This window comes from Struthio camelus, chromosome 2 (assembly GCF_040807025.1).
Source record: "Struthio camelus isolate bStrCam1 chromosome 2, bStrCam1.hap1, whole genome shotgun sequence".
NCBI lineage: Eukaryota > Metazoa > Chordata > Aves > Struthioniformes > Struthionidae > Struthio > Struthio camelus.
In genome coordinates this window covers 112,016,309-112,160,487 of record NC_090943.1, presented here as the reverse complement: position 1 = coordinate 112,160,487, position 144,179 = coordinate 112,016,309, and the positions used below count along the sequence as shown (strand labels likewise).

The following is a 144,179-nucleotide window of genomic DNA, read 5'->3' as shown; positions in this document are numbered from 1 at the left end:
AGGCCTCCCGACGGTCCTTAGCTATGGCATCAGCCAAGTCGGCTTCCGCCCCCGGGGGCGGCTCCGGGGAAGGGGGGGCCGAAGCCGCATTCTCGTCAGGGGCCGAGCCCGCAGGGGCCGACTCGCCAGGAGGAGGAGAAGGAGGGGGGGGGAGGAGGAGGGGGGGCAAATAGACAATAGACGTATTCGGGGGTAGGGGAATATCTCGTGGCCAGTCCGTGCCATAAGTCTTATTTTTTTCATGTGCGGCAGAGGCCTGCTCTGCCGCCCGCTGCTCAGCCTGGTACTGCAGTAACTCATTATGGACGGCCCTCCAGGTTTTACCCAACTTCTTGGCCAACTTATCTCCATCAATCGCAGCCTCCCAGAGCTTATCACTTAGCTTACGCCACTCGGACAACTCATGGACTGTATGAGAATTTTGAAAGCAGCCCTGGGAGTGTCCGTAGGCCAGTAAACCAGGAAGCTCTTTTTGGAGGTCCAGCTCCTTAACTTGCCTCTTTTGCAGGAAGATGGTAAAAAGGTTATACGCTGCTTGCCTCTGCATACCTGATTCACGTCAGCGCTGTTGCAGCTCTCCAAGGTCTCGGCAGCGCGTATCAGCCGGGTACGCCGATGTGAACGCCCGGGGCTCGACACAGTTTTCTTCGCTGTGTTTTAGCCGTCCTCGCTGCAAAGGACCTGCCCACCTCGTTGCTCCGCCGTGGATCACGTCGGGGTCACCATTTGTCGGAAGCAACGGGAGACATGCTCATCCGATGATGATCACAAGCCTCAGTTTATTTGCACATTTTCATGACTTATATAATAGAGTTAATTAGCTCATACATATTGCAACAGCCAAGCTCCTTATAGGTTGCTAACATTAGTTACTTATCATGCCCGACAGCCAGATGTGGTCAGCCTGTTTGTAACGGCATTTTTGCTGATACAAAACCTAGCCTCAACCCCACATCCGCTCAACCAGGCACTTCCCCAAATCCACGCGACCCAGGCGCGTTTCACATTGCCTTTTGACACACAGTTACATCCAAGTAGTTCTTGCAGCCGTGTCTTCATGTCTCTCATCACGTAGCTGACTTCCCAAAATACCTTCCACATCATTTAACCTCAGAAAACTATCTGATCATTGATCAAGTGATAGATGGGAGGCAAACACATGACTGCAAAGAGAGAAGATATGTCCTAGAGTGTATCAGGACTGGCATATTTTCCAGCTGTCTTTATTGTGCCCAGAGGGTATCAATGTAAATTAGATAATCAATAGGCTGGCTGGACTTGATACATAATGACATCACAGTTGAATTTTGATTCCTTTTCATATTATATCCCTCAGAAGGTTTCAGATGTGTATGCGGTTTTCTAACTAAGAGTCTTCTGGCAACCAAGTCACCAATGTGCCCCTGTGGCCAAGAAGGCCAAAGGTATCCTGGGGTGCATGAGGCAGAGTGTTGCCAGCAGGTCGAGGGAGGTGATCCTGCCCCTCTCCTCAGCCCTGGGAAGGCCTCCCCTGGAGTACTGTGTCCAGTTCTGGGCTCCCCAGTACAAGAGAGACATGGAGCTCCTGGAGTGAGTCCAGTGAAGGGCTACTACGATGATGAAAGGACTGGAGCATCTCTCCTATGAGGAAAGGCTGAGGGAGCTGGGACTGTTCAGCCTGGAGAAGAGAAGCATGAGGGGGGATCTTACCAATGTGCATAAGCATCCAAAGGGAGGGTGTCAAGAGGATGGAGCCAGCCTCTTCTCCGTGGTGCCCAGCAACAGAACAAGAGGCAACGGGCACAAACTGCAACACAGGCAGTTCCCTCTGAACATGAGGAAAAACTTGCTTACTGTGAGGGTGACTGAGCGCTGGAACAGGTTGCCCAGAGAGGTTGTGGAGTCTCCTTCCCTGGAGATATATAAAAGCCATTTGGACACAATCCTGGGCAAGATGTTGTAGGCAACCCTGCTTGAGCAGGGGGGTTGGACTAGATGATGTCCAGAGGTCCCTCCCAACCTCAATCATTCTGTGATTCTGTGAGTTTTTGCACAGTCAGAGATTCACTATTTCAGTTGTCTTAACTTTGGACTGTACGGCTAATCCAATAGGGATTGTATTTAGAAAACTTTTTTTTTTTAATAGTGCAATCTATTGAGGGTGCATGCAGCTGTGCAACTGGGAAGACTTTTGATTTAGAAATAACACCAACGATAAAAAAAAATAAAAAAGAGTCTAAGATGGATATTACATGCAAATAAGAAATGTTAGAAATAAAGGCATGCAGATAAAAAGGGCATGGCATTTTACTTGGATGTATTGTTGTGAATCCAAGTTTAATTCACAGAAATTAGCTAGAAATGTATCAACTTGGTAGTTGTCTCAGACAAAGAACTCAATCTGCAAAAGGAAGGAGGAAAAAGCAATTATTTTTGGGAGCATAAACTATAAACTCACATTTGCTAATTTGGGCACTAGCTTCACTCTGAAGCTTAGCCAGCCTTTTATAATTTAAGAAGTAGCCCTGATAATCTGCTACATTGTGCATAGTCATTGTGCCATTTCTAATTAAAATTGACAAGCCTCCTGAAACTTGCCCTAGACACATTTGGTAAGTTTAGCATAGCTTGGGCTGGTTTAACTCTTTGAGATTATATTTTTAAATAGGCACTTTTAAGAAGAGAAGCAACAATGTATAGAAGGTTATAAAAAGCCTATACAAATATCCAGAAAATCATTACAGACCTTTTGTGATAAAATGTAAGCAATGCTTACAAAACCTATGAAAATCATGAAAAAATATAGTAAAAGCACTATTTTCTTTGCATGTATTTTCTCTGTATGCATTTCTCATGTTAAAGATATTTCATGCTTATTTGGACGAGGAGTCTTTGAGAAAAATATAGCATAATATGCAGTGTGATCAGAGCTGCTGTCTGGATGGTTGCTTGTCTGTTAAACTTCAAACTTCTACAGTGTGTGCTAGGGCTTTTACACATGACCTAATTAATTTTGATACGAGCAATGTTAGACCGCTTAATACAAAGATTGCTGCTCATCTTCTGATCTCTCCTCCTCTCCTCCAATGAGACAGTATCCTTGTAGCACTATAAAACAGTGGATGGAAGATAATGGGGAACAATTTGTGGATTATGAAGTCATGATTCCCAGATACTTCAGTCTTCATCTGCATGTTAAAGATATGGTATTATGACAGCCCTCTCTTCCATACTTGATTGCAATTAAAGCAATTTATGCAGTTCAAGAAATTTATAGAAAAAATATATTTCTCTACTTTTGTGAAAAATGACATTTAAACACACAAAGGGCATGATAGGTAATGCTTTTTTAACTCAAATATCACTACATTTGAGAATCCTAATTCAGATAGAGAAAGCCAACTAGGAAAATAGGCAAAACAGAGCTAAGTGCCATGACTACTTTGTACCCAGAGCTATAAAATATTCAATTCAGGTAATGTGCAGATTTATATTCTATAGTCTTCTTTATATATGGAGATATAAAATTATTTCTTAATTTCCATAATATAACACTTAAAAATAACATTTAAAGAGTATTCCAAAATTTGAATTTCTGAAGTTAAATAGCTGACTTGGAAATTCTGACCAAGGGCAAGTTGTTTCTATCTCTGGGTGTGTTTGGCCTATTTGTTAGCAGAAGAGACAGTAATTTTCTGCGAGTGGGACAATCAATGACCAAAGAAACATAAAGTTTGTTCCAGTGGGCAACTTCTGAGGCATTCATTTAATTTGATATTCAATCTGATTTTAATTCCTATTCAGTGTTGATAATGAGTAGCTAAAACAGGCAAAATTCTGTCAAAGTATACATAACCTGCAGTTAAATGCTATGTTTTGTGTGTAAATTCCTGTCCATGTGAAATTTATATTCATTTATTAAGCTAGAGATTATTTACGTGACTATTTTAAATGGATTGAATAATTGTTATGTTGAAAACAACGCAGCTTCCACTGACCAACTTTTTAATAAAGAAAATGATATAGTTGGAGAAAAATTGATAATATATACGTAAGTATATGGTGTTCATAGATGTGCGGGAGTATATGCATTTTATATACCTCAGGAGATGGATTTTGCCTGCAGCAAAGCTGTTCATTTTCTGAAGGTACAGAGTAAATTCCTAAACTCCTGAGACCATGAATGGGAGAAAGTAGAAAGACAGTGAGGAAAGAAAGAACATAAAAATGTAGACCAGATACTACCTACATCTAGGATGACTTTTGGAAATTGATGATGTTACCATCTTCATAGACAGAATACCAAAGTAGCTTTTGTAAAGCCATTTCATTTTGGAAGGAATATATGCTTTTCTTGATAGTGGATTTCTCTTACTGTATCCCTGTACAGAATATAGCGTACTGAAGCCCTGATCTTGGCTGAGACAACTCGATGGCATTGTAATATGCACACTGTAATATAATTCACATGTTCGGTAAACATCTGTTTTATAATAAGAACAGAATGGTGTTCTTTCCATGTACAGGTGTCTTGCAGAAAGAAATTAGGAGATTGGTTGAAATATTTATTTTTGCATTTTTATCATCTCCAACAGATTGTCAAAAGAGAATATCTATTCACTAGCAAATCTTTTGTTTCTGGAAAGAATTATACATCTCTATTTTGTACTTGGTGCTTTATAGGTAACAATGAGGTCCAGGAAGAGAGTGTTTCCTTTAGATCTTAATGACAAAGAAATTGGTTTAGGGAGAGGTAGATAAAAATTCTACATAAAAGTTCTGTGATTTAGAGAAAACAAAATCATTAAAAGAAAATATATTGTCCATCTTCTGCCACTATTTCCCATCCTATTATTCTGTTTCTGTTCCACATTAGCAAAGGCAGGAATTTTGAGAAAAAACAACTTCTATTTATTACTTTAATTTGGAACCAGTTTTTGTTAAGTTACTTGTGAAAAAAGGGAAAATATAAAAGTCCGTAAACAGTTATAGACTCTCAAATTTCCTAATGCAATAAAATGAGTCTCCTGTTTTTACCTGTTACTCCTCTAGATTGAGTAATGCACCTGACCTAGCCTATGCCTCCTTGTTTCCATCCTTGTTGATAAGACACACGAACAGCCTGTATTTTCTGGCTGCCCTCTCTTTCTCTCCCTTTCTTCCTCTCTACTCAAGTGCTTGGATTCATGTATAGCATATTTTGGCTTCATATATCTTCCTGCATGATGAAGCATCTGCCGGTGGTGCTGAAGCTACTGGCACTGTCTGTGTTTGCCCCAGAGCACATTACAGATGGTAGTGTCATTGCTGATAATGATAGCCTAATATACTAATGTTAGCAACAGGGGACAGCTGCTGCCTTTGTTCAGTTTTCAGTAGCGTATCCACCCTGCAGACTGGGGCGGAAGAAGGGGGGGACTTCTCTAAAAAACAAGCAAAGCTGACAATTTAGGTAACGGCCACTGGGTGGGGCAAAAGTGCACATCTTAAAAAAAAAAAATACTACTGACGATTTGTCACAAAACGGAGGAATCTGAAGTATGGCTCTTTAGGGCGGCCAGGAGATTCTCAAACAGCTGAATAAAACCAGACAGCTTCTGAATACAACACAGGAAAAAACCCCTCTACTTTATTAATTATATTATTTCCACAATAATCTATGTCAGAATATACCCCCCATGGGACTATTTCAAAGCATCTTGTCGCTGTGGATATGGATGTGAGTAAATCACACTCTATAATCTTCCATCAATCCCAGGGCTTTCTCCAGGAGGGATTTACACTTACACACAAAATAAGCACTTAAAACCCATCATAAAATGGCAAAGGACCTTTCTTCCAGTGATTCCAAGCATTTGAATTCCATGCTGTTTATCTTTTGCCTTTGTGCAGCGTATTCTAAAAAGCAAAGCCTGGCCAGACCATTAAATTAAGCAGGAATTTAATATTATCACTATTTTTACTTAGTGTAATATTTTAACAAATTACATTCGTCCTATTTCTCTGGGTAGTATCGTCAGAGCCTAAAAGAAAATTCACAAGGTTTTAATGATTGACATGATTTTAGTGCAAAATAGCATGTTTTTTCTTTCTCAAATCATTAGTAATACTAATGAAAGCATGGGCCTCAGATTATCCCTCATCCATGTTCAGCTAGTGTATCAGAAATGTAAGAGTAAGGCAGTAGTCAAGCAGAAAATCATCCTCTGTGTAACCTTAACTTCTTGTAGATCCCTTTACCCATACTCAGATCTGAGGTCTGCTTTCAGCAGTAATATGATTGCTCTGCATGAGGTCCTTGAAAAGGTTTCTTCCCATAGAACTATTTTTCTCTTGATATTTTTCTGTGGGAAGGAAAATTGTTGGCCTGAATTCAGTAAGTCCTTAAAAAAGAGGGCATTTGGAAGAAGACAGGAGGGATTTCAGGCATTTCTAACAATTTTCCCCAGACTTATTCCTGAAAAGCTATCAGAAAATAAACAAATAAATAAAAGAATTCCCCTCATGTTTAGGATACTGCCATCATTTTCTGAATTAACCAAAGGAATTGATCAGCATGCATTTGTCCAAGCAATAAATCAAAGACAGAGTATTGCTATTTGTCTTCTCTCCAGAAAGATGTAGAATATACAGGGCCTTAAAAATATGTATCTTTTTTTCTTCTTCATCTTCCCACTGCTTTATGCCTGCATCCATTCCATACTCTGTAAGATCAGTCATATTTATAACTGAAGTAACTATTATTACCTATGTCATAGGGTCAATGGGCAGAAGAGCCTATAATACAGCCTTATTGGTACTTAAAATCTATATTTCATGCAGAACAGGCTGGAAGCCTTAAAAGTCAGATAAAATTCAAATTCCATACTGGAGAAGAGCAAACACACCTTACCTCTAACATCACTTCCCTATTACCATCTAGACTGGTTTATCAAAACAGTTCATTAGACCAACCAGACTACAAAAATAATTTTTTTTTTTCTGGATGGAGAAAACAACCCTAATCTTTATTTTCAGAAAAATACTAAAGCAAGGTGACAGAAGCCTTATCATGTAACTCCATAGCTGGTGTCTTTTTTCATTACCCTCAAAACTAGCTGTCTTCCTACAAGTGTCCTGTTCAGATCTACTTCCTGTGCCTCAGGTATCAATCTGCCACTGTTGCTGTTTTTCCTAAAGAAAAATATTTCATCTAACTCCTTTTAGAGGAACTGACCACCTGGTCATGTTTCTACTTGTATTGATTGACCTACCAAATGAACTACTGATTTCAGTCCATTTCCTATTAGTCAGGCATCCCAATCAGCTAAAATCATTATAACAGATGTTGCTATCTGTTAGTAGGTTTGAAAGAGGAGACCTGAGGGATTTGAAGATGTAGACTACCTTGCAGAAGCGTCCACATGTGAAATGATCTAATATGCATCCCTTTTTTAATATTCCTAGTTTATGGATAAATGAACTTCATTCTCCAGTGTTACCAGCTCTACCTTGCACAGAACTTTAAAAACTAAAGAAAAACACAGATAGTCACATATAACTACGAACTTGTGTACAGTACTTTAACCGCACAGAGGGTTTGAAAATGTACCAGTGGTGAACCAAAAAAAAACCTCACCAGTGTCTTAGAGTAGCTTTTAATCATCCTGTTGTGCTGGTGATAAATATAGAAATAGAAAAACTTAATCTTAATAGTTTATCTAATTTTACTGAAAGTGGGGCAACTGAAACGTGGAGACACTACCCTAGGCTTGCCATGGAAGTATATAGTAAGGCTTAGTGTTGGAATCAGAACTTATAACTTTGTGTTGTAACAGCAAGACCATCCTTCCGCTCTGAAGAACTCATTCTTGCACTGCAAAGATAGTGAGGCTTCTTAGTGAATACCATTACTCATAATACTCACTAGTCATAAGACTGTACCTTGTGATAGTACAAGTGCCAGTTAAGATTTATCTACTTATATCAGGGCTGAATCTTTTTTGTAGAGCATTATAAACTCAGAAGTACATAATATACGTATGTAACAATGATCCTATTTAAATGAGAAGACTGAAATAGAAGTTTGGGATTCTCTTACAGGTACCTTTCTCTGTCCATCACTTCTGTGATAAAAAGCAGAGTCTTCCAAATTTATTCAGTTTTGGGACCTAGTGTTACCTTGAGCATACTGTAGCTAGGCTTTCCAAGCAGTTTTCTTCCAAGCATTGGAAGTCTGTGGATTGCTTAACTTCCAGAAATCAGACACGATCAGCAATATTCAGCGTAAAAGAGCTGAGACCTTTCCAGCCTACACAGTGAGCATAGTGCACATTTCCATTTGGACTTATACTTCCTAACTGCTCATCCTTGGCGTAGACTACTAAAAAGTGCTGCTTTATTATTCCATTTTCATCATTGTGTTGGGAATTAAATGTGACAACACGTTCAACATGGGTTCAATGTTCAATAAACTATTATCAATAGCAACTTGAGATATTCATTCAGGGCCTAAAGTAAATTTAATAAAAATTGCATAACAGTTAATTAACATAAAACAGCCAAATGCAAAATGAACAAAATAAAATAAAATATAGTTCATGTTTTAATCAGCAAAATTTGTTACTTAACAGCTCCTCCAGGCTTAATGTTCAGCTTAGTTTCTGGATCGCACACTTTCAAATTGCTCCACAGAGACATAAATCTGACTGTAGCTACTGTATACTCTTGTGAGAACAAGTACAAGTCTATATTTCTGAGTGGAAATATAAAATACAGTATACTGGTACATTGCATATGCATAAATCTTCACTTTAGTAGAAAAAAAATGCATTGTAATATTTTTTCCCTTAAAGAACAACATCAAATATCTTCAGCTTTCTTGTTTAGGGTAGTACCAGGGAAATTCAGGAAGAGTATTAGACTCAGTTAACCCATATAAAAACAGAATAAGATTATTGACTGCACTGGATTTTTTTCCATACGTACCCCAGCTGGTTTGAAATGAAAAGCCAGCCTAAACTTTCCTCAGTACTAGTTCCTGCACTGCAATGTTTGTTTTTCTTGAGACAAAATGAAAAGCCATTTCATAATCTGTTAATCCATCAAGTCAGGGCATATAAATATTTAAAATGATATCCAAAACTGGTGCTTAAACAATTATAACTAAATAAATTAGCTGGATGATGTCACATCTGTTAGCTTACTCTATCTATCTGACCTGTTGTGCCTTATAATGCAGTCCTCTCATGACGTTGAACAGAACGAGTGAAAATGCAGCTTGGGATGCATTTTCTCCCCTGTTCCTTACTCAAATTCAGAAAAACTTGACCATAACCTGCTCGAAGCAGCAAGATGGCTACTCCACAGCTTCCTTATAGAAACTTACGATAGTTAGGAATGCTATTGTTTGACAGGGTACAAAACTAAATGATAATGCATTAGTTGACTGCTTTTTGGCTGTAGAGTGAATGGGCTAAGTTCCCAGCAGATGTTCAGTGTCATCCTTGGAATCATGCCTTGGCTGCTGTGTCTTGATCTGGGAAGACAGAGAGAGAAATTTGTAGCATTTTGTGTAACTGTTGGTCCAGGACATATCAGGCAGTTGTTTTTTGCATATCCAAAGATAAATCTATGTTTTCTAGACAAATATAATTAATTTTTGTTACTTTCTGAGTGGATACCTTCTTGGTCACCTAGCTGTGCAATGTACACCTCATATAAGTACTTCAGCTTAGCTTTCTTTCCTCGTTTTCCCTATCTGTAAGATCATGATGATGATACTATTCTGTACCACAAAGATTGTGAAATTTAATAAAAATGTTAGGAAGTACTTTCTGAGCTCAAATGGAAAGTTTCACACAAGCACAAAGTGTCTTTATTTTCTGAAGGCTAGAAATGAATCTAAAGCTCAGAGAAAGCTTGTGAAAAGCAATTGTCAGAGGCAAAATAGTTCACATGGTCCTTGCTAAGCCAAGCAGGTAATTTCTTCGGTGGAGGTGCGGTGTGCTTCAAGTACAACTAATTGAATTCTAGAAACTTTTGTGTTAGAATAATTACTGAATTGAATTAGGCTAATATTCATAATGAATATTAAGCACAACTAAGTTTTAAGCACTGATTTCAAGTATCTCATTAAATGACTGGAGATTATTATTAAAGAGGGTCCCCTCTGACTAGTATGTAGCCCTCAATACCACATCTGATAAGCATGCAGAAAGCAACAGCTGGGGAAAAAAAGGCCAAGCTCATTCTTTTACTATTGCTATGATTTAAAGTGTCACCACATGAAGTTTTCTGGGGTTGATCATATATTGCAAGGAAAAGGTTTTGAAGGGACAAAAGTAGCAGCATGTTTGACAGAAGGGAGAAGGAAACCCCTCAGGTGTACACCTGATTTAAAACAATGTTACTAGCATATGACCTTTTCATGATTTACACTTAAAATTTGAAATGCCTTCTCTGGAACCAGCAACTCTACATGAAAATTTCACTATTAAACTGCCCCTCAAACTGATCTGATTTTAATCATGTGGAGGAAGGTGATCAGGTGTCTTTTGGTATGATTTCCTACAACTTCTTATTGGTAAAACTTTCTGAAAGAATGAGGCCTAGCAGATTTCCAAACCAATTTAGAAACATCACAAGCGAAAGGAACATCACGAACTCCAAAAATAATTACTGGAACACACGTGGGTTTTCCCTGTCTTGTATTCAAGGCTGTAACGTCACTGGCTCCCATGGGGTTTCTGCTGGTGATACAAAGAGAGACTGAAGCAAAGATCGTTTTAGCTAAGGTAACGCTTTTTGGGAAATTTTTGTTACCTGACCATTGATATTTCCCATAAACAAGGATGTTCCTGATCAAGGCATCGGAGAAAAAATGGTGCAAGCATTTAAAACTTTTTCAAGGCAGATCACATGCACTGAAACAGATCAAGGATATTAGTCTAGGACCTATACATTGTGCAGTCTCTCCATCAAGTTCAGATACAACATACCCTGCTGCACGAAGTGTCACTGTGAATTTGTCAGAGGAACGTCCCAAAATAAACAGAAAAATAGAGGTCAAAACAGAAGTGGAGGACAAATCAGTTATTGAGCAATCTCTGAAGAAAAGGTCAGGTTAAGTGCCGCTTATGCAACCCTTTTTAAAGAGAGGATTCAATGAATTTATAGAGCTGTGATTCTGACTCTCAGGCTCAAGCAAATGAGAGTAGTGCAAAGAATGCATTTTCTTTGTATCAGTCTTAGCTGTTATGCCACAGAAAATCGACCCCATGGACTAGTGGAAAGACAGTTTCATCAGTCATTGAATCTTTCAATTGCTGTGTTTCCTTACTTGAGATCCGTGCCCAGCAGCACATTTTATGTTTTGAGAGATTGTTCATCGGTTATAAGGGGAGTAAAGCAGAGAATCTTTCCAGACAAGAAAGAGAGGCTAAGGTGCCAAAATGTATCAAAATTTGAAACATTAATTATCTAAGTTTAGATCCGTTGCAATTAAAAATTGCAGTTTCAGATGACTTGCTTTATTTTCAGAGTTGTTTCCATATACAAACTGCATATAACTCAAATACTTTTGAGAAGCAAAAGTCTACAGACTAGAGAATTTACTTTGCTATGTATAATGTCTTCTGATTTAACCCTTTAACTTTCTACTAAATAGAACCTAGGTATTGATTCAGCATCTACAGTAATTCTAACCAGTATGGTTTTACTAATTTATCTTTTAGTAACCCAGCAGATCGGTATGATACACTTTTCTTCAAAGCTCAATGAATTGACCTGAAAAGTGAATTTACATTTTGGTTCTAAACATCTTGAGCTATTGGTCAATATTAAATGAACCAAGCAATTAACTGAATCTGCCATATTCTTGCACTCCTTATTTTAAGTCCATAATTCACGTTCAAGAACCTGATAGCAACATTCATAAATATACAATCCAGGTATATTGAATCTACTTTGAGAACTAAAGGTAGAATGATTTAGGTGTTTATTTTAATAAATGAAGTACCATCTGTATATTGACATCCCTGCAAACTTTATAATATTGGCATTCTTACTATCAACTTACTCATCCGAGTATTGATAACTTCACTAGGGACAGAATATGTGCTTACTCTTAGCAAATCAGCCAATGTTCCATATCATTAAAATTTGTTTCCGTAATGAGGATCACTGCATGCAATGCTGTAATGCTGTTTACATGGAGTAAGGCGGTAAGGCGTAGTGTCTTCCCAAGTTAACACTGATTATTATTTTATACATAAATAACAGTTCATGATAGATATTAATGGGTTTTATTCATGCATAGCATATCCTTAGATTCTCTTTTCTTTCTTCTTTTTTTTAATATTATAGTGTTTTTCTTCTTGTAAGTACACACTTCTACTGCTTATTTGTACATTATGTTAAAATATTCCTTTTATCTCTTAAGTGCATTGCTGGATAATTTTGCTCATGGCTTCTTCATTCTACATTACAGTAAAATAAATGAGTGCGTTGAATTGCTTTTTACATATTTCAGTATCTAATAGATTACCAAGATTTTCAAAAGTATAGAGGGCATTTGATATCCACTTCAATTCTTTCATATCTCTCAGAAAGCAGCAACCTCACCAGACATAATTTTTCTAGGCCATTTCTTCTTTTCATTTGAGAAGAAATGATGTTTTAAAAAGGAATTTTCTTCTGAAGGGGCTTGTAGCAAGCAGTAGTGGAATGCTCTTGTGTGCTGTTTGGGATCACTTCTGTGTTAAGACTCTTGTATTTATTGAGCATAAAACAGGCTATAGTAGCAAAATATTGTTTATGAAGTTCTGTAAAACTGAGTTTTCTATGAATAGGAAATAAGCACTGAAGGTAAGAAACTCTAGAACCATGTTACCTCTTCCACTGCCACATCCAACAAGATCACAGAGTCATAGAATAGTGGTAGTTGGGGTTGGAAGGCACCTCTGGAGACCATCTGGTCCAACCCTCCTGCTCAAGCAGGATCACCTAGAACACGTTGGCCAGGATTGTGTCCAGATGGCTTTTGAATATCTCCAGGGAAGGAGACTCCACAACCTCTCTGGTCAACCTGTTCTGGTGTTCAACTACCACCACAGTGAAAAAGTTTTTTCTGATTTTCTGATGGAAATTCCCGTGTTTCTAGTTGTGCGTGTTGCCTCTCGTCCTGTCACTGGGCACCACTGGGAAGAGTCTGGCTGTTTTCTTTACTGCCCTCATCAGGTATTTATAAACTTTGATAAGATTCCCCCCTGAGCTTTCTCTTCTCCAGGTTGAACTATCCCAGCTCTCTTTGCTTCTCCTTGTGTGTCAGATGCTCCAGTCCCTTAATCATCATCTTTGTGGCCCTTCACTGGACTTGCTCCATCATGTCCATGTCTCTCTTTTATTGGGGAGCCCAGAACAGGATGCACTAATCCAAATATGGTCTCATCAGTGCTGATCCGAAGGGAAGGATCACCTCTCTCAACCTGCTGGCAGTGCTCGGACTAATGCAGCCCGGGATATCATTGACCTTCTTTTTAATTTAAAAAAATTTAATTTAAAAAAATTTAGATTTAAAGATTTAAAAATCTTTTAAATCTCTCTCTATATAAAGGACTTCAAGATGCTTCTAAAAATTTTTGTGTAAGAAAACCAAACTGAGAATTAAATTGCAAGAAAAATGTACTGATTCGAAATGCCTTTATCTGAATAGGTGAGGTTTCGTGGCTCAAATATTGCACGGGGTTTTAGTAGTTGAAGTACATTTAAACTATGAATAATTCCTACTCCTATTTGGTAGGATTCTCCTGCTGCATTATGATGTACTTTTCACTCAATTTCTTCTTCTTTTTTTTTTTTTTTTGAAAGATAAGGACACATATTGCCTTATCAAATAATTCAGGGTGTAAAACTACACAAAATTCTTCTGCAGTAATTATGTAAGTATTCGTACTCACTATGTCTGATGATAAGGTCAGGTAACCTATATAGCCCTTCTACATATTCTACAAAGGGATAAACTTAGTCAAATTTACTGTGTCACCTCAAAGTAGCTGAAGCATTCATTTACAACACAATTCATACACCTTATATTGCAGTAATTTGTGTGTTACCTTTGGAAATGGCATTTATCTACTTAAATTGATGAGCTGAAACAACATTCAAACACCTTTGGATATCTTAAATGAGAGTGTAAAATGAGTTGGAGGCTTCTAAGTCAGGTAGATAGTTATAAAACTTTTGTAACTAACTCCTAATGGAAAAGTATCACAATTATACCAGAAGTACAGTCAAACTGAAAACACATAGTGTTTTATTCTGAACTGGAAATAGCAAAAGTAATACAAAAATGCATTTCAAGTATTTTAAGAAGTATAGACTATCAGGATGACTTGGTCGCAGGTTATCCCACAGCTTATTTTTCTTTATGTATATTTATTTTTAACCTGAACAGTATCAAAAGAAGTACCAGAAAAAAGTATGGAGGAAAGTCAAAACATACTGAATGTGAATGAACAGATTAATGGAAGCTTCTGAATAGGAACAGTTGTTATTGTTATTGTTTTTTTGATATTCAACCCAGGGATATATCTTCAGGCTTAAGTATCCTGAACAAGTTAGGTAATATCACTTTATGGAATGCTTTGTCTTGGAGAGACGTCTGTATCCTAAATCTTCATTTTATGGCTAGGACAAATCCTCTTGTCTTCAGTGAGAGTTTTAACTGAATAAGGATTGAAGAAAGTATTCATATAAAAATCTACATGCACAAACGTGCAAACAAATGCATGAACATACGTACATATGTATATGTATCTGTATATATATATATATATATATATACATAAATATGGAATAACTAAATCTTGAAATATGATAAATGAAAAAAATAGGAAAAATCAAGAATGAGTGTCAGATTTTCAAAATTCACTTGAAAGTACCATCCCAGCTGCCAAGTAAGAACAACGTTTAAATGCAACAACAGTAAAATCCTTTCTTTCAAGATGTCAGTGATATTATTGCATCAAAAAGGAAGCTGAAGACATTAATTTCTGTTTTATAAGAAAATTTCTGGCACTGATTTGTCTTAGCTGTTAAAGTTAAAGAGTAAAGGTTAATTCACAAAGGAAAAGTAGTGTTAATATATACTCTGTGGAATAATTTACGATAATTAATTAGTTCATGTTTATAAAGTGCTTTGTGGAAGCACATTTAGCAATAGAAGCACATTTAACATAGAAGGAGACATATTTTTACCACAATACCATGCAACTCCTCAAGCTATTTCCCACTTTCACAGTACATCATTTCAGATAGTTTAGTAATTGATGCAGCTTTTCTTCTTGGGCAAATCGTGAGTGAAAGAGCTCATCACTGGATCAGTTCTAGAAAGGTAGAGGTGACACTACGTTGGCAATACATATACTTGTAAATGTGTGTAAAATTCTCCTTCCAGGTTGCAACTAATTCTGTGGCTGCCTTATTCAATTATTACATAGCAATTGCAATACCAAATAAGAGCCAAAGCCCATTCTGAGCAGAATCCTCTCTCTCAGAAAGTGGCTGGTATCAGATGCTTTAAAGTCCTGGAGCCCTCTCCAGGGCAATATCATATAATCTGCCCCCCTTTTTGACATCTTTTCAGTCTCCAGCAGAGATTAATTTCATCCCTAAAACACAAAGTATTTTAATATATTTGCCAACTATGATAACTTGTAGAGTTTTAATATTCTTATAAAAATTTAATCCTTACTATCTTGTGAGAAAGAAAGCAAAATTCTCTAGAAGCTGGATAGAAAAAGAAGTTTTTGGCAATTGTGCCCAGAGGCATTGAAGTGAACCAGCAGTCTGCCATAACTCTCATAGTCATATGAGAGGCCCTCAAGGGATAATGGTGTGAGCAGACAAACTCGAACCCCTAGCTGTTCTTTCTCTAAAAATATTACCTCAATTATTTATCATTTCATTTTCAGTCAAATAGTTTTCATCTATGTTCTGATTTTATTTCCTTGATGCATTATTTTATAATCTGGGGATTATAATGTGGCATCAGCTTTGCCAGTCCTCCTACTCATAAATCATTTCTTTGTCTTGGGCCTAAAATTAAACCAAGATCAAAAAACTTCAAAATTTGATTTGTTTTTTGATTTTTTGTTTGTTTGTTTGGACTATTTCATTGGTCTCTCTGATAGACACTGTCCAAAGAGTTATAGAATACTGCACAGGTGGAAATGAGTGAAGCCCCTTCATCATGAAAGCATGACTTGAGTTTATCCTCAGTCATGGGTTATATTTCTAATTTGTTGGCATTTCAGTCCATGCTGTGCTTCATTCTGTTTCTTGTCAGGATCTACTCAATTTAAAAAAGAGGGAGGACAGTAGATTCCTTTGCAGCAGCTTTACTTTGTAGAGCAGTTAGTTACCCTAGCCTCCTAACTTCATTAGGAGAAGCAAAATTAGAGTAGGCATCCTCAAGGGTCCCAGAGAATAAGACTTCTGAACTGAGCTGAAATAATCAGTTTGCATTGGACTGGGCTCTGTAGCCAGCACAACATTAAGAATATCATTAGTCCCTTAAACATGGTCAAAGGTAAAATGGGTGCCAGAGGCTCTGGTTAACAAATACTCATGACTGAAGGGAGCACCATGAGTAGCTGGGGCTTATTTATTAGAAATGGATGAGATGAATGCAGTTTGCCCCCAAAGATGCCCACAGATTCATTGTGGGTTAAATCTCTGATTGTTGTCCAGTCTTCATGAAGGTCTTTGATTGCCAACCAATCCACTTTAAGCATCTGAATTTGTAACCACTAAGTTAGCCGGGTGATCTTTCTGCATGCCTACTACAGCCAAAGATAGCCATGTCTTCTGTAGAGAAGGAAGCTGCTTCAGAGCCGAATACTTCCCTTCGATCTCCATCAGTTTGTTTCAAGGAGGAAAATAAAGACTATGTGAATGTTATGATTTCTGTATCAATTCTGTCTGCCAGGTAAACAGTTACGGACTCAACTGGGACGTACTACACCCTTTGGACCAGCACATAACTGTATAACCAGTCCCAGCCTAATAGAAAAGAGGAAAAATTTGAAGCAGTCTTTTTGACTTGTTTTTTCTTTAATCATTAAGGGCATGGAAAACAATGAATACAATTTGGTGTAAATAAAGCTAGCTCTGGCACTGTTGAGGAAAGCACCTCAATTTGGGTTGTGAGCAGGAATATATTACTACTCTGTTTTCTATCTCTTAATTAGTTTTTTATCCATCTCCTGACTGTGTATCATCCCCTCTCATTGCTTAATATGCTCTAAAGAAGGAATTTTTCAATAGCCTCTTGAAAGTCTAAATGAGCTATATTGCCTGCTTCTATTATGTATTTTGTTAGCTATCCCAAGTAATACTAACTTTTTAATAATGCAGAACTCTCTAACAATAAGCTTTGCAGATTTTTTTTCCTTTTCATGCTGTACTCATTTTTTGGGCCCACGGCCTGTGACACCAATTAAGAGTTACACACATATTGGAGGTCAGACTTAGCTCCTTACAGTTCTTTCCTATTGCTATTAGCATTGAAATTGCCTAGAGTATAATTAATGTGGTACATATAGTACCTTTATTAAACCATAACACACTAACAGACATCTATGAATTACTGTTATAATTCAAATTTACTGTTCATATTTACTATTCATTTACTATGTAACAGTAATGTTTTTTAAGATTTTTTAACAGATTTGTAAAGATTTTTTTACTACTAAAGTGTAGTTTGTCTGCTTGAGGTTTAAGGGCTTCAGTTTTTTGATTGTTAACCTACATTCTTCTGAGGCCTATACATATATGTATATATATGTATATATGTATATGTGTGTGTGTGTGTGTATGCATATACACACACATAAATATATATGTAGACTTTTTAAGATACTGCCAAATAATTTGTGCACATCTGAGTATTAATATTTACACCCTCAAAGTGAAGCTATGGAAACTTGTGCTTTTTTTTTTTTTTTTAAAGACGATTCCCTAACCAGAAGGGGCAGGCACAAGCTTTTGCACACTCATTTTATGTGCAGGCAGAAACTGGGCAGAAGCCCAAATGTTTCCTTCATATCACAAATTCAGTCCATTTCTTTTCCCTGGTTCTTGGCTTATTAAAGTGAATGTTACCTCAAGCTGACAACTGGCAAATACCCATACCCTTTCTAAGGGTCTTCTCAGCAGTATTTGACACTGTCAATCATACACTGCTGCTTACATGCTGTACAGATCTGGCAAGTATAGGCAGAAGCACACCGAAGTGACCCTCATCTTTCTTGTCAGACTAATCCCAGAAGACTCCATTCCCACCTCCAGAACTCTCCATTAAAGAACTTGGTAAGGTTCAATTCCTTCCTCTTTCTCATTCAACAGCTATACTTCTGAAAATTGTGACTTTCAAGAGGCTGTGGGAAAAAGCCAACAGGAAGAACATGCAACCCACCAGAAGATCAATCAAAAGTATATCAGTGGATGGGCCCAGATATCTGTTATATTAAGGTTCCAGAAGAAGCGTGTATAAAGTTTCTGAAGGAAACTTAAAGTGTAAGTTTCTCTATTGCTTGCTCCTGTCCTCTTGTTCCTATTTTTCGTTCTGCTCAGTTATGCTGATATGGACTTGTGCTGCAAAGCTCATCAGTGAAATGATCTTGGTTAAGGATAACAAATTGGAAAGTTCTCTTTTTTGTTGTTTGTTTTAACCTGAATCATTTAATTGATCTATTTTACAACGTGGCCTCACGCACTTATGTTGTCACTGTAGCTGACAGCATGGCCGCACTGGGGAAGGAAAGAGAAGAGGAACCTCCTAAGCTGGCTTTGTTGCCACAAAACACAGAATCCCGAAACACACCGAAACACAGAATCCCACTGTTTGTGTAAATGAAAGCCATCCCCTAAAAAGTAAGCCTTGGACTCAATTTTTTTGTCACATATATAATCTTACAATAGGAACTGCATTTTAAGATGCAACTCTCCCAAACTCATTCTTAATATTTCCAATGCCTTCAAGAAAAGAACTTTTTCTGAAACAATCACGATAAAGAAGATTTAATGAAGCACGCAAATTTATTTACTTACTATTGCTAACGATAAAAAGAAGTAAGCTTTTCTGTTGAAGAAACAAACTTTCTGGTCCTTTTTTTAAACTGTTCTTTGAACATATAGCTTTTTTTCTATTTTTGTGTAAAAGCAGTGGCTACAGGATGAAACACTAATAAAGAAACATTGAAATGTATATCTCTGTTTTGAGAAGTTGAAAAACTGGGTTTTTTTGTTTGTTGTTTTTAGTGCATGAGAGAACTGTAGCATTTGAACACTCTCTTTTCCACATCTCAACATTTCTGAGTCAACAGGCAGATTTTTATGTCTTTTTCCTTAGCTTTAATTTCTATACCTGCTAATCGAGTAAACAGTAAGATTCCTTTCTTCTTCAGCTTACTAATCTATCTCACAGATAAGTATACTTCAAAGGCCACATGTTATACCCAGCCATTGCATCTGAACTGGCTGGAAATACTGTAGTTCCTAATTTCATCTAATCTTAAATTCACAATTTTACAAATTAAAATAAGCATCCATTTGTTGGCCAATCTGGAAAAATTACCTATTTATCTATGTAGATTTTATTTTCCTTCCAGAGCCATCAAGGAATGCTTCCTTCTGAAGTGGTAAGTACTCAGTGTTGTGGCTTAATGCATTACTGTATTGTTTTGTTTGGCCTCAGCCTCAGAGAGCTGTTGGTCTGATCCTTAGCATAGCAAAAAATGCTATGATTTGCTGTCTGGGACGGAACCAAGTAATTGCAGGAGCTTGGCTGCACCAGAGAAAGGGGGAGGGTTTTGCCTTCATCTTTTCCTGCTAATGCCTGCTGTATGCTCTTATCTCATTTGGTAGATTAGAAAGAATTTAAAAAGAGGTGAATACAAATCTTCATCACTTGTCTTTTTTTCCCCCCTCCCTAGATTACAGCCATATAGCTGTTTGCAGTCACTGAAATAGATTGATAAGACGGTGGAAAATGGAGATTATTCTTCCCCGCAAATTGAACCCAGGAATAATTTAGAGAACTTGTAGACAATGTTTCTAACAATATTATAGGAGGGAAATTGTTCTTGAATCCCACTTATATCAAGAATATTCTGCTAAGAGTTCAACAACAAGATGTTATGAAGCCTGAATCATTAGTGTTGCTATTTATTCCCCAATTAAATAATTAGGTGTATCTTAATAAATGTTTGAACACTATTTTCTCCCCTCTTTTCTCAATCCAACTGTCTTGTAGTGTATGTCACTACGGCCTACTTTTCAACAAGAGCATGTCTTAATATTGAGTGTATCAAATCTAATCCTACGGTTTATTGTGGGCAGCCCCAGTTGGTCCTGTTCTAAGGCTCCCTTTCTGGTGAATAGCAGTTGTACCGTGGCCCTGCTGGTGGCCTGAATCACCTCAATTTGTTCTAGCAATCAGAGGCAGCTGCTTCATGTGAAAGGAGTGTGGACCACTGAACAGAGCATTAGGACTGACCTCAGGCTGAATGTGAAAGGCTCAGCCTTTTCTACGAGTCCAGTCGAGCATGTGCAAACAGATTTGCTGAAGTACAAAATGGTCCAGTGATTCAAAGTAAGTTTTCTTATCTCTTTCTCTCTTTCTCCCTTTCAGAAAGGAAACGGGATAGAGGATAGCCTGAGTACAATCTTAGCAACATCTGTTGCCTTTCACTAGGGTCTTGGCCAAGGACAATGTCTATTCAAAGAGGTACTGACATTTCATTGAAAAAGAAAAAAGGCTTGAACAGAGAAGCGTTTGGACATGTTTCCCAACAAACACAGTTGGGTCTTTTATGGGTTTTTGTCAGAATACTTTTGGAGAAACACTTTTATTTTCCTCCTTTCTCCCCCTTTTCTGGTGAAAGTGTCAAAAAACAAATCTTCAGCAAATTACAGAGCTCAGTGGGCTTACAATACTGAAGAATAGTTAAATTTTTTTCCTGTTTGTTTTTATTCTCTGAACTAAAGAGTATTTGGAAGTTGAAATCTTAACCACGCTTAACAGAACTGTGAAGGAATTTATGCCTAAGATTGTTTCACATCTGCTACTTCTAATGTTCTTATCAATTTAACTTTTAAAACAACTAGCAGTAGCACTGGAACAACTGCCACATTTAAGCACTGTTGCTATAACTGATATTGTATGTATTTTGTAAAGTTATTTCTTATGTTTGTTTTCTTGTGTGCTTCCCATGTCCCATAAACACTAATTTCATCCAGCACTTAGGAAGAGGCACTTACCTGTTTCTCTCTGTTACTTTCTGATTTTCTCATTAATTTAACATTTAAAATGACTAGTAATAACACTGGAGCCACTGCAGTATCTTAGCACTACTGCTATGACTGATATTGTGCAACTGATATTGTATGTATTTTCTAAAGTTATTTGTTATGTTTTTTTCCCTGTGCTTCCCCTCACTCTCGTAAACATTAATTTCATCCAGCACTTAGGAAAGAGGCAGTTACCTGTTTCTCTCTTTGTTTTCCTCACATTGCTTTTCACAGGCAATTTTGCTCTGTCCAACCATGACATGCCTTCATAAAAATGACAGATGAAGCAGCCGAGTGACTGGTGGGTATATTATCCTCCTGCAGGCATCTGCTGCTCAAAAGGTACCTATTCTTTCTTTGGCCTTGGGATGGAGGATGTATATTGCATCTCAAAGCTATTCTTATTACCTTTCCACTATTCTGAAAAAAATCAAACTAAATTAAACAAAAGCTACTCAGAATAACTCTAGTAGAGTATTATTCAATTCCACAGATTAACAAGAAGAATTTATATAAATACAAAGTTTTAATACAGGAGATGACAGTGCTATAATCCTTTACAAGAAACTTTATATTGCCTTCAGGACCAAATTTTTGTTTATCAGGCCACAACCATTAGGTTCAAAATAACAAGTATATGTATGTATCAACCATACAAGTTGTATAACATGTGATGACTCTAAAGTGGCTGACTTATGTGTATATTGTATGTATGTGAGTAGTAAATTATTAATATTTATTTGTATAGATATGATGATAGCTCACACTAAGGGATTAGGGCACTTGGCACATGTCCTGTAATTTATACAAACATGATGGAAAATAGCTTTGGCTTGGAAAGTTCATAGCTGAAACACATATGACATAAAATTCAGTGACTCAGAAAAACCCGAAAGTAGCACCTCCACTGAAAAACCAAGGCGTGTAGTACTGATAGCACTAAGGTCAGCGCTTCTGGATGATCAGGCACGACATCCTAGTGATCAGTGCCTAATGTCTGCAAAGGCCAGACTGTGGAGGGAATTTACTGAAAAAGAAAAGGAGAATGAATGGCTCTTATTTCTGGTGCTAGGGCACTATACCATTAATGTCCTAAACGTGGGAGGAAGCAGGTTCCATAGATCTGCTATTTTCTTTCATCTGCCCTCAGCCTATTTTTTTTTCCCCCTTACACACATAAGCTTAATAAGAGGACAGAAGGAAATAGGAATTGATATTCCTCCAGTTTTACTCTTGCAATACAACCAGGTTCATTGCCTCAGGACCCACCTCTTCACAGCAATGGAAAGAGGTTTCCCCAATCTACTACGAGAGTATGACTTAGTGCTCTGCTCCATGCTCTGAGCTAGTTCTCTAACCTATAATGACTTAGAGCTTTCACAAAGCTTATTCTCCTCATATTATTTAAAAAATAGAAGTTTTTTTCCACTGGTTTCAGTGAATGCAGAATCTATTCCAAGAAAAGGTAGAACTAGATAGGATTAAGGAATTCATAATATTTTTAACATTTTAGCTGTAAAAGTAATGTCTGAGTTGTCATTCCTAAGGAGGAAAGAAATTGATGGATGCATTAGCTGGGTGGAAAATTGACGTATAGAATGATGTCTCCTTCAGCACTCACACCAAGTATTTGTGAGAGTGAGCAGTTCAAGATGATGAAGATAGTCACATTTTTTCTCTAGCTCACTTAGAGAATATTTCCATCTGCTTCCTATGTCGTTGCTTACATGTCATTTTAGAATTCACTCTCCATAAATATTCAGGTATGGGAGCTTAGCATTTAGGTTAACACTCAGACATGAAAAGTTTGATTGCCTGAATGTGAAAAAGAAGGGTCACCAACATGCTCTCTGCTTATACTGTTTGTAGTGCTTTGTGCTTACAGAGCGTTTTTTTGTAAATGTTAGGTATTTTGGTTGTTTGTTTGCTTGCTTGTTTTGAGAGAGATTTTGTCCAATTATAGTTATGATCTGGGGGAAAAACCCCAATAACATACAAGTAAATAACATTTTTTCAGTTGTCTAGCATGTTCACATAAGAAAAAGTATGAATATATTGAATATCAGTCATGATCCAAGAATACACATAATTTGGGCCAATTATTCAAAAATGCCTTCTGAAATTGCAGCTTTAATCTTTGCTTTTGTTCATGCAAATATTCAAACTTGTATTGACCAACTGTCTTTGAACATGAAAAACTGGTTTGGATTTAGAGGTCAGAGGAGGAGTTGTTCATGTTAATTTTGTAGAGAAGGTGCAGAATATAGACTTTGACCTGAAGTGATACATCTTCCTGTGTTTGGCCATTTACTGGTTTATTTGTATAAATATAAGCAGTTTTCACAAATCACTCTGCTCCGGAATTACAGAAGACAACTATGCAGCAGCAGGCCCTGAAGTGTGTAAAACTCCCTGAAGTTATTTGGACTTCCTCCGTATAACTTTTCATAGGATCAGACAAATGCTCTCAGTCTAGATTGCAGTTCCTCTGAAAAATTGACCTTAGTTGTGCCACAGTGTGAATGCCCTGTAGAACTGAGCTTAATATGCAGCGGAAGCTTATCTAACCTAGTTTTGCTCTGCATACATCAGAAAAGAGGAACGCTGATTATGAAAATGGTGGTTTCCTCTCCGCCAGCAGAATGATGCTAGCTCAAAGTATTTATCTAAGACCTAAGTATTTGTGAATTTATTTATTTACAATTTGAACTATTATATGCAGTAGCACTTTAGAGACACTCACAAATGTAGCTATGTGATGTTTATTAAAAGAGCTACTTTTTAACTTACAAAGTGCCATTACAGTGTAAGGGCCAGATCATGAGGTCCAAGGATACAGAAATAGTTAATGCTGTGCTTACACTTCTCAGAAGCTCTTCCTTCTGCTCCTGCCCTGAATGTGCCTTTTCTGGCATTTTTTATCTGAGCATTCTCATTGAAGGAAACAGCAAGAAAGGCTATGATGGAGAGTTCTTCCTACCTTGTTATTTTCTTATCATAATATCTTATTTCCTAGCTCTTTATGTATTCGAATAATTTTAAAATAATTTTCATGCTTTAACTCTTAACAGCTTTCTTTGACTGGTAGAGCGTCCCGCCCCTCTTGCTGTTGGTAATCCACACTCCTCGCAGAGCACTCAGTGCGCAGTACTTCCAGTCTTGTCCTGCCTTATTCTGCTGGCCAGCTTGGTTCATCCACTTGTAACATGATGAATAGCATCTGGAGCCTGGCCACACAGCCTACATTCTGGTCTTGAGGTTTTTGTAAGCCATCTATCCTTACTCGTACAAACAGTCCTTTCCTGTGTGGTCATAATCAAATTCTTCAAATCTCTTTTCAATTTTCTGACAGGCCACCTACCATTTGCCACTATCTTCTTGTTAGATTTTCAAAATTTTTTTTGTAACATTGTTTTCCAGTTGATTTCCACCTGTGCTATTCTTACTGCTGTGTGACTAATAAATTACCCTCAATGGTAGAGTCTTTTTCTTTTAAATTTGGGCTCTCGTTATGATTGAACCAGCCTATCTTCCATCCGGAGAATCTTATCATAACAGGTTCTTATTCTACAGCTTCCTCATTTGCGTTTTATCTGTTCTTCCTGACAACATAATATATAAACACTATCCTTATCTGCATTCACATTTATTACCGTAAGCAACATTAACTTCTTCTTACTTTTACAGTTAAATTCTCTTATATTTAAGTAGTTTTATTTCCAGAGAAGAAAATCATTCTAGTACATATATATGAGTTGACTAGATTTCACAGTATATGTGGGCCCAATATGCCATCAAAAGGCTGTAGAGGCTCAAGAGAAGTTGTAGAAGAACTAGAGAGGAACAGGTGGAGCCATGATGATAATGTTGAATTAATAAGGTACTACTCCTAAATGGAATGTGTGGTTGTGAATACATAAAGAAGAATTCATATACAGAATACAATTGGGAGAATATCAGTAAGTTTACTTAATTTCAACAGGCTTTCTGGTTTTCCCTTTGCTATTTGTAAAAATGGGAATAAACAAAGATTGAAGACATCAATGCTCGGTTCTAGAGTTGAATTAGAGTTGATGTAACCATATGTATGGGTAAGAAGTGCACATCAGAATTACAGACTCCTGGAATGATATCTGTAAACAATATCTCTGGACAGAAGTCCTTATCTAAGGGTCATTTATTGTATTATTAGTACTTGCACAGGGAAAATATGGAGCAATGATGGTTAGAAATGTTTTCCTTTAGAAGAGATCTTAAACTGAAAGCTCTCCTACTTGCTTCATGAAAGCCTAGCATTCACATTAATTTTCAGGAAAGGTAAGGAAAAGTTAGCATTTTATTTTTGAATACAATATATTCTAATATCAAAGGAACTCTGCAAGCTGTTGCTGGGTGCATAATGGAAGTTATTTCTGCCTACACAGTCACTGAGTTACCAGCATCCAGTTGCCGGTTACCTATCACTATGTTTTTCAGAATGCATACTTTGAGTATAAAGATAGAAATGTTAACACTGCAGACTGTAAGCAGCTCGAGGGGCTAAGGAGAACTATAAAACTTTTCAGTGCTCTACCTTGGATCAAAACCCCCTCTCCAAAGCAGTCATTATCTAAGAAATATTTGAGAACATGTGTGAAATATGTTTGTGGACTTAGATCTACCCAGAGATCTGCAACACAGAGCAGCATCACAACATGTGTTGTGAAAACGCATCCTTTGCATTTTTAGAAGTCAAAGGATTGTAAAAGTGCAATGGCCAACAAACCTTCTGATGCCTTCGACCAATCTTTACAGGGCCTCGCTAACACAGTCTAGCATGGTCCAATGTATACTGCTGTTCCCAGGGCACAGCAATTTGTTTGTTTGTTTTTACAAACTGTAGACTTCTATCTGGAAATGGTACACATACACTTCTTAGGAGGACTAAATGCACTACAAAACGTGTTAGAAAGAAAGACAACAGCAATGTAAGTATGGATTACAGCCAAAATCATCCAGCCAATCTATTGCAGTGGACTGACTCACTAGCAAAAACCCGCCAAGACAACAGTCAAGAACAAATTGTATTAAAAAATATACATTTGCCTGTTTTACTAAAAATGGTAGACTGCCAAAACTAACTGAGAGTAATTGGTTCTTTATATTTTATTCATCCTGTGCAATGAAATTAAATTGTTCTGCTTAGTCACACTTTTTGCTTGGAGTTACTGGGTTGAGTTTTGCTCCTATGAAAGGGCTTAATACATTTTGTTTTGATGTGGCAGTGTAAGCCTTTTAAAAAAAAAAATCAGATAAAACTATCTAGTTAATTTTCAACACAGTAAAAGTACCTTCAAATGTCTTCACAGACATGAGGTTTAATAAAAGGTTTTACTTGAGAGAATCTAGATTTTTGGAACATATTCCTTGAAGGTGCCCCATTAAGTTAGTAAGAACATTATGAAACACTCTGTGAAGGTCTATGAAAGCTTTTAAATTGGGTGATGCTTGACTATTGCAGTTCTCCATTAGTGATATCAGAATCAAAATTAAGGAGAAAGAATTCTTCTTCCATAAAGATTTCAAGTGATTGTAAAACTATTTAGTCCCTATTTTGATTTTGAAGAGCAAAGAAAGCTTGAAGATGTTAGGTAAAGTTTATGAAGCTTGTTACCACCTTCTTTTTTTATTTTGTCCCATTCGCAGACAATGAAATATTATTTTTTTAGCCTGTTCTATTTTCACCAGTGAGTTTATAGTTACTAAATGAAGTATGATAAGATGAAATTTCAAGTACTGATTGCATCTTGGAATGAATTTGAAAGAAGATAAAACAGAGGTGTTTTTAGTATTTAGTGAGCAAAAACATGATTTGTCCTTGGACCTTGTCCTTTAAGGATCAGCACAGAGAGTCTTATTTTGATTAATTTGTGAAAGACGAATTAGGGATTGGGGGAAGGAGGACAAAGGAAAGAAGAATCCTTAATTACAATCTCAAGCAACTGTATGCAATCATGTTTCAGGATTTACTTCCCTGAATACATCCTATTAAATTGTAACCATGTACTCAGATGCTACATAATGTGGAGAGTGAAGATTGTTTCCAGTTACCTCTTTAAACTACTTTTTCAGTTCACAAATGCCATGGATGCTGAATTGCCTCTCTCTGCCAGGAAGGGCAACATTAGAAAACACATCTGAAACTGAAGTTGAAAGACAAGACATACTTAACGGATACATATTACATTCATTAAAAAGCATGCACGTCTGCATTTTTGTTTTCAAAGGCTACAAACAAACCCAGAAATTAAAGTAATTGAAAAAAAATCCTTAATGATCTGAAGCACCGTTTTATTTTTTAAGGAAAAGTGACTTTATCCTCACATTTCTTTTTATTGTTGACCCCACACTTCATAGCATAATATCCATTAGGAATTAACATTAATTATAAATGTACATTATTAATTTGTCCATGGTAGGGTCAGAACGCTTTTGTAATAAAGCTATAAACCAAAAGACACTGGCCAAGGCTCATTTCTTACAGTTGCCCTTGATTTGATCCGTTGTTCTAAAAATGGTAGATGTTAAAAATATTTTTGTCCGTGGAAAATGTCAGTTCAGCAGCTCTGCCAACACTTGGAACCTCTGCCTTTTATACAGGAGGTTTCCTGACTTCTTGGTGATCACATTTCAGTCGTAGACCTGTTTTGTTCTGCAGTCCCAAAAGGCTAAAGCAGTGCTGAAACAAGGCAGAAAGTTTGTGCTGCTGCTTTCCCAGCTGAGCCCAGCCCAAGCAAAGCAGGTATTCATTTCACATCGCGGTTTCCCCAGGCAGCTTTGGATGTGAGGGGCTTTGCGTGGACGCTCCCAGGCACCAACGCCAGTGTAACACTATGCCTTCCTCCTCCTACCGGTGCACAGATCTCCAACGCTGAAACACCGCCTGTGACACGGTTCCCTCTTTCCACCCTTTATTCTGCGATAACACCTGATTTTATTTATTTATTTATTTATTTATTTATTTATTTATCCTTTAAACACGGGCTGGCTGGGAAGGGCAGCGGCGCTTGGCGGGCTGCGGACAGGCACGCATGCAATGTTTTTGCTCCCTTGAGCGCGGGCTGGTGACAGCTCCGAGCCATCGCGCCGAGAGCCGCGCCGTGCCCCGGCCGCCCTCCGCCGGCCCCCGCCGGCCCGGCCCCTCTTGCTGCCCTGGAGGCTCCCAACTCCCGCACCACCCGCCAGGGCACGGGAAAGGACGCGGGGGGGAAGGCGGATTTTGCAAGTGAAAGTAGGGCAGGCTGAGGAGATCGAAAGGGCAAAACTACGAAGCACGGGACCTGCAAGTTTTGATTAGTTTCGCGACTCTGCCTCCGTATCTCGGGAGCTCGACTGATCAGAGGGCTTCTGTGACAAGCTGGGGGTAGGGGGTAGGGAGCAGGGGAATAGTAATAATAAAAAATCTTAAACTCTCTCCTCCAGCTCCATGTTTTCAAATGCAAATACCTCATCGGGAGAAAGATTGGCTCCCGCCCCACCCCCTTAAGCCCTGCTCCTGATTTTTATCCAAAGGACTCCATCTGTATATCCTGTCAAGGAGGAGGAGGAGGCTAGGCGGGGGGGAGATGGGCCGGGGAGACCGGTTTGTTCTCTGAATTCCTCTCCAATAGCCACCGCTGAGTCTTCGGGAGGTACAAAAAGTCCCGGTGCCACCTCCGGGCGTCCTCGGATGGAGCTGGCAGCCGGCTCCGACCGCTGAGCGGTGATATCCCCTGCCCAGAGCAGCATTGCCACCTCCTCTGCCTCCCTTCCTCCTTCCCTCCCTCCTTCCATCCCTCCCTCCTTCCTCCTTCTCCTCCTCCTCCCGCAGCCACGATCCGCGCCCAGTCGGAGCTGAGCTTGGCACCGGCACCCACTTCTGCCTCCGTGCGTCCGGCGGCTGGTCGTGCCGCGCCGCGCCGCGCCGCGGAGGAGGAGGAGGAGGAGGAAGAGGAGAAGCGGGCGGCGGGAGCGCGGGTCGGGAGAGGCGGCGGCGGCCGCCTCGCTCCTGCCTCCGCGGGTGCGGGCGAGTGCGCGGGCAGGTGCGCAGTCCCCATGCCAGGCTGGCGCCCCGGCGCCCGCAGCCCCCGCCGGCAGCATCCCGCCAGCACTTCTTCGAGGAGGCACTGCCGGCCCTTGGGATTAAAATACTCACTTCACTGGGCGGCCGAGGGAGAGGGGCACCAGGTAAGTGCCAGCTGCACCTTTCCTTTCTTTCCTGGCATTTTTCTCCCCCCCCCCCCCCCACCCCGCCGGCCTTTTTTTTTTTTTTTTTTTTTTTTCCCGCCCCTCCAGGTAGGCAGAGGGAGATCGGAGCAGTTGTGGGGAAAGGATGCCTCCGGTTTGTCTCCCTCTTCCCCGCAAACTGTTCCCTCGTGAAGGATGGGATGCGGCTCTGCGGAGTCAGTAGGGCAGCTTGGCTTTAGGCGCAGTGAGAAGTTTAATTTCGCTTGAGCTCACAGCGATGAGGAAGGGACTGGAGGGGAACAGCCAGAGCAGCGTGTGCGTGTGGCTCTGGGAACAGCCCTCAGAAATACGAGCACCAGATGTGGCGCAGAAACCGTGGGAAGCAAAGAGCATTAATGACATACGTGTGTGTGTGCACCTTCTGAAAAAATAAGAGAATAGCTGACCCTTTGGATAAGTCTCACAGACGAGCGGCGAGATGGAGCGGGGGAAGGGAGGAGCAGAGACTCCTGCAAAATGCAGGCAGCGCTAAGTCTTGTCTTCCTTAGTCCTTTCCACCACACTAAAGTGGCTCTCTTGCTTGATCTCAAAGCACAGCACTGATGCTACAGAGCAAAAGATTACTGACAGCAGGAAATTTTGTAAGTTATTTTCCGGAGCTTTTCTCCTTTTATGTCAAGGATGTTCTGGAGTTTGAAAATGTGGAAATGATAGGAGCTTATTTCTTTAATTAGTATTCAGCTGGTAAGGTTAGCTCTGCAGTGCTTGACTGTTTGATACTGACCCTCCCTCCCTGCACCCCCCAGTCTATCCACATACCCATAACCAGGCATGTCCTGCTTTCCTATAATAGATTGTATGCACTGGTACTAAGCGTTTTATGATCTGGATCCTCAGATTTCCAGTTGGTAAGCAGGGGGGGAAAAAATCCTTTTTGAGATAAGGTTTAGCTCTTATACCTGTGCTTTCAAAAGGTGATGGAGTTCAGGTGAGCCACAACTCTGCAAGTGATGACTTCCTTGGCCAAAAGAGGGATTTAAGGAGTGAGGGGAGATGGAGGCTAGTGAGGAGCTGTGATTCTGGGAATTGAGACAGTGATACTTTAATCTTTCCCTATTGCATGAAAAAATCTTCTGTTCTGATAGCTAACTTCTTAAGTCAAAACAGAGACTTGAAAGGACAAAATATACTTTATAGTTTCTCTAACAAGACATACTACCTTGCCATTTTTCAGCTAGAACATAGGTGATCATAAAGCTTTACAGAAAATAAATCCTTTTGCAGGACAAATAAATAAAGAAGCCAAACTCTCATGAATGCTAGTTTCTAAGACTCTGCTTGGTAGTGATGTGTGACTTTGCTTTTTTATCTTTATTATATTTACTAATTGTTCCTCCGTTTCACATCATTTGAACTTCACGGGGAATTGTTACTCTTAAAAGCTAGATACCTATTCTGGTTCTGAAAAAGATAGGTCTACATAATCTCAGGTGAGGAGGGCACAACAGCCATCCAGATGGACAAGTTAGATTAATAGCATGAAAGTTGTGTAAGTAAGTAAATGAAATTTGCCTAGCATACGGCTTTTGAAAGTACAACAGGTCAACAGATAAAGATCAGTTAGGAAACATGACGCTGGTTTGCTCTTAGCAATATCACAATACTTTAAAACACTGCAAAAGTGAAGTTAGGCTGTATATAAGCAATATAAGTGCACCTCATTAGAACTAATTCAGTGTGACAGTGCTATTAATGTCTTTAAGGGGGAAAAAAGTCCAAAATTCTACGTAGGGACCAAACGTGACATCCTATTTAAAGTCATTGTTCTGACTTTTCTAGCTTTCATAGCCCACAGCTAGTAGGAAATCTAATATATACAGGCTTCTTTTTTAGGAGTATAAAGAAAGACTAAGTGAGATTAAAAAATAATTAATTACTATAAAATCCACAGAAAGGGGAGCAAAGCAAAGGAGCTAAAATCTGACAACTTTTAATATTAAATATGTGGAAAGTCTTGTATTTGAGGACTTAATATAGAGGAAAAAAACTTCCTGGAGTGTTAGGTAAATATTGACTTTAACAATCTGAACTACCACTGCATACTAGAAGTGTATGTTGGTGTATTAAAAAAAACCAAAAACCAAAAAGCAGAGTAATGCAGACTATTTTCTTACAAAAAGCTGTTAAGGATTGCAGTTTTAATCAGAGGGCATTTCACCCTTATAATGTGAGGTTTTATTGTAATTAAATGCTGCTGTGGGTCATTAGAATTGTGTTAACAATCAGTTGACAGCTTCACAACTCTTTAAGTCTACTTTTATTGATTTAATAGGAAAGTACTCTTACCCTTCAATATAAAAGGGTAATCGTAAAGCATCTGTATAACTGCGGATTATCCCTGCATTGTCTCATGAGCAGAACGGATACAGGAACTATGTAGATTTTTGCCTATTCTTTTCATATATAACTTTTTATGTGTACACATTGTGTCCATATTTTTCTGTTTCTCCAGCAGTCAGACACTCAGTTCAAGAAAATCATTATTAATGCAAAACCTTAATTTGCTCTGCTCTAAGTTAAAGTCCTATTTTGCTATAAACCCAGGTCAGCTTTTTCTCAAAGGCATTCAATACAGAGATTGAGTTCAATATACAATGAAAATATTGGATATTTTCAACTTCAAATGATTTGCAGATGAATATACTATTTGGGAATATACAGTTCATTAGTGCTGAATTGGCTAGTAAGTTTCTACTGTCTATTTTCTTGGCTATTACTTGAATGTCTGATACACTCAGTGGGTCTTCAATGAACGCCTTTTCTGAGCTACCCAGTTTGCTTTAGTTTATCATGCACAATTTTTTCATGTGTATTTTCATCCTACTACTGGGTTTTGTTTTCTTGTGGCAGTAAAAATCATTTAATTCTAGTGAGGGTTGGGGGGAGAGGAATATATTTCATGTATACTTCAGTTCTGCCTGTCAAAGCAGGCTTAACTTTAGGCAGTAATGCAGGAGTGCCTCCTCTGGGAATTCAATGGTTCTACAATGAAATGCCACAAAGTCACTTCTTCCCCAAGGTATTAAGTAAAATTCCTCAACTTAAATGAGGCTGCAGAAACTGAGCTTATGAAATTTAAATATTTGACTTTATTGATCACAGATACACAAATATTGCTTGCATTTCTTTTTAATAACTGATCAAATTAGCATAATCCTTTCCAGCAACTTAGATCTATAAAATGCACCATAGAAAAGTGAAAAGGCAGCAAAGAACTTCCATATGTAGGAAAAGATATCAAAGATTTCTTTTGTTAATTCTTCTTTTGGTGGGGGAAAAACAACTTAGCACTCCAGCCATATACAGTCTTAAGATCAACTGCAGAGCGTTGTAAGAGATTGAAGACTGTTTCCTGGCTTTTGTTTAGCATTTTTGTGAAGCTATATCATGTATCAAAGTATGCCTGGTGTTTTTTTGTTGTCTTGTCAGGTTCCTTCACCTGAGTTAGAGGGTGTTGACGCTAGTTTAGTGTAACAGTGCCATATGTTTGAAGTAGTGCTAGTTTCTGGTTTGGTAACCAGATGCAGACTGTGGGATGTGCACTCCATTTACAGATCTCCCGTGTGAATATTTAGGCCAGTTAGTGGCAGGAGATTGTGGTCTGTAGTTGTAATGTCATCTGGCACGAGGAGTTAATAGGTTTAATCATGCTGCTTTGGCTCAGAGAGTTTTATTTCATGGAAGGGTCCCCACCTCACTTGCTCTAAGGCACCTTCTTTTTTTTTTTTTTTCCTTCTTTCTTTCCTTTTTTATCTTTCTGAAAAAAAAAAAAGATAACCAGACTTTGCAATCTACACCATAATTAGACACTTTTGCTTTTCTAACACTGTCTGTAGGATCACAGAGTTCCTGTGCCTGTGAAAGAGGCTCATGTGGTATTTAGTACGTGTGACATTGCTATGAGCCTCTAGTTCCTGAAAGGGGAATCTTCTCTTCCACAGAGAGTGATACCCTTTCCAGTCAGTGTTGTAAAGCAATATCAAAGCATAAATATTTTGGTGAGGGCAGTTCAGCTGTCAGGAGGCTAACCTGCTGAGTCCTTGGTGTTTAAGGGATCATAGTTCAAGATCCAGGGGCAACAGTCCCTCTTAGAATTTCCTCAACACACGAGGTGTTACTTTATGGAAAGGCTCAAGTAAAGCAAGAAAATTAAGGGATAATAGTGCATTATTGTCCCAGCTAAAGCAACATTCACTGGCAGATGTTGTTTGGGCTGCACTTTCATAGATAGCGAAATCCTCGTTTAACCTATAAGTTTTGCCACAGTATCAAAAATTGAAACCCCTTAAAGAAAGAAGAATAATGGAAGGGGGCTGGGAGGTGAAGAAGAAGGCAATAAGAGTGGAAAACTCTACAGTTAAACCTCAATATGATGCCTGGAGCTGTTAGTGTGGAAATAAGGAAATGCAATCCAGTATGGTGGAGCCTAGTAATGGAAAAGTTTTTGGGTTTCCACTTCCTCTTCCTGAAGAATTTCGCACATTGGAAAGACATTGGGACAATATGGTGTGAAGGAGAAAAAGGTTGTGTTAGGTTGAAGAGATGGACAGGGAAATAACATGGTTCATAGATTAAGCTGGCACAGTGACAGTAGTAACAATGTGTGAGTGGAAGTCTGTAGGAATTTGCATTTTGGCTGCAAAGGTTAGGTGATATGAGGAAGACCTCAGGGCCCTCTGTGGCCCTTCTCTGGGGGAGGAGGGGGAAGAGAAGGCTTCAACAAGGACATCTAGGAGAGCGAAGTCAAGAAGTTTTATCCACAAATACTAGGGCTTATGGCTAGAGAAAAACAGCTAGGACTAGTTTTAATACTTTGTTTTAGAAATTATGAAGTGAAGTAAAATATTCAGAGAGATTTCAGTGGGTGTAAATTGCCCTTAATTGCTTGCATCAAAAGGAACTATTCCTTAAAGCGAAGGATCTTATTCATGACCTGAATATTTTCATCAAATCAGAATTGCCCCTTGGAGATAGTGTATAATAGTGTCTTTTTGGCACTATTATACAGATTGTTTTGGTGAAGTAGAGTAGTAACATTTTCCAGGTTAGCAGTGTTCACTAGCACACTTCTACTACTAAACTATGGCTTAAATATAGTTCAACTTCTGTAAAGCAGGTGGAAGAAAGTATAAGTTTTGCTGTATGTATCCAGTAAGGAGATTATTATTTTTCAGAAGTGTATTTTTAAAGCCTGCTATTTTATGGATCATTCAGCTATTTAAGAACACAAATACAAGAGTAGATATATTTTATAGATTTTTTTTTTTTGGATTCTTATTGCTGTGGAGACACATGGAGAAAGTGTTACCGCTCTTGTTAGAAGTACTGCCTCCACTGTCCAGTCACAGAATATGCTCTTTGAATTACACACCAGTTATATTAGTTAATATTCTTCACCTCTGTGAATGTTAGGGCTCTATGCAAAATAAATAGGAAATATAAACTTAAATATGGAAAGTAAAGCCTAGTGCATTGAATACATTAACAATCAAATTCATTTTAAAATGCTTTAATTTTAAAAACTAAGTTAGTTTTTATGTATGCAAGGCTTTGGGAGATATGACTGCATTTTGGCCCATTTTTGCAGAGGGGGGAAAGCTGGCATTTTAGAGATCCAGGAGCATGATATAAAGGTGTGCTTATGCCCTAATGTACTTAATGACATCAATTGCATGTGCAAATAGTTCTTGGTTCCTTGCATTCTGAGTCCTATTCATGCAGAAAGGGATACCAGTTGTAAAAGGCTATGTTTAAACACAAAGCGCAAAACAGTTGCAGGTCAGTTTTGCCTTCGTTTTACACTCAAGCCCGTAAAAGAAGATGACAGAGAAGGCACCTAGTTAAACGGGAGACCTGCGTTCCATCCATTGCTGCCCATGTTAGTCATGTCCATTGCGGCAAGTGAAACCCTGAACCTTGAATTTATGTCTTGATGAGGAATCCTCCCCCACCTTTTAGTTTAATTTTTTAGTTTTATGACTGCTGTGATATTACTTATGTTACTTAAGGACTTCACAGAACAGGTGATGTTGAAGTGCTAGTTATGCATGTACAGAAACACAGTATTTTTTTTTCTATACATCTACTTACAGCGTTTCATATAAATATGTATGTGTATATCATTAGGAAAGATAATGAAATGCAATTTAATAAATAATTATTCCAAGAGAGAGAAGACTGTTAAACACCAGACACTCTTACTTCTGCTTTTGGAAGTATCGCACTCAAAGGCAACGTGCTGAAAGGACTATAAATAAAACTGTTTAAAAATGGGCTCTAAGAGGAGTGGGGAAGATTTATCCTGATGAAGGGGAAAAAGGGAGGAAAGAGTGTTTCAGAGCCAAAAGTGTTGCCACACAGCTGAATAAAAATAACTGGAATTCTGGAGACTGTGTGGTAAAAGTATTTGAGAATGAGTAAACAACAACATTTTTTTTTTCCGGAGGGTATGAGTATTCTGCTTTTCATCAGATTGTGCTGTCTAGCATATGGACTGTTTTTCAGTTGGTATTTTGGGTGTGTTTTTCAGTTCCATGCTGTGGTGTGTGGCTGGGGACTATGGCACTCCATATGGTGGTTTTCATACTTTCCTGCAGGTGTAAAAGAAAGGATATAAGGGAACACTGATCAAGATAAAGGTTATAGCAATTCTAGGTTTGAAATGTCTGTTCAGAGCAAGAACAAGACATTTCAAAGTGCGTAGTGGAAAGACGCTAACATATTGTAAATGTTTTACTGACATTTCTTAAGAAAATCTATTTCGTATTTTTATCTCTGTTAAATAACAATCTGCTGCCTCTTTGGAATAAACTGACAGTTTATCAATACCAGATGTCTTTAACCTGAGGTAACCTAGATGTTAAGAGGAAACTAAAGGGTGTGTAAACAGCCTCTGCTACAAACAACACATCTCTTATTTGAAGTGAAGTAGGTAGGAAGTGAGCACGGCAGTCAGAAGCACAGCCATTGTCCTTAATGCTCCTGACAGCCCTCCTAGAAGTTATGCTTCATCTGGTCATGATTTACCCAAAGGCCCAGATTAAAAGTGAGCTACGTCTAGTTGGGATTAATCATTTTAAAATTTGCTTTGTTGGTGAGGATGACGCCTGCTTGTTAATCACCCCTCAAAATAAATCTTGATCTGGGTCGGAAAACTGTCTTTTGTAACTGTAACAATTTTGAAAGTTATGTCACATTCTGGAAATTGGGAACTTTAGGTAAGACGTTGACTATTCTCTTCATTTTGCCTGTAGCGAGATGTTAGAGCTTTACATGTGGAAGCTTTCAAACTGCTGCTGATTAGCAAACACGCTCTGCGAGTCTGTGGTTTATCCCACCAGTCTCTAAGCAAAGCCTTTCTGGTGCAGGGCAGTGCCACAGAAGGGATTACTATAAAAAGGTTTTAAATATAGTCTGTAATCAAAAGAGCTTTTTACTTGTTTCATGCTTTTGCCCTCTAGGTACCTTTGGTAGCACGATATATAGAAGGTCTATAGCTAAAAGAGGCTGACAGGCTGAAAAATGATATCAGAAATTACATTTCACTCAGTTTTAATAGCAGAAATATAGTAAAGTTAAGAATACAATAATCTATCTACTATTTTTATTTGTATATGATTTAATATCTAGCCAATTTACACTAATAAACGTATAAAAAGTGAAATCTTATTTCTATTGCTTCTTAAATTGCAATGGTTAACTCTAAATTAATGCTTTGTTGTCCATTTTAATTTCATCCTCATTTTCACCTTGTATTTGGCAATTTTAAAATACTTCTTGTCTGCCTCATTGCTCAGTCAGACAAGGAGGATGCCTATTACAGAGACAGCATTGCCTACTTAGGGTTAATGCAAGTAATTCCCCTGAAATGCCAGGCTCCATTTAGTTCTGACTCACAGAACTTGCGATTTTTAAAATATTATAAGCATCAAATATATATTTTTACTTGGTCAGAGAAGGTTCATAACTGTAAAAGACAGAAAACAGACTAATTTAAATGCAATTTGAGGCTTTTTGTTTTAAATGAATCTCTTTCTTAATGAATTCTTCCGGTTCCTAAATGACCAAGATTTTGAAATAGAAACAAACAAGATGTGCAGGAAGATAAAATTTGTATGCACTACTGCTGAAAAGTCATCGATGATCAAATCAAGATTTCATTGCAAACATAAAATCAAATTGTTTTCTGACCTTCCTGAACATATATGTATGTGTGTGTGTGTGTACATATAAATATACTAGTCTAATATACTTTGTACCGTGCTTGACATTCACTTTAGGAATGTAGAAAAAACGAGTGGGGAGACTCTGAGGGCTTTTTAGCTGGTCAGATTCAGATCAGAACAAATCAGAACATCTGGTGTACTGTGACTAAGAATCAATCAAATTGTTCTGATTCATCTTATGCTCCTTTTTCAATTTCTCAGTTATATGGAAGAGAGTTAAACTAACATATGTCCTCTGATTAGTATAACTTCCTGCCTATAGCTGACTTGTAACTATGTCTTGGTAACAGCAAGTAAAATGGACTATAGCAGAAAGAGGAGGAAAAATCAAAGCAAATAGATGTAAAATAGCTATAATTGTTTTGTTAATTATAAAAAGAATAAAATTCTGCGTTAGTCCTGGGAAACTGTGTTGTAAGAGAATAGTCACTAGAAAACTATGCAGCCTTATAACTATAAATGCAGATCTATCAGCAGTGGTAGTAAAATCCAAGGAATCCAGTCTAAGCTCTCAGAAAGTTATTGCATAAACTCAACTCTGTTGATATCTGTAATGATGATGAGAAAAGTCCTAAATAAAAATTTTTGAGGTATTATGTAAAAACTGTAAAGAATTTGCATTTTTTTTAAAGTCCTGACAACTGTTCTTGTCTTTTTCCCTGATAGGTACCTACTATACCATTTCTTTGGTGAAGGCTACTCAGCAGTGGTGACCTCTTCTGATCAACCACTCCACAAATTATTATCTCTGGACTCCCAGCTGACACCCTGCCGGAGGCTAGAGCTACTGAAACAACTGGAATTGTGCCCACTCTTGTCAAGGTTTTTTTTTTTTTCTTACACAGGGGAAAAAAAAGATGAAGTTGGGCAAAGTGGAGTTCTGCCATTTTTTGCAGATAATAGCTCTTTTCCTGTGTCTTTCTGGGATGAATCAAGCAGAGCTCTCGAAGTCCAGGTCAAAGCCCTACTTTCAATCAGGGAGGACGAGAACCAAACGCAGCTGGGTGTGGAACCAATTCTTTGTGCTGGAAGAATACATGGGTACAGACCCTCTCTATGTAGGAAAGGTAGGGGATTTAACCAAACTTTGGAAGGTGCGGATGCTTGCTTGTTGTTGTGTTTATCTGGTATAACCTGAAACTTGCAACGCTATCAGTGCGGTTGAAGTAAGCCAGGGCAGGACAAAACAAAATTTTGAAAAAGAAAATATATATATTTTGAAAAGGAAAAATGTTTAGCACTTCAAAGCAGCAACATACTACATTCCTCATGCCTCCTACAATTTTCTTTAAAAGCTTTGTATTCTAGCTATGCTTCTTTAAAGGAGTACAAGAATGAAAGTATTTTACCGCTATTGGCACAAATGAAATATTTTATTACTGGTATTAGATGCATTTTACTATAGAACAGTAGAGAAATATAATGATGAATAGTTTTTTATGAGACTAAAAAGGCCGGTCCCAGAACATGGACACTCTATGTTCTGCTGTTTGCTCTCTAAAGATCAGTATGGCTGAAATGTAGAGAGAAAGAATACAGGCATCTGGGGGTGTGACAAGTAAAAAAGAGGGCATGCCTGCACTGCTGCTCTGCTTTGATGTTGCCTGGCTGGCAGATCAGCACCTTGGGGGCCTCACTGCTCTCCACGCTCAGTGCAGCCCTGTGGCTTTACCTACCCTCAGCACCGGGCACCAGGCCAGTACGGAGCAAGCTCTGACATCAGGGCATCCCAAATGGCTCGTTTTCAGCGCCTGTAGCTGCACGTGGAGCATGCGGCGCACAGCTGTGAATGCGGGCCTTCACTCATTCACTGTGCTGTGTTAGTGAGTAATATGCTTCCTTCAGTAATTCTGAAGCAAAAAAAAAATCTCTCTTGTGTTTCTATGTAACATTTATGTGTAATCATCTTATTGACGGAAAACCCATTTTTTCTGTGTAATAGCAGAATCAACAAAATCAGTTTCTCATTAAAATATCACAAATGTATAAAAAAAGAAGGAGGGACAGCTTTTGGCAAAATGGCATGCTTACAGAAAAGTGGATGAAGAAATCTGAAATCCACTGCTTTGAATATTTAAAAATGCAACGAATTTTGGCTTACATGATCCATCCCACTGAGATGAAAACCTTCATGCTCATGTTTACACAATTAAGCTCCTAAAACTTGATTATGCCGACTGAATAATGTTAATCAAGTTAAATGGGGAACCGCTCTCAGGCCTAAAGCTACTGTTGTTTTTAGGTGCTTTTCTGAACTGGGGCTAGTACTTTGCATAACTGAGACCATAAAGAAGGAGCTACTAGGATCAGGAATATTATATCTTTATTACAGAAGTTCTGAAAATTTGTCTTCATCTTAAGGTTATTTTAAGGGTTAAGTAGTTCCCAATTTGACATTAGATAGCTGCTACTTCATCCTTTAAGTTTTGTCTTCTGGGCAAAATTATTCTCAGTTTGGAGCTGCTCTTGTGCCTCTAGTAAATGACGTATTTGACATTTTTACCTGAAGTTAAAAGGAAAGTGTGCCTTTCAATTCAGAATTTTTTTCACGGAAGAGAAATATCTCTAAATATGTGACTGAAGACTGGTTTTGATCTAGAGCAATTCTAATACTGCATTACGTTATCATTTTACGGCCAAAGATGCTCTTGTAGTGCACATGATATTTGCATGTATGTTGTTATTTTTAGTTTCACAGTCTGCTCTTTCCTGTCCTCTACAGGAGCCCTAGCACTTGTAAGCAGACATCTTCTGAAAAGCAAGACCTTTTTCTGAAACAGTACGTGCCCATCCTGCTTTTGTGTCAGCGGTATGAATTGTTGGCTCAAGAACTCACATTTGTACCAGCAATTCATTTTCTAGGAAAAGCAGACATAAATTTGCACTTGCAAAAGGAAGCCTATCTTCCTGGCAACAGATCGCTTGCTGAGCATCTTATAAGATAAGATGTGCCCAGTTCCTAACCTTCACACCAGAAAGGCTTTTTACTGTGTGGCTCCTGAGGTGCAATCATGACCGAAATTGCATTCCCACACAGGGGAGCAAAGAGGTGAAGAAGTGATTTTCTTTCTCTATGTTAACTTATTATATGTAGCACCATTCTGAAGTGAGCAGCAGTCACCTTCCTCTCCTTTTTTCCCCCTAAAAATATTGCTGTTCTTGTTTCAAATCCTTTGTAGGCAGGCAGGGACTGAGAAGATCGAGATCTGGATAGGAAGGTCGGTTTTTTTGTGTGTATGTTTTTTTTTTTTTTTCCTTTGGGAGGAAGCTATGGCAAGGAAAGAGCTGGCATAACTCACTTCTCTCATCAAGTGAAGTGGAAACAGCAACCAGACTCTGTTTCATACACTGCAGAGTGCTCTGCTCCTGGGGAGGTCACTCCTTCACTACCCTATATTCAGGATGCCTTGCAGGGTGCCAATCTGACTGTACACATCCAGGAAGGGAGAACCTTCCTCCAGATTTTTAAGGGCTGTGAGATACAAACACTTCAATACCATTCAGCCAAATGGAGCTGCACTATGGGATGTCTTTTCCCCACCATTATTCTATTTAAAAAGCCCTAGGCAATTCTGTTTGGAGAATGTTAGAGTTACATGGCAAACTATTCGGAAGTCATGAAATACTGATGTTAATTCCATGTTCTGCATTAACTCTGTCCTCCTGGGTGCATACATTTTAACCTTTAATTACATGATCATATAGGGTAAAATCCTTTAAATTATGTAATAGGATTCCCATTCACCTCAGTAAGCACAGACTTTCCTTTAATTTTTCCAAAAGTAATTTATCTTATTTTTTTTTAAACAAGACTTCAGATTCACGTCGAAGGTATTTTGTAGTGTTCCTTCTTGTATTCTTGATAATCATTTATTGTCAGATTTTTTAAGTTCTATCTTAATTTTAATTAATTTATTTTTACATGGCAGGGGCCTGTTTCTCCTATCACACTGGAGAAACCTCTGGAGGAGTTCCATTAGTTTTATACTAATAGGAGTCAGAGGTGACTGAGTGGTTTTTTTTTTTTTAAAGTAGGTCTTTTCTCTCCGTGGGGTACATTTTAATCATCTAGGATTCAATCCTGACTAATTCTGAGTGTCTCCTGGGGGGAGCTTGGCATATAACCAGATCATGGACAGAACCGTATACGTTTTCTTTCTATCCATCAGCACAGCATATGTTAGGTTCATTTAAAGGGCTGAAAGATTTAACCATTTAGCCCATTTACCTGTCCAAATAAGAACTGCTGTGTTCCAGATATGCCATGTAGGAGATGAGGCAGTTAACTATAATGCTAATTTACTTCGAAGGAGAGGTGGCTTCCGTTTTCTGGAAAACGTTTACCATTGCTCTATAATATGTTGTTTAAAGTACCTTACTGTGTATTTTCCATATAAATGACTTTAATGGAATCTGTTTGGCATAAAAATAACAGTATAGCACAGTTCTAAATGATTCAATACATTTTTAAAATTAGAAAAAAGTGCATGGCATTAGAATGAATATATGAAAACCTGTATTCAATCACATACTTAAAGTCTGTATGTGCAGAAAGAGGCACAGTTAAAGCTGTGTAGGCAACCATAACTTAAAATTTTTCTTTATATCTTTCTTATTTTTTTTACATAACTCCACAGCCGTGTCAGTCTCATGCAAGTATTGTAATGATACAAAAATCTCAGCTAGCCATCTTTTTCCTTTTCTTTAAAAACCCAAACAAACAAATAAAAGAAGCCTCTAAATAAACCTGAAGCAGTGTAACAAGACTGTGGACTCCATGTGAGCATCCTGATTGATGGCTGGCTTCACTGTTTGCTTTTAGATCCAGACCAATCCTTTCTTTCCAAGGGCTATAAATTTAGGGATAGCTGAAGATGGGACAGTTTCAAGCATTCTGCCTGATGAATTCAACTCTGTTCTTTAATGAAACCTCACTAAGATCTGAAGGACTCTGAAAATAAAAGAGAAAAAGAAATAAGCTTGATTGAGCAGAAAGACCAAAACTCGATATCTAGCTTCCAGAGGCTCAGTAGCACTGCCCAAAAGTAATACTTAAAACTTCTAAGGTGCCCTGCATGTAATTGTTATCTGTAATACCTGTGTGGGGAAGGAAGGCATAAATCCTAACCTATATTTTCTAGGTGGTAAAATCAAGAAAAAAAGACTAAATCAGTGGACTAAGACCAAGCAGTTTGTTAGAGCGCAGAGTCATTGCCTTCCAATTCCATTTTACTTGCCCCTTTGTTTTCCCTCTAATTTTTCAAAGATAATAAGGCTTCCTGGACTCAATTTTCAAACACGTGCCAAAGTGCATAAAAGGTAGTGTTTTCATTATTGTCTTCTAAATTCTACAGTGTGAGAGAAGCATAAACAATGCAGTGATCTTAAGCACTGCCTAGAAAAATAGTGGATTTAAGAGATTTTACAGACTTGTACCAAGGCAGTGTGGGAAAAAGGCTTTACAAGCAGCAACACGAGAAAATTTTTTAAAGAGGTCAGTGAATGTGTTAAAGCGGTGACAGAATTATTCACATGTGATATCTATATATTGTGTAACCTTAAATCAAGCCATACGGGCATGGTGAGAAATAGAGCTCTTTTTCTGGATCATAGGCTGCCACTTTCAGATGTAGCTGGTGACTTTTTGACTGACTTCGATAATAAGTGCCTTTGCTAAAATACTTTATAACAGTGAATACTGTGGAAGTGCTGGCTGCTGAGTCAAACTCTGACCAGTCCACCAGAGTATCAGTCACTGAAAAACTGAGGGAACGTCATCTGTGAATGAAAGAGCTGAGGGTCCCAGAATAAAAATAAGTCCAAAAAGCTTTTAATCTCTTTAGCAGCTGCAGCACAACAGTTTTACTGGCACTTTGGGAAATGGAGAGGAGTTGTGGGAAAATTGTGAAGCCTAAATGTAAGTAAAAGAGGCTAGGTTGTCTTATTTATAGATAACCGAGCAGGAGGCCGTAGTAGGTGTCCTCTCTGTGTGACTCTCTGGAGAGCTCTGTTTCCTCTGACTGCAAGAAAACCTGTGGAGACTTGCTTTCTTTGCCCAAAGCCAGCGTCTAGTTTCTCTCCTTCCTAACACCCTGCCTAAGATAAATGTATTTGTTCATGTTTGCTGGGTCTGAAACTGTAACTAAACACCCTACTGAGAGTAGTTATAGCTCTGCACAGAAATATTTTGTTTTTTTGCCCCAATTTTTTTTTAAAGTCCTAATCTTTCTTTGTGGATGCTATATAAAAAAAACAAACACAGCAAAATAACTTGGAGAGAAACTTCCTTTATTTTAATCTTTTTTTTTCTTTTCTATTTATTTTATATTTACTCTTAGCACAATTTGTGAAGCACTGTTGTTTTATATACTCCCCAAATGCTGTCTCTGAGACTGAAAAAGCAGATCTCCTGTGTTTATGATATTTATCCATCTCAAGAACTCTGTATTGTTCTGTGCTATGAAAATTGATAACAGTTGACCTTTTAAGGGAAATGGGACTTACCATTCCTGTCAATGTTATTCTATCATGAGTGCTGTAAATGAAACAAATGAATGAACAAAAGAGTCAGGTCTTCTTACCTGCTTTGTGGATTTAAGCAGCCTTGGTAAAGGGTCACCTCAACTGTTTGCACAAAAAGTGATGTGAATTTACCATCTCAGCTGGTTCTACACAGTCACTAGTACCACAGACTCTTCTTCATTGGAGAGTCACTGTGCGTTTTGCATTGTTCTCTATTTTAATTTATTTGGATTACCCTGAATAACTGACAACTGGTTGAGAATCTGAGTGCTTCCTACTTAGCATGTAGGTCTAAGGTGTCTCTGGGGAGAACTCAGATTTAAGGCACATAGGAAAAATAATCTGAAGGGATAACCCAAAATCTACTGCTTTTTCTTGGTTGATTTCATTAGCCCGTGCAGCTATGGTCTAATTTCTTCTTCTTTATAGGATGTCATCTTCCTACTCATAGCTAAATGAATACAGAAATGGGTTTTATGCAGGGGATTTAAAGTGATGACAATTTCACATGCTCAAGCACTAAAAGACAATTTATATGTAATTTCATTATTAGAAGTGATAATAGAGTTGAGAGACTTATAGTTGGATACTGAACCAGGACATGTAGCTTTTTGATCTTTTAGTATAATGTAGAACATTGATCCTTAGCATGTGGCATTACAGAAGAGGAAGGTTAGTGAAGGTGATGACAACACCCGTAAATTAAGTAGCCCTCATCGCAGCTTTTTATTCAATGGCACAGCTATGCTATTTATATAATCTTGTAACACCAGTTCTATATTTCAGTAGACTAATAGGCTCTACTTGCAGTGCTCTGCTCTGAATTTCTTTTGGACATTATTTAAAACTATATTTTATGGGTCTCTCTGACAAAATAGAAAAGCAAAAGTAAAAGCTAATTTTGCAACAACATGTAGATGCAAGTCTCTTGCATGCTTGACTGGTTATCAGAAAATGCCTTCTTTTCATGAGAGCATGAGGAGATTTACAATTTTTATGTTAGTCAAGCCCATGCTGCTTCAGTTGACTTTTTTTTTTTTTTTAATTCAAGAATTCCTTCTCCTTTTCCTCTGCTGAGCTTGTTTTTAGTCCTCTGCTGCTTGCTATTGGTTGTCGCTCATTAGCCTTATATTATAATTCTATCCCCTAGTCCTACAGCTGCAGATTAATGATGTTGGAAATACAGAATAGTAAAGCTGGGGCTTCCGAAAGTTGTCAGTATTTGCATTATTCCAGTGCCAAGGAAGTCCACTCATAAATCAAATGTCCACTGTACTGGGAATAGTGCTAGGAAGCACAACCCCTGCCCTAAGATTACAAAACAAGAAGTAATAGAGGATTTGGGAGAAATAACAGGAGAATCCAAATATGGAGACACTAAATAACATGCCAAACATAGTTTGAGATACTATTGTTCTTTGCTATGAAGACAGAATATTATTTGTTATATAAATGAGAATCCTACAGTGTTTTAAAGATGAATATATAACAGGGAGGCCTTTCCTGCCTTTATCTCCCATCCTTCTAGGAATAACAAGTTGATTGAAATGCATAAGTATAGATCTATTTGACATCTATATTAGTACGAGGTCATTTGTCTAAAAAGGCTTCATCCAGACTGTTGAAGAGAAAGGGAATCTTTCTTTTGCTTTCAAAAGATCTAACCACATATGCTTTAAAATTTTCCATCTTGTACAGTGTGATATCACTTTAACTTTTCCGTGTTGTTATTTTCTTATACCTGTACTGTTTGACATAATTGTCTATCTACAGTCCTATCAGGCAATCATTCTATGTATTTAGTATTTTTCATGTGTCACAATCTAAAAGTGCTGCCAGGTCTACTGCTGCCTTATCGCAAGCCTATTGCTGATTTCTTCTTTACTCCAGTCTCCTTTGCATCATTGGTTTTTAAATATCACAGTGGACTTCTCAAAGTTCCTTGTCCCACTTAAGTAATCATCTAATAAAATAGGACCCGTGTAAGTATGTCTATTTTTCAATGTTAGCTATTACCAGTTAAGTGCAGCATTTGGACAACATATTTCGAGATCCTGAAAAATCACGGAATGTTTCTGTCTGCTCCAATAAGTTGTCTTTACATAAACATACTGGTGATTTGTGCTGGCAAATCTCTACAGAGATCTACACATCTTTTTCCCTCAGTGCTGTATATTTCCCTAGAAGAAGTGGCTGACCTGTGTATTTATTGTGGAAATGCTGAGAGAAGAAAGACTTTTAGACACTAGGTTGCCTACTTCTGTTAGAATAGTCATCACATATTGTATGCTTCCAGTGTCTTCTCTTACTTTTGCAGTGGGTGAGGCACTTATTATCATATAAATCAGGAACATTTAACTCTTAGAAAAAGTAAAGTAGCCTATGCTGTTAGGAGAACTCCAGTTCTGTCCTGACTGTCCAAATAGTGGTCATGGGTATGAATACCAGACGCCAGCACTGGCAGAAGTCTTAGGTCCTTGATGCTTATGCTCACATAGCTTGAAGGCTAAAAGAAGGAGGCTCAGCAAGTTAAAAATAGTTTCTGCTTTTGTATGAAATTAAAAATATATTTTCAACATCTAACTGTAGGTCACTTTACTTTAGAAAATATATGGGAACCATCTCAGTTTTCCAAGTGCCCAGAAGTGCATGGTTTTATCAAGACATGTTAATCTCAGCCCAAAGTCTCACCTACACTTTATTCCAGGACCGTTGCAGTACAATTTTATTTGCTCATCCAAGGGAGAGACTATATTTCTCTCCTTTTTAATACTTTTAATGTGTATTTGAACAGATTTTACATTTGGAGCTTTCTTATAGTTTTTGACTGATTTGTATTTAAGTGGAACCTAATTTTTTTTTTTTTTGTCTTATTCAGTTGTTCAGGAGGAAATGGGGAGGGATGCGACACCCTTACAATTTCTTGATATGAAAGAATCATTTTTTAAGCTCAGAGAAATCAGTGACCTATCTCCCGTAAGATACTTCAAGTGAAATGGGCAGTCTTTGGTACATATTATGGCTGGTAGCTAGTAGTCATTATATTACATGTGTTTACCAACAACTCCAATCTTCTTTCAGCTTCACATACTTAAAAGATCAGATACAATTTTATTAGAGTAGCATTGTACAGTATTGCTAATATTTTGCATTCATTTCATTTGAAGGAAACAGAAAGCATATAGATAATGCAAATTAGCAGCTGTATTTTTGCTGAACTTTTGACTTTGAGGAAAAAAATATACTTAGTAAACATGCTGTTACTATGCTATATTTTGAGAAAGCTGGGAGGATGTAATAGCAGTAAATACATATTCTATTTTGACCAGAGACTTTGATGAAAGTAAGTAATGAAATCGATGAATATTAATTAAGAAATTTTGTTAAATAATGTTTTTTCCAAATGCTCAAAAATAGAAACTAACCACTACTCTTGCATCACAATTATACTATTAAATTTTTGGTTTATATATTTGCATAATATTAACTGCTTTTTGTTAGTCATATTGCATTCAGTACATTCCACTTTATAGTTCAAATGATATAAAATATTTATCTTGTTTATTAATTATTTCACTTGGGTAAAAAGAAAAAAAATACAGCACTTGCTACTGTGTGTTTCTGTCATTCATTGCTGAAAGAAAATCAGTTTAGATAAATAAAAGATAACAGTGATGCTTCTATATTAGCATTTTTGCTTGGATCAGCAGTGTGCTTTTGAAGTGAATCTCTTAGTTGCTTCCACTTACCACACATTGTGAAGTGGGATCTGAGTGGGCAAGCCGGATTCCGGTTAGCTAAGACTAAATCAGAATGTGCAATCTAGAATTATACCTGCTCTGCTCCCAACTGCTAAACAGGACCCAACTATTGCTGCTCCAAAGTAAACCCCCAGAACACACAGCATGGACATCGGATCTTCAGCACTAGCTATTTCTATATATCCCTCCTCCCATTCATTCTGTATATCCCTATTGCATCAAACTACTTGTTAATGTAGATCTAGCCAAAGAAGAAGCTCTACTAACAACAGAAGAACTTGTCATGAAAAGCTGTTGATCACCAAAATCAGTAAACATGCTCATAAAACCGTGCCATATATTTAGGATTAATTCTTACAGACAAATTACTATCATGAATAGTTCCTTCCATATTCAAGTACTGCACAGTATTCCCTAGTGCCTCAGGTTTGTGCCACTGCAAAAGGAATATTGTTCTATATATGGGTGTAAACACCTAGCGCTGTAGTAGCACTGTATAAATTATAAACAATACATAGAAGAATAAATATTATTTTATATTTCAGATAAACAGAAATGCCGTGACAAACATAGTTCATTTGCATATAATACTTTATATGCATTTTCCCATATACCTGAAAACACCAAAAACGCCCCACTGGCTCAGACACTGTTTCTGTTTTTCAAAAATCTGCCCTGAGGAGCAAGTAGTTCTAAGTATTTGAGAAGAAGGCAAAAGTTTCTCAGTATATGTAATGTATGTAGTTCATGCAGTAAGTGAAAATTTAATCCAGAATCTTGAAAAGATCAGGTTTATTGACCCTAGTAGAGTATCTGAGAATTTTAATTTTGGATATAACTATTTTGCCATTTTTTAAATTAGATTTTTAACTGATATTTTATTCTGTTGCCTATTAAATGAGGAATTCTGAGGACTGACTGACAGCTGGTGGCAACATAATCCACATTTTAACAGTGAAAAAAAACAGTACCTTCCTTTTCTGTAGTAGTTCCACATGTTCCATATGTTTTTAGAAAACTGAAGGCCTGCTTTGTGGTGCTTCACATGGGTGAATGGGATACATGCTGGGAACTTCTAAGAGCAGGCCAGCATAAAGCTCTACTTAGATTTTAGGGTTTTTTTTTTGTCCTTTTCTGAATTTAAAGGAATAAACCTAACTCAGCATTTTCTAAGTGGTGTAAGGAGATTTTGCTGCATGAATTGCTTGAAATGTTATCATAGTCATATTATCTCATTTACTATCCCTATTTCTATAATTCATGAGAATTTGTATTGAGGATTATAGAGCTATGCAATTTTGTTGCTCTTGAGTCAGTGAAAGAAGAATTAACCCTACAAAGTTATTTTCCATTTGATATGCTTCCAAAAACATCGAAAATTTTGTATTTGGATACATATGTAAGGATGATAAGCTGCTGAAATATTTCATGCTGAAGTACCAAATTGTAATCTGCTGACTACACAATCAATTCATCTTTTTTTTTTTTTTTCTTACAAGGTAGACAAGTACTGTGTTAGGAAAAGTTTAGCTTGTTATTCTGTAACAATGAAAAGTTTTCAACCACAGTTGGGGAAAGCAGATGGTCATTTCTTAAGTTTCCATAATCACGGTATAAATGGGATGCCATAAATTAGTAGAATGCTTAACTTGTCCTCCTTATACAATTTGTACACACTATATGGGAAGAGTAGACATATGGGAAAGTGCTTGACATATTTTTATGTTTCCTTTTTAACTTGCAGGGCTATAATGCTGCATAGTGTTTATATGAAAAACTGTTAAACAACTCCTCTTTCTCCTCCATGTTTATAATCGTCATGTATATATGGACAGTTATCCTCCCCTTCCATCTCCTCCTCTTTACCACTTAGCCGTTGCTTGGAAAAGCAATATATATTTCCCTCTTTTAATTTTTCCTCATTAGTCAGTTCTCCAGCCCTGTGTTGATCTTTATTGCTCTCTATACCCTGCCATCAATTTTTCAATATCTTCCTGATAATAAAAAGCCTAGGATAAACAGACCATATTACGGCTTCAGCTAAACAGGAAACAAGCAGAGAGAAACTGTTTCCTATCTCATTGTATGATTTACGTTGCACAATTCATATGTGTTTATTTCTTTACAAGCTCATGCCCAGTACTGTTCTGAGGATCTTCCAGACTTGCTGCTTTTTTGTTTTATTCTCTCTGCAGAATTAAGTGAACTCCCAAGTTGATGCGAATCCCTCTTGAAGTATTTGGAGAGCAGTGCTGTTTCAGTTTGTCTATTTGACTGTTTAACTGAACGGAAACACGTCAAAGGAGGCTTTATAGAGGAAATTAACAGGAATTGGATTGATAGCAGTGATGAAGTATAAATGTACGTGTGTGTGTATGTTTAGGAAACAATGGAGGTACCATTCATTGAGGAATAATTTCTGCTTGGAGTGAAATACGTATTCAGTTCAGATATATCTTAAGATTAAAAGAAACGGTAAGGACTCTAGCCTTAAATAGTTTGGTACAGGCAGAAAGGAGATAGAAACAGTTCAAGAGGAGACAAAGTGTCTCTGAGAGTGAGCAAGAGAAACACATGAAATATGGTGCATCAATACACTGTTTTTCTCAGTCCAGAGCTTTAGGTAACCAAGCCTAAAGAACCTGACAGAGCAATCAAGGAATATATTTATTTAGATTTATGCATAATAAGCATATGTATAAGTCTTTCTTCACTTTTCTCTTTGCTAAGTGTACTACATACCTGTACAATGGGCATACATCGTTTTAATTCAGCTCGATCCATGATACAGGGTTTCTGGAATGAGGGCCTCATAGGTACCAACGCTAGCTGAAAGAGTTATGTTAACACGGATGGGAAAGAAGGGGAGCTAGCCAGAGATTCCGTTACACCCATTTTTGACAAATATGTGGAAAGCTAGCTCTGCTAAGTAGGAGATGCAGTTAAAAGGGACAAAAAGATAAGCAAAGTTCATTTATGATAGAAAGAGGGAGATGTTGTGTATGACATGGTAATCTGTGATACACGACAGCAGTAAAAATAAATATAATCAAGAGAAAAACCAGTGGAAAAGTGATTTTATATTACTTTTCTGGGAATAGAGCAGCAAAGGATAGAAAAGGAAAGATGTAAATATTTCTTATAAAACATTAATTGAGATGGCCATGAAATTCTGAATTTGACCCAGAGAAGCCTAAGACATGACCAATGTGGCAACAAAAAGAATAAAACAAAAAGAAAAGCATTCCATAGGTATAAGTTACAAGAATTGCTGGGTCAAACAAGTTAGGGTGAGGATAAATGAGAAGGAGAAACAGGCATATGTGAGGGAGTCCAAGCAAGACTGAGCTCTCAGCAGATGGAAAGAAATATGAGAGTACGTGCAGCCAGCAGGGCAGCAACTGGGCCATGTCCAGACTATTTCCAAATTAAGAACTGAACATCAAAAGGATTAATGCTCTGGTAGGAAGGCACTAAGGAAGGCAGCCTGCCCTTTATGAAGTAAATTTGTGACTGGAGTTAAGAGGATGAAAAAATGGTAGTCCTAGGTTTTCTAGGGCTTTCAGAACCTCAGTAGACACCTTATTTCTTAGACTGATATCTTATCATTCATCATTTCATATTGCTGTATTTTCTTCAGTCTATCTGCAGGCTATATGAGAGTGTTTTCCTGAAGACTGATTTTGATACATTGTCAAGATTAGATTATGCTCCATACTATGTAAGCTACAATATCACTTGCAACACTTTCCCTTTATCTAATATTTTAATAGCTAGAGATAGATAGGAGATGATGGTCCATTCTGCTGGCTTGACAGCAAAATCCCCTCACTAGAAGTTTTTTTTTGACAATTTTACTTCTCCAAGAACAAAATGAAATTGATGACTGCTTTTCAGGTGGGATAGTGCAGATTGATGGTTCGGGTGCTTTGTCTTGCTTCCAGAACGTCCTACAAGCAGGCAATGAGGCTCTGTGGAAGACAATTTGATAGGATGTCCAACCTGATGACAGATTATTCCAAGACCTTTAGCACTATAAGGGTCTGTATTTCCAGGCTAAACCAAAAATCTGAGGTATTTAGCTCTGTGTCTAAAATAAATTTGTCTTCTGTGTATTAGATACAGAGGCTCACCTTTGATTTCTGACAGTTTTTTTCTGTGGTTAGTACAATCCTTAAGCTGCAAAGAACACTTGGGCATGGTTTTGAACTGTAGCATGTTGTGGATCAGATTCAATTCTCTGGAAAATTAACTCTTAGGGTAATTAGCAAGACACACGGGAAATGTACTGCGGCCACACCATCAAGTTTAGAAGAGTGAAGTTTATTACAATGAACAAAATGATCAATAATCTTACAAGTTTTCTTGGAGTCCAGCATTCTGGCATCTATCAATAACCTTTCCTGGTATCAGAACTTGAACAGACCTGATGTGAACTCATGTAGAATTGCCACTGTGAACAGTAAAGAGATGACTTTTTTTTCCCCCTGTGATTAGTTTGATCTGTTGGAAAAATAGATATAAGTGATGATGAACCTTATGTTCAACACTTTCTTACTCTGTTCTCAAAATCAAATTTTACTTGGCTTCCTTGATAGCAACAGAGGTGATGGAATAACGTAAGATAATTTTTTTGAAAAGCTCTAAAGCATTAAGATACTATTTAATAATGTCTGGTGGAGGATATCATTCAATTTGAAGTGATATTTTGGAAGAGAAGCTAACAGAGTTGTTCTGTTCTTCATACTTCTGAAGCTGAGTGCACCATTAATGAACAGGTTTAAACTCTTCCTGATGTTGTACTGTAATGTTAACTTTTTATCTTAGCTAAAGGTTTAAATACCTCCAGGTTGGAGAGTGGCGCTGTCAGAAAGAGAGGCAGATTATCGCATGGGAAATGCAGCTTAGGGTCATGAGTGTTCACATTGGCACTTAGAAACCCTGGATGTCTTGACTAAACACATTATAACAGTTTAACATGTATTTGATTGTTTATAGAGTAGCAGAAAAATTGTTCTTAAAAGCGACTGTATAAAATTGTTCCTAGTTACTCAGTAGATGAATTCCATGTGCGAGTCACACCTGCCTGTTCTGATAATAATTTGTTTTTCCTACTTATTATTTCTATTAGTCCTGCTGAGCAGACATAGCTGAGAGAAAGCACACTGCATTCTATTATTCCTTGAGTGTCATCCACAGAATTGTTTGTTGTGTTCCGCTGAGTTACACCTGTGCAACCTAGTTGCAAGCTATGGGACCATACATTTTTACAATGAGAACAGAATCTGAAGATAACAGAGATTTTATTTAGGAAACTAGAAGCATAATGCATCTTGTGGAAAGCTATTACTAGTGACAATGCATGAGAATGAAAGATCTTGTCTTTACAAGACTCAGCCAAGGTTGCAATGCAAGCAGCTTACTTTTTCACTTGTCCGCTGAGTCTACTTGAAATGTAAATCATGGGAAAACATTGCTGGTTTTGTACTACCACTTTTCAGTACACAAGACATTAATATAAAGACCGTTTACGATCGTAATGACATTTTTATGATCAGATTGGTCTGCTTGGTTAATGAAGTTTGTTCTTTGAGAGTTAACATTTAATTCAGTAGATTTGCTATTGAACAACCCCTCTCCTGCTGGTACCACTATTTCTGTGTATGGATGGATTCCACATGGCTCTGTTACTGAACTAGCACACTTTCTTTGACAAGAATTGAAGAATTTAATAGTGCATTCTTGTTTCTTTATCCTCTTATCTAGCCGGTGTTTTTTTCTTCCCATCTTCCACCTATGTTATAAGTAGCCAGAGAGTAGACTGAAGGATATTCAATATCCTGTGCTGTCATTAGCACTGATCATCATCTTTCTGATATCTCTTGGGTAAAATATGGTTTAGAGTTTTTCAAATATTCCTCACTGAAAACAAACAAACAAACAAACAAAATCTTTTTGTCTTCTCATAAATCTTATTGAGCAAATATGAGTAGAAATTAATGGGAAAAAACAAAACAGGTAGAAGCAATAAGAAGAATGTATGTAGGAAAAAAGTGAGCCAATCAGGCAACAAGCCAGCCAAAAGCTCCCAGAAGAACAGAGGATCTGTGGGACTATTAGAAGGACAGAGGGTTCGTTAGTTAGGAATGTTAGAAATAGAGAAATATTACAGAAAACCAATGACCTTTGAAGAAGTATATAAATTGGAGACAGGAGTAGAATATAAATTCCAGCTGTGAACTACAACTGAAGACATAAAGCAGAATATTCTATTTACATCAGAATGCTCATTTTTAATTATATTTGAAGTCTATCCATCCTTGATCTTCATTAATTTGACTGATCTCCTTATGACTGTTGTTTGTGGAAGCTCTTATTTATTTGTTTTATTTTCACAAGCTAGATCTCATTTATTCAGAAGTACTTTAATTTCTGAATAAATCACCTTTATATTGGAGAAGTACTTCCATAATTTGAACTTTTTTGAAGGGAAAAAGGCACAGAGAAAATAACACAAGTGAGAGATTTATTTTTCATGTGCAGAAACATTATTATTTGAAAAAATATTTATTGATTTTTAAAATAACTTTTTTCGCTCTGAAAGTTGTAAAACTCTGAAAGTATCTATGAATGTATGAGGTCCAGAACTTTAAGACTAGGGAAATAATTATATGTTCTTCCTTAAAAACATGGGAGCAGATTCTCAATGAATGTAAATGCTCTGTCCTTGCAGTCCACAGACCTGTGCTGATTTACATAAACTGAAGAGCCCTGTAGAATTTCTCTAAGAGGCAATACTTATCACAGTTTGTTAAATTAAATGGTTGATTTAAAGGACCCCACAGAAGGTGTAAGACAAGAGTGAAAATGCTTTGAGTATGAAATTCTGAAAATTGCAGTTGGTGACAGAAGGCCAATCAATGAGTCAGTAATCCTATAAAAATACAGAAAGATCAGATTGCTTGTAGAATTAGAATTACTTTAATATGGATGCATGGAAAGGGATAGCAAAGGAGCTGGAAACATTCCATCTGCTTTGTATACAAAGTGATTAGATTGTGATCACTTAGTCCACGAGGATAGAAATGATACACAATTCTGCCAGGACGAGACATGCAAATTGGATCAATTAAGCTTTGAGAGTGCTCAGACAATCTGGTAGAGAAGTTTACATGCTGTGTCAAGTGAAACTTAGCAAAGATCAGTCTCGAATGCTGGGGGCAAGTATTACAGTAATTTAAACTTTAATCTCCAAGAATGATATGTTGCTTTCAGATTTGATTATAAAAAGTAAATGATCAGATACTGTAATAAAAGATTCCTTTAGGAGATGTTTGATGGCATACACAAGAAATATGACAGAAAATTAGTCTCAGTAATCTTAGCTCAAATATTTGAGGTAGATGAGAGTAAATTCAAATGAGTGATATTTGCAGTTAATGGAATAAGTAATGTTCGTAAGCCATTTACCTTCAAGTGGACCGCAGAACTTAAGAAATAGGGAGTGTTCTTACAAGGAATGCATTGTCTGCTCTGTTTTTATTGAATGGTAGTTCACTCAGAAGGGAAGCAATATGAAAACGGTCAACAGATAAAAGTGTTCTAATTTTATCAGCGAGGACCTTCTATGAATTCAAATTATGCACACTGTGCAAAGTCTTTTGTAACGGCAAAAAACTTATTGTATCAGAAAATCAGAGAGAGCTCTTTATGTAAATTCAAACTTCTCAATACATGTGAAGTACTGGAACCTTCAGAAATGAGTTTCTGAAGGAAAAGTTTGAACATTCTCGGTAGAATCCAGATGGCTTTCAGAATTAGTAGCAGGTCTGAACAATCTGAATTTTAATGTAGATTCAGCAAGCACACAGGACCAATGTAAAAGAACACCTGCCATTCAGTAATTTCTCATCATCTGGTCATCAATGGGCCATAGATTGATTACGTCACCAACATTTAATGGCAATAACTAAGAATCACAAGACAAATGGTGGAAACATGAAAAGGAGACAAAAAAACATTTTTTTCCCCCTGATATTAGCGTTGTAGATGCCAAAACTCATATCTATGGATTTTGTTAGAAAAATGATGAGTGAATTTCTATTTTAATCCATGAATATCTTCGCTCATTATTTTAAATGTCAAAATAGGTTTTAAGGAAAGAAGGTGCAATGACTGCATATGAATGTGATGACATTGTCTTTATTAAACACTCCTCATACTCACCAAAATAAGAAAAGGCACAAGGAGAGCACTGCCCTTCACATACAGCTTTTAAAATCCTTCTAAGCTGGCAGGATTTATATGCAATTAACTTAGTATTGTACAGGCAGTTTGGCTAACTGCAAGGCAGTTTCATTTGATTTCAAAATACTAATGTGTTATCATCCCCCCACCCCAAATGTTTTCTGGAAAACAGCACAAAATACAGGCATTAAAGGCATTTCTTTCCATGCTTTTAATCCTGTGGAATAAAAAATGCCTCTCAAAATATGAATTACTATCTGGAGAGTAATCTGGTTATATCTGGAGGTCCTGGTAGACCTGCAAATTTTAATGATAAGAAAAGAAAAAAGGTGAAACCAAACCCTTTAAAGCATTTATTCACAAGGGATAACTTTGAATGATTTAAACAATTTAAGACAAACTTAGAAACATCCGTATTTACTGTGCACAGGTATTTACTGCTTGCTCTGAATACTGAACAGCTACAGTGTGAATTCATGTAACGGATTCACTTAAGCTTTTAACGCTGCTTCTTGCAATTAGTCTGTGTGATGCACATTGCTGTTCATTAATGCACCCTTCCTTTGCACAGGTATTAAGACTGTAGCTCAGAAAAGTACTTAGGCATGTGCCTAAGGTATCAACTTCGGTGTGTGTTAAGCAAGTCCCAACAGCTGTAAATGCGTGAGGATGCTTTCTAACTTACAGAAGCATAAAATACAGATTTAGTTTAATGTATCACAGGGTTAAATATCTTTACTCTTAGGAGTAAATTTTGAATAATGGGTTGTTAATTAATCAATTAGTATATTTGGATTCATGGATGGGTGTATTGCAAATAAACACTTCTGGAGGAAAATTAATGAGGTAAGTTACCATAAGTGAAATGTATACAAAAAACTAAGGAAAATTCTTCTAAAAACTACTGAGAAGAGACTAACTTATCTGTCACTCAGTGTTTCACCTTACAGAAACCTGTGCTGAAGTGCAGTCTTAGCAATTGGTGATAGTAATTAATGGAAAGCACTAGAGAAATATTAGGGTGTTTAATCAAGCCGGACTGAAAAAAAGATATTAAATGAAAGGTAAGCACTTAGGCAACAGTAACTTGTGTTTTGAGACAATAAATTGACCAAGGGATTCTTCTGCTCTTTTTAAGTGAACTTTGCATTTTAAGACATAAGACCAGTGTCTACAGGAAGATATTTAAATATGCGTTTTATTAAAGCAATGGGCATGCATTGATTTCTCATGTTACAGTCATATTAGCAATGAAGTATTAATACTTTAGTACAGATTTGCATTGCTACCCTTTTCATATGAAATCAATTACTCATATTAAAACCTTACAGTAAAATTTTATATTCAAAATTCTCTTTCTTGCTCTGTTTTCTTGACCCACTCTCAGTTCTGATCTGTTATTACCCCACGCACATCTCCCCAGGGACTAATTATGTGTGAAACTAGCCTTATGTCAATTCTTAATTTTGCACTTTAAATCCCTGAGTAGTCCCATGGATCTCAGTGGGAATGCTCATGGGATTAGATTTGTGGAAATACTTTGAGTTATTTCTGGATAGCGTGAAACATTTTATAATATATAACCAATATGATCATATAAACAAGTATTCAACAGTTGTCAGGCTGACAGTAAGTTTTTTTCAGGATAGATAACACTAATTACTTCCTTCATCCAGACATATAAAACGTATAAAACTCAAAGGAAGAGAATATGAACTTAATATAAACTTAATTTAAATTACAAACACTTATGTCCTGACATGGATGTTATCATTGCTGTAAATAAAAAAGGGAGGTGTAGAACAACATATTAATTCTATTTTGTTTAATAGTGTCATCAATTTTATTTAACAGATCTTTAACTTTTTTCAGGGAATTAAAGGCTGAGGTGGCTGTGGACTCAGTTAATTACACCTTTTCTGTGTTGTAAATCTCTCATTATTAAAATGATCATATCATGCTGTCTGCTGTAGTCCAGTACTTGATAAGCTTCTATAGATATAATTAGTCACTATAATTACTTCAACTGCTTTATGGTTACACATTTTACAGTTTTCTTCCAGCCTATTATGACTTTGGTACTTCCCACTAACATACACGGCAAGATTACTAGACTTTGGATTACTATGACTTTGGATTTTTAGTAGCATTAAACTTTTAAGAGGAAATGAAATTTCAGAAATGGATACAATATAAAACCAAATTAAAAATAAAATCGGGAAAAAATCCTCTAGACCCTCCAGAAATCTATTTCTTGGTATTAATGTTCTTTGGAAGCAGTTCCCTATGAGAAAATCATTATCAACCAACCAGTGCTGCAAGCTATTTTGGACAGTTGAAGCAGAAAGAGGATAATCACTCTAACTGTAGATCAGTAGTTTCACAAAAAAAGAGGCAATATGGGAAATGATACAGTTTCTACTCTACAGCCAGATAAATTCAGTATAAGTATGTATCTAATCACAGAAAAGACTATAATACCAAAATAAATTTCTGTTTGCAAAGTATGGTATTATTGATACAGATGCTCAGACAAGGTGTGTGTGTGATTATTTGCTTACTCTGTGCTATTACAGATGATTCTTTAGATTACAGATTTAGATATGAAAAAATAGATTCTTTAATATGCTGTAGTAGTTGAAATCCCAGAGGTGAATTATCAGGACTAAGCAGAAAAAAAGTGATATGGGAGAAACAACTTTCCAATCAGTACATTTACATTCTTCTTCTCACTTTTACTTCCAAAAGTAGGAAAAGAGTAAATGCATTCATTTTTCATTATTGTCAGTATATATATTCTGCTATTATCTTCCTTGTCTCCTCTCCCCTCTCTTTTTCTCTCTTCTACCACAAGGTAAAGTGCGTTCTCTGGTCATAATAAATAAGTAAATAACACAACATTTAAAATATTAAATAATGAATAAAAGGGAAAGCATGTCTTTTTTATTTTAAAGTTCAAAGCCACGGAAACGTAAAATTTCTGTATCAATGTAAAAATATGTGTGTATATATATATATTTATGTACTCGTCTAAGAAAGTGTATACACAAGATAAACAGTCCTTTCCTGTATATGTATTAATATTGTGTGAGTGGAGATATTTTCATATGTAGTAGGGGAAATAAGATGGGAAGAACAGTGAAGCTTCCTAAAAGCTCTGTTTTTGCAAGCTGCTATGTGTGTGCAAACCTTTTTAAGCCCATGGACATCTGCTAGTCCGGACATATTCCCCTGTGGAATAGGCTAGGGTCTTTGCTATTTATTTGTCACGCTATATTTTTTGTGTTTGTTCACTTTCGTGAGAATGCAGGGAAAGAGCATCCTTACAGAATTTTATTATACAGCTGAAATGGAGAGCAGTGATTTCAAGAGATTTTTGTGTTACTACTTCAGTGATTCTTGGCAACAAAATTAATCAAATCACTGGACCGTTAAATACTTTGGTTTAGTATATAATAGCAAGAAGTATGATGTGTTATGAATAGACGTGGAACATGTGGTAATACTAGTGGCATGGTTGGAAGAGAACTTAGTCTTTCTCCCAGATTAGAAGTAAATGCAGAGACCCAAATGTGAGAATAATTATTCAGTAGCTTGTAAGTAAAATTTCATTCTCATGCTTTTGCCATATGATTTAATTGTTTTAGACATATTCATAAACAAAGTTTGAGTCATTGATTTGTTTAATTACAAGTTAAATCTATTTGGGTGAAAACAGAAGCAGTTTTTATATGGTAAATCAGAGAGTAAATCCACCACTGTATGGCTTAAGCATAGCAGCGATGCAGTTTGATTACTGAAATACTCAGAATGAGTACTCCAGGAATCACGCTCTACTGGATTCAGAGTGGTTTGCAAAAAATTTTGAATATTGGAAGGGTCTGTAAGTATTCCCGTAGGCATATTGTTTACATAGAGGGAAAGGCCTAATTCAGACAAATCCATTGTTCATTGTGATCTGTTTTCCTCATTCTAAATTTGAAGTGGGTTAATTTCTGAAAAGCTTGAAGTGTGTGTGAGGGAAGAGCAGGTCTTTTTTTCCCCCATTCCTATTCTGAAGATGTTATGTTGCCTGCAGGCTCTTGGTGGTGCTGCAATACAGTATTGTTGGGTTCCCCCCCCCCAAAATTAAATATTATGTAATTAGTATGTGATGATACACAGTATACAGATGGTTTTTACCTCCCAAAGCTGCCAAACTGTCTTTTAAGTGTGTGAATGACAAATAGTCATTTTGGAGAGTGACATGCCATGATGATGGCCCATTAAAACTCCTCAAGAATACTCAGCTGGCTACATATGCCCACTCAGCTCCATCTATAGTAGCAGCTGCTGCTGTGTTCTTCCTGAAGCTGCACTAAGCTTAATGGGCTGGCTGCACAGTTCCTTGTCACCACAGGGCATTTAGTGCTCCTATTAAAACTGGGGAGGGGAAGGCATAGTTTTATGGCTGTAGCATCTGCTAATATAGGGAAAGAAGATGACACAATAAGGAAATGTGTGTATGTGCATGCACGTGTGTGTGTGTATAAACACGCACGATCACTGTATCGCTATCTCTCTCTATATAAAGAGCTGAACTATATGTGTGTATATATATATATATATACACATACAGAGAGAAAAGACACTCTATAGATACAATTGAACAGTATTAAGAGAAGAAATGCCATAAAATGTAATGGGGTTGCTCTTATCACATCCAGTTTTCAGTATTTCCTATTAATTATTCAACTCACTAGCCTTTAGATGACAGCACCACTTATTCCTAGGGGAACCGTTCATTTGAACTTTGTATTTCACTTAGAAGCCTTGAGGGCTTACTTAGATTCTTACTGGAATTTTATGAAGTGTATGTTTCAGAATTTTGGTACTTCTATATTGAAGTGTATTTGAATAATAATCATCAAGGAATTAAAGGTGTTTCAGTGCTTTCTTTCTGTCTTATCCCCTCTCCGCACTCCCCCTTTTTAGAGGTTGGTGAAATTAAATATTCACTTCACTTCATGTAGCTGAGGTGACGAGGTTATTATCCCCCCTGTTACCCTCTGTAGGTCAGTCACTGAAGAATAGAATGGCTACACTTTTTTTTTTTTAATCAAGCTCTGCTACCCCTATTTTTGAATCTTTTAGAGGGGAAACAACACTGGGAAAGAAGGGTGCAATAAAGTCTGACTGCTCATTCCAAATTTGACCATGGGAGACAATAATTCTGAGGAAATTAATAAAGTTCTTACTATTTTAATTTCTGAGACACAGAAACATGCATTCTGTAGTAGAGAAAAGGGTTCAGAAATTACAGTAATGGAGCAGATTAAGATATTTTGGCAAGAGTGATGCCTGTTTATTCAGAACCAGCTAACTCTATGCTACTCTCCATGCCTATCAGTTAGGTCTCTTTTCTCTGTTCCTTTGTTTCCAACACCTAAAATCAATGACAATTTAAATTCCACTTTCTTACTTTTCTTCTAGAGTAGGCTTTTTTTTGAACTTGGAATAGTAGTGATATACATCTCCATTAAAATAACACCTGACCAAATTCAGGTTATAAGCCCTCTGTTGCATTAAACAGTGCACGAAAAGAAAATGCTGATAATGTTATACTACTTTACTCTCAATTACTGTTCTAGCCTAACACTGAAAAAAATCAGCTCTACTTTATCATTTTCTTTCATTTGTACTTTCTTCAGTTTTACTTACTGTTTCCTCCCATTTGAACTTGTAGTTCCTCCTCTTCTGTTTCGGTTCCCTGTCTCCTCTGCCGCCTCACCTTCCCTCAAGCTCTTTCATCAGTCTGTTCCCCATTACAGTTCTCTCCTTGTCCCCCAGAATTGTCCAAGAGCTTATCCATTTTGGTTTGTTCCTTCTTTTTTTCAGTCTCACTGCTTTCTCTCTTTCCTCTGTTTCCTTTATATTTATTTTCTCTTATCCTATGCCTCTTTAATCATGCACCTTCAGGTATACTATAGATAGACGTTCGCTCTCCCTGACTGCATATACACTGTTAAACATAAAGGTCTCTGAGGCCCAAATTCACCAAATGAGATATGATTTGACTGCTGGAGGGCTATTAAGGACAAGCACAAATGCTCTCACGTGAACAGCTGCTTGATACGTGTCTGGCCCAGCAACCTCCCTCTACCCACTTGCCTTTGTGGTGATACTAGGCAGATATATTGGCTTACAGTCATTTGTAGAAGGATGTTAGTATTACTTATTGCAAGATAAAAAGGGAGCTGGAGATGCTCTTTGAGTTCAGGCAGCCTATAAAATGATGTTGGAAGTGAAGAGATCACATGAATGCCTTGGGCCTCAGACCCTTCAACAGCTCTTAGGTCTTCAGTCAGCTCCAGTGCGTTGTAGATATAATTATGGTGGTGAAAAAATTCTAGGCTGATTGGGTTTTGAGCAGGCCTGTCACCAGCTGCCTGTATTAGATGAATATACTGTGGTTATAATATGGTCTATGGCACAAGGCCTTGCTGAGCTCCCACATGGCTACTTCTGCTCTTGCCTGACAAGGAGAAAGCCTGAAGGCAATAAAACAATGCATAAAAATGGCAGTGTGTCAAAGTGGCAAATTGTGCCATTGTGGCACGGTTGCCTACGTTAGTTTCCTACTATACTGATAACATTGCTGAGACAAGGAAGCTTTGGCTGCATTACAAGCATACACCCCAAACTTCCTTCTTCTCAATCTCCTTTTAATTAGAAATATTAGGGTTTGGGATCTAGCCATTTATTTCTACTCTATCTCTTGTCCTCTCTAACATCTGTTATACTGAACAGAGACCAGTATATTGCGTTTTGAGCCCAGGATTGTACTACAAATTAATAAAGCTGAAAACTTTATTAAACAAATTAATAAAGCTGAAAACAAATAAAAGCCCTCCAGGAGCTCCTTTATCGCTTTCTCAATGTTTCTTGGACAAATGATTTCTATAAGAAAATCATTATCGTCTGAGTAATGCTTTCACAAGTGCCTGAGTGTGATATGAATTACATGAACTACAAGCCTTTGCTAACATCAGTACACTGTTGAGGAATCTGTTTCTAATCCACATGATTTTTGTAATGAGACTGAAAAGGAAATTCAAAAAGCTGTCTTAAGTACCTCTGTATGCTGTTGGTATCGATAGATGGTTAGCGTTTCCAAAACTAACAGTTCTAAAGTTCCTGCTGAGAATAATAATAACAAACATCAAAAACTAATATGTGTGTGTGAGGCTCTTACAAATTGCAGAAGGGTGATATGTTTGCAAAGATTTTACTTAAATGTTAACTGCATTATCTATACTGTATTTTAAATAGTTATAATTTGTACTGAAATTGTTTCAAATCAGCAACAGTCGACTCTCTTGAACATTAACAAATATAGTCTTATATATTTAAAAAAATACAGATACAGACATCTAGCACATTATGAATCATAATTATTCAAAACACTTACTGCCAGTGATAATCTGAGGGAAAATAGGGTTTCAAAATGCTATAGCTGCAATCAAATTAAATAGTAAACCAAAGAACAGAAGTTTTAAGAACTCGGACATTGTGATGAGTAAGATTTAAAAAAAAAAGCGAAATGAAGTCTTTGTTTCAAATTCTCTACTCTCTCTTCTGACAATTACATGTTTAATCTGTATACATCTGACAAGTTCCGTTTCCAAATCTTCCCAGTTACCAGTGGGAGGATATCACTGTGTGAGGACATGAGTGTCTTCTTCCCACAGTCAATTTGCAGTTGTTTTGTGAGAGTAATCTGTGGTTATAAAATAGGAAAGGAGACTGCTTCTGGCTTGGTATTCTTTCTTCCTTTGTCCTTTTTTCCTTCTCCATTCCTCCTAGCTTTTAATGCAAAGACAGGAATAAAGTTAGGATTGTGTCAGTTCCTCATCACCAAGAACTACAGCTGCCTGAGCAGTCACAAGTAGGCATTTTTCGTTCTACTCTTCCATTTCTAATCCTTTCACAGTAAGAAAGGAAAGAGTGTAGGCAAGGTAACACCTCCTTAAGAAGAGTGCAGTTGTTCTGGAAACAAGTGCACATTTTCTTGTAGTTCAAGGGATCTATGGAGCTAACTTGTATTGAAGCATCTCGTGTTTGCTCTATCTCTTCTCATCGTTACCTCTGAGATCCTCCTGGTGCTGAAAACCCTGCAGCTCCTCCTTTTCTCTTTGCATTTTCTTCACTCTGCCCTGAAGAATGAAGACCCTGAATCTATATACTCTGCCAAAAAACATTAGCCACAGTGCCACAGTGAGCAACAGCTGCAAAGATAGCTCTTTGGGGAAGAAGGGTAAGAGAGGCATATGAATAGTGTACCTTCTTTAAAGGCACCCAAACGCAAAATGAGAGCAAACAGCAAGCCTCACATTCAGAAGTCAAAGAGATCACTGCTGGCCAGACAAATTGCTTCTAATGCAATGCAGTATCTCTGCTTACTGATAAAAATAAATTTCCTTCTCTATTGAAAATACTGCATTAGCATACCCTAATGGCAGGTGATGCAAAATGATGTCATCATTGGCTGTACAGATCTGTAGCTACAAATGGACTAAACCCAGAAACTACCGAGTATCAGAGAGCTTGAGGGAAATGGATTAGTTAGGTTTCAATGCTCCCTAGGATAATCATGATCCTAAGGGACGAAATAAACATATATTAGATGAGACCCTGTACTGAGCTTTAATAGCTGCAGAGCCAAGAATGCAACTGATGACAAAATTTAATTCATTATGGGGTTCAGAGCACTGATGTCTTTGCTACCAAGTGTCTAAAGAGCTCTCACACATATCCAAGTAAGCATTTGCTGTAGCTGTAAGGAGATTCAGTGCTCGATTGTGAGAAGATTTGAGTGCCCTCTTTCCAGCTTGATTTCAGAGACAGCGTACGACTGTAGGACACTCAGAAATGTCTCTTCCAACCAAAAAAAAAAAAAAATTAATAAGTACAGAATCCCTCTGCTCCCACAAGGCTCATACAATTTCCTTTTATTAGATCTGTTCCCTCTCTGTTAACCTTCCTAAGACTTCAGAAGTTATCTTCTTGTTAAAAATGCATCTCTCTGCAAAAGCTTGCTGTTTCTTTTCTCTATTCTCATGTATTCTTGTACACAGTGTACTGCAGGGAACACTCAGCACCAAAACATTTAAAATCTTTAGGTTAAATGGACGTGGCATGTAGCTAAGAAGCGATAGGATCAGCATATAACAATTGGATCAAGAGCTACATTTTGGGAGTAAGGTCACCTGAAAGCCAAGGCAAATGAGAGCAACCATCATGAATGGACGTTTGCTTGGAGGTGTCAGTGGATAGAATGAGTTGGAGGAAGTATATACCCAGTACTTTATCAGTAGCATTTCTCTTTCAGAAAAAATGGGGAAGAACATAGTTCATTCCCTCGCACAGTGGCCTAAATTACCATCTTCTCATGCAAGAGCTTGTGAGGGGCAGAAGGGTAGGAGAGTATTCATTTAAAATATTTATTATCAACCATTCCTGAAAGAAAATGTACCTATTCCTAACTACTCCCAAACAAGCAAACAGCAAACCACGATGCAGAGAGATTTCTAAAGATAGCATTACAAGGTAAGTGTTAATGGTGGTTTCTTAGAACGTGAAGTTAAAAGCTAAAAGTATGGCTTATCTGAAGTCACACTGGTGGTAGCAGAGTGGCAATGCGGTCCAGAACTCCTAGGTGCAAAAATCTTGTTAGTAGTTGCAAAGCATTGATACATCTACACTAATGATTTTGAAGATCACTGCGTGAAAGCATTATTGAAGAGAAGTAGAGCAAAGCTGATCCATAAATTGCCCAAATATAAATCTGGATTCCTTCAGCATAGTTTATTTTTGCATTGTTCTCTTGTATTGTACTTTCAGTCACCTCATGCTGACACTAAAATACACTTAAAATGTTCTAAAAAATTCTTTGGAGTGTTTTACAGAGAATTGACAATACCATAGTACCAGAGAGAAGCTAAATCTGTAGCAGCGTAGACTTCCCTGGGGTTAAGTAAGTAGAGAATGGTGCTTTACTAACTTGAGCATAGGGCCAATATTGTTTTTAAAGGCTTAGTAGAACAAAATGTTGTGTACTTTTCCTAGCTGTACCAATAGCTTAGTTCACCCAGAGCCTTAACCTTGGAGTAACAAAGGCCATTGCTAATCACTTTATTAATCCATGGAGTAGCAATTTTCCACAAAAGCATCATTCTAAAAAGTGCCTTATGTTCAGCATTTCACTCCATGGCACCAACCACTGTAATGAAATCCATGAGGAGATTTACAGACCTCAGAGTGGGACTCATTAAAAAACAACGTGTTAATCAGAGAGCCAGTAAGTGAGCAAATGGGAAATGCTGAAGCTACAGAATTCCTTCTTTCTCTGGATTGTGAAAGCCTTAGTCAGTGCTTCTTTGAGGATTTACACCTCAGACGCTCTCCCCTGAGAGTCTCAGACTTTTCTTTGGAAACACTGTTACAGAATTACTCAGGACAGAGCTGGATGCAATGTGAAGGCAAGGTGAAATGGAGGTTGTGCAGCTCTGCAGCTGCAACCCTACGGTGAGACCCAGGACCTAGGTGCTGCACTGTGGTGCGCTAATGAAGGAGGCTTCAGCCACCACAAGAGCTAGCCTGTTCTCAGTAGGTCTGGACGTGGACTCAGGTCCCTTCCCTGTCTGATGAGATCCAAATGTTCATCTCTAATCTTCTAGGGAGTTGCTCGACTTGATAAACTGCTGGTTATGATGGTGCCATCTGCTCTTTTCATCATCCTACCGATCCTTATGTATGCCACAAAAGGTAGAATATTTTTGACAGGGAGTACAGAAGTGTCTCAGTCACTACAGAAAGACTAATACTCTGTCGGTAATGGCATACGGAGAAACTGAGTTACTTCAAGAAGATAAAGGCATTGAATCTTTACATCCCACAGCTTCATTTCTTAGATGGTATGATACTCAGCATTTTAAGGCCTGGACTGCCTAGGATTCTAGATATATAGGGGAATCCACTCAATTCCTCCCTAGTGCATAGGAGACAGTCACCCTGAAGTAGATTTTAGTTTAAAAAAAAAAAAAAAGTAAAACAAATTGAAACCAAGCTAAACAGATTTTCACTTGCCCAGGTCACTGGTCCTTTGTAAGAAAGATGGGTCCCTCTTCCATTCATATTGTAAAAAACAGCAAGAGGAGCAGCTGTCAGATTTGTGAGATGAACACTGGTGTACCTTACTGAGTGAACCCCCCAGCCATTATGGCTGAGGAATACCCATTGCTGTGGATCTTGAAAGAGCCTGGGTGTGAGGTACATTTCACCTTGAGCTGCTTGTTAGTGTCAGCGCTGGATGTCCCTGAATCTGCCCAGAAGCGGGACTTCAGATGCTTGGGGAACTCCACCAAAGAAATCTCCTTTAGATACCTCAGGCATTAGGTAGCAGTAAAAGGAGGATTTTGATAAGCTATATTTTGAAATAATGTACCTAATCTGCTTTAGACACCCTATACCTGTTTTTGGATCCAGCCCAAAGCTCAGATTCCATTTTTGTTTTAAGAGAGAGTGCACTGTAATTGCATAAGTATGAGATACCCAGCCAGTGTAAGTGAAATAATGTATAAGAAATAGGCAGCTTTTTACCCATCTGAAAAATTCAAAACTGATCACCAATTCTTCTCTACTAAAATAGGAAAAGCTTTTGCAGCTGTGCTAAGTTATGCCTGAGATAGCAATTTTCTGCAAGTGTATTCTGGAAGTGATTACTATCTGAGTGATACTCCCAGCTGAGAGAAAAAATGTTAGTAGAGGAAATTATAACGATGATGACAGTAGAGTCACCTCCAAGCTCAACATGATATGGAGTTAGGGCAGGTCCAAAGGAGATAAGAGCCGTAAAGAATCCGGACGTCTTTAACGCTGTCCTCAACTACTTACAAGTAATAATCATCCTTTAACAAGCCAGCAAGTACTTGGAGTTTTACTGATGTTCTTTTCTCTTGTACCATATTAAATTTTGATGTGTGTGGTTGTTTAACATGACTATCCAGATCAATTACATTGCTGATACGTATTTGAAATATATATGAGAACTGCTTGAGCCTACATTCTGTAAGGCGAAAGTGAGACTTGGTAGGTAGAAAGGAGCTGCAAAAAAGCTGTGGAATCTTGCTCTGTAAGTTAAGTTGTATACTCAGAGGAACGTTCTCTTATGTAAAGCAAAGCTACCCTGCAGTTCTAATGGGAGACGCATTTTGACCCACTGGGGTATCTTTCTTCTCTGCCTGCTACAAGTAGTCCCAGAGAAGCTACACCTGGCATTTCATGCTGTGCGGTTCTGTGTGACTATTTCCTAAGTGTTTATTAATTTAAATTTCTTTCCTGTATTGTAAAACGGCACAATCTTTCACACTTCCTAGCTATCTGTAGGTAGGCAAATGTTCTAATACTGGAAAACACAGTATGGAAGTGAAGTTACCTGTTCACTAGATAGTAGTGAGTAAGACTTCAAAACTGGCCAAACTATTTTAAGCTATATTATATGTATTAAACTACACAGTAAACACTAAGGAAATCAGTATATAGTTTGTCCATTGACTAGTTGAGAAACATTGACGTTTAGTTCATTGTGGCATTTGTTTGAAATTCAGTAGGACAGTAAGTGGAAAACAACAAATTAGTTTAATTTGTAATAAATAATAAGTAATGTTTATAGTCCTGTGTGTATCTGTGTGTGTGTGTGAAACTCCAGTCTGAGAAGACTATAATATAAAATGCATTTGCAAATGATATTATTTACAGAAAAGAATGAAATTTTCTTGCTCAAAAGAGCAAGCTGACAGATTCTAACAGTCTTTCACATGCCGTGCACGATAAACATTCAGCTTGTCTTTCCAAGAACAATAAAATTTCATGTACTACTGCTTGACATAAGAATTATTTTTACATATCTCCATGCCACTGCCTCTCTTGTAAGTTAATCTCATCTCTCATCAATTTTTCACCAGCTTCACTCTGATGTTGATAAAGGAGATGGTTCCATCAAATACATCTTGTCAGGCGAAGGGGCAAGTTCCATTTTCATTATTGATGAGAACACGGGGGATATTCATGCTACAAAGAGACTGGATCGAGAAGAGCAGGCCTACTACACACTCCGAGCACAAGCGCTAGATAGGCTGACTAATAAACCTGTGGAACCAGAATCTGAGTTCGTCATTAAGATTCAGGACATCAATGACAATGAGCCAAAATTTCTGGATGGTCCTTACACTGCTGGAGTTCCTGAGATGTCTCCTGTGGGTAAGTGCAAAATATACTTTTGGTGGTGTGGGAAATTTGCTCCTATTGCCTTTTTAAAAAATTCATTATTTTTTACTGTATCACACTAAGCTACTTAATTATCTATGAGCCACCTGCAACAGTTAGATATTTCAAGACTTAACTGGAAATAACATGCTTGATTAAGTATTTAGCCTTCCAAAAATGTTGTGAAACTCAAATAGCTATGCAGGGATTGCGATAAGCATTTTATGGTGTTTTTCTCATTCCAGTGGCCAGAGGCTTTGTTTTAGAATTCTCATTAACAATAATAAGTTTCACACCCATGCTATAGTACTCAGAGGTGATAATATATCATTTTGTTCAGATAAGGTCCTTTCTGAACAAAATCTTCAAATTTCTTCTAGTGTATAAAAATGTTGGCAAGTGTTGCATATACTGGTATCAGTTTACGTGTGTCTTCTCTAATACTCAAATCCAGCTGTCTGGGAACTATGTATATTTAGTAGACATTGTGGTCCAATTTGAGAAAGTTTTAAAATTTCAGTGGAATCAGAATAAATGACTTGCAAACATTTCAGCTCCTCTGTTGGAAAAGCAGTGGTGCTCTTATTCCTGAAACTCGCTCTTTACCTTAAAAGGACAAAATGCTCACTGGCTATTGGGTGCCAGTGTTCCATCGAAAGCTGGGTGGTTTAGTTTAGATGAGAGTTTGGCCCAGATGAATTTTGGTGAATTATAGTTCAACCTGAAGATATAAATACAAACAAGAAGTTAAAAAAAAAAAAACAGATCAAGTTCAGCTACTTTAGTGGAAATCTGTGTATTGAAATACTTATGTCAAGTTAAAAAACTCACATGGTGATTGAAATTAGGGGTTTCTTTGACTGATTTTAAACTATATCAAAAAAATGCTACTCTTACAGTAAGACTGCCTAATATACAATTTTCTGTATTTTTTTCAATACCACTCCCTGGTTTTTTTTGGACACCAAACGATACTTCCAAATGACAGAGAGAAAAAAGAAGAATCTCACCTGCCTAAATGCAGTGCAGCAATCACTAGTCAACATTGCTTTTACACTTGAAACTCAGTTTAGGAGCCAAAGAGAGATAAGCACAGCATTGCTAATGAGTTATTTATTTATTTATTTTTACTTAATGTTGAGCACAGATATTATCCCTCATTTGACACTTAACACCTTTTCATTGTCACTCAAACACTGTATTAGTGGTGCAAAAGGCAGTAGTAGCCTTTGAAAAACAGACAGACATTACTGCTGTTGAGTATCAGGCATGAGATGAAGTTGTGATACATTTCTGAGATCTCTTTCTTACTGAACTTTGGAAAAAGAGAGGTAGATAATCTAAGACTTAAGAAACTAAATACTCAGCCCTTCAAATATAAGTTCTGTAAAAGGTTTTTAGACTACGTGGTATCTTTCCAGTTTGGGGGATTTTTTTAATGTTTTACTTTAGGACTGGATTATTTTAGTGAACTGTAGAATGTAGTAATGGTTAAGTTTTTAAAGTGTCTTCCACCTTTATCGTGCCCCCTGAATCACAATAGTTCCACCTTTCCCTCTTGCTTGAGTGACTCCTACCTTATCCCGTACTGACAAATTGATGTTTGGACAAATACTGCAAATATACAAGATTTATCCACACAAGAGTTACCCATGTACCAACTCCGCACCCTTACTTCATTTATTCCAAAAATAGATGTGGGAATAGTGGGAAGCACTTCTTGGGAAGTGTACAATGTACATTGGAGACCGTAGGGACTGTTCTTCACAGTAATCTATTTTTACATATTTCATTGATCCTTCATGACATGAATGATTGAAAGAAATTTTTTCCCATACTGATTTCAGCACCAAATATACATTCAGCTTAGGTGGGATGTTGTGCAAAATTATTCTTAGCTGAGATGTGAGCATTCTCCACGATCTGTACTGACTACAGGCAATTTCCCCACCCTGAGTTTCCTTAAAATGTACATTTTAAATATCTTGGTTTCTATCACACAACTACTGAATGCTGCATTATTATTGAATTAAGGATCACCAGTAAGGGCTTGTGTGGCATTTGTTTTACATAATCATAATGGTTCACAGTTTACTCATATAACACAATTTTTAATTAAACATCAAGAGGATTCATGAAATATTAAGGAGAAACAAAGTATCTCTCTCTTATTTTGTCTAAAATTATATCCACGGCAAGGATTCCTTAACTGGATATTAAACAAAATGAAAGTGATTGCAGGATTATAAACTGAGACTAACTTTCAAAATAGGAGAATTATACCTTTAACCTAAAGGATGATTATGCAAATATAATGATTCTGCATTGTATTTGGCAAATATTTTAGGACATTAGTGAGAGGCTAATTGAAGCCAATCTTTTCTATTATTTCAAATAACTTCTGATCATGTTCAAGTTATATCTGGGTCAAGTCCAATTATATTGATTATCCTGGATGGAGGAAATATCTTGGTGGCTTGTAAATCTATTTTTAAAAAATATCTTCAAAGATATAGTTTGTCTGTGAAAGTCATAGTTTTAGGGGTTTTTAAAGTATTTTTAAAATTATTCCTCTTACACAGAACGGAGCCAGACCATACCACTACATGTAGAGATTAAAATAGCTACTATGGATACCTTGATAGTAATGATGTACTTCTGGTAACAGCTGATATCACTTAGAAATGTGACATGGTGGAATTATTTTGTTTGTAAACATGATTAATTTATATTTTCAATAACTGACTGGCTTTAAAGTTTTCTTTTTCAATTTGTTAGTGAGGTTAAAATTCATGTTATTAGGGTTTGTGCAATTTCAAAAATAAACATTTCTGAAGTTCATTCAGTTTTAGAAACAAGTTTTCCCTTTGGTGGTTTCACCAACATTTAAAAAACAAACCCACACAAATATTTAATATGCAAACCCCTTTAAAATACTTTGACCAAATACCACCTGAGGTAATAAGCTTTTTTAAAAGCTTATGTATGTTTAAAAGCATCTAAAACTATAAACTCAGAGATATTAAAATTATCGCTTTGAAGGCTCTCCAATTCAGAAAAAATGTTAGCAACAAGGTCAGCTTTATCTGACCCTACCATAGAAAAGGTGGATCTCTGCAACATTTCCTAATGTCCACTAATTCTTGACTTTGGTAACTCAAAGTCCAAATAATGTTTTAAAAACAAGGTTCTCTCTGCAAAAACCCTCCTTCATTCTTTATGCCTTTAATATCAGACATTACATGGATCAAGTCCTCAGATTACTATGATTCTGTAACATCTACCAATACGTATTAAAATAGATAACTATTCTTAAAAATGATAGTTTAAACTTCCTGGGAAAAAGAGAATTTTGTGCCGACCCCACAAAATTCAATCTGTTATTAGCTAGTATCAATGAATACAGATAGCGAATGTGTGGAGCATCCTTTGCTTAAGCAGCACACCTTTCTCCTTAGTTCTTGCTTCAATTGGTGAAAAAGTCTATGAAGTTGCTTCATGTAGGGGTTAGTGTCCTGTTTACACCTGTAGACTGGGGCTCTGAACAGCACTGCTGTGAACAAGAATTACTGGGGACACCCAGTTTGTTAGATGGAATGAAGGTACGGTGCTGTTTGTAGACTGTCCAGTGTCACCTGGTACTAATTTTTGAAACATGTAAAATAGCTGTTATCTGTGTTATTAGGTAGGTGGATATATTCAGGAATAACAGACTTAATTTTGGTTCAGGAACATAAATTCTCCTTTCATTAAATGATGTCGTAGTTGGAACTACTATGCAACTATCCATTTTTCCTCCAGCTATACAATTATTGACTCCACATAGGTATCAATAGAGTGTTCTTGGTTGCATTTCTCAAGGAAAATAAATATGTTAATATAAGAAAAATACGTTGTAAGAAAAATTAGGTCGGCTCTTTGTCACAATTAACATTCTCTGAAGGAATTCCTATTCTTCATGAGAAACCTACTTCGTTGGGGAAAATCTCTCTAGAAATCTTAGAATACTACTCTCTCTTATACATTATGTTTCCTTGCAGCTGGTTTTCTACACATAATCTTTTTTCATGATTAACATACCTTATGTTAGCTTGCATATTCTCCCTATATCGAAATCTCCTTGTCAGCATAGAATTTCCGTAACTCAAAGTTTTTGTGGGCAACTGATAAAGAAATAATTATAATAGCAGCTCTTTTAATAGATCTTTCCCTCTCACGAGGTTTGAGACAAGATGATTGGGATGAAGCGACTGGGAAAGTATCATCCAAATTTTTGATTTGTTGATTAGACTCAAGTGGGATCAGTGCAGGAAGATCTGGCATTAGAATTTCTACCTTAAAACTTTTCTAAGGCAAATATGTGTTTAATGGGTCAAATATTCACTTTAGGAGAGAGAGGACTAGATTTAGACACTAGATTTATTCCTCTCATGAAATGTAGTAGCTTTGTTTGCTATATAGTGGATTTTTACAGCAAATAAGCACTTCTAAGCTTGCAGGATTTCTGAAGTTTCTGTGTTAAGGTTACAGAGCTTGTAATTTCTTTGATCTTGTATTGGTCTGGAGTCCTTGAAAGCAGCAAGAGCAAGAAGCAAAGACTTAACTGGCTGTGAAGTTTATAAGCGCTTTTGCCAATATTTGCAGACATTGTAAGCTCCATCGACAGGGCTTAGAGACTTTGTAAATGTGGTAAGTCTGACTTTCACAAAGAACGTAGGATGTCAAATAGCCATTATGATATCCTTGTACTCAGAACCTGGAAACTAAGTTTAATGTAGGTCTCTGTATAAATTACATTATAGACCAATCTGTAAAATCAGTTTGACGTACTGAATCAAGGCTCTTAGTTACTGGTGAACAGAGGAAATTGATGTATTTTACGTTCCATAACTGATAAAGGGCCTGATGGATTAACTACCAATTTTCTTTTAAAACTTTCCATCTACTTAATAGTTATGTGTGAAATTTCAGGTTGAGGATAACCTTCTTTCTAGCCAAAAATATTAGACAGCTCACAAGAGAGAAAAATTGCATTTAAAATAGAATTGTAATCATAATACTTTGTCATGGATACTTCAGGAAGAGAGGTTAGGAATGTGGTTTGGCTAGGCCATCTTATGAACGAAGACTTCTGGTCAGAATTAATTGAGGCAGATCTCATCCTTTGTAATCTGTACCATTTGATGGAGGGTGCTTAATCCTGCCTCTGTCCAAAATTTCAACGTGGTTCCAACACCCATTTACAATCCTTTACTTACCTGAGAATTGAGATACTGGGGAAAATGGAGGGGGCACTTACTGTATCAGGCATGGAAAATTCTACCACTACCATTTCCTAGAAAAGTCCAAATAATGCTGACAGGAGTACAACTTATGTTAAATTCACCCTGGACATTTGTTATTGCAATTTGTTCTTAATGAGTGATTTCCAGATTTATTCCTCTCATCTTCACATGTCAAAAATGTATTCAGTTGGATAATGAAGACTATCTTTAAAGAAAGCTTTTAGAACTTTTCTCTAATCCTGTGTTCAAATCCAGTTTATCAAAGAATCTGATCCTTTGTTGAAGATTCACTGGGCATTTGCTAAATTGTTACAATATCAATTTGCAACCTACTCTCCAAATGGATCCCTCGCTTGCTGAGTGAAAGGTCTCAATATTCCAGGCAATCTGGAGGGAGAAAAAGTAATCCTTTTGGGCTATCAAAAGGTGGTGATGATGGCCAAGGCCCTGGCTCCCAAATATTGTCTGATTCTGCTCTCAGCATGCATCATGGAAGCTGATGTGGAGAACGCAGCAAATGGGAACGGTTGGGGAGAACATAATGAATACGAGCTGGATTCAGAAGGAGACCCTCAGTTCCTCTCACATAATATATTCGACTCTTGCACTCTTCTTACTAGGCAGTTAGACACTTTGCTTTCATATTCATGTCAACACAGAGACATTTTTTCTCAACAAATGTTTATGTAGCATATTAGCAGATTAGAATTGTAGATTATTGAAGGAAATGGGTACTTTCTAAAGAAATTTAGAGACAGCTCCCATCAGTTTTTCTCTAAGCTGAAATGGAAACGGTTCAGGCAAGTTCAAAATAATTTTAGAGGCTAAATTTCATTTATACATATATAAGTATAAATATAAGCATATATAACACCTATGCGTATGTATGTATATTTGATTTTATAATCAATCATTATTTACACTTTTAATATGTGATCTTCTCTTTGAAGAGAAATTGCTACGATATTTCATGCTTTTTAAGCTGTATTTCAGGCAGGATCTTTATTAAAAAATGCTCTTCATTTAAAGTTTGTTCTAGCATACCCTCCATGAAGTAAAGTCAGAGATACGGAGATAAGAGGTTTTGAGTGAGAAGGGTTTTATTAATATGAATCAAAGGCTGAGAGAGTATTCAGGAAGACAGATCACTGTAATAGCTGATACTACTGGTTTACCAACGGGACCTCATATTCTGAGTGCCATCAGCATGAAAATGGCATAGAGTTGTAAGAAGTCACATTGTGTTGCTTTAGATGAATACTGGCACAGCACATTGAATGACTGTAGTTCACGTCTGTGGATCTGACGTCTACATTATTTTCTTAAACATTTTGCAGGCACCTCTGTGGTTCAAGTGACAGCCACTGATGCGGATGATCCTACCTATGGCAACAGTGCCCGAGTGGTTTACAGCATTCTTCAAGGACAACCGTACTTTTCTGTGGAGCCAAAGACAGGTAACTTTCCGTAAAATCTCGCTACAGCAATGCTGAGAAAATGTACATCAGAATTTACTAGGAGCTTACACACTTATTAATGTGATCTCTCGGTTAATTGAATACATTTGGATTTTGTTGATCTTTTACTCTTTCCTTCCTAAGAATAGATTATGAAAATCATATATTTGAACCATACGATAAGTTGACATTGTTGGAATTTGTGTTTTTCTTTCCTTGTGATTCTAGCAGTTTCTTTCCTTGTGATTCTAGCAGTTTCTGGTCTGCCGCATGCTGCAGTCTTTCCGATCAATGAAAATTTCAAGATGCTGTGAAAACGTTTTTTGCAGATACTTGCTTGGGAAATGTCTAAATGTCACACACACAGAGTTCCTGGAGTATAGCTTTTATGGCACGACCACCTCTCCATTCTATTTTTAAACTGAAGTTTTGCTGTGGGAAATGTACCTTTTCCTCATCAGTTTGAACAAAAAAGGATTATGCTTCCATGTGACGTACCCCTTTTCAGCCATTTTAAAAACAAATTAGTTATGGGGCATTTTTTATTATGTTTCATGAAATTTTGTGAATAATTTCAGCCACAACACGATGCAACCCTTAATCCTCTGTTGTTTTGATAAACGAGATTCATTTTACTGTGTCGTTTCATAGAGCGGGAAAAGAAGTTCTTGACCTGCTTAGTTCGGTTTGGTATTTGAGCCTACTGTTATGTCAACATAGGGAAGAGTTATAACCTCTCTTTCAGAGATGGACAAACTGGGGTAAAGCGGAAACAAACAATTACCCCAGAATATAAGAAGAAGCCTATGATGGGAATCAGACCTCAAACCCACTGCTGCACCTTAATCAAAAGGTCACACTCTGTTTAACAACACCTAAATTTGCAGAAATAAGTAATATAAATATTTGCATATTGCAACAGGTCCATCCTCAGCAGGGATGTATACCACTTTATTTTTTTTTTCTCAATTGATAAGATTTATAGCATTTTTCTCTCTGTTTCTGTATCTCCCTCTCCATATATATGTATGTTCAACATATATTGTCCCAATGACTGCAGACAGCCCCTGAGCGATAATATGGTAGTTCCTGCTAAATTAAAATCCTTAAGGACTGAGGCTGAAATGTTTGCATACATTTTCATTTTGATATGATGCTCAAATTTCCTGTGTGCATAATAATTAGCTTCCAAATGATTGGTTGGCATTGCCTGGCAATTTAACTGTGACAGAAAAATAAGCAGGCCATAAAAAGCAATGTAGAAACAACTAAGTTGTGAAATTCTATATTAATTGTATTTTTTAACCTGTCAAGTAAAAAGGGTGAAATAGTGCCAGACAGACAGTCTGTTTGTGAAGTAAATGTTTCAGCCCAGAGATGATTAATAGTAAGTCCTGCATTCCTAAGAGAAGAAAGAAATAAAACTGTAACTAAACATTCAACAAATATCAGATGAAGAGATATGCCCCATTGTGCCTCTCCTTTATTTAGATTGTTTATGTTTCCTTTGTTGCTGACACTAAATGCTGGTGGAGTAAACGGCTGCCTCTCTGGAAATCAGAGTTAGCGGCTGTGCTGTGTACCAAGCATGAAATATTCATAAAGCCATCATGTTTTGAGAAGGAATATTTATTTTCTGATATACATCAATGGAACTGAATGGATGAAACATAGAGCTTCTTCTGGTTTTCTTTTCAAACCAAATAATTACAAACTGGTAAACTGGTGTGCAGGTCATCAAATAGATATAAAAAAATATTATTTCAGATACGACAGCATTTCATTTAATACATTAAGATCTCTAATTACATTGAACACTTTAGAAGTAGATATTGTTTAAGCAAATATTAGGTAAAATAAGATAATTTCATATATATGTAAAGTACAGCATGATGTTAATATTAGTAAGAAATAATGACTATTTAAAACATTGTGAGGTGAATCTTGAACATGGAATCTTACAAATGAATGCATAATATTCTATTCTCCCTAGCTCTAAAAAAGAGGACATTTTCCAGAAAAGGGATGATTACCAGTGGCGTCATGAAGAAGGGAAAAGATGCTCAGATAATACAGTCATGAATGCTGTTACCCAAAGATAGATAGATGTAATACTAAAAAAAAATAATTAAAAAAATGAATACTTAAAATAAGCTTGTAGTGTCAGCTCGGTTCCTAGTCAAAAATTGCAATTATATTTTTCCTTTTTAGGCGCAGTAACTCATTGATCTATTACCTTTGAAGGTAAAGTCATCTTTCACAGTAATGTGTTTACTTGTGCAACCATTCATTTTCCTTGCCTTACTACAGGTATTATCAAGACTGCCCTTCCCAATATGGATAGAGAAGCCAAGGATCAATACCTACTTGTTATCCAAGCAAAGGACATGGTTGGGCAAAATGGTGGATTATCAGGGACTACATCTGTAACTGTCACCCTGACTGATGTTAATGACAACCCACCCCGCTTTCCACGTCGTAAGTTATTTGTAAAAAGTGAACTGTAGTGCTGTTCAGAAACAATTGTTCTTATTTTCTGCACACACCGTGTATTTCTAAATAGAGGCTAAAAGTACTCAGCTTCCTTGTTAAGTACTTTGAGAACCATGGAAAGCAAGGTATTATATTATGTTTTTATTGTTACATTGGAAGAATCTTTTTTATTACCTAAAAAGTTTCAGATCAATTGAAAAGAAGTGATGCACAACAAATACATTTATTAGTGTTATTTGTTCTTCTCTGTGAATAAAAAGACAAAAAAGTATATAACTTTAGTTCTTGCATCTTGGACTTCAAGATGCACAATTTCTTTACTTCCCTGTGTATGCATCATGCTCTTTTGGCAATTTAGCAGAATTTTTCCTGTGCACACCACGTTTCCTAAGAAATTAATTACAGAAGAATTGGAAAGTCATCTACCCTCGATCTACTTTCTTTAACCAAGGTGGCTTTTGCCTTAACCAGGGAAAGGAGAGCACGATTGTGCTCTTGGGTTTGAGGAAACTAGTTTATAAATAGCACTCTGTCTGATGTACTTTTTTTTTTTTACCTTTTTTTTTAAACTCTTATGATCTTAAAAAGTCCTTGCTAAGCATAATTAGAATAATGTGAAGAGTATATTAACATCCTCTCCAACCTCACCTCGAATGGCATAAAAAAAATCTATAAAAAAGAGATTTCCTGCTACCAATTGCTTAAAATAATAATAGATGATGTAAAGGTATTTTTGAAGGTGAGGATGTTATTGGCTATAAGCTGCACTCAGATATCTTTCTGAGAGCATATACATCATTTTTTACTTGAATGAAAAAGTGGGAATTTTCAAGCATGCAGATGGCACACTTATTATTAAAGAAATGAATATATCTCAATTTGTGGTCATATTCAGATTAGAAACTACCTAATCAAGATACAAAGTTACAAAATAATAAGACATCGATTTGATTTTGCATATTTTCTTTTTTTTCCTCTCTCTTTTGCGGAAAACGAAAAAGGAAAATATTTTCTACCTTGGAAAGTTGTAAAATGCATTTACCTCTTTATTTACGTGTCAATTTGGAAATATATTTTTGCATTCTTGTCTTATACTTCTAATAGAAGAGATGATGCCTATAGTACTGAAAGTAGATGCATCATAAGGAATATCCAGCAGAAGAAGGGCAATTGTTCTATTTTAAACTGAAAAATGTTTTATGGTAGCCTGAGCAAATATATCAAGTTAGTAAAGGAAGGTAGATGTTTCCTTAGCCCACAGCTCCAGAAGACTCTGTATTCAATAAGTATTTTAAATTTCACAGGATCATATCAGTATAATGTTCCAGAGTCTTTGCCTGTGGCTTCTGTGGTGGCCAGAATAAAAGCTGCAGATGCAGATGTGGGACCCAATGCTGAAATGGAATATAAGATTGTGGATGGTGATGGTTTGGGAGTATTCAAAATTTCCGTAGACAAAGACACCCAAGAAGGCATCATTACAATTCAGAAGGTAAGTCTGATTTTCTGACTGATTCTGTTTGAGCCTAAGCAAGATGAGGGCAGGTAATATGAGGAAGAGCTTTCACATTCAAGAGCCTCGACTGCTGTAAAAGTTTCCATCACTATATTTCACCTTGATTTCAGTGTGTCTGTGTGCGTGTGCCGTTCAGAAATTTGTAATGCCATATACTGAAATTTCTTATTAATTTTTTGGCAATAGTTTTATATATGTATGTATATATGTATGTATGTATATTTGTAAAGTACCAGCGTGTATAAACTTGGATGGGAATGTCAATATTTATTTGTCATTTTTCATTCGCCATGTGTCATTCTGTTAAAGAGAAAATGTGAAAATATATCTTGCAGAAAAAAAAAAAGAAAGTTCCAAATCCAAAATGTAACCTAAATATACTTTACAAAAATCTAGTTGTTTTTTTGATCTTGTTCTATTCAGGAGGCACACATCATTGCTATTACAATTATGTATTAATAAGAATAGCTATTTCACAAGCTAATCTGTTATCAGCAAATGCTATTATAAAAAAAAGAAATACTTAAATAAATATTTTTACTCTTAACTTTCTATATGTCCACAATGAGAATTATCAACTTTTTAAAATTGAAAAATCATGTTTATATAAAAATATTAAAACTCAGCATTCTTACTTTGATGCAACACTTTGCAAAGAGTATCCTTTTCCAAATAAACTATGTACTGAAACATTTTGGCAGAAAATTTCAGTTTGGAGGAGAACAGGAGAAAAAAATAAAACTTAGAGGAACCTTCTGCAATAAAAATTTCATACTCTTAATTTGTGAATGTTTAGCACTGGCGACACTGAAACTATGGCTCTAAAACTGATAAGCAATTTAACGCACTCTGAATTGTGGGACTGACTTGTTACTTTAGAATATCTGTAAGAGTTTCGCTGAACGAGGACGTATGTTTGTAGTTAATTTGATTCCATAGGTGACTTTTTCTTTTTTCTTGCCTACATACTCTTTAATCTTTGTAAATCTCACCTATCCATTTTTGCTTATCTTTTTTCCTCTGATTCATGAATTCCTTTCCAAAGCAATATAAAGCTTCAAGAACACTTCTGCTTTGAAAGAAGTTAGTACTGCATAGTGTTGCAAAGTAGCAGCCTAATTCTCTGATATCCTGAATAACTACTACTGAGAGCTGGTAAACACTCACTGATGTCAGAGCAAATGGAGGAAGTTCATCAACCCTAAAAGATCATGCTTTAATTCTTGTAGTATAAATCATCTTTTTACAGGCAAAAGGCAAAAGCATCCATCTTAGGCTCTGGGCATACTGTGCTAATTTCTACTTAGCACATTTAAAATATAAGTGATGAAAAGTTAGCCAGCTCTTTGTCCAACAGTCACATTCAATGTGGCTCCTTCAGCTTGCTCATTTAATGTTTCTGAGCACAGATCTGAAAGAATTATGCATATTCTAGAAGGAAAATATTTGTCAGTGTCACAGTTAGCAGTACTGAATCAGTTGAGGAGCTCTGATGATCTAAGTTGGGAACTGCTGAATACTTTAATTTTAATATGCTCTCATAAGCATTGTGTTTGTGCCTAGAATCTCCTGATTTCAGCATAGTGCTATACTCACTTTAGTTATGGAGCTGAGCTGAACTTTACAGTGCTGAACATTTATCCTAAGAAGTGCTCTATGAAATGGCTAATGGACCACACTAAAGAGATTACCAAATTCTGACCCACTGTAATCCTTCAGTTTGCTAATCATTTTTAAACTTAATGAATACTGAAATGTTTTAACAAAAGAATTCAGACTGTTTTCTGCAGCGTTTCAAAATCTCCCTCATCAGCCTACTATTATTGACTTCATTCCCCCTTCCTCCTTCAAGAGTATCTCACCCTGTTGAGGGGCACCTCCCAAACCGCTGGATGACATTTGCTCTTCCTTTGAATTCCAGGGAACTCGCTGCCTTTTTCATACTGGAAAGCTCCTCCCACTAACCCCACAGGCAAAAATAGTAGAGGACATTTATTGGGAGGGAAGAAAGAAAGTGAAGAGCTGCACTAGCTACCAGGGCATTGCTGCTTTCTAGTTGTTCTTCTCTAGAGGGTACATAGAAGTCCTTTAGTGAAAGTGTACGCAGGCTGAATGGGCTTCAAACACTGAGCCTAACCTGCCAAATCACTGTGGAGTGAGCCAGAGGTTGTTACTGCATAATAATGTGTGCTTATTAATAAGGAATGAAGGAAGAAATTAAGCCCGTAGCTTGGAATCTGCCTAATCTCAGCATTTCACAATCCAGCACATGAAGCACTGTACACCTCTGAGTGCAATTAGCTGTCTTCTTTTCATGCCCCTGAAATCAGATGAGACATTGAGAAACAACTCAGCCTCCAAATGCGTGCCCATCATTTTAAACTCGCGTGTATTTGTATACTCAGATGATATGTCTGCACACACATCAAGCAGTAAAATGTCATGGTGAAGAGTTTTGAAAAGGCACACTTGGGTTCTAAATGCAAATGCATGCTTCAGTTTTGCATACTTTTGCTGCAATCACACATATAAATCAGTATCTCTAAACAGCTGATGGCTCTGTTCCACTCACTTTTCTGCTGGGCATTATGTAGAAAGTTTGGCACCTGGTTATCAGATTTCCACACACAAACTGCAGATTTTTATTCTATATTTAGAAGGACGCGCATTCTGAGACAATCTGAAAAGTTAAATGAAAAGTCCCTAAACAAAAACTAAGGCTTTACTTTAACACAAACCATATTCAGATGCTTATAAAGAAACATCAAGTACAAGAACAAATAAATTTATTAAAAAAAATCAACATTTTGGAGAGAAGTGAGGTTTAAGAATGTAGTGAGTAAAGCAGGATTTGTGTACACTCCAAGTGGATGGAATAGGAAAGAAAATGCCCAAGGATCAGGAGAAGATTGCAAATAATGCATTGAAATATAATGTACTCAAACAGAAACTGAACACGTTTGAAAAAGTGAGGTACCAAGGATATTGATATTGGAATGAGGAAAATGCTGTATGGTTAGATATTTCCCAAGTTTACTTATATGTAACGGACTTGTTTAATATATGTATTGACTTGGAATCTGCTAAGGCTGATGAATAAGATTTGAGTGTGTTTCTTTCCTTTTTTCTTCATGTGCGTTTAAACACATTTCTTCTCTGTACCACAGGGACACGGAGACTTCAAAACATCAAAAGTCAGCAGAAAAAAAAAAGTATCATGCTTTTACTCTAACAGTGATAAATATATTATTCATCAAAAAATAAAGCATATTCTGCCTTCATTTACACCTTTTCTGCATTGCTAAGTCCAGAATTCTTTTTAGCTTGCTCAGCTTATTCTGGATTTTTTTCCTATAAACAGTTGGAGAACAGTGCTATTTTCCAAGTAGCAGTATACACGCTGTATCAGTGTGCATCATTTGATGCTGGATGATTTTTTGTCATAAAGCTGCAAATATTGTGATATTTTTATATTACATGTGGTATTTGTGATACCTTATTCCCCTCCTTCCTGGCCAGTATGTTTTATCAAGTGGATGACAGAAGATCTTGATACTTAAATGAGACGTGAAGTTCATGTCATCCAGAAAGTTGCTCAAGTTTATTCAAGAAAAAAATAAAATTGTTTGAAGGAATTCTTTGAGACAAGGACAAACTTTTCTTCATGGTTTTATGGATTAAACAATAACAAAAGGTTAAATCTAGGCATATTTTTTTTTGTAAAGAGCAATGAGGTTAGAATTTCTTCTTATGACAGGATCTAGTAGTAACATCTCTTTTACATAGTTATTGGCACTAAAAAATAAAGTCTACCTTTTTCTGCAATATATTAACTGAATTCATATGCAAGCAACTTATCCTGTGTGTATCTAGGAATGCATAGAACAGTGCATTAATTACTTGTTCTTAAGATGCCATACTGCGTTTCCAATCTACAGTAGGAGATTAAAAATTGCGGAAAGAAAAAGTTTACTTTCCAGAAGCTAGTATAAAAAAATAATGGATGGGACCCATAGGCGAGATGGTTTAGAGAAGTAATCTCAGACTCCAGACAGAGTAGGAAAGTGAAGGGAATGCTAGTAGCAGTTTATCCCTTTAATTTGCCACGTTCATACAAGCTGTCCTCCAGCAGTTTCAAGTTACTTTGCAATCTTTTCCATTTCTTTTCTTTCCTCCATTAAATAATAAACAAACAAAGAAACAAGCGAGCTAGCTCTGGCTTGTCAAATGGAAAAGAAGAAAGCCCTTCCTTTGCTTTTATTCTGAATAGAGCCATCTAAAGATATCACCTACAAATTCCATGCTCGAGTTCTGATATTGCAAATAATACGGGAGTTTCAGTCTAAACTCAAATCATTTCTTCCTGTTCACCCTCCCATATACACACACTAGGTTTAGTGACTACCTAAATAGACCTCAGCTAGGTACTTAAATTACTTGCTTTTAAGTAAAATATAGGAAAATATCCATCTTCAGGTGATCTTTTTAGAAAAAAATGTCTTATACAGCTTTTGAAATTAAACTGGCCATTTATATTTCTTAGGCATATTTGAAAAGTTTATCCTGGTTCACATTGCTACTCAGTTCTCCTTTTGTAGAATAGGAGCAATTCCTTCCTGTGGTTTAATTTATAATTTACATTCTGCAATCAGTACTCTGTTAGTAAGAATTCAGATCATTTGCACGTAAGCAGTAGCTGCGTTATACATTGGTGAGGGTGTTTGGAAGAGAAGCAGAATATTTCTGCAGATATAGTTGTTAAAATGTATTAGATTTATCTTTGCAGTAGTAGACTGAGAATTGAAGAAAACTTTATGGAACTGAATGATGACTCAATCACTTACTAGAAAAATTTTGAAAGTATTTGTGCAAACCTATGTGTCTACAACTTCAAAATGAATTCCTGTCACAGAATCCTGATTACAATACATATGACTGGAATTTTGGCTTCCATTTCTGTGCAAATGCATGCACAGACCACATTGTTTATACCTTCCAAAGTACTGTTTCTAAAAATAGTGCACAGAGAAAATCATTATATAAGTATAGATTCCACTTTATTTACAAAGTTGCAGGCTATATTTAGGCTTCAGTAATAATAAGAATAGCTTAGTAGCAAAGCATTTTAAAACAAAACCTGATAGATGATATATATTCACCTATATCTTTATCATATACTTATTTTTTAAAATAGTAATAGTAATTACAATACTAGTAATAATAATAATGATAATAATAATAAAAAACCTGTAAGGTATATTTCAACTGTATGTATCATAGCTAATTTTTTTGAAAGGCTCTGAGATCTAATTTAAACCTTCTGAAGCCTAAAGAGAGATCTTAGTGAATTTTAGTGCAAGAAAAGCCTGAAGACTTTAAAGAAGGATGTCGCATCTTATTCTGGCAAGTGACAAGCATCAGGGAGCAAATTTCCCATTGCTCATTTCGTCTTCATTTCTTCCCCCATATACAGCCCTACTACCAATATTATCAACCAATTTGGGCGTTAAGCAGAAAAAAAAAGTGAAAATAAGTGATGCAAAATACTTTCTCATAGAAATTGGCTTCTAAGAGATTATTCTAAAACCTGAGCTAGTTCTAAGAGTAATATTGGCAATTATAAAAATGGAGGTTTTATGCATAAGCCTTTGAACAAAAAGCTATCTTTCTATTAGAGTTAACATTTCACTATTTTCCAGCTAGAAAATTTACTTTCAGTTCTATGCCAGAGTTTACAATGTAAGAACTTGATCCTTCCATGGTTCCTTTGAGATATAATGTGCATTTGTTTGATGTACTGTAGTTTTCAATACAAAACCTCAACTGAGCTTAAAAATGGGATTTTCACCTCTGTAAAGTATATTATTACAAAGTTGCCATACAGTAAAAATGAATATTACAAAAATGGGCTTCCTGTGAAAGATAACTTCCTATCCAGCTGCTGTGATATAGATGACTTGTTTTGTAATTTCCTTCAGACAGGAGAAAAATCCTTACCTTGTAAAGAAAGAAAAAAAATAAAAGGAAGCAAGAGGAGGGGGGAAAAGAAGGGAGAGAGAGTGAAAGATGAATGGAGGCTGCACAGGATCTAATCAGATAACACTAACGCATGGATATTAATGGAGCTGTCATGCTCTAGTCACTGTACTGAAGAACTGAAGTATGCCTTGTCCTTTTAACCTTCAACACTGATGTAGTCATTTGTAAGCTGTTGACTTGGTATTCCATTACTGGAACCTGTGCTTTTGTTATAGCAGGAAATAATGAAGGCATGATCCGAAGGCCAGTTAAATGATTCTATAACAGACATCAGTGATAACTAGATTAAAAGAGAAAAAAGAAAAAAAAAGTCGATCTTTTCAGTGCACTTTTTAAGACTTTCATTCATGTCTGTAATGTGCGATATCTTCATTATATTTTGCCTCAAAACCTGGTATCTGTGTATTCATCATAGAAGGTGAGAATCTATGTTTTATAGGAAGAAGGTGAGGCTGATGATCGTACATTGTCACACCCTGTGGGAAGCAGTCTCTGCCCTGAAGAACTAAAAAATAAATAGTATTATTGTCTCTATATAAACCTATATCATTCAGTGTTAAGCAGAAGATGAAAATCCCTTTATTCACCCATACTTTTCCTCTTTGAAATAGCAGCTGCTCCCCGCCCCCACCTCCAAATATGTACTTATGCTAGATTCTTTTCCATTAGCAAGGTCCCTTATAGCTTTTGGAAACTATCAGCAGCCTTGGGTGCCACAGAATAGCTGGGAAGATACCTAGGGCAGGATTCAGTTTACGGAAAGGAGATATTTGTATCTTCTATTTATTGATACTCCCTTTCTAATGAGTGTGGAAAAATAGGCATTCATAGGTAGACCAGGTAACTCATTTCCTAGAAGAATTTCTCTCCCTTCTTCTAGTACGGAGCATATAGTGATTTTCTCAGCTGTCCATGTCTGGGTTAGAGAAGATGAAACCTGCCCTCAGTAGCTAAGACTATTAAAAAAAAGATATGTACACAATGATTAGTTTTCCATCCTTCTCTGTGAGGAAATATCTTTTCAATTAATGTGGATTATTTGTCTTCTATTGTTTTGCCCCCTATTCTCTACTACTGTAATACTCTTGTACTCCAATGAAATAAAGGATCTCTTTCTATCTTATGAGAATGAAATGCAATGATTTAAAAACACATCAGTCCTTGTGATAACCATTCATAAGGAATACAAAAGATTTTCATGACTTTTAATAATTAAAGACACATAAGTTCTACTTTTTAGTCAATACAGAAACATGGTTCATTCAAATAGTATTTTCCCATTATTGTGCTTTACCTATTCAAAGTAAATTTTATATAATTTGCCTGATTGCACATATTGTGCTGTATGCACATTTGCTATTGAACTCGAATTTTTCATGATTTTTTTTTCCTTAGGATGAATTTGGTGTTGGCTTTAGTTTTTCATAAGAAGCTATCTCGTCTGCATCCTCATGACATACTTCCATGTGTTTGATTAAGTATTGCTGTAACCTGGATCCTATTTCAACATATTCCACTGATTAATGAAATAAATTTACCTTCCCTTCTCTGCTCTATGTAATTCTAAAATCAGAAGGACAATGTGAAAATAAAAATAACAGACTAAAAAACATAGATATGTGGTACTATCCTGTTGAGTCTTGGAGTCATGAGATATCTGATATACATAGAAACAATTAAGGAGAAACTCATTATTTAGATCTAGTGGTTTTGCCTCATAACATGGTATTGGGTATGCCTTAAGTCTGTGTTAACAGAAATTAACACAGGAATTTTGTCATTAACTTTAACCAAGTCACATTTTCACAAGTACAATTTCAAGACCCAGAAGTGCAGGCAAAGGGAATATGGACACACAGTTCAGAATTAGCTTTCAGTCTGCCACTTTATATACCAAGTACAAGAATACAACCATAGTCAGACCATAGCAGTTCAGAAGATTCCTAAACTTGTAGACATGAATATACTTGTTGGCAGAGTGGAATGTAAATCCAGGAATGCAGTTTTTGCAAAGTTTAAATCCTATGTGAAAGCGTTGAGACACTCCTTATCTCCCTGATTCTTAAATGACTAAGTCTCAGTGGAAATTTAAGTTTGAGTAATATTAACTATTTAATGCTAATAACTGAAAATAATTGAATTTTTTTTTAAGCATCGCAAGTTTGGAAATTTCTTGTGGCAGGCCATATCTTCAGCTTTTTCAATGGTATAATTCAGTTATACATGGTTGCTCTAAATATCTATAGCAGATTAAAAATGGAAACCTGCAGTAAAATATATTAATTTCAAATGAATATTAAAATAAATAGAATAAGGAGTACTGTATAAACCAAGTTATTCATTTCTATGGTTAAGCTATTTGAAAACACCAATTTCTAATCAAAACTAGGTTAGCATAGAATGTCTTGTCTGCAGCAAGAGCGGTACTGAATTCAGGGATTTAGCTACATATATTTGTCCACTCTGACTGAAAATATATAGTATGCTAAAGACAATTATTTTTGTTTTTATTCTCAAAAAATCTCATACTGCATTTTATTTGTGACATTCTTCAGGCTACAATTTCTTTAGTTCATGTGGTCCTTTTATTGAAAAATGAAAAGAAGAGTCTTAACATATTTGCCCTTCTGGTTGTCTCCTCTTTAACTTTGCTGTTCATCTAGCCATATCGGTTGCTTAATTGTTATCAGCATGTAATATCATTTCCGAGACACTTTTCATCATCCTCATACAATCGTTTTATTGTATTATGACTGTGAGATGTGTTTCATAGCCCATCCTTTGTACTTGAGGTATAAAGCTAAGATTAAGATTCAAAGCAAACATTTTTGTTAATAAATATTGACCAGTATCCAGTTATATATTAGGTACCCAGAAAACCTTCTTTATGGCATAACTCTGTTAGGAGAGCTATGGATACTTCAGCTCTGATTCAATGCAACAAATAAGCACATGCCTAACATCAAGATCACATATATTCCTATTGAGAAAAGCCTTTTGCTGCTGCATGGAGTTTATAAAAGTTTAATGCCTTTCTGAGTGTGACGTGCTCCAATTTCTTTTTCATTTTTAAATCCAAGCTGTTTACAGATATATTGTACCGTCAGCATAAGCACTGACTTTAAAATGCTCATTTGGCATTTATTCTAGTGTAGCTTGGCGGAGAACTTCGAACCTTGTATTTGTAGGTCAACAAATCTGTGTTTCATTTCTGCTGCTCCTATTAGTCAGTACAGGAATGCTTTTCAGATGTTGCTAGATTATTTTGCAAACCTATTATATATCCTCCAGATTTGTTCAGAATTAGAACTGCTGAAACCCTTTTAAAATCTGTTTTATATGCATTTATATATTTTTATATTTCAAAAGTAGTTGAGTATCTAGACAGCAGTTCTAGTGGTGCTTGGGTTTTTTGTTGCTGCTCTTGATGATTAAACTCTGTATTACAAAGGCTTAGTTAGCTAGGCACTTGGTGTAGTCTGACGCCTGAGACTATGGATATTGCAGAGTAAACTGTGATAATATTAATACAACGCTTGTTTTTAACAATTGCTTGTGAGGTAAGATGCTATTTTACCTCCAAAACTTTTTCTTCATGGGCACTTTTCCAGATCATGGGCATTCCATGAGTTGCAAGATAACAAACATTCTGGGAGTAGTTTTTGAATATAGTATTAAATCCAGAGGAAACTATACATTCATCAAAGATAATTAAAGCGAACATGGGGAAAATTAATGTATATTTTGTTTCAAATATATATGTTCTTTACATACATACACATACACATGCGTGCATGTACACGTGTGCACACACACAGACACAGACACAGACACAGACACACACACACACACACACACACACACACACACACGTAGATATATAAAATCTCCAGGCTGCATCTAAGTACAAAATGTTGCCATAAAAGCAATGTCATTTGACTGATTGTGATATTTTTTAACTAAACTGATACAGTACTTGGAGTAATAATTGATCATTTAATTCCAAAATTATCTAAAACCTGTAGTTTTCGGAATGAAATGTTTCCACTATAGTTCCACTATATTTATTCCATAAATATATGTTATATATAAATATATATTTTCTATAAATGTAATATATAACATATACTGTGTGATATTTCATGTATATGATCTATGATATGTTATATAAAAATATGATGTGCATAATATATATTATATATAAATATAATATCTGTAAAAGCATAAACTGGGTAATATAGGACATTGCATATGGCATTATCTTGGATACCAATATAAATAATACAAAAAGAAGGATTCATTTAGGGTAATGAAAGAATGAGAATTTGGTCCCCACAGAAGTCATAGGGAATTTTGTCATTAATTCAAGGAATTCTTGTTTTGTTCACAGGGCAGAATTTTCAGAACTATCTTTCTCATTAAAGTTATTGCGGAATATTGATATTAATTATAGTGGAATTAGGCGAATATGGGGTGTTTTTTAACCTTATTTTCTCACCTTATTCACACCTTATTTTATACAGCAAACATTCAAGAAAGTCAAGCATTGAAAATATTTTTGAAATCACTATCTTTTTCTACTTATTTGCCAAAAAATAAAGCTAAAAAATGAGCCATGCTCTGCCAATCAAAAGTACTGCTCGCATATGATGGGCAAAGTTCATTTTATACTTACTGACAGTTTTAAGTGAAGCAGTTTTGCCGTAACATCTCTAGGTAATTAAACTTCTAAATAACTTTTTACCTTTATAGGAGCTGGATTTTGAAGCTAAAACAAGCTACACCCTGAGAATAGAAGCAGCCAATATGCATGTTGACCCTCGCTTCCTAAGTCTGGGACCCTTCAGCGATATGACAACAGTGAAGATAATTGTGGAAGATGTTGATGAGCCGCCCGTGTTTACTTCTCGTTTGTATTCCATGGTGGTGTCTGAAGCAGCAAAGGTTGGCACTATCATTGGAACCGTAGCAGCCCATGACCCAGATGCTTCAAATAGTCCTGTCAGGTAATTGTAAGGCTTCTTAATTGCTTATTTGTTTAGCCTTTTTTGTCATATTGTTCACTTTGTTGCAGATTATTGGTTTGCACTGAAAGGGATTTGGAAGGTTTTTCCCTTGCAAAGGGAGAGAGAGATGTTCTAAAGGTTTCTATATTTTGACTCTTAGACTCTTGAAGCTATAAATATACTTACATATATTTAAATCTCTGGGAAAGGGAAAGGAAAGAAAAAGGAAAGAGGAAAAATGGAGGGGAAGGGGAAGGAGAAGGGGAAGGGGAGAGGGAGAGGGAGAGGGAGAGGGAGAGGGAGAGGGAGAGGGAGAGGGAGAGGGAGAGGGAGAGGGAGAGGGAGAGGGAGAGGGAGAAGGAGGGTTTCTTCCTTATCTTCAGTGTGCGAAGAGTATGCAATTCTTCCCCAGTTTAACGACTAGCATCCGAACATTAGGGAACACAAAATACGAATGATATCTTTGTCTATCTCTCGGGGAAAAGAGCTCAAAGATAAAGATTCATCATGCAAGTTAAAACATGAATGAGTCGCTTGTTACTCTTATTCTTAGGCAGAATAGTAATATTAAGTGTCAAAGTAACATGCAAAGGATCTGGAGAGTAATACTTATGACTCTGGGGAATTCTGAGACCTTAACCATCTGCAGAAAGAGGACAGTATATAGCAGTAAAAGTTAATATTAAGTTTAATTTGTTATTATAATTCATTCCGGACATAGAAAGGCCTGCACAGATACAGAACCAGTTTAGACATCACCTTTTTCTAGTGCTGTTGCATTTTTACTCTCGTGTCTTGTGATGATGGTATAGATGATCTCGTGCTCTGCAATTTCTAAAGCAGCAATCTTAAGTTGTAAAAATAAAGCATATGTTTCAATCCTAGAGGTGATGCAAATTTTCTCTCCCTCTCTTTCATTATATATTTGCAACAAATTCAAAATAGCTGCCTCCCATTATGTATAAACAAGTCCTAGATGGATGGGTTGGCAGGGATTTACTTGTGAAATTTATCTTTGCTGAGCTCTTTCTTTACTGTGGCAGTGTTTTCTGGCACTGATGTTAGCATCTGGTACATGATCTCAGGTTTAGCAGAACCATGTAGAGTCAAATTAAATCCAGTCCTATGTATACTCACTATGCTTTTAACTCTTGTATAAAGGTAAGGATGAGTTTACTGGCCCCGTTCTGGTTAATTTTTACGATTCCAGCATCAAAACCAGTTATATCAGCAGCTTAACTGACATATTGAAGTTTCTCCTGCTGCAGAGCTGTTTGGAATCTCAGGGTGAGGAAAAAGGGAAATAGTGGGGGTTCATCTATATGCTTGCAAACCATACACAGTCAGGGTAATGACAGAAAATATAATTTAAAGCTATCCTTCTTCTGTAATGTACATCAGAGACCAAATTCACCTAAAATTAGAATGTATAAAGCAGATTAATACATAATACTTTTCTTGGTCTATTTAAGAAGTTTAAATTATCATTTTATCAATAGGTATTCCAATTTCCAAACACTGGATTATATTGGTATTGATTAAACACTTGATTTGTTACAGTTCACAGAATGTTGCAATTACAAGATCAGACACTCTTAAAATCTTGACAAATAATGAAAAGTGTAAACAACAGTTTGAAAATAGAAGGTTATCTTGCACGGACCTGAGAATTATTGATATTTGAACTAGCTTATATAAAGGATTTAAAACTCCTGCAGCTCAAAGACTTTCAAGTATTAATGGCTGCAAGGAATTAAAGGATTAAAAGTCTTTAAACTATTTTTTTTTCTTTGATTTGAATATGGATGCGACACTTGTAAATGAGTGTTAAGGGAAATTGCTTGCTTGCTATGCATGAAAAAAAAATTTCTTCTTGTTTTATCTATTGTCTAATTTAGGTAATTTATTTGTGTGTGCCCATCTTCCCTCTCTTTCTTCTTTCCCTCCCTTCCTCTTTCTGATTTTTTTTTTTAAGAAAGGCCTTTAACTCTCCGGATTGCATCGTGATAGTGTTAATAACTGGGAAATCTAAAGACTGGCAGGAGATTGAATCCCAGCTACTGGGCCTGCCAAGATAGACTGTATCGCATAGGTGACAGGAGTAGTCTCTAGGGGAAGCTTGCCAGATGCGAAACAGCTGAAGAGCACTGCTGATCACATAAAAACAGCACTGGAATGAAGAAAAGGAAAAATGAACTACTACAGAAATAAAAAGAAAAAAAAAGAAAAAAAAGAAAAAAGAAAGAATGAGTCTAAAATCAATGAAAACTAAAAAGTTTATTATTATGGTTCTTTACTCAGTTCTCTTTCTCACCGTGACATAATACAGTAAAACAATTTCAAATGCATATTGAGTCTCTGCTCTAGAGATTTTGCAGCCAAGAGAGTAGATGAAAACACTATAATACAGTAGAGTAGAACCTGGTATATTACAGCACAGAACTAGTGCCATAAGTTCATTACAGCTGGGAAGTCCAATCTTTGAACTATCTTCTGTAATTCTTTCCTTCCTCATTGTTAAAAGCTTTTGATTAATGTTATATCAATAATCTAATATACTATCACTGTGACAGTAATTGCAATAATCACACTTGGTCTGATTCTGACATTTTAATTCATCTTGAGTGTAGGGATGTGCTCTGAAGTACTTACTTGGTCTAAATGAGAGTGCAAGAATCTGACCCAATATTAAATCGAATGTCAAGAATACTTCAGTTGTAGATCTAACACTGCCTAATCAACTGTCCCTTTCTCTCAAAAGGGATATAAACAGAACACCCACAGGCAGTTTGACCTTTTCTCATATGCTATTTTCTATTTGCTAATGAGCTGATTTCCCTTTACTAAAACAAGTTTGGAGGTAAAAGATATGTTAAGCCAAAGAGTCAAGGGCACGAGCCTGTGTTTGTCTAATGATAGTCGGGAGCTGATGATGATGACATGCAATCCCTGACCTACTCTACAACCTCTGGGTGATTCAGGGGCTCTTCTGCTGATGACAGAAAGCTCTGTGCTGCAGACTGCCAGTCCTGTGGGAGCAGAGCCAGGCTGGTACAGCCATGTGGCAAACTTCCAGCTCACTTTCACATTAGCTTGGGTTCAGGAGTAAACTATTGCATGGGGCTACCTCACAGCAGAAAGGAAGAAAGAAAATAGAGGGAAATACCTATAGCCTCACTGAAGAGGGCATTATGAACTGTGGGAACAGAGCCAGCCACTGCCAGCACACTGCATTGTGCAGTCTGACTTTTCTGGCCTGTATGTATGGCTTTGTTTCTCTCAACACCCTGGAGAAGCTGGACAAAACAAAGCTAAAATGATGAAACAATGGAAATTCTTTGTCTCTAATGAGAAATCAATAAAACATTTTTACAAGCGGTAATTGAACATAAATCAAAAGTTTTCTTTCATCCTTCACCTAGGTACTCAATAGATCGGAACACAGACCTGGAGAGGTATTTCAATATTGATGCCAACAGTGGAGTCATTACAACCGCCAAGTCTCTGGACAGGGAAACTAATGCTGTTCATAACATCACAGTTTTGGCAATGGAGAGTCGTAAGTAGCATTTTACAAATTTTTTAGCTGCTTACGTATAGAGCTTCAAGTTTATTCATGATCAGCTTCATCGAGTGAAAATATGACAGTCCAGATAAAAATAACTTGTCTTGCTCAATAGAAGGTTTCAAAGGAAACCCATGTGATTAAAAAAAAAAGAAAGAAAGAAAAAGGATTAAATATTTGATCTTTCCTTTGCCTCACATCTTATGTAGTCTTTTGACTTCTGAAAAGCAAGTACAAAGGGAGATGAAAAATGTTAAGTCAGAAGTCTGAGACCAAATATCAGGAAAGAAAAAATGATATAGAGGAGGAGAGGAGTGAACTCCCCCTAGAAATAACACGACACTCACCCAGAGTTAGTCTACCACAGCACTCTTCAAAAGAGTAAAGGAAAGAAGATGTGAATATTTATGTGGTTTCACTGCCCTGACTCTCAGGTAAGACCGTAGAGGATATTTTGTACTTGCTCTCTCTCTTCTGGTGTGAGTGACTATGGAAGATGAAAAACAATGAAGAAGCTAACTCAAGTGCATGTAACAGGAATACTGTTAAGACAAATTTAAACCTAAACTTGTTCAGCTGTGAACAATTTGTTTTTCATGTTGTGAAAAAAAAAAAAAAAAGATTTTTGTGCCCGTATAGGTTTGATTTGAACAATTTATTTCTTCAAATTTCGCCCTTGCTACTGTTCTGTTGGGCTATGATAATAAAGCAGTTATAAATTCCCTGACCTACTATTTTAAGAAATCCATAGTCGTTGCTTTCAATAAGGTTAATTTCATGTTTAACCTGAATGATAACTTTTACGATTTTGTAGCTGTATGAATTTATCTTGTATTCTCAGGACTAGATTTTTGGTCCACCAGGCCTGTACGGGAGCCAATGATTTTCCTGACTATTAATAAAACTGAGAGGGCAGCCAAGGGACATACTTCAAACAAGTGAGAATCTTGGAGCATAAGTACCTTACCTTAGGATGCTTTCATTTACATTTATGGCCAGCCTGGTTTTCAGTAAGCTTAGGTCAGCAGAGGAGAAAGATGGTGTCAACATTGTTCTTCCTATGCCCTTCTACTTTTCCACATGTGGAATAAGCAAATGGGCATTGTAGCCTGCATTTGGATTAATTGCTTTAAAAATTTATAGCATTTAATGAGGTTTGGTAGCAATACCTTAGAAAAAGATACATACATATTTGAAGTTTTGTATAATTTTTCAGTCTGCCCTACTCTCTCTCTCTAGTATCGTCAGCTGTGGTAAAAAATAATGCAATCTTTCTAATTTCCTGCTCCAAAACAGAAATACTATCTAGCAAAGTAGTTAAAGTATACACTTAGGTCTTTTATGCTTAGTTCAACGCATATCTACCGTTTCAGATTGAAAGATAACATTGAATACTGCACAGTTGCCTATTTTAGCTAGACACATACTTTAATTTGAGAATATGATTCATATTTAAGGTGTTTGTTACATTTATTAATGACTTAAAATACTTAAGTCTGTGTATGCTTTTAATATTTTGGGATTTCCTGGGGAATACAGCTTGTTCGTCTTTTTCGTTGTATGCAGCTGAGCGAATTCTGCCTTTGACTTCCTGGTCAGCTTGGTCAACCGGAATCAAACTGAATTGCAATAAAAAATATGTGTTACAGCCATAATGATCATGTTATTCCCAAAACAAATAGTACTGTTCTGGTTAAATATACACCAGTGGTAATGGTCTTACTTCACCTTGCTCTTATCCTTCTGGAGAATGCTGCTCAATGATGTGATTAGTGAGTTAGATCATCCTTGAAAGTAAAATCTCAGTCCCATTGAAGCTGTTGGAAAACATAAGCTTTGTTTTCAGAAGATCGGTCCAACAGCTTCCTTTGTCTTTCTAGGAGAGATCGTAATTGATTTGACACCAAATTGATCTGACACCAAAGAGGGATGCAAATGAAAGACATACTGACCCAAAGAATAACCTGTAAAGAGCTTGCTTGTTTTGTTGGCTTATTTTTGTAGAGAATCCAGCACAGATTGGGAGAGGCTACGTAGCCATTACAATCCTTGACATCAATGACAATGCCCCTGAGTTTGCCACGGAGTATGAGACAACTGTCTGTGAAAATGCTCAACCTGGTCAGGTATGGATTGATTTTGTTTAATGTTTCTTTTTATTGGATAGGCCATCATTACTTTTGAAAATTTGTCAACCTTAAGATAAAATATAATCCATTTATGGAAGCAAAAATGACACTTTGATGTGCAGCTCAGATATTCATCACACCCTAAAAGATCCACCATACCTCTGATGAGAAAGCTGCAGATATTAAAACTGGAGATGCAACATAGCATTAAAAGCTCTGGGCTTCCTTGCTGACATAACTGACATATTTTGCTAAACTCACCTAATTTTGAATAATGTTAAAAGTGCTTACTCCTCCTGATTTTACGGGGACATGGGATAGCTCAACACCTAGGTGATTCTGAGACCTAAAAGCCTACTATTCCTAAAATGAGTACACAGTTGTTTCTGTTAGGAAGTTTAGGCCATAAAGCCTCACGTTCACTAGGGAATTTTATTCCTACCAGTCTCTTCTGCATTTTTTATTCCCAGCAAGACTTCCAGGAAGTCCTAGACTCGGCTAACTCCATCTAGTGTTGTTTGTCCTTGGTGTCTCTCATATTTGGACTACCCTTTTTACTTCTTACTTCTTAAGACCAGAGGACATATACATCATCTAATTCTCTCTTCTCTCTCCCAGAGAACTAGCGGATGTTTCACCCACCTAAATCCCACATATTCCCTGGGAGGCTCTGCACTTTTGTGCCTTCTCCCAGAATATTGTCTTTTCTGTGGCAGATGCTGTTTATTACACATTTCAAGATTACAGTAGAATTTAAATCCTCAAGAGAAAACACTATAGCTATTACCTCGTGTTCATGAGAAACTCAGAAATAGAATGAATGCTCTTATATGAACAACAACAAAAAAAAAGCATTTGAAGCTGCATAAAGCACCCTTTTATAAATGCTTGCTCTCTCTGTAATCTAGCCAGAACTTTTAGTTCTGAGTATCTAGTCCTTTATGAATTGTAAACAACGGTGACACCTTTTTTTTGGAGACAGATTATGATAGAATTTTAGAAAATAAAGCTAGAAAAGTGAAAAAAATCAGGATATTAATATATTAATATATTAATTATTAATTAATATATTAATATACTTAGTACTTGGCTCTGTGATTTCATTTTTATTTTTTAAGGTAAATTAATTAAAAGTCTGAAAAGTGTAATCTTTTCATCACCAACGTTCACAATGTAATGTTGATTGTAGCCATTGATAACTATGAGAGAGCCGTGTTATAGCCATCCAGAAGATGCGCTCCTTCCACTGCTAAGTAGTTTATATTTGACTGCTATGCCGTTTGTATTCTACTGCTACATAATTTATATTCTAAGCGCTGGTGAATGACAAGACTCAAACCTCTCACAGACCCTACAGAGCATTGTTTTTGGCTGATTAAATTCAGTTACAGGAAAAGTAAGGAAAAGAGTCACATTTTGATTTTAATATTACCTGTATATGTTTGAGAAATTAGAAAACCAAATAGAAAACCAGACTGTATTATGAGTAGGACATAAGAGTTGATACTTTAACATCAATAGAGGAGTTACAGTGTGTACGTATTTACTCTTCTTCATATTCCTCACACTAAAAACCCAACATATCTTAAAACAGGTCATCCAGAAAATCAGTGCAATTGATAAAGATGACCCACCAAATGGTCATCAGTTCTACTTCAGTTTAACAGCAGAGGCAGCAAATAACCACAATTTTACACTGCAGGACAACAAAGGTAAGATTACAAATGTGACAGAACATTTGATTGGGTAAATATTCACCATCAACACCTTTCATTTTGAAAATGTAGTGGTGATTATCATCTACATAAACTTCCATTCTGGTAAGGACTTAAATTTAAGTACAATCAGCCTCCAAAGTAATTTTGTCTGTAGATTATCTGTCAAGTGGATGAAGCTGTTGTTTGAATCATTTAAAGCCTTGAGCCAAACAGAGCAGCTTCAAATCTTTTTTTTTTTCCCAGAAGTCACTCTTCACATTTTTTTTTCCTTGTATTTATAGGTTTTTATCTAAATTAGATTTTACCTTGGGGCAATGACTGAAAAATGTCCAGGACTTAATGTTTTATTAATATAACTCAGGGTATAAAAAATGAGCACATGATAAAATGAGAGTTTTTTTTTTTTTTTTAACCATCGATTCAATAAGTATATCACCTACTGAGGAAGGCTTTTGAAAACGAAAGCTGCCTACAATATTTACACAGACTTCATATGACTATTTCCCCAAAGACTTATGCAGGATCCCGTTGACTTCACATTTCTATTAGTTAAAATATCTGAGAACACACTTCTAATTAGTGTTCTCATTACTACACCACATAGCATGGCAGCTGGGCATGTGTCAGTCAGTTTAGCTAATAGTTGAAGCAAACAGAACAAAATAGGCACTCTTACTCTTTCATTGCTCTTTTATGTGTCAGTACTAACCAGAGTTACAAAGTCATCCCTATTAACAAAGCAAGAAAAATAGACATATGTTGGATTAAAGGGTACTGTTTGTACAGACAGACTTTGAACAACATTCAGGCTTTAATACCCCTTCAGTCAACATAACAATAAACCTAAACATAAGATCTCTCCCACAGATATTTATTGCCTTATTCTTCATGTCGTTGGTGATGTGTTTTAATTTTCTTCCTACGAGGAGCTTAGTGTTATAAGCTAAAGATTGTATTAACAATAATGATCAAAATAATAACAAAAAAGCATTAGAATAAGACTCTGTTCAGAACTCTAATATTGTTGCAAGTACTGCAAAGTATTTAATATAAAAAAAAGATAGGCATTCTTCCAAAGAACTTAGATTTGTGAAGAGTCATAATGCACCCTTCACAATGCCGGAAAAATCGATGGTGTTACAAAACAAACCAGCAGTTGCCCCTTTTGATATTGTTCAGTTTCATACATATTTCTTATTGTGGTGCTATGTGCAGCAGTATTTGTAATACTTAGATAGACATGTTAAAATACATATAGGACATCTATATAGGACTATAGTTATATCTATCTTTAAACTGATAGATAGGCAGACAGATAGACAGACTGGCTTATAGATTGACTGACCGACCAACTGAACTTTTTTATAAATTCTAGGGGATGTATCTCCCTACCTCTTAAGATCTGTTGACTTGCACTGAACACTGAGTCTTGCACAAATTTTCTGCAATATGCCGACTTTTTAATCACCCAATTCAGAACACAAATGAAGTACACGTTTTAGATTGATTATGTTAGTTCTTATTGAATTTGGTGGAATATTTACCAAATGCTTGCCAGATCAGACCTCAACGATGCACTATTTTTAAAAATGGTGTTCATTTCACGCTATAATAAAATCTTTTGAAGTTGTTCTTAACTTGTATAAGCTTGAAGTAGGAAAGGAATGCCAGATAGAAAATATTTTTTCTACTAACTGTTAGTTTTAGTACTATTTAAAAGATTTAATTCAAATATTTTAAAATATAAATTCTTATAAAAATGATATATTCAGTTTTTGGTTAGCTAGGCATTCAGTGACTGCACTCAACAGCCATAAGGAAATACCCATTTCTTACTCTAATAATACTGCAGTCAAAATTATAGACTAATCATGGCATCTATTTGAGTGGCTTACTGAGGTTTTTAAACCCTATATCTGTTTGCTTGGTAGCTGTTAATCACATTTCAGCTATTTTGTTCTTTCATTATGATGACAGAGAGCAAACTTTTTCTTTTTTTTTAATAGAAAATTGCCTGAGATGTGATTATCTTTAGAGAAATGGATGGAAATACGTAAGCCATCCATTGAGGTTATGACTGTGAATCTACATAAATTCTTATTCTCTTTCAGACTCTGAACTCTCAGCTAAGACTGAAAACAAGTTCATGTCCTTGTTACATGTGCAATTACCTGTATTTGTGCACAAATTGGATTTTTTTTGCATTCAAAAAAAAAATAGTTTTCAGAGCTTATTCCTCTATGAACAAGTTCATCACTTCCATTAATATGTTACTTAATTTGTGACTAATTGAAACAGATCTTTGTAAATTAGAGCTGAAACGTATATAGATACTTAATCTGATTGTTGAAAGATTTTTTTTTTCTTTTCCTTTACAAAGCTATGCATCTAGACTGTGGAACTGTGAGCATAATTAAAATCTAATAGGCTTCTGTAATTTTGAAACAATCCTTAGTGGAAAACAGAAATTTTCATGCTATTGGTATGATTAGGGATTTGCTTAGTTGAATATGAATTCTCAGCTGATCCTATTTCTGCAACTCCAAAAATATATGAACAGCAAAGAAAAGTTCACTTAAATAAGGTAAATGTTCACAATCTTTTGAGAGAAAGGTTGTATTTTCTATGGACTTGTGTTTTAGATAGACCATATATTTTACATTTACCTTTTCATTCGTCTGTTTAGATAACACTGCAACAGTACTAACTAGAAGAAATGGGTTCCGGAGACAGGAACAGTCTGTTTTCTACTTGCCAATATTCATTGTGGACAGCGGATCACCTTCACTTAGTAGCACTAATACCCTCACCATCAGAGTCTGTGATTGTGATGCAGATGGTATTGCTCAGACATGCAATGCAGAGGCGTACATCTTGCCTGCAGGACTTAGCACTGGAGCCCTGATAGCAATACTGGCCTGTGTCTTGACATTACTAGGTATGTCTTCTTACTATTACTGTTATTTTCTGTTGTTTTTCATTTTTTTTTATTAAAAAAGGTATCTATCTTTTTTTCCCCCTTTCTTCACATAACTTTTTAGACAGGAAAGCCTAACATGCCAGCCAGAGAAGTATTTTATTATTAGGAGCCACAAAACAGTTATTTGAGCTTGTAAAGTTCTAGTACTTTGTATCTAAGTTAAGGTGCCTCCAGTTATAGCTATAAAATAATACTAGAAGGAAAATGATCAGTTACTTTAAATGTAGCAGTTACGAGAGAGACAATGCAGGTGAAACAGTGAGCTTATGGAAGTATTTCTCTTGTTTAATGTAGCCGGTCATTTTCAGATTACTCACTGTATAGTCTGTATCAGTGTGTGCTCCTTTTTAGAGATATAACTGTTTTTAAATACCTTTTGAGTTATAGAGAACAAAAGACATTCAGAAAATGCTACAGATGTAATTTATAGATGAGAATTGTTTTATTTAATTGAACATCTCCTACATCTTCTGTAACTGGTAGCACAATTGGGTTTTGTTATGCAGTGAAACTGTAACTAAATAAAAGACAGGGAAAGCAACTGGTTTGAAAATACTGGAACCATGTCAAGAGACTAGTTTGGTTAGCGTTTATCATTTCATGACAACACGATTAAAAAAATGACTAACAGGTCCAGGTCAGGGAGTAAAGATGAAGGATCATCAGCATCTGCAGGATGCAGATGAGCGTAGATGCACTTTTGTTAATTGTTAGAAAGATCTCGTTACATATATCTCAAGCCAGTACACAAGAATTTTCTTGTTTATTATCATCTACGGAAAGATTACTATATTCCCTGGCTGCACATACCAGTTTAAGAGAAAGGGGGAGATAGTAGTGTCCTCAAGTTGTTATAATCCCAGTGATCTGCCTCTGTTTATTAAGTAATTTTCATAGGTGAAACCAAGAGATATTTTTGTCTACAGTTTTGTTCATGGCTATATTTCAATTGCATAGATTTATCTTCTTAATGACTTTCATCCATGTCACTGTAAGGCAGTTTTACTTTTGCTATGAACATTTCTAAAATGGTAAAAAAAAAAAAAGGCCTAGCCTTCATAAGGATGTCTTTACTAGGTTAAAACTGAAAACAGAAACTGACGTCCTGCATCATTGTTACAGAGTAAAAATACTCCCTCTACAGCGAACCCAAATACCTCACTGAATAGACATTATATATGGTGAGTGCCCAGGTGGCATTTCCAGGTTTTTCCAGGTTTGTGACAAAAAAAAATCATAGGATTGTTCAAACTCACTGAACAAATGATTAGGCTTAAGCAATAACAGAGTTAAAAGGGAAATGAGACTGAACAATTATCAACAATATTAATGAAATTTCTATACACAATCTTTCTAGCAGCATTTCTATGCCAGTTATACTCCCAAATGAAGTTTATTTGGACAAGTAGCTAATTGGTATAGTTTAAAAATTATATACAATGTTAGCTCTTTCTCTGGTATCAACCGGCATTGAAAAATTGACGTTAGTGGAGTATTATCCATTTGCAACACTGGTCCAAAGTATTTAACAGGAGGAAGAGTTCTGCAGTAACAGCAATCCACTTTATCCCAAAATGAAAGACCACTATTTCTTTTGTAAAAAAAAATGGAGCTGCTGAAACACATATAAGAAGCTACTATAGATTACAAGGCAGATTGGTCTATGCATATGCTTTTCTTAAGTAGGAGCCATATTTCTCAGAAAAAAGCATTCAGTGGAAACTCAAAAGTTACCAGGCAATAACTTGTTTATTCTACTCAATGTAATAGGGCTCATATACAACCAATAAATCAGATAACCTGGGTTTTTATTTCAGTTACTTTTACACTGTGCAGAACAAGCATTTGGTAAAGAGCTAAGAACAAGCTCTTCGAACATAGTATCTGACAAATGTACCGTGTTCTGAAGAGGAATCTGGCAGATGACCATCCTGACATTGTCAAAGAATTGAACTTCCAAAGTGGACTATCTGAATGTGTCACCCTTGTTTATCCAAGTAGATATTTGCATGAGCACCCATCACTTTCTTCCTAAGCAGCTCCTTTTTGGTACAATTGGGAACTGCAGTGCTGTTTAGGCTATGTTTACACTGTATGCTAACTCTGGCTCTGAACTCTGCATTGTGGCTTTGCATCCTGCTGCTGTTGTGTGCCCAGCTAGGTACCAGTCTCAGCAGGGCAGAGGTGTCTAAATATTACTGCTGCCCAGTAAGACCCCTCAGTCAAGTGCTGTTGCTCTTCTGATCCCAGAGCTTTTCTTCTCCCTCTACCCGTTCCTAGAAGTAAGTTTCTGAGATCAGCTGAATGGTAGTGCTGCTATGAATTTTCCTCCTCCCTTTTCACCTTCCTTCCATTCCTAGGAGAAATCCTGAAGTGCTCTGCACAAAGAACAGACTTCAGGCTGTTGGCAAATGGTGCCGGGACTGGGACCAAGGGATGCACCTCTTTGTGTGAGAATTAATAGAGGAGTCAGGCTATAGGACCAAAATAACATTTCTGACCTAAGCTCAATACTCAGTGCAAATGCAGTCATATTGAAGAAGCTTGACAATATCACCTCAACATGGTTCCCAGTTGCAAAGACAAGGAGGGATGAGATTTGCATAAATGTCAGGAATATGTGCGTTCTGGCACTAGGATTCTGAATTCTCAACAAGCCCTTATCTTCTTAAAGTTAGTATCCTGTGCTTTGATACTTGTCCTTGCCCTGTACATCCTTTTGTCTAAGAAATAGCCATTTGTCTCTACCAAGATTCTGATTGTTTCAGTGGAATTACTTACTGTCATTATTTTTACTTAAACAACTGATCACTTTTAATTAAGCAGGAAATTTGCATTAATAGTAAGAAGGAAGACTGTTACCACATTTTATTAATTCACTGCAATTAGATATAAACAACTTGGTGTAGTCAAATTTTTAATTTTTTTTTCAAAGTAAAATAGCTTTCAGAAATTAACAGCATTTTACCAAAGCTTTTCTCCTGGCTCAAATTGACTGACAGAGATTAAATTCTAAATTTTATTCCACAAGAGAGTTTCAGTACTTTGTTAATTACCCAGAAAATCTTAATAATTATTTACTCTGCAGTGGGGCTGCATCTTAAAGAAAAAAAAAAATAAAGTGCTTGCCATTTGTTCTATAAAGAAAATATGAAAAGAACAGTAATAGTGTGTATTGAATTTAGAGTGAACATAATTTTTAGAGAAGTAAGTAGGAGTTTTTTTACTCTTCTGAAAATTATATGGTAATTTGATTCAAGGTAATTTGTTTTTCAGTTAGCATCCTCAAGGCAAAATAATTGCTTTTATAATAAGTGTTTAGCATAAAGTATGTACATAAAATCACACGCACACAAAGAATTTTCACCTACAGATAAAGCAATCATATTTGAGAACATAAAAGTTTTCTTTGCATTGAAACGATGGAAAGGCAGACTAACATCATGATCTCTCATGTTTTTTGTCTTCCATACTTCTGAATATAAACTATTAGTACCAACCACTTTCTTAATGAAAGCCTCCTATTAGTCTAGTACTAGATTTAACAAGTTAATAATACATTTATTAAAATTCAAAATATAGATTCAAATTATTACTTTGACAATTGAAAGACAGGGAATTCATTTTTATCACCATAATACCTACAAAAGCCTAATTAAGTTAGCACACACATAATTGTGTGGTTAGTAAGCAAGAAGAAGCTGTCCCGGTCCTAAGGATATTACTCTCTAAATAGTTAAGATAGGCACAGGATGTGATAATCTAGAATGTGGAGATTTTGACCTTATATTTTAAAAATTAATACACCTACAAGTTGTTTAATATTGGAGTATCCAAATTGAGGCATTTAAAAGGTGGCTGATTATGCAACGCAGAACTTGTTTTGTAGGGTGATACACCTCCTAGAATGTATGGAAAATTGGAGCCTATCTAGGTCACTCAATTTGAATGTTCAAAGACTGTAGTTACTTTGAAAATAATAATCTAAATTGATTAAGTAACAGTTGCAAACGAAACTTGTTAATGGGGAGTTAAATACAGACTTCCTTAGTCTTAGCTGTAATTCCCAAACCTGATCTCACTATAGCAATGACAAGGTATGAATAAATAGGCTATTGGTGTACCGCTTAAATAGCTGAAGGTCTCCAGTTTTCAGCTTTATGACTCATGACACACCTAAGGCATAAACCAATGTGCCCATTTGCTCACAGCTAATGTGGCTTAGTGTTATAGTAAATGCCAGGCTTAAGGGTGTAGTATATATATGGTAATGACCCTGCTCGGGTTTAACTCTGTCTCTTTCTGCCTCTGGTCTTCCTTTTTGGGTTGTCTCGGGGCTATAATGACTTCTTTAGAGTGAAGTAGCAGTTGCCTTGAGTGTAAATGGAAAGATTAAAACAGAGGAAAACACTCAGGAAGCTGAACTAAACCTAGTTTTGCACAGGATGATACTAAAGTGGAAATTTCATAGTAATTCTGTAAAACTCTCTGCAAAACGGCAAAAGAAGAATCAGTTCTTGTACCTAAAGGTGCTTGTTTAGCAATTGATTTAGGTGAACTGAAACTACTAATATTATGATTGGAGGTATACTGATAGAAAGATTTTATCTCAGCTAGGTTTTATCTCAGCTAATACAAAAGTTAAAAAAAAGTCTCTAGGCTATTCTACCTGTTAAACAAAATCGATATTTCGAACAATCAAGTTAATTCATAAGAAAATATTAGTGGAGACTTATCCTTATTAGTTCTGGTTATCATTCTTAATAATCTGATTTTTTTAATCAATTATTTTATTTATTTGTTAAATGGTTTATGAAATATGAAATTAGCTTTGCCATTTCATCTCCTCAGTGTGTATGTGGCATTCTAGTATGGAGCCAAACTAATGACCTCAGTGTGCAATGCACAAGTGCCTAAAGCTTTCCAATCGTATTTTATTTCTACTCTGAAAAGACTAAAATTAGGTTTTCTAGATGTTCATCTGGTCACTAATTATGGCCTTAATCTCAGCTTTTGTAATAAATGTAGGAAAAAAAAAGAAAAAAACAAACAAACAAAAAAGGTGGGGGGACTTAAAGAAAAATGGGTAAGCCTTAAAACCATTTGCACTTGTTTTACATATCAGTGCAATTTAGTTTGGACTGGTATTCATCTTTGTATTTCCTGCAATGCAGCTAAAGCTTTGTTCATTTACAGGCTAAACATTATTGTTCATAGCTGTTGGAATGATTAGAAATTAATAATCTCATAAAGCCACCTAAATGCTAAAATGTTTAGCCTTTAGAAAGACTTTATATTTTTCTTGGCTTCAAGCAAGTGTGAGATGTACAAGGCATACTATATAAAACACTCATTTTCTCTTGATTTTTATTATACCTTCAGGCAGACCTGCCCACTAAGTTTCATATTTTTCACTTATTAGCAGGTATTTAACTCTCAAAATGAAGTGTATTAAGAATGACAATGGTGTGAAAAAAACATTTACGCTTGAGTAAAGGAAATGATTCGCTGCTTATTACATGGCAATAAAATTGTGACAGTAAATGTTAAAAATAATAAAAAATTAATAGTACTGTCAAAAGTAATCTAAGCTTAAATGTAAATTTCTGCTGACAGCAGCCTAATTTGTCTTTCACTTTAAAATATCTTTTATAATAAAGAAACCTATTAAGAGTGAAGAGCAACTGTTGCCTCTATGATGGTAATTTTATGTTCTGTGTTCCATAATTTACAGCTCAATTTGTACTATACTAATATCAAAATATTTTGAAATCACACAAAAGCCCCTTTAAAGGTCAAAATTCTATGTTCTCAAATTACTTTGTAAATGTTGTTCAAAGCAATGTGCCGCATACTAGTGGCTCCTGAATTCAATCAGGGAAATGCTATCGGGGGGGAAAAAAAAGAAAGAGCTGATGCTGCAATAATGTAGTCATAAAGCGTCTGTCAATAGATGGAACATTAGATGTGTTTCTTGTAGCTACCCTCCCCGTCTCAAAAAAAAAAAAAATTAGCACAAGTCCTATCTTTAAATTCGGCTTATGCTGAATTCTAGAGCCTGTTCTAAACAGTATCACAACATCTAAGGAAGGATGATATAGTCTGCAGCACATACAGGATCTGAAGGACTGGTTTATTCTAACCAAGTAATTCTCATATTACATCAGGCTTAGTTATGAGTAGATTGATACTAATTTTAAAAAATCCTCCACGACTTTAGAAAATGACAATAACATAATATACAATTTATAGAGGCCACTTATGAGACTACTTAGGGACAGCTCAAGCTTAATTAGCCTTTTATTTTTGAGAAGTTTGTATAAAATTCAGTAGGCACAGCAGACTGCTCTAAGTAAAGAACGTAAACCTGAAAGATGTAAATTATATAATCACAAATTCTTAAGACTAAAAATAAACATTAAATCAGAACAGATTATTTGAATGTGATAGGACACTTACTACTCAATGTACTGTTATTTTTATAGTGATAGCAAAGCATTCTCTTCTCTAGGAGCATCATTAACTCAGCAAATGTTATCCAGATGCTACAGTATAATATTAATTATTTTTAGGACGATGAATCATGCTCTGTCATGCCCCACATATGGTGCAATATTCATATTACTTGTTCCATGTTTTGTGTGTCAGCGGTGCTGTTTCTCTACTAAAACCATACTTGAAAAATAGGAGCCTTGAATTAGTTTCTCCTGGTTCTTTTAGATGCCACTGCCCTTTAATATAAGCTTTCAAGTTGAAAGAAGAAACTTTAAGGATTAGAATTTTAAAAATAATTATCTTTCCTAGCACTGCTTGATACAGTAAACTCCAGCCCTAGCAATTCTCACCAGACATAATACATAAACCTGTAGTGTAGTACTTTGCATTTTAAAGGAAAGTGCAGTCAAATATAGAGATACTTTAAATCCACAAATTAAAATAGTCTTATGTTACACACAGTTTTACAATTCAGAGTTCTCCAATCTAGGAGAGAATTTCATCAGAGAATTGCCATGTTCTTTAATTCAGTCATTTCCCAAACTGTGGCTGTTAAATTCCATTCAGTTACTTTACGAATGTGTTTTTACCACTTGAGCTATTAAGAGTCCAGAAAAAGGTTCCTTTTTTTTAATTTCATGGCTGTGAGATTGTAATATTCAGACTGAACCAGTCCTAAAATTTATGTTTAGCGGATAGCATAGGATATAGAATCAGAGATGAAGACATTAATTCAGAATGGCTTTGGAAATAGTGTCTTTAATGTCTAAAAAATTCGTGCTTTAAAAGCCATTTTAGAATCTAGTAATTTGAAATCTAACTGCATAAATTGCCTACTGTTTCCTTGGGTCTTTATCATATAAATTAATGAATGTTTCCAACAGTAGGAAAAATATGTTCAAACTTTAGCATTACTAAAGCTCAGGTCTTTTTGTATTCCAGTTCTTGTCTTGCTGATTGTCACCATGAGGAGACGAAAAAAAGAGCCCCTTATTTTTGATGAAGAGAGAGATATCAGAGAAAATATTGTCAGGTATGATGATGAGGGTGGTGGAGAAGAAGACACCGAGGCTTTTGACATGGCTGCCTTGAGAAACCTCAACATCATCCGAGATACCAAGACCAGAAGGGATGTGACGCCTGAGATTCAATTCCTGAGCAGACCGACTTTTAAAAGCATCCCAGATAACGTCATTTTTAGGGAGTTTATCTGGGAAAGACTAAAAGAAGCGGACGTGGACCCCTGCGCTCCACCATACGACTCCCTGCAGACATATGCATTTGAGGGGAACGGCTCCGTGGCGGAGTCGCTCAGCTCGTTAGATTCCATCAGTTCGAACTCTGATCAGAATTACGATTACCTCAGTGACTGGGGCCCTCGTTTTAAACGACTTGCGGATATGTATGGAACTGGACCAGACTGCTTATACTCATAGCCTTGGAAACTTTCTCTGAAAATGCACTGAAGAATAGTAAAACAAAAAACTCAACCATACGAACTGAAGAGAGTTGTACATATTTCTCCATTTTTAACCTTTTAGGTTTTTTTGCCTTGGTGAAACATATCTTCATTAGACTTGTCCTAGGGACTGCACTGACCACACAGAATCTGAGCATTTGATGGCATTTTTGATAAAATGAAATGCTCAGCCACGTTCAAATAGATAGCAACCCTCAGGTACCTGCAGAGGCAAGTAACTTTCAAGGGTATGTAGTGCACTGTGACCTCAATGAGCCAATGATACTCTGTAGATGCCTTCACAGTACTGCTATACGTAGAATGCAGAGTCTCTGGTAAGACATAAGCGTAAGAAGAAACAAATCAGCAAATATAATACAGCATTCAATACAGCATTACAATATATAATATTTAGAAATGCAACTTTTTTGCAATTTTTCTTTACAGCGTTGCATGTAGCTAGCTAGATGGAAAACAGGAAGACAGATCTAAAGCAAACAAAAACACATGAGATCGTTTATAAATTGTTCTTGTTTGTTCTTGGAGCTATTTAATTGGAAGTCTCTGTAAGTTCCTAGGTAATTTCATGAAAAATTACAATTTTTACTAAGAAATCCTGCAATGTTTGTCATCGACTTACCAAAGTTCTTTATAAATCACATAAAATGAGAAATATGGAAGGGTAGTCTTAAAGTTAAAAAGTTTTGTGATGCCCCTGTAGGTATGGAAAAGAAGTTGCTATCTATTTGTTATTTTTTATTATCTCTTCTGATTTGTACAGGAGAATTTATCCTTTTTATTATTATTTGACATAAAGTGTTATATTTATTTTGGAGCTCCAGTCTCCACTAAATTCAGGTCCATTTTACTGCCTCATGGTATTAGACTTGTCAGAACATGCTGATTTTTCTCCATTCTCAGATAAATGTAGGAAATGAAGCATGGAAATGGAGAAATTACAGTAAAGCAATTGAGCCCACCGTTCATCTCTCAGAAAGGAGAACAGCTACAAGGACATGCAGCCGTTCTTCTGAGCCATTATAGAGTCTGAGACATTTAAATAAAATATTTGTACATTGCATTTTTGGAAAGAAGACTACAGAGGTAGCTGGGAGTGTCTTTAATGCAAGATTTAGTTTTCAAGGTCAAACATCCTATATGCTTCGAAGACTTGCTTTTCCCCCTCCCTGTCTTTTTTGCTGCTGATGAATCACAGTAAAAGACTCTCTTAAATTTCTTTCATATGTTAAGCAAAGTAATGCTATTAACTCCAGAATTCATCTTTAGATCCTGCTGCACATGGATATTTCCCCAACGGAGTTAACTTCACTACACATAATTTCTACACTGGTTCAGGAGTGCCAAAACAGAAGGACAACTGCTGTTGGTTAAAATACTGTACGATTTTGAAGTAGGATTTCTTAGAATAAGACAACTTTTTTATGATTCTGACAATATTTATACTTCATCTTTCATGATTTATTATTAGATAATAAGGCATATATTAAAGTAACAATAGTGTTTTTTGAATATTCTTTCAGATTGTTTTGTTCTAGCTAATCTGTAGATGAGTTTCTAAGTCAGACTCTATTCCTGCAAATTTTTTTCTTTGTACTTAACTTGCAACGACTTGACTTACTTATGATTACTGAGAGGGATAAGTAATTATTTGCAGGACTGGGCTTATGTCTGTGGATCAAAGGTACATAGAGGATGATGCTCATTCTAAAAGTACTTCTTTCTGAAAAAAAGGATCCTTGATGAAATATCCTACTGTACGGGTGACAAAAGGCTGGAATTAGGGAAACTATCATTAAGGCTTTGTAATTTTTGCAACCCAGCATTCTCAATTAACTATGTGAAAGTGGCCTTCAGCTTTATCAGAGAAAAACAAAATAATTTTAATCATCTGCAACATGGATATTTAATTTGAGTTACATTTTGGTAGACAATCATTGTTTCATAATTCAGTAGATTTGCTTCTAGTTGTATTAAATATATATATATATATGTGTAGATATATATATATATATGACAGATTTTGTAATGGAACTGAAAGATATTGCCCATGACTTTTAGTCACACATGTAAGATTTTCAATAAAAATAAAAATAAAAAAGAAAATGTAGCACGTGTATGTAGTTCAATGAGAATGAGATGTGCTGCAGGAGTGAAGCAGGTGTTCAACCAACCAGGTGCTGAGAGAACAGTTTCATGTAAATCTCCTTGTTATTTGTGGAAAGATAATTCATGCATCTGGATTAAGATGTCAAAAGTGCTGATTTTTGCGCATAGCACTCAAAGGAGATTTAAATGTGATTTAGAGTAAACAGCACAATTCCCTTGCTTTTCCATCTCCTATATTTGTAAAAAACAAAAAGTTCCTCTGACATAAAAACACGTTAGTTTTTCATGCTTTCTATGGAAAGAAATCTATTTCATTCTACTCAATGCCATAAAAATTATTTGTTTTTTGTTGCACAATTCTAAAATAATCTTGCAAGCTTGTTGCTACACTACATATCCTTACCTTCTGACATATTACAGTCAGAAAGATGGAAATCCCTTATATTTGATGTGAGATGTTACTCTGTACATACAAATGGTGTACATACTATGTATACTATATAATGTGCTTCATAAATTATCTGGAATGCAAGTTTGCAATTTATAATCTGATATAAATTCCTTATTTTAGTATTATGTTATATATCCTGATGTTATAAATTATATTCTACTGATGAAATATTGTGAAATATAAGAACTCTTGCTTTTTATCTATTCCAGAAAAAACATGGGACTATTCCATGTAGAGGCCATATAAATCTTCCTTAAAAAGTATGTCAAACATCCCTACCACCTCCAAATACCAAAACCTCTTTTATTTCACTAAATCACAGTTGAATAGGCTTTTTAAAATTAAGATTTCCAAGGGCCTTGAAAAGCATATGATCTTAAGGGTACTACTAACAAAATTCAGTTAAAGTTGTCCCATTTGAAGAAAACTAAAGACAAGAATTTACTGTGCACTGAGTTACATTGCTATAAGCAGTGGATATTCAGAATTGCATTTCTTTTTCAAAAGAAAAAAATATATATCTACTCTATATTCCCACAAATCTATAACACAGTCCTTCTTAAGCTTAATAGTTGTGATGGCTGAATTGATACAATCACTCCAGGACTTATGAAATTTCGTATCAGTTGAAATCTCTCCTTCTTCCAGTGAATTAAGAATAAAAAAAAGTATTGTTTCTATTTTGTCTGTTTTTTTTTATTGTTTTGAAGGGGATGAGATTCATAGGAATTTCCCTTTGAAGTAAAGGTGTCATTTATCAATTATTTGAACCTATAAATCCTTCAGGCATAGGCACTCATTAAGAATAAAATATTTCCCATTCGCTTTTTGCCACTCTGAAAAGGAAATAAATACACCATAAAGCATGCCATTACATTGACTTTTAAGATCATTACAGAATTTAAGGTGAACGCATGGTGACACAATTGTCTGCTACCAAGTTAATATTAAATTATTGGTTGCAGCCTGTCCAGTGGCAGATTTTATTTTTATTTTATGTAGAATTTACGTATATGTAAAGTAATGCCATTTTGAAGCATCACTGTATGCTTCATCAGTGATCATTAGATTGGATCAAGTATAATGTTATCACACTGTGACTCTAGAAGTGAATTATGAAAGCTAGAAAAGTTATCTTCTTTATTGATAGAAACAGGAAAGTCTATAAGATAACAAAAGACTGCAAAGTCATAATCTTAACTATGGCATCACTAAGTCTGCCCAAAACATATTCTTACTCCTCAGTACTGTATTTTCTATACAGAGCATTCTTTCTCTGCTCAGTATCAATAAGCTAAAACAGGTTGCGTTGTTCACTGAAGAATTTTTTATGGAATTCTACCTGCTATTTTGTTCTTTGAGTTACAGGAGTCACAGAACACAAGAGAAGTATTGTATTTCTTGAATTAAGGGAATGAAAACAAAATATCCACATATGAATGCTATATTTTTCTTTCTATAGGTTACCATTTCCCATGGGAGGGGAAAAATCTTTGAATATGGTACATAAAATCTCTTAAACCTTAGAATGTGCAGCTGCAGACAGAAATGTATTGGATAAATATTACATGAAAATTTTGATTATACTTGATCATTGTATGACATAAGATTGTCAAGGAGTCTTTGCATATCTAGTCAAACTGAATGGCAGCAGAAAATGCACAGGAATTCCTTGGAAATTGCAAGAAAATCTGTTCTGAAGCTACAGTGTATGTATCATATTCACACTTCTCTGATCTCATATGTGAAAGCGTATTTCCTAGAATTAGATTTGTATCTAAAAAATCCAACATTCCACACAGTCTTTATTTGAAAATGCCTTATTACACCACAGAGAAGCCTAAAGAATTATCCCTACCCTCAAATCCCATGAGAATCCTTTGTCTACCCTATTAATAAGTCTGATATAGAAAATTATTTCTTAGACTCAGGCAAAACTATTGAATTTTGCACAAAATCAACAGGTTTTTATATTTTTGACCAAAATTACTTTACAAGCTGGTAAAAGTGTTGCAAGGACAGCTATTCATACAATGTTTAAAACTGGATTATATGTGGGTTTTTTTTTGTTTGTTTATCTGTTTGCTTGCTTGCTTGTTTGCTTCCTTGCTTCACACATTTTGTTGTCTGAGTCTAAGAGTTTGCTTATATTTTAGCGATATAAAGCCTGCTAAGCTAAATAAAAATTCTCTAGGAATCACATAGCTGTAGCTAGGTTGCTAATGATATCCAAACTGGCTAATATATAAGTTAGCTTTAAACAGTTCAAAAATAATTACTCAAAAAATGTAGAAGACCATGAGTGATTTCATAATAAAACGGTATCATATTGAACTTATGCTAGTTAGTCTTCAATACATCTGTGAACAACCGTGAACTTAGTTAAAGAAGATATTTAGATGGGTAAACCTCTTTTGTTGAAAGGGAAACCTCTTTTCTCTCTTTTGTGAAATAGTCATTTGCTATTGAGGTGAAAAGGGGAAAAGAAAAAAGTGACCAGATCTCCTTTTTCTGTCATCAGAGAGAAAAGGCTGTGTTTCAACAAGGGTATTCCGCCCTTCTGCTCAGAACCAGAATATGAGTGCCTCGTATACACTTGTGTGAAGATGTGTAAAAGCATCCTTACAGCATTCCTGCAAATGATGTAAGGATTAATAAAAGTTTAATATCTGATTGATTAGCTCGGGCCATACACCTATCCTGCATCATAACGGGAAACTGAACTCTGAACTACAGAGAAGTCAGAGATTTTATTTTTTCCTTTCTACTCCTTCCCCACTCCGCGACAGTTCAAATTTGTTTTCACTGTATATTAAAGTGAAATCATGCTGGGTCTGAATTAGACACAACAGGGAATCGAGCCTTAGGTTCCTCATCATAAAAGCTAAAAGACTATTTAGTAGGCCATTCTATTCAGCTATGATTGTCTTGACAAGACATACTACTTGAGATATGAAGGATTTTGTTTTTTGATTTTTGTTTTTGTTGAAACTGATATTTTTGGTGAAGAGCTTACATTCTGATAAGTTCTAATTTTTCATTGATTTTTTTATTTTTTTATTTTTCTTTTGTTCAAAAAAACATATCAGCCACACGTATCCTGACTGCTCTGTAGCCTCAGCAGCAAACCTACCTTCTTCTTTTTTGTAAATAAGACAAAATGAAGTCCTGAGATGTTCCTTCCTTTTGATGTCAAGAAGCAATGGAGAAAAAGCTAAATGCAAAGCATCAACAAACTGCAGTGAATGCAATGTGTCACTCTCTTTAAATATGAGACCAGCAATACTATAGTTAAGCTGCCGTTAACATCATCCTTCATATCATCGTAAGAGTCTAACCTTACAACTTTAAAATATGTTGTCATTTTCTGGCACTACTATCAGCAATTTTTAGCAAAATCAAATCTTAGAATTTTTGAGGTTCATTACCTGTACCACAGTTTCATGATTATCATTTTTATGGTACTCTTGATGCACAGAGAAAAGGAAAAAGCTATAAAAATGAAACAGCACAAGCACAAAATGCCCAGTGTGCATTGACATTTATTGCAATCCTTTAATTATTGCTCTGCCTTAGTACTCCACAATATACTGATAGATTTTCCTCTCATTAAGATTAACTACTCCTCAATTAGGATAAGTGTGATATCTAGCCAGACGTTCAAGCCACATTAGACCATTCGAGTCTGACAAGTATGGTCAGTTTGAATTTTAATGTTCTTTTATTTCCTTAATGATCAAAAATCCTTTATTATTATCACACTGTTGAAATGGTAAGGAAAAAAAAAATGTTTACTAGAGCATCTAAAAGACACTAGGTGAAATCCTAGCCACGTTAAAGTGTGTGGCAGATCTCCCTTTGACCTTCAAGGGACATCCAGACTTATACATTGATAGGTGAGACTGATAAATGATGACTGACAGCATCAAGAGGATGGATTGTTGATTTGGGCTGTATACGCTTTCTTTTTGCATGATAGCTTTGCTACCTTTCCCTTTCTACAAGCCACAGTCAACATGTTTTTGTGGTAACACAAGTTTTTTATTCAGATATTTTTAAAGGCATAAACTACTTGCTGTCAGCAGGGTACACACAACCTTGCTGTTACAAAGAGTACCCTTGTATTGAAAAGTAATTTATGTTATCTATGTATATGCTAAATACAAATATCATTTCAAAAGGCTTGCACTTGATGAAGGACCAATGGTGAAATACTAACTGGGGAAAAAACCCGAAAATTCTTCCTCATTAAAATTCAGAAAATATATAGTTTGCATCAATGTTATGAAGACCAGATAATGATAATTTTCCTCATACTGTGTGACCATGTATAGCTTTATCAGCTTCCATGACTGCAGGAGCAACACAAATAGATCATAACCTCAATGTTTTGAAGTCTGTTATTTCACTTTTACTTGAGACGACCAACACAGAAGGGGGTGAGAGATTAAGTGTATCAAGTTTTTTCCTGGTATTTTTATTGGTTCACACATGATCTAACGAATTGGAGAATAATATTTTACTAGGTGCCACTGGAATACAATTTTGTCCAAGGTAATGATTTGTCTGTTCTGTGGAACAATATCTTCTAACAGTCTACAATACTTGGCCTGGCCTCAGCTTCCTATTCAACTAATAAAAACAATAAAAATAAAATAAAAACAAGAAAGATTAATTATCTAAATGGAAAGCTTAATAAGAAACTTACTGTTCCCCCAGACATCACTTTTTTGTCAGTTTCTGTGCAATGAGCACAGGAATGAAGCTCTCACAGGTCACAATCCCTTGATGCAGGTACTGTATCTATATAGGAAAGGATGCATGTTTGTTTATATTTCATTTTTCCATAAATTTCTATTGAAATTTGACTGTGACGTATAGAAGGTTGCTACAGGGATGAAAAAATGCAGTGTATTTACCTCCAAGGACACTATGAAGATTTAAGTGGTGAAAAAAAAATGACTTTAAAAGAAGTTAATGAAGAGATGAACATTTGGTCTCCCCCTTTCTGTCTTTCTGTCCTCTTCCATCCTCTGGCCCCTCAAAGATAATATATGACACTAAAGCTTTTGCTAATATATCATTTTCCTCTTTTGGGTACACATTCATTATCTTTTGTAGTAGTCACATGTAGAAGGTGAATGTAGAACAAGCTAGCGTCAAAGTCAAAGCTTGTGAATTAGGAAGAGGATTTAATAGTTTCCTACTTTTTACTGCTGTATGACCTTGACAAGCTAGCTTAAAGGTAGAAATATGCTTTGTCTTCCAGTGAAGACTCTTATATGAGCATAAAAAAAAAATGAAAAATTAATACTATCATGAGATATAGATTAATATTTTACATATAAAATCAATATTTTTTCACTGTGGCTTAAGATAGTTCAATATATGTTATTAGAACTCAAAGATTAAGGTAGACCATCTTGACTAATACACAAAGCACTTTCATAACAAGATTCTTCATTCAAATAACTACTGTGAAATCTGTGAATCATTCCCGCATTAAAAAGCTATGTTAAAAAGTTACAGGATCCTGGAAATAAACAGAGGAAACCAGAGGTTCAGAATTCCTGTCCTTTTGTAAACAAGAAAATATATATAGAGGAGAAAGAAGGGAAATCTTTCAGCACTTAACATGCACAGTGAATGTGCACACAAACTCAAATTATTTTAGCAGCAATTTTGTGCATATATATCCAAAGGAAAAATTTGGCTCTTTCTTTGCTTTGAATGAATAATTAGATAAAAATAGAAGGATGATCTTATAGAATTAGTAAGTACAGCCGTAGTGCAAAAACATACAAGGTGCTGCACTATTTTTCTGCCAATGCAGAGGAATGTGGCAAAAAAAAAAAAACCTCAAACAGTTGTAAGGTTCTTTCTTTTTCAAAAAAATAGTATCAATGGACAAACAATGTTTCACAGATTATATAGTACAGTCATTTGGGTTATTGCATTTCATGGCACAATAATTAAAGAGTAGATCATATCCTAACAGAATCACTGCACAAAATATATAATATTTTCAGAAACTAAATACTTGTCCTAACATTTTCAGATGAAGTTAATGTATTCTGATTGTTCCAGAATTTTCACATGCCTATAAGGATACATATAACTTGTCGCAAGTTCACTGCTTAAAAGCATATGGCCTGTGTCAAGTCTTGCCAGTTCTTTCTGTCCACCATCTACAGCTTTTTCTCTTTATCCAGACAGCTCAGTATCTTCTGTCCTAATTTGGGCCTCAGTTCCTCTCCTTGCTCATCATAAAGTTATTTTTGTTTCTCATATCTCTTAAAAGTGCAGTAGCAGAGGTCATTTCCTTTGCTCTTCATATTGCCCATGTCACCCTGAAATCGTATGATATCTTATGTCTCTTCTTTTCCTCCAGTACCTCAAAGTTGAAAAGGAATTTAAGGTACTTCAGGGATTACCTACACTTTTCAATAGTAACTTGTAAAGTCATGGCTCTAACAGCTGACATCACACAAAGTCCAGATAAAAGCATCAAGATTTCTCTCATGTTGCCCTTCATTTTGGAGAATCTCTCTTTCAGTGTTTGTCCTCTTTCAGACTCTGTGTCAAGGGGTGAAGCCTTCCAGAAAGCACTGCGCTGACAAATAAGAACTTGAATACATTCTGTAACTGACTAGACTAATCCAGCAGGAGCTGGAAAAACAAAGAAGCAATACGAAAACTTGGTTTCGGTGAGTGAGAAACGTGTGTGTGAGGTAGAAAGGAAATCACTATCCACCCACTATACGCATCCTATTTAGTAAATAAATTTTAGACATCACTGACTAGTGTATTTCTGTTCTTGTAGCCACCTCACGTAAATTTCGTTATGACACCTTTAAGACTCTCCATAGTCATGACAATGAAGTGTACAGATCCCCTGAGAGGGACTGCGTTTTCTCTGAGAGCATTGGAGCATGATCAGCTGGAAGAAGCTTCTGTAAGGAAGCGTAGTAGGTAGAGCAGGAGATAAGGAGTTGATATTGTGAGAAGTCCAAAAAAGTGTAACCTACAGCCAGAGAGATTCAACTGTCAAGCCTTAAAGGTGAAAGAGATAAGGAAAATGTCTACAAAACCCAGAAAGGACTCAGCAGAAGAAAGTTATGAAAGCTGATGGAAGGCTGGAAAGCAAGAAATGAGCAAAGGAAGCACCTTTTACAGAATCACAGAATCACAGAATGGCTGAAGATGGAAGAGACCTCTGGACACCATCTAGTTCAACCCCCCTCCTCAAACAGGGTCTTCTAGATCACATTGCACAGGATTGCGTCCAGGCGCTTTTTGAATATCTCCAGCGAAGGAGACTCCGCAGCCTCTCTGGGCAACCTGGTCCAGGGCTCTGTCACTCGCACAGGAAATGCATTTTTCCTCATGTTCAGATGGAACTGCCTGTGTTTCAGTTTGTGCCTGTTACCTCTGGTCCTGTTGCTGGGCACCACAGAGAAGAGACTGGCCCCTTCCTCTCCACACCCCCGCTTCAGATACTTGGACACATTGAGGAGGTTGCCTCTCAGTCTTCTCTTCTCCAGATCGAACAAGCCCAGCTCTCACAGCCTTTCTTCAGAGGAGAGATGCTCCAGTGCTCTCATCATCTTCGTAGCCCTCCGCTGCACTCTCTCCACTAGTGCCATGTCTCTCTCGTACTGGGGAGCCCAGAATTGGACACAGTACTCCAGGGGAGGCCTCCCCAGGGCTGAGGAGAGGGGCAGGGTCACCTCCCTCCACCTGCTGGCAGCACTCTGCCTCATGCACCCCAGGAGACCATTGGCCTTCTTGGCCACAAGGGCACACTGCTGCCTCATGCTCAACTTGCTGTCCACCAGGACTCTCAGGTCCTTCTCGGCAGAGCTGCTTTCCAGCAGGTCAACCCCCAGCCTGTACTGCTGCCTGTGGTTATTCCTCCCCAGGTGCAGGACCCTGCACTTGCCTTTGTTGAACTTCAGGAGGTTCCTCTCCGCCCAACTCTCCAGCCTGTCCAGGCCCCTCTGAATGACAGCACAGTGTTCTGGTGTGTCAGCCACTCCTCCCAGTTTCATATCATCAGCAAACTTGCTGAGGGTGCAGTCTGTCCCTTTATCCGGTTCATTGAGGAATACATTGAACAAGACCTGACCCCGGACTGACCTCTGGGGCACACCGCTAGCTGCAGGCCTCCAACTAGACTCTGCACCACTGACCACAACCCTCTGAGCTTGGCCATCCAGCCAGTTCTCAAGCCACCTCGCTGTCCACTCGTCTAGCCCACACTTCCTGAGTTTACCTATGAGGATGTGATGGGAGACAGTGTCAAAAGCCTTACTGAAGCCCAGGCTCTGCCCAACATCCACTGCTCTGCCCTCATCTACCCAGCCAGTCATTCCATCAGAGAAGGCTACCAGAATGGTCAAGCCTGATTTCCCTTTGGTGAATCCATGCTGACTACTCCGGATCACCTCCTTGTCCTCCACATGCTTCGTGATGACCTCCAGGAGGGGCTGTTCCATCACCTTTCCAGGGATGGAGGTGAGGCTGACAGGCCTGTAGTTGTCTGGCTCCTCCTTCTTGCCCTTTTTGAAGACTGTTGTGACATTGGCTTTCTTCCAGTCCTCAGGCACCTCTCCTGATCTCCAGGACCTTTCCAAGAGGATGGAGAGTGGCCTAGCGATAACATCCGCCAGCTCCCTCAGCACTCATGGGTGCATCCCATCGGGGCCCATGGATTTGTGGATGTCAAGTTTGGACAAGTGATCTGTAACCTGACCTTCCTCGACCGAGGGAGAGTCTTCCTCTCTGCAGACTTTCTCTCTTGTCCCCAGCATCTGGGATTCCGGAGGGCTGGCCTTAGCCGTGAAGACTGAAGCAAAGGTGGCACTCAGCAACTCTGCCTTCTCACCAGAGCACCCGCCCCATTCAGCAGCTGGCCCACATTTTCCCTAGTCTTCCTTTTGCCATTGATGTATTTGAAGAAGCCCTTCTTGTTGTCCTTGACATCTCTTGCCAGATTTAATTCCAAATGGGCCTTCGCCTTCCTTGTCACATCCCTGCATACTCTGACAACGTCCCTGTATTCCTCCCAAGTGGCCTGTCCCCTTTTCCACATTCTGCAGACTTCCTTCTTCTGCTGGAGTTTTGTCAAGAGTTCCTTACTCATCCATTTTGTGGCATGTATTTTAATCTGCCTCAGCAGATTATTGCCATCTGTATTATCTTACTTTATTTTAGCCTTTGTGTTCTACAAAAATCACAACTTTAGAGATTGAAAAGATTTCTGATGTCTTCTGGTGAATTTTCATTAACAAAGAGGTAATATATGAGGTATATATGTCAAAGCTGTGGCTGACTGAGAGTCCCTTCTCACCTATAGCGTATTTAAGACTGCTGGTATGCAGAGACTGTGCCAAATGATAGTGTCATTCTTCTTCCTTTCCATCCACTGGTTATCTCTTTCTCTACTTGAAATTTTTTAGAGAAATGTTATATGTTTTTGGTTTTCTTTGTCTAGTGCTTCATACAATTGGTCCTAGACTGTGACCAGACTTTCAAAAGAGAATAGCAATATAACTAATACTAACAATATAGCAATATAAACAAAATAGCAATATGACTAATACTACCGTTACTTTTAATAATGGTGTTACTGAAAAAGACATTGTTTTGACAGTATGGCACCATCAATACAATAAAATGTTTTTTCGTTTCTCTCTCTCTCTCTCTGTTTTTCTTTTTTTCTTTTTTTTTAATGGAAACTATGAAACGTACTCATGGATAAAATTTGGTCCTGGCATAAGTCTGGAGTAAGCAGTTCCTGAGCCAAAGACAGCAGAAATGTAATTTCAGTGTTGTATAATGGAGTGTCAAAGGAGGATCAAGAGACAACAAACATTCCTGAAAATGATTTGGCATTAGGGAAGCATGTAAATGATATGTAACAGTCATACTAGTGGGATGGGATGTTGTAGAAAAACAATAAATAGAGGTTGCCATTACTTTCACATACTCTGATTTCATGCACCTTATGCTCCATAGAGTTTCAGACAAAGAGTGGGAAATTGAATTAATCCACTTATTCATTCTGTCTTTGAAAAAACTGTTCTCTCAAGTCTATAATGAAACAGGGAGCAATCTGTTTGGCATGGACAAATATACTGGGCAGCTACTATAGTGCTTGGGTAAGGAAAGCTGAACACCTTTGTGTTGAATATATAGCTAGATAAAGACAAATATTTAGTTGATGTTCTAATGTGGAAGAAGTCATCTTGTCAAGTAACGAGGAAAGGTTTTGAGAGTGTATATCTGCCTCAGCTAACTTATTTCAAGAGATGAAACTTATTGCAATCCATTCCTAGAGTAAAATACGAACATTTTTAAGTGTAAGGTTTAATTAATCTTAGACTAATAAATATAAACTTTATTGAGATGAAAGCTCTACCAGAGAAAGGAGTTTATTCCTCCTTCTTGCCATTCAATCATAAAAAACATTTTTTCTGAAATTTTAAAACCTGAGCTCCCTTCAGAAATGGGGAATAAGCAACTCCCTGAAGAGTTCATGTGACACACACATCAGGAATCACTGCTTCTGTTACAAATTACAAGTGAAGGCAGTTTACATAAACGATCGTTAGATTCAGTTACAAAACAATTTTTGTTCTGTTACTTTATCTCTGTAATTTGATAGTGGATGGAAATGATGCAAGTAAATTCATATAGACAAAATCAATAAATTGTTACTTTTTAAAGATGTTCATGCTCTTTGAAGATGTTTTGTGTGAAATATTTCTTGAAGATTTAGGCCACTAAAGCTGTACTTTTGCTGAAAGTGAATTAAAAAACATGCCAGTACTCTGAAACTGAAATTCTTTTTTAATCTAAACAGGACTTCAGAGAACATATGTTCCACTGTTTGCTTCCAACATGTTAAATGAAAAAAGTAAGGGAAAGAGGACTTTTCATAACTACAAGGTGCATTAGTACTATGACTCATTTGTTATTCAGTTTATGCAACATGATGTTAACAATTTTGTTCTAGCGCAGGGACTGGATTGACTCAGAGGACAGAATATCCTTCAGTGAGTAAGATCGTAGTTCAGGTCTTCAGAGGTGTTTAAGCACACAACCAATGAGAGTATGGCAGCTAAACGCCTCTAAGGGCCTGCAGCAGAATTGTTCCCTTATCTCTGATTTTCCTGGAGTTCAGACATCTAAGCACAACACCGTTTTGACAATGAAACGTGACGAGACTCTCAACCTCAAGAAATCTGGATATAGGAGGAAAAAAAAAAGTCATATATAACTTTCACCTTTTTATTTTTTGTTATTACAGTGAAAGAGAACATATCAGTCTTTTATCTACAAATGTCCAAAGCATTGCATGAAACTCTAGCTGCGCAATTCCCATTAAAGTGCATAAACTAAATTCTTTAGAAAGCCTCCTTGATCTTTCTTCGATGTCTTTGGTATTTCACAATGAAGACTTTTACCACTTCTAATTATTTTTCAGTTGCTATGTCTCCTTTCTCCACCTGCTACATGAGGAACCATACAGCAGGTCAATAATAAAGTTTTCTTTTTCCTATTTGTAGCTTTTTATAAGACTAATCCTTTTGACACTCTATGTGAGTTGAAGTACAGAATCAGACTATCTTGTGATTTAAAAGAATAGCAAGCTAGCTGGCCTTAGAAGGGTATTGCTATAATCGCTCATCAAATACCCTTTTTATTTTTGATGTTGCTTCTATAAATGCGATCCCACTGACCTTTACATTGAAAAACAGAGAGTAAATTAAATAGCTTTTATACACATTATCCAAGGAACTAGAGTGACACATGTTATTTACAGTCAACAGGCAAAAGTGTGAGTAATGTGCAAGATGGAATGATTTTAGACTATAAGGATGCAACTTTAACCAACTTGAAAAGAAGATATCTTGTTTATGATATTATAATAGCGTATGCATCAGAGAGCTGTTAACTTGAAATTACTAAATTTAGTGCACTTCCTAATTTTACATTTCCTAATATAAAACTGAGCACAGAAGACTAAAAAATAAATTTAACCTTCTCCTAAGTCTAGAGATATAAATACACAGTATAATGTTAGAAGACAATCTAAAGGTCAATCAGTACTAGTAGTCCGTCAGCATTTTATAGGTTTGTCATGTTGGCAGCTTGAAAATAATGGGTGGTCACATGATTTTATAGACTTGTTACTCCGGTACTCCTTCACTCTTTTTTTCCTCTTTTCAGTCACCGTCACCTTTTTTTTCCCCTCTTCTAATAAATCTATTTTGTTTTCCAGCCACTCGGTCTCAGAAAGCTTAAGACATACCAGGTGCACTCACTACATGGAAACAAAATTCTTAGATTGAAAAATTAGACTGTTGCATTGTTTTTTTTTTTTAATCAGTTGTTTTGGCAGTGCTGCCTCTGGACTTCCTTAGAACAAAATTTTCCTGTTGCTCACTAAAGACAGATGAAAGGCATAAAACCAATACACTGATTGAATTCTTCATTTTCTGCCTATCCATTCGATGCATTTCAAGGGAGAACTCTCTGTCTATATATATGTATAGGCATATATATATATACTTTTTTTTTACAAGAAATAGTGGAACTATGTAGAAAAATGATAGTGTATGAAATGGGATTTTATATCTCAGGAAGCTGACAATGAATTAAGAAGACCCTCTTCCTATCTATAGTGAATTGCCAGTTGGGAGGAGATGCTAGCCAATAACATTTGAAAGACACTACATTACCCTCAAGTGGCTGTTAGGGAACCTTTGTCAAATGAATTTGTGGTTTGAGATTAGTTTGCAAAGGGCAAGTATTGTATTGACCATTAATGGTCTGTTGACCATTAAATTTACATCTTTGTTGGCAGTCTCAGCAAAGACGAAAAGTACTGAATTAACACTGACTCTAAAATAGCCTCTCTCTTTCCATCTCATTTCAAAATGTTCCCTTTAGGTCTTTTTTTTTTTTCTTTTTTAGTCACACTGTGGAGAAAACCTGTGCTCATCCTCACAGAGAAAGATCAGGAAAGCATCAGATGCTAATGGACGGTTAATTCAGCATTTTTATGTGAGTATTAGAAATACAAGAAAATAGTTGGCTAAGCGATGACAATTCAATTTAAGGTCAGTTATAAAACTTTTCTGATATTTAATCAGCTGCCATCCTCAACTTTCAAAACTCCTAGCAATTATGTTCAAATCATAGTAATTATTATACTAGAGATGTATTTGATTATTTTAGACACAAATTAGATTTAATTTTGGACAAAATTCCAATATTTTCATATTTTTTCCTTTAACCTACAAGAAATTGTAGATGTTCAGTACGTAATAATCTCAGTAAGATTATGGAAGGACTAAGTAACACTCTGTAATTATGAAAAACTAAAATATCCTAGACACCTATTGTAAAATAAATGCCATCGATAATGGTAGGGAGGAGATATTCTTGTACATGGGGCTTGCAGTTATCTTTATGAAACAGTGAAATGAGACAGTAAGGTAAACTGTTTTAAATGTAATTTTAGTGCACAGAAGGTATTTTATAAAAGAAGTAACCACAGAAAATAATTTGGTTGGCATGTTAGAATGCAAGACACAAATAAGCCTCTGAGTTTTTAGTTTCTTACTTCTTATTGGTGAAGTTGACTTGGCTGACTGAGAAACTGAAAGATTTGAACGTGGAACAGATGAAGAATTTTTTTTTATCAAAAAAGTAAAATTTATCCAGAGCTTTTATTCAAAGAAAGAAGGGAAAAAAACTGATCAGGAAGGAGTATAAGACTTGCTGAATGAATGAATATTTCAAATAGAATATTGAGGAGACAAATACAAAGAATGGTAAAAAGAATCTACAAGAGAGGTGGCTATGTCTGTAGTGTGAGGGTACAAAAATAAAATGAAAATGGTCAAAATCTAGGTAGACTGAACTTTTCAAGGAATATTGCAAGACTCAGTGACAAAGATAAAAATAGAAAATTGTAAGGAGGCATAGGAAACAGAAGAAAAGTGATACTAATACATACTGAGAAAGTGGTAAAGATCAAGTTTAAAATATTCCAGTTGCCAAAGGAATATTTTGGTCTAAATTTTTCAAAATGTGACTGTTATATAGGAAAATAATGGTAACATCATAAAAATAGACTAGATAACAGAAATGACGATACTTAAAATAGAAACAAAAATTATTTTGCATACTGTAAAAAAATCAAGATAGTCATGTAGTTATTTTCTATCCCTGAAAAATCTATTTCTTGAAAGAATCATCACTTGAAACTGCAAATCTAGCACTATGGATGAATGATGGTAATGCTTTGTAACAGTAGCAAATACAGCACTGCACAATCAGAAGTCTATTAGTCCTCAATGCTGTGCACCGTCTTAGAACATATTTGGAGTAAAAGTTGCCAAGTATATGGAAATCAGTGGACATTTGAATAAATTACAATATTTCATGAAATGTACATCACATTAGACTTACTACATATATGTAATACATATTTATCTGTGTTTGTGTGTGTGTGTGTGTGTATGCATGTATATAAACTTCTGCATACTTTCTGATGACTGATGATTGAGGTCATCATAGTCAAGTTCATACAAACCACCTAGGTTTAAGTAAAACTCTTAATGCATTTCCCTATAGAATATGGTATTTCAAATAGACTGATGTGTACGAAAGATTACAAATAGCTAGGTAACAGGGCAGTGACTCAGGTTACATTAGAAAGAGTTATCAGACTGGGAAGAAAGTGAACAGTGATTTTCCTCCGTGGTTATTCTTAGGGTAGAGTTGTTTAATATTTTCATTAATGACCTTTATGCAGGAAGCAAATGTGTGCCCTCAAAAAGTGTAAGTGACCCAAAGTGGAAAGTATTAGCTATACTCAGAAAGATGAGGTCAATAAGAGAAAGAATAGGATGACCTTGTGGACTAGAGTAATAGAAATTGAATGAAATTTAATAATATAAAGTACAAAAATGTATACTCCAGGATTAATGAGAAGAATTTTATCCAATAAACAGAAAACACACCAATTGGAGGTGGTAAAGGAAGGAAAAAATGTGGACACACTGTTGAGTTGTAGGCTGTCAGTGTGACATGACTGTGAAAAGGCTAGTGAAATTCTGGGATTCATCAAGCCAGGTATTCTCAGTAGATGGAGAAAAATATTGCTCCCATTGTGTAACACGCTGGAAGGCTCTCTCAAAATATTCTATACTATCTCACACATTTGAAACTAATAAAATTAACCTGAATTAGGTGCAAAGACTATAAGGATGATTATGACAACGAAAAACTCCATATGAAATAACATTAAAAGAGATATTAAAATAAATATTGAGATGTATTGACTTTCTTCGTAAATGTACAAATATTAGAAGGAAAAGAACTATTTGTTTTAGGAGATAATACTGTACATGATCATAGGGATATAAATCTTCATGAATAATTTGAGACAAAATTAGAAGGATGTTTCTAAATACTGGTATAGCCTTTTCTAATGTTTTATTTTTAACATAAGAGTTGATAAGATTATAGAAGAGATCACATAGCAGAAAAATACATAAATCCTAAAGCTTATGATGAAAGGTTGAGTGTATTCAATTCACTGAAATTTCAAAGACAATTGAAATAAGGCTTAAATGCTTTATTGATCAAGAAATATGGATATTATTTCTTTGGTTCTACATGAAAATTCCACGTCTCTGAGATTCCCTCCAGGTGAATACACTGACATTTTTTCATTGTTTTGTTTTTCTCTTTCCGTTCCTAAAGCACTTGGAGACTGGTCACAGGATACTGGACAGGTTCACAAGGGGCTCCAGCAACATAGAAAATCTTTCAAGTCCCTACCTGGCATTTCTTGTTCACACACTCAAGGGATGATGACTTACCATTAAATTAGTAGTAAGGAAGTCATCAACTCTGAGTGGTAGAAACTATTGGAAAGTTGTTTTATTTTGTTCTGCAGTGTCCTTATCTATTTGGTTTTGTCTAATAAATGCCTCTTTTCTGATCTAATACAGTAAGGAAGTAGCAGGAAGTTATATTTTCTCAGTTCTTTTGCCTTTTGTTTTGAAGTAATGTTTAGTAATTCATACATAATAGCTTTACAAGATACATATTTTTGAAATAAAATTGTTCATCTGAAGAAAGCAGAATGCCTTAAAATATTAGATTCACTTATCTAACAGCTGAATCATGCTACTTTTAAATCAGTAATGTAATTATTTCCCTTAATTAGAGAAAGGTCGGTGCAGAATGAGTGTAATAATCATAGTAATAAAAGTTTATATTTGTATTATGTGTTATGTGTGAGGAATTCAAAGTATCTTGCAAGCTTAACAACAATTAGCCAGACAAGTATTAGAGGCCTGCTTCCACAGAAGAGGCAAGAAATCAGGGCATAGACAGGGCATAGACCTGGGCCTTACTCAAGGCCAAACAGCAATTCAATTCCGATTAAACAAATAAGATTCCATAATTTCAGTCTCCTTTTCCCTGGCTAGATCTCATTCCTGCCAAGCATCTGTCTTGTAGACAAATACCTTTGTTCTCAATGTTTAAGTGAAATGAAAGGAAATGAAGTAACCTTGTGTGCTTTTATTAGTTGACCTGTCTTGATGAAATATTGCATCCTCTAAGGACGGTGCATGGAATTTATCTTTCTGGACCTAAATATGTTAATAATATTCTTATACTCTTTCTCCTGAAGACCTTTTTGATATAACAGAAATGCAGCTATGTCACCAGAGGTGCATCAGCACCATCTTTTGCAACTGGGTAGACTCCAGAGTATAAAAGAGCAGATGTGACAGCAGAGGACTGACTGCACTAACAGCTTGAATAAAAAGTAAATAGCATATTAGACAGAAATGTGAAGGAAGTGAAATACCTTCCATCTAAATATACACACGCAGTTGCAGCTGTTTCCGAGGTAACACAATGTGCCTTTCTGAACAGCAATTCCCCAAAGCGGGTGTAACTTTCAAGGGATGAGTCAGTGGAGAAAGACATTCAGACCCATAACATCTCTAACACCAGCAGTTAGTTATATTAGTAGATTTTTTCTTCCTCATCACAGACTTTTCTAAAATCACTAAGCAAATTTTTGCCAGGAAAATAGATATGCTCTTCTGGCAATCTCCGTCCCTGATTCTTGTACTGTGATCTGTGCTACTGTATGCTGGTAGAAATAAGAAAAGAATTGGTTGATAAGAAAATCAGGAGGAATAAGAAAGAGCTTCTAAGGCTTCGCTGCTTGATGAAGCAGCTGTCTATAAACCTTTTGTGCACCTTTTACCTCTGCAAAACTGGACACTAGCGGTAGTGTGTAATGCTTTGTAGGCAGGCAGGGAATCCAGTTCTCTACTGCCTGAAGCCTGTGTACTTTCTTATAGCTTCACATAATGGGTATAGAATACTAGGATTTTGATCATACTCACACTTCTTTGCACACAAGATGGTGATTACCTGAGGCAGTGTGGAATGTGACCAAGGAAGATCCTTATCTTCCCTATAAGGAAGAGGACTCTTCTGTATGATCAGTATTGAAGGGTGAAGGCATAGAATACAAACACATACATTTTCATAAGCTTGCAGTTTTTTATCCAGTGTTTGCAATAGCATTAATCAAATTCCAATTATTAATGCAGGCAAGTGCTAGAATGTTCAAAATTTTCCAATGGATTACTAATACATTCAAACCTACTGAAAATTACACTTTGTAGCATACTATAGCAACTGTTATTTAACCATCTCTGCAGAAATCTATCTTAAACCTGTGCATAGACTTAGGAAACTAGATTCTTACTGCATTACTTTTAGGTGCAGTAAGGTTAGTACATTGCTCAAGGTGCTGTGACCTGAAATATCCAGCTATGAACGGAATGAGTACGGCACATCTCCTTGTTGATCTTTTATAGTCTCTGAGTGTATCTTGCTACACCTAACTTAGTTGATTTCTCACATACCGTAAGGGTCGTTTTATATATCCATCATTTTTATTCTCCTACCCCCTCATACACTCTAGCTCTGTTGTTTTTGTAGCTGACTATGTGGAAACTACTTTAGATTAGATGAAACTGATAATTACTGATAGATTAGGTAGATTAGATAGATTAGATAACATAAAATACCCATGCCCTGATGTATTTTTGAGAAATGATCATGTTTCTATGTGGATAATTTTTCAATATTACATCAGCATTTTCAAAAACAAAAAGATGATGCCGTTCAAAGAAGCCTTGAAATTTTTGAGAAATATATCAAGACATGAACTAGACCAGGTTATATCTCTAAGACCATAAGAATGGCCATAGTTCAGACTAAGACCACGTAGCAAAAAGTAAAAATTAATAAGGAATAAATCTAACAGAGAGAAAATGTGGTAAAGCATTCTTGTAGAGCTGGGAATTGTAGTTCCAGGACTGGAACCAGCTGCTATGTCCTTGTCTGTACTATCCAGACTAAAGCAGGGAGTGACAAGTCCTTTCACATCTCAGGCAAGACTTTCCTCTTGCCTTTAATCCCTCTTGCCTTTTGACCCTCAATAACCAGCCAAGATGTAGTTCCTAAATAAAATTTCAGAGATAGCACTCTACAGCCATAGAGGTTTACAAGAAAACATGAGAGAAACTGAAACACAGCCAGACTATGGACTTATTCCTAAAAAGTCTCCAATATTTAATTAAACAAGATGTCTTCCCTAAAGAGGACACTATAACTCCATCCTCTTGTGTCTGGCTTCTGATGCTTCACAGATCCACTGTATGGAATGCAGGAGAGGCTCAGTGGTTACTCTGGCTTGGTGGTTATGTGACTTCTCCATCTAACTAGTTTGCAGAATTTTTAAAATGCATCAAGAGCATAAAGAACTTACATAATTTTCAAAAAGGAAAAAATGTTTTTTTGCTAAAAGAGGAGAGAAGGAGGTGGAATGAAATGCAGTTATTATGACTTTCAAAGTGTGAGGTCTGCCCTCCGCACAACCTGCCAGCTTGGAAGGGAGTCCAAAGGAGCAACAGGGGTCACTCTTCCAGTTAGCTTTTGTGGACATCTTGCTTTTTAAAAAGAAATATACAGAGAAATTAATTTCTGATCTTAAGGATAATGATATCACATTGTGAAGGATGTTCCAGAAAAAAAAGTTGGGGCGCTATCTGACACTGAAATACCACATCAGGCCGCCTGGAGGTAGCAGGCAAAGGTTACTGGCCCTTTATTTCAAAAAGTCAGAAGCAAGAGGAAATGCAGAGAAGTACTTAAATTAAATGTGTTTTTGGAAAGTATACTAGTTTATATCTAATCCAGTAGTTCCAAACTCAATCGGCTATAAATGAAGTCTGAGTAAAAATGTCTCATATATAAATAATAGGTGACAATATGGCATGCTAGCCACAGATGCCTACAGATTCAGCTAATTTCAGAGCAGTTAGGGCCTCCTGAATACTTATTCAGGTTAGCTATTTATCACTGTATAGTTAGGGTTTTTGCATACTGTAGTGCCCATTAGTTTAAATACCATTGGTATTTAATCCCCCAATAAAAGACAGAGAGAGTGAAGGTGGAAGGTGGAAGGTAGGAAAGAAGGATGACTTGAGAGCTAGGAGGTAACATTTCAAGTTTTCCAATTCTATCGTCTTAGCTAGGAAACTTCACTTTTTCTTCTGTTTTGGGGGATTAACACTGCTTTCATTTTTAGCTTTGTGTTTAGCTTTTATAGTGATTCGTTTTTGAAAAATATCTGGGGCTTGATTGAAAAACACTGGAAGGCATTGTACTGACTCCAGCGGCCCTAGAATATGGCATTGATGTGACAGACCAATAAACCCCTACAAAGGAAGAAGGCTCAGAGGAGATGGGCAAGGGTGAGATATGAAGCTCAGGAATAATGTAGGGTGTGAGTCATGAACCACAGCTGTTGCACAGAAAGCCGACTTTATCTCAACACAAAGTGTGTCAGAGGGTGGCCTTTATTTTAGATAAACAGCTACCTCGGTTAAGTGGATCAGCTGACTATGCCCCAGCTGAGTGGATCAGCTGGTGTAAAAGTTTCTTCCTGAGTTATCAAGAGTGGGAATGTCTCCCCGAGTTAGGCAGATCAGCATGGGGGAAGCATATACATGGTTCTGCCCAACAAGGAGTATAAAAACTTAACAACTAACAAAGAATTTCAAAGAGAGTAATGGGCTTGAGCTGGCTTCAACCCAGGTATCCCTTTCAGGCCATTGGGGATACCCAGTGTCATAAAGGTGAGTATACTAGAGAGACCAGGAATGGGAATCACATTGGTATTGTGAGTGAACTGTATATTGCAATTGCTATATTTTGCTAAGTGTATACATTTGTATTCTGATTTCAGGATATTGCTTCATCACTCTGCTAAAACAAAAAGCCTACGTAACATCAGATATCTTCAAAGTAAGCTTTTATTTTAAACATTATACTCTCCGTGTGTGGAATATCTAAAAGAACCTGGTCAGAGAGTACTGCACTCTGACAACTGACTGCCGTCTGTGTGGATCAGGCACAGATTTAGCAGCAAAGTCCTGAAGTTACCCATATAAGAAGCAATGAGAAAGTTGGAGGACCTGGAAGTTCAGGTTTGTAGTCTAAGAAACAGCATCAGCAGCATTCCCCATCTATGCTTATTACTACTGCACAACAGTGATAATTACCAAATTTCTATATTTATAGAAAACTGGTCCCTCAAAAATATCCAGCTGTGCTTTTATACGTACAATATGACCATTTTCTATAAATACGGACATTTGGTAGAAGCATTTTGTAACTGTTAAAATGTGGGACTAAGTAAGCTATAAGAATGTCAATAACTTATTTATTTATTTTCGATGCAGAGAAACACTGCCTGTCAGGAAAATCAATATGACTCAATGCCATTTTCAGTGATCACAGATCATTTAGTGGTTTTTGACCATGAAAGGTGTACAGGGATTTTGTTGTAATATGTCTTGACAGGAAAAGAACAGATTCACCATTTTTGATTAGGACGACTAATCTCCATAAACAATGGTTATACCGGCTGTAATGACAAAACTCTGAGAAACTGAGAAACCTATCAGCAGTATGAAGTTGTACTGGTAGAGCAAAACATAGATATTGATTCAGATGAGATAGGTGGAACATTTCAATCATTTATCTGCAAACAACCACAGTAGCAGCAAGACCCTGACATAAAATGGTTAATTTTGAACTTGGGATAGATCTTGTAGTCACTATGGTACCTCAGAGGCAGAAAGCAAGTTGTCAGTAATTAATGACTTGTGGATTTAAGGGAAAAGCAGGGTGTCAGCTTTCATATAGTGAGAGGTAGGAGAGTACCTGGGACCAATCTAGCTGACAACTGCAGGGAGTTTTGCAAATGTTTGCAAGCGTCTTCTTAAGAAACATGCATCTGAAAATGACTGTACCTATAAATGGATTATGGTATCTAAAACTCCACATGTCTTTTATTGTCATTTCTGGCTGGTATCAGGTCTTCTCCCATCTTGTCTAATAAGATTTACCTTTAAATTTCTGTCCTATTTTGACAACAGCAGCAGAGAAGAAAAACAACTGAAAACCTTTTTATGGTAGAAAAAATGGCTTTCTTTTTATTAGTCCAAATGATTCTGAAGGCTTTTTCGTGTATTGCATAATGCGTGTGACAGTAGTTGCTATATATGCTACACTTACACAAGTCTCGCAAGATGGATTTCAGTCTAGTGCTGATGAGCTGCTGCTTTTTATGCCTCTCACCTTCTCCAAATAAAGTGTTAAGCTCTCAAATGTTATCCTGCCTCCATGCGTTCACTTCACTAAAATGGATTTTAAACTTTTCACCTGTTAAAGTGCTTCATTTTCACACAGCGCTAAGGGAACCAAAGCAATAAAAAAATTGGCAGAAGTCCCATCGCCATCAAGACAGGGGGAAGGGAGGAATTCAGGAAACTAATTTACAGCTCAAAATGTCAGCAATTAAAATTAATTAAAAATAATTAAGTAACTCCCATCTTCTCGTTCCCCTTCAGTGTTTGTTTAACTTTGATGTTACCGCTGTCATAAACTCATGCACAGACTGAAAACAGGTCGAAAGCTGCCATTGTCAATGATCAACAATTTCAATCCGGCTTCCCTTCGCTTTTTTTCAGAGGGAGCCCAGCTGTCATTAAATGTGGTTTGACCCTGACTGTGTCTGGGTGCTGAGAGGACGGAGGGCTACCGGGGCCAGTGTCGGGGGCTGCCGGTGGGGCCAGGCTGGCTCCCCCACCCGGAGAGCACAGGGCTCTGGGGGCAGCGAGGCAGCCCCAGTGCCGCCGGCAGCCCGGCAAAGCTAAGACGTGGTCATAGCCGTGAAAATCCTGTCTTCCTTTTTTCCAGTAACTGAACACTGAAGAATTTTCTGGGTTTTTTTGGCTGAGAATTTTTTTTAGGATTTTAGCAACTGAAAAAATATGTATTCTGAAATTAAAATGGCAGAGGAAAACAGTTTCTAAGCAGAAACGTGAGATAAGAAGTCACAAAGAAGTGAGAGGAGACTGCAGCGAGAACAAGTATTCTTTATTAGAACAAATAACAGCTGTGAAAAACAAGTTAAGTTTTTGAGCCCATCATCACGAGCTTCATACCTACAACAGAAGGGACAAACCTCAGACTGAGAAGTGGTTGGGATGACTTCTACACATCGTACACCTTCCTCTCAGTGCTGAAGCCTGCTGAAGAAGTTCTGCCCCTGGCTGCTGCTTCTTCCCATCTCTCACACTTGTCAATGCCTCAGCTGTGACAGTAAATCTGTTTGTAGGCCACCAGTATAAACCAGGGCAGTGCAACGATCCAGAATGACTAGAAGCCTTGAGAACAAACAAATATGAAGAACAACTATATGAGATCACACTCTGAGTTTAACTTAATTATGTTTCATGTTTTTAATGTACTTTGAGAGTTGATTGATGTTGAGCAGAAAAGAACGCTAGACATGGGAGAAGTAATAAAGATGTCATATTCTGCAGAACAGTGAGGGATAATTAACGCCTGAGAGGTATTAACAAGTACGCTGGAGAAAGATTGGGAGAAAATGCATGTAGCATAAAATGGCAAAAACAGCAACTGTACTGAGCCTTTGATTTTTAATATTCATTTTCAAAAAAAAAAAAAAAAAGTTTTCCATGCACAAAAGAGGTATGACTGAAAACTTTAACCAGCTATACTTTGTAACCTCTTTTCATGTTTAGCAAAGCTGGCTCTGGACTAGCACTTTACTATGTTTTCAGGTTTCTCTTCTATTGCCAATATCTTTCCTCAGCCACTACAGTAAATGTTATACTTGTGCTAGCAACAGAATGTGAAACATTCCTTAGCAATAGCTTATGCCTTGTGTTTTGCTTTTTAGATGCCACAGCAACGAATTTTCTCTGCTGGATACTTGCTGTCTCATCAAGTCTTCTTCACTTTTTAAATGTAAACTGCTTTCTTCTGTCTGATTCCTTCAATTTATTTCCTGAACTTCATTCTGTATTGGAGCCTTTTCCCTCCCTCAGCTGGTGTGCTGCTAGGCTTCTGTTTCTGTAATACGTAGTGCCAGGTACAGATACATTTAAAGTTGCCCTCATCAGCATAACTCTCAGCCTTACAAGACGCAGTTGTTTGGCATAAGACTTTTTACTGCATAGTATAGGCAGAGTTAATCTAATCTGTTTTAAAGATAAATTACAAGTATAGCAGACTGATTATTGTAGGCTAAGCACCTAACCTGTGATTCACAAAAAAAAATAATATTTGCAGGTACATTAGAGAGTTCCTAAAATATTGGCTTTTTAGCTCAAGTTGTAAGAATTCATTGTTTTCATTTTAGATTTTCCCAGACTGTCTGTTATTGCTATTGGAGATTTTCTGAACTTGATTGGAAAGATCCTGAGCAACATGATCTCAGTCTGAAGTTAACTTTTCTTTCAGCAGATGGCTTGGCTAGATGAGCTCCTGAATTTCCTTTCAATCTAAATTTTTCTATGATTCTGTGAATGAAAATGAGCTTGATGAAGACACACCTCTTTGTTCAGTACTGAATTTAGTGCTCGTTCTCACACCCCTTGACCTTTGCTATCTGTAATTTATTTTTATATCAAGTTTTAAGTGACTTATCCATGCTGTACTGAATTTTATATCTGGTATTTCATCTTAAGTGTTGTTTTCTTTTGCTGAGAGGAACTGAACAGTGGAAAGAACTGAGACAGTGATAATTAGAATTTTTTTTCTGCTTCTGATTTACCATGATTACATTACCTATGTTTTTTGCACTGTTTCCTCCTTTGCCCCTTCTACTGTCATACTGTTCTGTAGGCAGTTAACTTCCATTTCATCAGTTATTGGTGACAGGAGAAGCTTTCATTTGCAAAATCTTCTGTAAAGAATTTTCCTTTGGGAAACTAACTGACATCCCAACAATTTTCTTAACAAGCTATTGATTTTTTTTTTTTTTGTGCTTTTCTCTCCACATCATACACACGAGCTTCATACTTTTCAAGACACTTACTGTAAATAGGGAGGTAATGCAGCAGGTATTTTTTGCTCCAGATTTTCCCTTTTATCACTTCATTTTTATGCTTCTGAGTCTCTCAACTCCTTTTTAACACTATATTTTCCAAGCAATCAAATTTACCAGGAATGGATTAGCCTTTAATAGCCCTAGAGATACTGAAAATACATATTTAACTTCTCTTATTGGGACACACCTATAAAATCAAATTTTTGGGTTACTATCTAAAGCTTTTGAAAATTGAAGCAAATGTGCTGCAGAATTAGGACAGAAGGAAATAATGTCAAAGATAGCTCAATAATTTATTTCCCCAGAGAAGTATATTAAATAATCTAATTTTGTATGTTTTGATATCTTATCATATAAAGTAGATAACCATATTGAATGTTTCTCTGTGCTTCTCATGATATGAAAGGAGAAAAGATGTTTCCTTTGCTGTAGATAAATGTTGAATAAGTTCTTTCAGATAGTCTGGGTATAAAGAATACACTGAATACATAATTAGCATAAATTAGCTTGATGTTTAGGTTTCAATAAAAGGTGCAAAGTGAATGTTAGTCTTAAGCTAAGATGAAGGTGTTTGTTATAAAATCTTTGTGATCTAGTCAGTGTTAAGAACTTGTGGAAAGCAGAGTTTGGGACACTAAATACAGGGAGCTTAACTCTTCCAATCCTTTTATTTCTGCACTGCCTTAGTCCCCAGTCAGTTTTGCAGGTGTCCTTTTCACAAATGACCACCATCTTACATGCATACATGCAGTGCTTGTGTTGGCAATTACAATTTACAGGTGCAAAAAAAATTTTACCCAAACGTTTTAAGTAACTTTAAGCTGTCAAGAAAGGCCATCGTTTGTTTTGGGTGCAAACAATAAAAGGTGCAAATGTGAGAAAGATGCATGTAAGTGCAGCAGGCCATGGTTTTTAATCATTTTCACTTTCCGGGTGCATGGAATAGTATGTGCACATGGACAACACATATAGTACCACCGTGTGTAGGGCTTTTTAATAGGTTAGGTCACACCTGACTTACTGTTACTTTTGACTTGCTGTTAGTTAGCAGCAGTATCTGATTCATGTTCATTTGATATGTCTAGCAGATATTAAATATCTTTTATAAGCATAAGATAAACACATTTGACTCTATACATGTTTTAGAAAAAAATCTTCTCATGTTTGCTTGGATTTGTAATCTCGTGGGATAGTTCACTTCCAAAGCTGTAGCAAATGTGAATGTTACTTATTGCCTTAACAGCTCCCTGAAGCTCTCATGCTAATATTCTCTGATCCAAAACTAGTCAGTGTTCTGAAGGAGTCTTTCCTGGGAAAGACTCAGATGAATATGCAATAAAACAAACAAACATGCAAATAGTTAAATATTGATATCCTTTAAAAATGATGTGAAGTAGATAAATGTTCTTTCCAGGCAGTATCAGTTTTTAATACGGTAATAAAACTTCCTGCATCTACGGGCTACAGTAAATTCCACCGAGGGTTATTTATGTAAGTCTCTACCGACTAAAAACACCTACAGTAGTTTTTAAGAGTGGCTGGTTTGGAGTTAAGAATTTTACCAATTTTCCATCAAATCTTCCCTACTTAACAACGGTTCAGATTAGTTTTTCAGAATAACTGTCAGGACATATTTTGTACAGAGAGGTTCATAATTCTAAACCACACTTGTGACTGAGCCCTTCTCCGTTCCACTTCTAACATCATAACCTATCATCATTCAGCATATTTCCCTCCTTTATCATATCTGTTGGTTCTGGTCAGAAATTGTAAATACTCTGTTTCGGTGTTCTTAGAAAGGTAGGTAACTTTTTGTATCCTTTCATTGTTAAATCTATAACTGACTTTATATATATAATTTTAAACTATTGCATACATACAATAACACCAAACAGGCAGCTCGTCAACTTGGGAGCACACTGGAATATAAAGCTATTAAAAAAGTAATTACCCAGGAGAGGAAACTTTAGGAAACTTTGCTCACTCATTTCCAAATTCATCGCACAGTCATCTGACTTTTAACCACAGTATGTAGCTCCAACAGAGACTTTTCTTTCCTAACAGTTCCTATTTCCCCTCATTCGTATCATAGAAGAAATAATCTCCATGTCAAAACTGAGACTCTTCTTAATCACATCTGCAACAGTAATAGGGATTTTCAAAATCATCAGTAAGAGTATGAAGTGTGTAAACAGTACAGGTCAAGTGCTTATCTTTCCACAAAGGCGGAAAACCTGGAACTATTGAACGAAATTGAGAAAATAAAAATTGAACATGATTGCATAGCAGTTTAGTGAGGGAGTTTTCCAATAGAATTTTCCTCTGTGTCCTTAAAGTATTATGTTAAAAGGGAACAAAAAGGGAGAAGGGAATATGCACAAAAGAGGAATCAAGAGGGAAAATAGAGAGAATAAAGAAGAAATTTGTCAGGACATAGTTAAATTGAATAAATGACGGTGTAACTATTAGCAGCTTGTCCCAAAGGCCCCAGCTAAAAAGGTCTGGGAGCCAGTGACCCAAATAGAAAATGAGTGAATAAAAAATGTTAATTTGTGAAGGGCTGGAGATAACCCGACACAAGGATAGAAAGTTTTTTTGATATCAGCAATTAAGCAGTGAGTACAGCTGCCTCTAGGCATGCTGACTGCAGTTATGCATACATGTCTGCATAGTTTGAAGTAAGGGCAGCAGCTCCTGAGATGGATACATTTTGGAGGAAAGAGATTAGTCTCAGGTAAGTCTTTTCTGCTCACCACTTTATCATCAGTTTTGCTGCCTTTTCCACAAAGCAAAGTATCAGCCCCAAAGGCTTCCAAATCACATGCTCAACAAACTTTCCAGCAGAAATCAGAACGTTACGAAGCACCCTGTTGCGAGCAGTAGGAACCTTTGGGTGTTTTTTCTGGGGGAAAAAAAAAAAAATCAAGGAAAGAGGACTCTGTTTCCTTGACATCAGTTGAAACATCTTTTGTAATTTCAATAGCATTATAAACCTTACTAAAATGCTTATCATTTTGTAGTAACAAACTTCACCAAGTTGCATACATTTGGTAGTGTGCAGTTAGAATTATAGTAGTATAGAACTAGTCCTCTAAATCTGCTATTTCCCATCATATTTAGCCCCTATTGGTTTTAACTCCCCTGCCATGTTTTGTTTAAGCACGTTCACTTAAATGGAACAGTCACCTATCTTTGTCATTAAGAGGCATCCTGTCTTAAAGAAGTTAAAGTCAAAAGAGCAGCTTATCAGAAAGGTTAACAGCAAATGAAACGGTGCATTTCAGTGTTACTTTGGACTTCATTAAAATTTGGTATCCGTTATTGGTCTTTTTAAGTTCCCAACTTCCACTGAATCATCTGACTCAGCCCCTGTACTTTTGTTAATAATTCAAAAACTTTTATTTCAAACACCTCATGTCAGCATGTCTGTCAGCATCATGCTAATAAGTTTTACTTCACCAGAATAGAAAGAGGGAGATCATCACAGAGGCAGTGAATGAAGAGTGAATTTCAGCCTTGCAGTCGCAGTCAATCAAAGGAAATGTATTTTCCACTGAGGAGCACCGGCAGGCTAAAGAGGACATTTTATTTTTTTATAATTAATATTTTATTGTATGCTAAATAGAATGCAGTACGTTTGTACTGCAGGGAACGCTCATACGCAGTTTAGCTATAAAACACAAACAACATCGCATCAGGGAGACATTTCATAGCTGGTTATTGACTATTAATATTATATTGCTGAACATTGTCATTCAAATGATGAAAAATAGAGTGATGTGATAAAGCAAGCGTGTGTGGTGTGTGTGTGTGTGTGAGAGTACGTGTTTGCATGTGAATCTTCAAGTTTTGCTTCTGATATTAGTTAAACTCAGGTTAGGAAAAGAACAAGGAAAGAGGAATATAACTTTATCATAAATTACTATTTATTCCTTTACACTTAAAAAATACATTTATGCATTTCACCTCTGCAGAGATGCAATCCATGACTCTCATATCCAATGTGTGCAAAGTGTTTTTTTAAAAGAGAAAAAAAAATAAACAGACAAATTGTCTGCTGTAAAGTTAGCAGACTCCAGCAACCTTTTCTCTTCCTTTATGCACTCATATTCGAGACTGTTTTATATTTAAGGAACAGCTAAAGTATTCTTACGAGTGCATAAACCATACTTTGTATAGTATAAAAAAGGAATAATTTAATTTAATACTTCAGGTGACTTATATTCAACAGATATGAATCTGGTTCAGTGGATGCTCATTTATATTGTTCTTCAAAATACCATTTTAGCAAATGTTATTGCTCTTAAGAAATATCTCTGTTTACCCTGATTTATAGATAACAGAGAAGCAATATCCATCCACATATATATCTTCCCTTTTTTACTGTTTTTAGAATACAAAAAATTCATAGAAGATTGCTTGAGAAAGCAGTTTCATAATGAATCCTTGTGTATATACGAGTTAGTATAGTGAAATATAAATATAATGAAAAAATTTTCACACTTTTGGAAAAGCTCCGGTAGAGAATAAGTCTTCCTGACTAACTGGCTTAAGGATCAACTGGATCAAGGATTGGCTTTCTAGACGTTTTTCTAACTAATGGTCATTCCAGGGTCTTTCTTCAGTATTGGCAGCTTTGTGTCTGCCAAAGCTTAGGAACATTTTAGCATATGTAAGATATATTTCATTTCAGCAATAAAGGGCAGAGAGAGGGCTTTTTTCCCCCTTCAAAGGAAGAGAAGTGCTCCTATAGAATATGTTTTTTTATTTGACCTATACTGAAAGAAATGTTTATTTAAAAATTTAGATCTCACTTCATCATTTACTAATATATCTGCCAAAAGTCAGTATCATTCGCCAGCTACTCATACCAAAAATAAGACACTTGCCAATCTGTACACAAAGATTCCTTCAACACAGTGGAAACAAAATATTTTGTTTTCACTTAGCCTTCCGCTTGTGTCCATGCTATTTGCTTGTTTTATGTAAGACAATTGACATTAAACCTTACAAACAGACTTAATTTTCCCTTGCATCTAGAAGTACATCACATGCTGTAAATATTCATCTTCTATCAAATGACACTGTTAGCTTCTAAGAAACTCTCTTAAATATACAATACAAATCATACTGCAGAGGATCACTCCACAGGAAAGGAGAAAATGAATAGCTCCTCCTGAGTAGGTCAGGGCCTTCAGACAAGGAACAAGTTTATACTTTCTTAAAGGGTACTGCAATTTCCCTCAGTATATTGGAAATAAATACATTATATTCATTGTGTTCTAACAAGTACTTGTGAAATTTCCAGGGTAACATGTGGAGCAAACTGTTCCATTCAGCATGATATTAATTGTTATTGTGCTAGCACTTCTTATAATGAAGAGAGAAGGTATTTTCCATCTGTTAGTGTTGGCTTGAGTTATGCAAAGAGAAGACGGAAAGTTACCTTTCACTAATTTCTGGGAGCGCAGAAATTTCATGTACAATTTATGTTTGTTAATGATTCTCTGCAGCAAACTCCTTAGGCGTTATTAATTAGTTACAAACAGGCTTCACTAGGGTCTAGCCAGTTTCTTGCTAACCTGTGACTCACCTTCTGCAGTGCCTTGGATTTGGGTGACTTTTGTCATGTTACAGGTAAACAGTCCTGATCTCCTAAGCTGTCTAAGGGTAGGGCACTCTAAGACTCCCTGAGATCCTGATGTATGATAAGTTTTCTCTGAGGCTTTCAGAATCTATGTTTATGACTGTGCAGCAGGGAGTGTCAAAATATGGAGAGAATTGGTTTTTTAGGCCCCTTGCCATAGAATATGGGCCAGGCACCCTGCATCTCTCAACTCATCAGTGAGTTTAAAAAAAGAAAAAAAAAAAGGAGTTTTGTCCCAACACTTTTTCACTTTTTAAAAAACTTAATTTTTTTAGTAATTTGTTTCCAGAGTGGTCTTTCTAGAAGAAATTTTTGAAATAATTTCGTAGGAAATAGGACTTTTGCTCCTGGAATTATGTCATGTTATAAGAGGAGGAATAGTGCTATTCAATCATTTTTGTCCGGTGCAGCAGAGTTAAAAAAAATGAGGTACTAAAATTTATGATTTTTTTTGTTTTGTCGCTGCTTTCTTCATGTGGTGGCCTGAATAGTCTGACAATTTTTAATTATTTTCTAAAATATTATTGACAACAATTTTCATTTTTCTCTTCTGGCCATTTGTGCTCTTTTTACAGTACAAAGGTCTCAGAAAAAACGTTGACAGTTACTCAGAATATCTTCAAGAGTACATAGGAGAGCAGGAGAAGCATCCTTCCAAGAAGAAATGCCTCCAAGTGTATATATAATACTTCAGGTGGTGGAAAGCTACCTACCTTTTCCAAAATCTCTTTTTACTTCCTGTTATAGTTGAAGCAAGGTTATAGACTAGCTATGGTCCTTCAAGTATCACTTGCATCAGCTAATACGGATATTCACACTAAATTCAGTTATACAAAAGGATTAGCTGTCTCTCAGATGATTACAGAGCAATGAAAAAGTGCAGAATTTGCATAAAACTACATTTTTCTTCTTAAAAATGTGTCAAGGAGAGATGGGAGCATGACACGAGTCTTTTTTTGGAAGAGGAGGTTCTGGGAAGTCTCAGGAACTAGGAAGATAGCATGTCATTACTAACCTGGCCAGAATGCCAATCATCCTCCATTTAGCTGGCATTGTGCCTTTTCTATAACGAATTTTTGAGATACTGTAGTAGTACAATTTCTGTGAAAAACAATAATAACAAAGCAATTTATCCATGGTACTCTATGAATAAAAATCTATCTATGGAAAAGATGAGCAAGTGATATTGAGATGGACTAAGAAGAGGTGAGATGAATTTTGCCAGAAGATGTAAAATCTCCCTTTCTGTGATTCAACAAAAGGGAAGTGTCTTATCTTTGTCCTTTAGAAAGGTCCTGAGCTTGCAATATTATAATATTTCCTAATAGAGAGTCATAATGTTCTATTTTGCCCTAACCTAGCCTTGAACCTTGCTGATCCTGACGCCAACCCTAAGGCGACTTTCTCAGCCTGACCTGGCCTGGCTTTGGCACCGCAGACTATCCTGGCCGTTGCCAGGCTGTGGCTGACCCCATTCCTGCTGATCACACACTTCCTGTACGTAAATACCCACCTATTATTTCATATGGGGCGTCTAAAGATCCTACAGGACCTGAGCAACGTCCTGGAGCTGTGAGGGCAGGTGCCCCATGAGGGAGGTGAGTACGTAAGCCTCCAGAAAG

The 144,179-nt window shown here is 36.5% G+C and overlaps 1 protein-coding gene and 1 long non-coding RNA gene across 4 annotated transcripts in view; one reads left to right on the top strand and one right to left on the bottom strand.

The window, feature by feature from the left end:
* The window catches only part of LOC138066005 (uncharacterized), a 19,518-nt gene extending 18,452 nt beyond the window's left edge, over window positions 1–1,066 (bottom strand). For both annotated transcript variants that reach the window (XR_011139118.1, XR_011139117.1), the window contains exon 1: window positions 550–1,066. This is a non-coding gene — a long non-coding RNA (uncharacterized lncRNA). The remainder of the gene's footprint in view (window positions 1–549) is intronic.
* A 27,929-nt stretch (window positions 1,067–28,995) lies between these two features.
* On the top strand, window positions 28,996–111,309 carry LOC104151284 (cadherin-7). Of its 2 annotated transcripts, none has more exons than XM_068932096.1 (12): window positions 28,996–29,517; window positions 38,469–38,869; window positions 69,337–69,631; window positions 76,260–76,379; window positions 78,690–78,857; window positions 80,177–80,364; window positions 91,180–91,433; window positions 94,856–94,992; window positions 97,003–97,124; window positions 98,722–98,839; window positions 101,532–101,783; window positions 109,263–111,309. In XM_068932096.1, the coding sequence occupies exons 2-12, from the start codon at window positions 38,660–38,662 to the stop codon at window positions 109,754–109,756; spliced, it is 2,358 nt and encodes a 785-aa protein (XP_068788197.1). In that variant the 5' UTR covers window positions 28,996–29,517; window positions 38,469–38,659; the 3' UTR covers window positions 109,757–111,309. The 2 variants fall into 2 exon arrangements, with proteins under 2 accessions (XP_068788197.1, XP_009684325.1); XM_009686030.2 differs by lacking the exon at window positions 28,996–29,517 and adding an exon at window positions 30,093–30,158.
* The last annotated feature ends 32,870 nt before the right edge of the window (window positions 111,310–144,179 follow it).

Coding starts and splice junctions, on each gene's coding strand:
- LOC104151284 (XM_068932096.1), top strand. CDS start 38,660: ATGAAGTTGGGCAAAGTGGAGTTCTGCCATTTTTTGCAGATAATAGCT. Junction 69,632..76,259: donor TCCTGAGATGTCTCCTGTGG/GTAAGTGCAAAA, acceptor AACATTTTGCAG/GCACCTCTGTGGTTCAAGTG. Junction 78,858..80,176: donor CCCACCCCGCTTTCCACGTC/GTAAGTTATTTG, acceptor TAAATTTCACAG/GATCATATCAGTATAATGTT.